Raw genomic sequence first — 144,179 nt, 5'->3', positions numbered from 1 at the left:
TGCCAGGCTTAGCTATGTCACTTCCCCTTACCTTGGGAGGAAATAGGTAATCAAGCCTTTGCAGCATCCCACTCTAGCTGTGAATTCACCATGAAAAGAGGTCTGAGGTGGTTCCTCCAGTTCAGCCACATGGCTTCAGCATACACCAATAGTTTAGGAACTATTAACACTTTGTAACTAAACTATATTTTACTGCCTGTGCAGCTTTTTCTGACTGATGTATAGAAAAGCACATCAACCTGACCTTTGTAAGAGAGTTTGTAAGTAAACTATTGTTTAACTTACCAAATTGTGGTCTGTTCCTATGCTGGGGGAAGAGGGAAACTTTGGAAGGAACTTTTAAAGGGGACAAATTTGGAACTCACTTGGAAGAGCATATCTTAAAGGTTTTACAGCCTATATTTCCATGCTTTACTTTGCTGCTTCCATGCTTTACTTTGTGATTTTAAATCTCTGCTGGAGTTCTCTAACCAAACAGTAGTTGCCCCAAACTTGGATCTTGGCATCCAAAGAAATCTTATTTTTTTCTCTTTTCTTTTTTGAACCAACACTTTCTAGACATGCGACAAACAGAAGTGTGAATGAGCCCTAAGAGGGGGAAAGCGATGGTAGATGTTCAAGTAAAGGAGGGATGTAGGAAGAAAAAATGGCAGGGTCAAACAATGGCAAATGTTTGCATAAAGCACTGTGGATCCCTCCCCAGCATTTATCTTCCTGGTTACTTTATTTGTTTTAACTGAAAAGCAGCTTGGAGTTTCATTAGTTTTGTTAACATCAATAGGAAATTTGTTGCTGCCCTTCATCAGAGTAGGGTGCCACACTCAGCCTATCCTGACTTCGTTTCATAGTAGAATACAGAGGAAGAATAAACAGACCCAGGACTTACCAATTATGGTAGGAATGTCTAGATGAAGATTCAGCCAACATTTATTGGGCAATCCCCAGGGAGCACATCAGCAGAATATTACACTCAAGGCTATTTTGTCTCAATGAGTCACAAAAAAGAGGAATCCAGAAATTCTTGCACAGCCCAAACACCTCTGTAAGCAGGGACCTTTTCCTGAAATTTACACCCCCAGTTCTGCATCCATCACTTTGCTGGAAATATCACAGTTCAGCAGAGCACTTAATAGCAGATCCCATATTTGTGGGAGGCAGGCACATTTAAGCCAGCAGGTCTGCCTGTCCCCCACACACATCACAAACACTTGGAAAATTGCATTTAGAATTTGGGACGGTCATTTTTAAACAGGGTTACAGTAATGGGGTGAACTGGGATTAACAGGAGATATAACTAAACAAATGGTGGATTACAGTGGCTGAAACCATATATACACTTCCTTGAAGGTTAAACTCAGTGGAATCAGTGGGACTTACTTTCAATAAGCAAGCATGTTTAGGATCAGGTATTCAGCAGACATAATATGTTGCTTGAGCTGTATTCTAGCATTGCAGGGGGTTGGACTAGATGACCGTCAGGGTCCCTTCCAACCCTACAATTCATGATTCTATTAATAAAAACTACTGGCATCTCCAGTCTGTCAATATTTTGCTGGGATTCAAGCATGTATTGGGAAACTGGCATTTGTACAATTAAAGTGAACTAAAGCACTCTGTTAAAGGTAAAGGTAAAGGTACCCCTGCCCGTATGGGTCACTCATGTCCGACTCTAGGGTTGTGCGCCCATCTCACTTAAGAGGCCGGGGGCCAGCGCTGTCCAGAGACACTTCCAGGTCACGTGACCAGCGTAACAAAGCTGCTCTGGTGAGCCGGCACCAGCGCAGCACACGGAAACGCCGTTTACCTTCCCGCTATAAAGCGGTACCTATTTATCTACTTGCACTTAGGGGTGCTTTCGAACTGCTAGGTGGGCAGGAGCTGGGACCGAAAGACGGGAGCTCACCCCACCACGGGGATTCAAACCGCCGACCATGCGATCGGCAAGCCTTAGGCACTGAGGTTTTACCCACAGCGCCACCCGCGTCCCTTTAAAGCACTCTGTTATCCTAGTGTAATAAATCCAGTTTAAAAAAAAACTCTTTGCAGGTAGGAAAGTGACAGTGAAATGCATTGTGAAGAGCTCCTGGATATAGCCTTATAGTAGCCTATGCTAGCACAAACCTGCAATTTTAATGTCATGTTCTTACCATAGGGGTTTCTGCATAGTCATAGCACAGCAAGAATTTTCTTCCAGATCTCACTTTTCCCTTTGAACTTGGACCTGTGCAGTTTTCTTTCCTTTAGAAAAGAGTTTCTCTCTCTCTCTCTCTCTCTCTCTCTCTCTCTCTCTTTCTTTCTTAATACACACAAGAATACGTGCACAACCTGTTCCCTTCATGTGCCACCTGCTTAGTTACTTGAGAGCTGACAATTATTTTCTCTCACAGCTGAGCTGTACTAAATGTTTCCTAATACTCAAAAACTTGTAAGGATTGTAGGAGAGAGGGAAGGAAGGAGGGAGGCAGGCAGGCGGTTGAAGAAGACCTCAGGGTTTACTCCAGCTGAACCACCACCCTCTTCACCCACAGAGCCACCTATCACTAATTGTTCTGTGGGAAGGATCCTGATATTGGTATACATATGTCAATATCAATTACTGCAATTTTCAAATGTTTCTGACATTATTTGTAAGCTGCCTCAGAAAGATTTGTAATCTGAAGAGTGGCATATAAATGTAAATCAGGCAGGGGCTACTTCAGGCCAGGCATGTCCTCCCAGCTGTGGTGGCTGATGCCCAATGGGAGCAGAAGTCAAGGAACCCAACAGTAGGTGAAGCCAATGACAGGATACAGGAGCCCCGAGAGAGCAATGTCTTGGCAACCTAAGTAGACAGGAGGGAGTCAACCCAGAATTCCTTTCTCTGTCAAATGGCCATGTGACCCAGCTTCCCATGAGTCCCTTCCTCCTGTGGTTGCTCCCTCCCTCAGCTGCCACGTCTCTTTCTCCTCAGCCGCCATGTCCTGTTGTGACATCACAGGCAGTCCAGAGCCAATGGCAACAGCTGGAGAAGCACCTGAACAGCCCCCCAGTATTCATCTTGTGGGGGGCTGGGGAAGCAAACACAGGCACAGTGAGAGGGATGGCTACTATCCAACAGGGTCGCCCATACATCTTCACTGGCTTCTGACTAGCAACTTCATCCCTAGCCTCAGCCTGCCTGCCTGCTTCCACCAGCTTCCACCCATGAATGTCCATAGGCTCATCCATTTATCTTGTGCCTGCAGGGTGACCACCACTGCCCCCTGAACGAACCCGGACACACACCATTTGCTTTGACCACATTCAAAACCTCCCAGTCACGCACACAGACACACCGGCTGACTTCCATGAAGAACGCCAACAGACACATTCACTCGTCAGCCACTCTCAGTTCCATACGCAAATATCCACACAGTTCATGTCAACCAGCTTCTGAAGGTAAATGCCAACCCTCTTACATGAGCAAGCAACAACCTGCTTCAGCCTTGTGCCACCCACTAGCTTCCAAATGTGAACTCCACCAGCTTCCACCCACCAACACCTGCCAGCTTCCACTAAGTCCATCGCCATCCAGACAGCTTCCAACCATGGGCATTGGCCCCCTCCATGCTGCAATCCCACTCAGCAAGCAAACTTGCTTTCTATCACTCCATAGGAACTTGCTGCTGGATGATCTCCTCATTCTGTCTGTTAATTCCATGTGCAACCCAGGAGTCCTGAATACCACAGCTGTTACCTGCTTTGATCCGTTAGGGAAGGGAGAAAGCCTATCCCCTTGGACCATGTTTATATCCACTCAGTTACCATGTGCTTTTGTGACATCACAGGCAGTCCACAGCCAATGGCAACACAATTGTGGGTGCAGCTGGGAACTAATCTGTTCTTTTGCTTGGTTATTATTAAAATGATGTTGTTGTTGTTGCTGCTGCTGCTTTTTATATTATTATTATTATTGTTGTTGTTGTTGTTGTTGTTGTTGTTGTTATTATTATTATTATTATTATTATTATTATTACCGAATAAAAGCCATATTTGCATTCATTGCACTGCCCACTTTTGCCTCTGACCCCACCCCACTTGCATGTGCCCCCTTCCCCAAGAAGAACTCCCCAAAAGAGAACTCAGTCCTCTGGCTGAAAGAGACTCCTCAGCCCTGCTTATGTCAACGGAAACAGGCAGGAAATAATGGTATGCCATAGGTGACTAATCTCCCCAGATTAGGAAACGTCATTCTCAGATTGACAAAACCTAACAAGGTACATGAAATGCAATCTTCATGTTAATGAGGGGTATTTTGTCACATGCAATTCAGTGCCATAAAGTTCCTCGTCTTGCTTCTGCTAATTCTACAGAGGAGAAGGAGGATGCTAAGGGGTGGAAAGGGAATGGGGCATTCCTATTTGTGCGGACGTGTCTTTGTGCACGGATGCTGGCAGAGGACAATAACCATGGCTCATGTTTTCAGATGTGTGCTGCTCCAAATAGGAGTCAGTTTATGAGCTGCCCCGGCCCTCCTCCCCGCCCCCCCCCCCCGGTGCTGTCTTAGCTCTGTTTCTTCAAAATTCTGTAACTCTTGGCTCTGCAACTAGAAGAAAATGATGCCTAAAGCCAAATGAAAGATTCTGATAGCACGGTTATAAAAATAGTGTTAATTGCACAGTGCCTGATTTACACCTCTCCACTTACTGTTTACTGGATCAGAAGCAAGCAAGCACCCATTAAAACGACCTGAGTGAGGATTTCCCAACCATCCTACAGGCACTTTGGTTTCTAAATCTGCTGACATCCCGTCTCAGACAAGTCCTCACCTATTCCAAGAGCTTTGTTTGCCCCACCCCCAAGATCGCTCAAGATCACTGCAATCCATGCTAGAGAACAGTTTGTATTACTCTTATTATCATGATTATTAAACCTTTCTTAGACCAAGGGGGGCATTCTCATCTGGGCAATGTTCTGGGGGCTGCATGCCAGTGCAAGCATCCCAGCAAACAAGAGGAGAGTTCGATAACATCCCAGCTGGGCAAAAACACTTAAGGCACCTGCAAAGTAGAGGATGTGAGCAGTGCCTCTTTCATAAACCAATACTCCTATCTCAGATCCTCCAAGTGTTCCTATTTTCCAGGATCGTCCCTGATTTAAAGAAGCCATCCCGGTTTCTGATTTCATCCCAGAATGTCCCACTTTTCCTTAGAATGTCCCTATTTTCACTGGAGAAATGTTGGAGGGTTTGGAGTGATCCAACCCCCAAGCTGTCTGAAGGCAATCCTGTATAGGGATTTTTTTAAAAAAAAGTTTAATGTTTTAATATGTTTTTTCATACGTTGGAAGTTGCCCTGAGTGGCTGGGGCAACCCAGTAAGATGTGTGGGATATAAACAGTAAAATTATCATTATGGAATGGGATGTCCCTACTTTCATTGGAGAAATGTTGGAGGGTATGCTATCTTGATAGACCTGCAGCGTGCGGGTAGGAGGTACAAAATGGCTGTTGTGCTCAGCAAAAAAAAGATGCTGGTACTTCATACCAGGGAGTAGTGGTACAAAAAATGCCCTTCCTGTGAGGGATGAGGACTGGGGAGAATCCCAAGGTCCAGACAGAGGGGCTTGTAGGACCACATTCCCTGTTTTGATTGCACTGTTGAAGTCTTAAGCAGTAGAAGACATGCAGCCTAAGCACACGTTTGGATCCTTCCATGCTGCCTCTCCTTAAACCACATAATAGCTCTGAGCCCGGCTTCGGCTGGGGAGGGCGGGATATAAATAAAATTTATTATTTATTATTATTATTTGCTTCTGCCCAGCTGCACAGATCTATAGCAAATAAAATGGCAAAACCTCCAAGCTTGCTAACTCCTGTCCGTTCAGTGACCAGGGACTGAATCCCAAGGGGCTGTGCTGATAAGGACCATTAATGTTCTTGTGTGAAGCACCCTGCTTATCTCAATGGGACTTGCACAGGAGGCAGTTGCAGGAAGGTGATTAATAAAATGAATTAGAAAACCTGTGTGGGCCCCAGAACTGGAACAGCTTTTGCAGGATGCTGATGGACAGAAACATCAGCAAAGCCCTGCGTAGGAGTGCTTGGTTATAATAGCTGCAGGCGCTGTGGATCAGGCTGAGTCAGAGAGCTCACCCAGAATTACATTTAAAAATGAAAACTACAGAGCAAAATAAACAAGCCATCCATTTCAACTTGAAACAGCAGTAATGATATGCTAAGAAAACTGGCCATGAGGCTATCAACTCACGTCATGCCTAAGAACAAAGCAGTAGCAGCCAGGCACATATAATCAGGAGGAAAACCTATATATAGTTTCATCTAAATAAACTTATTCCTGGGAGATGATGAGAGGAATGGGGAAGAGAAGTTAGAATGGGTAAAAAAAGAGGTTGAAAATGGTTGGTTGGTTGGTTTTGAAAAAAAGCTCTCTGTGGGTGATCAGTTGAGGCTGTCAGCAATAGTACCCCATCCGTCCCGGGGCAACCTGCTAGGCAGGGATAGATAGAGGAGAAGATATAATGGGGTGGTAGAGCAAGAGAGGAAGACAGAAAAGAAGGGCAAATGGAAGGCAAAATGTGTGCACAGGCCACAGGTGGACAGGAATGTCTGCTATCTGACATCATATGACATCAGGTGATTCAAATTTTGAGCCATGGCTACAAAGGAATATTGTATTCTTGACTTGAATTCAAGCTGGGATGCAAAGGATCTTGGGCAGCAAAGGGAGCCAAATTCCAAAAGTGCCAACTTTGAGCAGCTTAAATTCAAGCCATGGCTGCATAAGTCAACTCTTTCTTGAACTTTCCGATACCTGACATCATATGATGACAGTCTCAGCTAAGATGAGGCATGGTTTGCCCAAAACAGCCTGCAAAGCCAACCTCCTTCAAGGCCTGTCGTGCCTAATGAGGCCCGTGGGGTGGAGAGATCACTATTATTACCCTACAGGCCCGATGCAAACTGCTGCTGATGGAAAAATTGCTAAGCATGCTACCACTCTGAAAAGGGCTTCGAGTGAGTCAAATCAATTAGACGTTGCCACTGAGGCACAATGAGAGGGAAGAAGCAAGTAGCCTGTATCCCAAGCAAAGAAAGCAATTTCCTCTGCTGATTTGATTTGCTGAACGGAGTCGCTAGGAAATTACGGTGCTCAGAAGCATGGGTCACCATACCGCAGAAAGTCATGAGGGGAAGGCTTCAAAAGGGAACAGAACGACCCCACGTCTTTATACAAGTAAACAAAGCAAGGGCTATGCAGATCAAACAGTTTTTGTGTGTGTGCTTTGGGGGGCTGATTTATGTGGCCAAGCAGGATAAAAATACCCCAAGGGCAAGGGAAGAGTCCAATTAGCAATATCCAGTGGAAAGTGGCCCAGTCAGAACAGTTGTCCGGTTTCAACCAGCACTGAACGGAAACAGCTAACTACTCTCCTCCTAATGGCACGCAATGGTGTCTGAATCTGTGTGCTTGCTCTGGTTTATGTCTGAAAGGACACACTGCCCATCATTTTAGTACAGCGAACCTAAATGAAGGAAGGAGTACTCTGAGTGAGAGTCTGTGTATTGCTCAGAACGGGGGAAAGCAGCATCACAATCCACCAGGTTGCTGAGCCGTCAGTCACAGTTCATTTAGCTGGCTGGGTTGCAAGTTTTATATTTTATAGCTATATACTATTTTTTAATAAATAATGCTACTTCAGCCTTTTGGTTGAAATGGTGGTCAGTACTGAAGTGGGGGGGGGGACCTGGGGAAATGGAGAGGAAGCTTATATTTGTAATCCAATTACACAATGTAATGGCCCTTCATATTCACATTCTTCATATTTATTGGGCCTTAGCAGGGTATGTTAAGCTGGTCATAGATGACAAGACTAGGCAATGCCTCTGATCTTAGCATTAAGGCGCCTGGGTTTATAGCTGTATAAGCCACCAATGATATAGCAGGTATAGCAGCACCTGTCTTGGCCCACCCTATCATTTCTTGGGTTTCAGAATGCACAAGTGCTGGCTGAAGTTCAGTCCAAGCTATTTATATGGATTAACTAGCCCTGAGTGGAAAGGGTGAGCAGGCTGGGGCTACTAGTACTCAGTGCAAAGGCAGGGAATCCACAGTTCACCTAGCATGGCAGCCCGTGTGGTTCATTTAGGGTGCAGGGGCATCTGCAGGGGGGATCAAGGCAGGGGGATTTGCCCACCAGGATAAGCAAATAAAACAAAAAAAAAACCCCCAACAACAACAACAGATAAAACAACAACAACAACCAGGAAGTTGCTAGCATTTTTAGAATCTGAGGTGTGCAGCAAAATATACATCCCCTCCTTTTTGTGTGAAAATCGAGCCGGTTCCCCCCACTTCAGTGATTCATTCCCCTCTCTTTGGAAAAATACCCACAGACAAACATGCCTGGATATCTCTAGAACTGTAGATCCTAGTCCTCTGAAGGTGGTGGTGAAATAGACCAAGAGCAGAAAGGAAGGGTTCTGAGACGGCTATGGCACCACCTAAGGTGGCAGTGATGGCCAAACTTGGCCCTCCAACTACAATTCCCGTCATCCCTGACCACTGGTCCTGTAAGCTAGGGATGATGGGAGTTGTAGTCCCAAAACATCTGGAGGGCCAGGTTTGACCATCACTGACCTAAGGCATGTGAAGGACTGGAGCATTTCAAATATGCTATATATACTCAAATGATTGAGTAGTATGATTCCTGCCCCCTCTTCTTCCTAGACTGCATGGGCCCCTTCCATGGGCCAACCCAATCTTCTCTCTCCTTGGTTTATACCAGGTATGGGGGGAACTTTGATCCTCTAGATGTTGCTGAACTCCCATCATCCATGACCACTGGCCATGCTTGCTGGGGAGGGTGGGAGTTGTAGTACAACAACATCCAGAGGCCCAAAGGTTCCTACACCTGGTTGGTAACAGTAGTCTTCCACACACCGTCCCAATCCAGTATGTACCTTGTATCCATTTCTGGTGGGCTTCCACAGACATCAGGTTATCTTCCAGAACTCTGGGCTTATACAGTGGTACCTCTGGTTGCGAACGGGATCCGTTCCGGAGGCCCATTCGCAACATGAAAAGAGTGCAACCCGCAGCAGCACATCTGCGCACGCGTGGGTTGCGATTCACCGCTTCTGCGCATGCATGTGACGTCATTTTGCACTTCTGCACATGAGCAAGCGGCGAAACCCAGAAGTAACCCTTTCCGGTACTTCTGGGTCGCCGTGGGATGTAACCTGAAATAACATAACATGAAGCGGATGTAACATGAGGGATGACTGTACTTATGATTGTCATCACTGACAATAGTCGATTGTCAGTGATCACACTGGGATGCAACGCTGAGCAGATCACAGCAGTACCAATACTAACATCTTCCCAGATCTACTTTGAAATCCGCCCCCTCCCACTAAAGCTGTTATATAACAGCCCTGTTCTCCACAATTGCATGGATGACAGCTTGAAGGACCCTATTTTTAGATTCTGCTCAGCTTTCTCAATTAAAACAAAAAGCAAAATCGCTCACGGGGGGGGGGGGAGAGATATTTCCATTCTGCCATGAAAACAACTTTGCTATAATAATTAATTGTGCAGATATCAAATCCCCACAAAAGAGAGAACACTGTGGGAATTGGAGGGGGCAGCATCACTTTGTTCAGCAGATCATGCACAAAGCAACCCCCCTGATGCTTCTTTCAGAAGAGAAACAATGCAGCAAATATGAAAAACAAATTAAATCCTTAGGGGCACAAATGAATGGGATCAGGAGAATGACTCAGGTTTGGGTGTCAAGCGAAACCATAATTTAACAAGGAAAGAACAAGCATTGGATTCATGTGCTTCCTTACTCTGCCCCAGCACTTCCATGAGGGGCCTGGAAAGCTTTTATTTGTGGTTGAGACTAAGTAGCTTGCTGTGTAGTTGATACTAACCACAGTTTAGGGTGCACGCATCATGCAAAACTGTGGTTAATTGAAAACCGGAGCAAAACATTTTGAATTCCTCCTCACAGCCATGCCAGAAGAGGAGAGGGGGCTTAACAGTTCACTGCAGTTTATTCTTATTCTGCTAAACCAGATGTCTGAAGATGGCCTTTGAATGTTTTGTGAAAACAAACCCACCCAGATGATTTCAAGTGGTCCTTAAAAATTAGGGAAATGCAAACCCAAAGCTCTAGCTGAATCTAGAAATTGTACATTTTTTAAAATAAAATTTTCAAATATATATAATAGAGCAATACTTTAGCCCTGGTGTTAATAGATATTTTTTAGAGATGTAGTGGTGTACAGAGGCTGGGAAAGTTTCTAGATGAAAAACAGAGATAAGGGTACACACCACAATGCCTCTTTAATACAATCCCCAACCACAATGCCACTGCTAACATAACAGCAAGACAATTCAAAAATGCAAGCCAGGGAGGGAAGAGGAGGAGAAGGTTGGGCCCTCCAACCTAAGACAGCACCATCTTGCATCAACCCAGTGGTCCAGCATGGCAAATGTCAGGTGTTTCACAACCTTCCTGTTTTTTTGCAGTTTCTGGCAGGGAGCAAAGCAGGGAGACTGCCCTACATGGCCACTGAAGAGTTGCCAACTGATTTGCAAGCTTCTTCTCTGTGCCTTAATTAGCAGCTTGTTGTGCAGACCTTAGCAGGTGATAAGGCTCCTCTCCCCATGCCATAAAAAGCTTCGGAGGCACATACCAAACTCCGTAAGTGAAAAGAACAGGCCAGGTTGCTCCTCTAGTTGCATTCATCTTGGTGGGTTCCAAGTTGTGCAGGCCAGTCGTAATTTTTATTTTTACCAATCCTAAAAATGTAAACTAAAACGACCGATTACAAAATAATACCAGCGTTGCTATGGAGGCGACAGCCTGGTTTCTGTCTGCATCTTTAAAAAAAGAAAAGAAATCTGGCTAGGTTAGACTTGTGCTAACCCTGTAACGGATTTTGTGGAGAAACAGTTGACCTTCATGGGTCCAGAGACTCCTTCTTCCATTAAAGCAAAACAATGCAAACATACAGAGCCTGCCTTTTCCTCTGCATCCGCAAGACGAGCTTGTGGGTGCCCATTCGGTCTCGCCCTGTCATAGGGGAACTGACACCTTGTTTCCCACCTTCCCTTCTTTTCCTGGCTAGTGATAAGCATCCTTAACCACTCATCTCAGAGGCACCCTGTGCTTACACCAAATGCCTGTCACCACCTCCAGATGGGCAAAGAGCTCTTGACCCAATCAAGCACCTCCTCTGAAGCACACTGAATAAAAGGGGGCTGGTTGTTTCTTCTTGAGCAATGGGGAAAAGCCTTCCAAGTATGACTGGTGTCACTCTGTAAGCCTGTCTCAAATGAGACTAATTAGAACTGTTTCATGAGCTTTGTCTGCTAACTTCTTTTTTCTCCTCCTCTCATTAAATACACCTGCATGCTTTGGAATCTGGGATCTTTCTCCTGGCTCAAAGGATCTGTCCCAGCCGTGAGCTCAAGCCACTTGGTCCACTTGGTTAAAGAGGCAACAATAGCTTGCGCCCTGAGTCAGGGGGCAAGTAGGATGTCTTGCCAGGGGTGCCAACTTGAATAAAATATTGGAGGTGGGCAGGTAAGCCCCTCACCACATAATAAATGACATGGCATGGTGCACACACACCATTTGAATGGCAATGCCCATCTTCGGGTTGCGGACCGCGGGAAACCTGGAAGTACCGGAATGGGCTACTTCCGGGTTTCACTGCTCTTGCATGCACAGAAGCACTAGATCGCACTTCACACATGCGCAGAAGCACCAAATCGCACCGGCGCCTGCGCAGACGCGGCGCTTCAGCTTGCAAACGCTGCAGGTTGTGGATGTACCTCCGTCATGGATTACGTCCGCAACCCGAGGTTCCACTGTACTGTATAAAACACACAAACACACACACAGTAGTCCTCCTCAGAGTAAATCCATTGAATTTAACAGACATCTGTTAATTCAAGTGGGTTTCCTCTGACTAGAATGCAGTTGGATACAACCCCTTATTTCTAAATCTACATTTACACAGAGAAATTAGCATCTGCAAATCTGATGCAAGGTGGTGCCCTCTTTTGTAGGTAACGCATTTCTTCTTTTCTGGTGATATGGTAAGTTGCCTGGGCACAGGTTTACCAGCCCAGTGAGAATGAGGCCTAAGAAGAACACAGCGCCTGCCAAGAGTATCCCCTGCTGCCTCATCAACCTACCAGTACTTACATTAAGGCAAATAACAGAGGAATGTTTGACTGCTACTTGTGGCGCTGCTATTTTTCTTCTAGAAACTTCCCCTCTCTCTGCTCCATCACTACCACCACCACCACCAGAAGGAAGAACTATCCATCACTCGATATGCCTACAGGGCCAGTGGGAAGCCTTCACAAAAGATTGACTTCTAGCGATTTCCTGACCCAGCATGAGATTCTGAGCAACATGTTGTTTAAAGGAGAGGGCTGCCTGCCTGAGCCAACGCTGTAATTATCGCTCACTGAACAGCATGTTCGGGCAAGGGGAGGGGCTCAGCAAAAAGAAACCCACCACACTGCAGCACTCCAGATGTGGAAGGGAAATGTAAATTATAACTTCCTGGGAGTTCAGATTCATTAATCTCGATTATTTCCTCCATGGGAGATACTCAGGCGAGGCTCTGAGCAGATTCCCTCAAATCACTCCTTGAATAAGATAATGAGAGCAAGGCTCAGGACGTGCACAGCTAGCTTTTATTATTCTTCACTGATTCTCAGCTTCCCACTTGTTATGTCAGATCAGGGTAGTCATTCTCCTGCACTACCACCACCCACCCACCTCAGAATTTGATCACTGGATTCTGCCTTGTCTCTGTCACAGCTTCCTGGAAGCCTTGAAATGTTGACAGGCCTTTGCAGTAGCATAGGAGTGGAGGAGACGCTGTATTTAGGCAGTTCTCTTCAAATGTTTGTCCTTCTAGCCAACGGTAATTCTGTTAAGTTAGCCCATTTTCTACACTACACATCTCTAAGGGAGAGAATTTCAGTGTGTTCTGGGGAAATCTATAAGAAAGCCTGTCAGGAGTTTGTGAATATCCTTAAAGATGGTCAAGTTTCTTCATAAAATAGGATGCCCTTCAATATTGATTTCCCCTTGTTCTGCACTACAGCAGAAGAGTTCTGGGTAATTTGTGGCATATTTTAGGGAGCAGCACAATGAGGCCCAAGGATGTCAGTGCCCTGGGTGAACCATGTGTGGATTGTACAATGCTCCGCAGAATCATTTACAACACAACAGGAGTTCTCAAAAGAGAAGGGAAAGAACCTTAGTACTACATGCAACAGGACCACCAGCTGAAGCTGACAGAAGGCACTCCATGCCATCAAGGCTACTTGAGCCTCAAGCGACAGTAGTGGCTCCAGAATTACTCCTAGGCTATGCACCTGCTTCTTCAGATGAAGTGTAACTCCACCTAGTTCCCATCCATCTGGTGTAGGGAACCACACACCAAAAGTGATCAATCTTGTCTGGATTAGTCTTCAGTCTATTGACTCTCATCCAGTCCATGACTGGCTCAGTCTAACCTCATCTGCTGCCACACCTGCAGAGCTGTGTGTCATTAGCATGTTGCAGACAATGCACTTCCAAACTCTGGATTACCCCACTCAGCTGTTTTCATGGAGATGTTAAACAGCATGGGGGATTAAATCGAATCCTGAAGAAACCCCACCCTGAAGGTTTCACAGGGCTGAACAAAACGACCCAAGCACCACCCTCCGGAAATAGTCATTCACGTACCACTGGGTTCTAGCCCTCGATCAGCTTGGATCTACTTTTTGGCAAGGTCCTCTCCTGGTTTCTTCCTCAAACTCCATCCAGGTACTAGACCTATATCTTTCAAGAGTTGGCAATCCTATTGTGTGCCTACAATGCAGTGCCCTGGCGCTGACATAAACATTGGCACAAAATCATATATGTTCTCCTATAAAATTCAGAGACAGCACCGTTTGGGGAAAAAAATTTGTGTACGCTGCGAAGAGGCAGTTTAAAGAGAGCAATCAATCTGCAGCATAAACCATTGACCTTGGTCTGACATTTAAGAGTCAGGAAACCCAACCCTACAAGAGGATCTCATTGTTAATGGACTATAATACATTTAATGACATTAACCCTCTGGTGACTAACATTACAAAGCTCTCTGGCACACTAGCTTGCATTGAACCTAGGAGAGCCAGTCTCTGGGTAAAGGACCTGTCATTTCCCTGAAAGAAATTACTTATACACTTCCAAGGCACAATTTTGGTAGTGGGCAGGTTGTCGGTGGTTCCTCCTGTAGTTTCACAACTCTTGCAGTTACTCTCAAGAGCGCCTATATCTGTGTTTATCATGATTAAGAAAGACTGAGTAACCACACTAAGTGTTCTTAAAATATGGACTATGCAATTTAATCTCAAATATATTACAGACCAGGACAAACTAATACTTTTTATAGCACAAAAGCATTTCCACACTGGTGCTTGATGGGTCAGACAGTGCAAAACATGAAAAGGGGAACTGGGCTTTCATGGTATGGTTGCCAATGTTTCAAGCTGTCATTGTGGCTTTTTAACAGCAACTTGACATGCAGGTATGAATGGATGATAATGTCATTATATTCATACCCTGTGGTAGTTCACTTGCTGATTTAGGATATTAAGCTGCTCACTGGAAGGACAGATCCTGAAGCTGAGGCTCCGATACTTTGGCCACCTCATGAGAAGAGAAGACTCCCTGGAAAAGACCCTGATGTTGGGAAAGATGGAGGGCACAAGGAGAAGGGGACGACAGAGGACGAGATGGTTGGACAGTGTGCTCGAAGCTACCAGCATGAGTTTGACCAAACTCCAGGAGGCAGTGGAAGACAGGAGTGCCTGGCATGCTCTGGTCCACGGGGTCACGAAGAGTCGGACACGACTAAACGACTAAACAACAATAGCACAAGAGCAGCCCAGGCTTTTCTTTGGGTGGGGGGAGGGTAGGGTCAGTTGCTATTGACAACCCTTTTAAAAAATGAATGGAGGGAGATGCAGCCAGTCTCGTTTCTGTACTTCATGTTCAGCACTGTTGAGAATTCCATTCCTTCCATGCTGCAGATGTGTGGGATTGTTACATGTCACATGTCTGCTTACATTCTAGCACTGATTACTGGAGCCTTATGGGAGGAAACTGAGATGCGCTGTTTCCGCTCTGTATAGCTTTTGCAGTCCTCTCTCCGAGGAAGAAAGACAGAGAGAGAAGCCATGTTTTTCTTTGTTCTGTTCTGTTTGTTTTAATTTGCAATAAATTAGGCTTAGATGTTACTCCTCAAAGCTGAACTTCTGTTTTGAACTCTGCTAATCATGTGCTCATGTCCCTGGATATGGGCCACATCAGCGTGACGGGAGACCGGAGTGATGAATCCCAGGTGACGCTGCGTTGAGGGGAGGCACAAGGCCTCAGCATTATCACCCATCAAGCACATGTTCCTGTTTTAGTTTTATTTTTACAAACACTCTCTCCACCCTGCATTCATCACAAGATACACAAAATATACATGTGGCAAATATGTTTGCTGTGTCAAGCATGAATCAGCACAGTGCATGGCAAAGCATGTGTTTTTAATAAGTGGCCTCACATAATTACAGTGCTTCTGTATTTATGCTATGTAAGGTATAGAAGCCATGCATGTCCCATATACAGATAAGAATCCAGACTACATTCATACCATACATTTGAAACACTATGATACTGTTTGAAATAGTCATGGCTTTCACCAACAAATTTTGGGAGCTGTAGTTTGTTAAGGGTGCTGAGAGTTGTTAGGAGACCCCTATTCCCCACACAGAGCTCCAATTCCCAGAGTCCCCTTGGAAGAGGGATCGGTTATTAAACCACTCTGGAATATCACCCATGTTGTCTTCTAATATATAATAATTTCCCAACAGAATTTCATTCACACATGTTGTTACCTTATTTAAAACCAAAGCCAACACTCTGGGCATCCATAACTGGCATAAGATGCCTCCAAGTTTCTGTGATCCCTCTGTCATCTGAATGATGTGGTTAGCTCAGGCTAATTTGAACAAAAACATCCCAATAACTCAAGAGGGAAGCTCATATGAAATAGCATTAATACCCTCAGACACACTGGCCTTAAAGCATTTTATGATAATAGATGCATGAGTTGTTGGTTAGTTGGTCCACCTGCCTGCTAAACCAAGACCTCATCCCTTTAGTGTACATCCAAGTCCCGTGGATATGCAGAGAGTCATGCCAGTGGTCCATAAAGCTTTACTACCAACGACCAATTATATTAAGTCATAGAATCATAGAGTTAAGGAGAGGAGCTTCTAGGCCATCTGGTCCAATCTGTTGCTGAATGCAGTAAATCCAGGGTTAGAACATTCCCAACAGATAGTTGGCCAGCCTCTGCTTGTGGACCTTCAGTGCATGAGAACCCACTACCTCTCTAATTGGTTACCTTGTCAAACTACACTTGTAGTCACCGTGTTTCTCCTAATGTTCAACTGAATCCTGTCCACCTGTAACTTAATCCTATTATATTTAGTCCTGCCCTTTGAAGCAGCAGAGAGCAAGTCTTTGCCCTCTTCTGTGATAGGTATTCAGATATTTGAAGAGTGCTATCATCTGCTTCTCTAGCTTTCTCCAATGACAGCAGCCACGAAATTAAAAGACACATGCTTCTTGGGAGAAAAGCAATGACAAACCTAGACAGCATCTTAAAAAGCAGAGACATCACCTTGCCAACAAAGGTCCATATAGTTAAAGCTATGGTTTTCCCAGTAGTGATGTATGGAAGTGAAAGCTGGACCATAAAGAAGGCTGATCACCAAAGAATTGATGCTTTTGAATTATGATGCTAGAGGAGACTCTTGAGAGTCCCATGGACTGCAAGAAGATCAAACCTATCCATTCTTAAGGAAATCAGCCCCGAGTGCTCACTGGAAGGACAGATTGTGAAGCTGAGGCTCCAATACTTTGGCCACCTCATGAGAAGAGAAGACTCCCTGGAAAAGACCCTTATGTTGGGAAAGATGGAGGGCACAAGGAGAAGGGGACGACAGAGGATGAGATGGTTGGATAGTGTCTTCGAAGCTACCAGAGTTTGACCAAACTGCGGGAGGCAGTGGAAGATAGGAGTGCCTGGTGTGCTCTGGTCCATGGGGTCATGAGGAGTCGGACACGACTAAACAACAACAACAACAATCATCTTCTTCAGGCCAACACAGCTGCTTCCTGCAACCTCCCCCCCCCCCGTTAATAGGACTTTCTTCGCAGTCAATGTGCACTGGATGGTCCTGCATGCCAGCCAGCTGCAGTCACACTGGCTATTTGGGATCTTTGTAGAACAAATGGAGAAAAATAAATTGATGTATCAAGAGTGAAGGATGCATGCCATGGGCGCATGATGAAGCAGCCATGGACTCATGCTGCAACACAGTTTACAGGTCCCACAAAGCTGCTGACAGTACACCGAGTGTCGGCACAGAGTGATAAGTGTGACTTGAGTTGTGAGCTGGCCATGTGGTGGTGCAACCACATGTCCACTCCACCAAATGAAGCACACCAAGCTGTATTCTCGAAGCTACCAGCATGAGTTTGACCAAACTGCGGGAGGCAGTGGAAGACAGGAGTGCCTGACGTGCTCTGGTCCATGGGGTCATGAAGAGTCGGACACGACTAAACAACTAAACAACAACAACAAGCTGTATTCCAAGCCAGGTGTGGGTGAGGAGGAAAGGTGCTGGGGCCTAGAATATGTAGGATCTGGTATAGAACAAGTGGTGGAAAGAGAACAAGGGTATTTTAAACATGTCACCCACTGGGAGACTGAAGGAGCAAGGCCTACACAACAGATTATTCTTGGCCATGTAAATACACATCAAACAACTGCAGAATGACTTCATCCCCTCCTGCATTGCCAAAGCCCAATCCTTCCAAATGACTCATTAAGAGCTGCTCACAAGTGGAGTCAGCTCTTAACAGCTCCCTTCAATTACTTCTCCATAAACATTCCCTTTAGCAGAGGCACACAGCAAGATCGAAAAACATGAGGGGGGAGGAGATCACGCAGCAGTAATTATATACTAGCAGCGAGCAGAGAGCACAGAGAATTTCTCTGCAAACCTGTCAACATTCCCAACCTCACAGTGCATCTCTCTAACATTTGCTTGGATGCTTTAGGTTTCAATCATATGTACTCTTAGGTAGGCGTAAGTCTTCCTTTTGGGTAGACATGCATACAGGACTGAAGTGAGGAGCAAACATTCTCATGGATGGCACAACACTGTATATTTCTGAATTTATCCACTATCTTTTTTGTCTCTTGTGCATTCGCACTGCTAATGCAGGTTCTTTCTTCACTTGCACATCCAGGAATATAACTGAAGGGCAGACTATAAATATAAAAATATATTTTTACTAATTTATTCATTTTCTTACATTTTAGTGTACCTTTCTTCCACCATAGAACACAAGGTAGCATACATGTGATTCCTAGGCTGTCACCTATCCAGCCAATGACCAGATCCAGACCTGCTTAGCTTCATCAAGGTGATAGCCTTGTGTGCCTTCAGACTATATCAATATGTGTGACTTCATCTGATTTGATTTGATTCTGAGAATACCAAAAGATCAGAACTCACTACAGTAAGCCATAGCTCTGATGATCCCACTGTCATTTTACCTAACCACTTCGTAGTCATGATTTTTTTTCAGCTGTCTGATTGTCCCTAGTTATATGTCCTAAGAGAAGAAAAGGACCTTGTTCCTTTTCTATGTCTAAGGGTAATGATGAGTGCAGCAAGAAAAACCAATTCTTGGAAATTGTTTGAGCAGCAATGCAACCATCCCTTTGCACAAAACAAAATTCTAACAATGACAATGTGTGTGTGTGTGTGTGTGTGTGTGTGTGTGTGTGTGTAACTGCACAAAAATACAGTATACACACACACATCTCTGGTAGCATTTGATGTGATTTGGTGACCCAGAGATACATACTTCAGACAACATGGTCCAAACTCTGATGAATAGCCTAAAAAGAGATCATAAGAAGTGCTATCTGTGTGTTCCAACAAACAAGTGGCAAAAAACTGCAAGTACAACCCAAATGTATCTTTTGAATGTCCCTTTAACACATCCCTTCCCCTAAATTCCACGGATGACTGACCTACACTCTCTTGCCTGCCTCCTTTCCAAACTTCATATACACTTCACTACTCATGTGGCATGCTGAAGGTCATATCATATATTCTATTAGATTATGAGCCCAAGGACAGGGACATTGGTCTCATCTTTTAATATATGTAAAGTACTTGGAAATGTTAGGCACCCTAAAACTGTTTATCATTGTTATTGATGGTGATACCATCTTAATGAGCAAGGAGATTTGGAAGCCTCTTCTTGACTGTCCTGGCTTGCAACAGCTACTACAGGCAGCCAAGACTGGAGGGCTCCTATCCAACCTTTACTTTGGCTCACCCTCCACTCTCCTTTGCAGCAGCACTTAGCATTTCCTTGCCAGGCAGAACAAGGAAAATACTCCCATCTTGTTTCCTCTAGTAGCCTCAGGTACCTAGCCTCCAATGCTTCCAGCGCCTTCACTGCTTCTTTTAACTTTCTCAGGAACAGTCATGACTTCCATACTGATCTTAATGTCATGGATTCCCCCCCCCCCCGCCATCCAGGTAACAGAAGTGGCAATTATATTTGTCTCATTTTTATTGATATTTAGTGTTCCAGCAAGCATGAGTGTTTGGAGAAAGGCTGTAGTTCAGTGTTGGAGTGTATGCATTGCATGCAAAAGATCACAGGTTCAGTCTCTGTGAGAATTTGTGGCACAGTGGGTCAGTGCAACTCGCTATTAACCAGTTTCAAAACTGATCCTGTCAAAGGTGGGCAATGGGATCTGTACTGATCACTCACATCACGCTCAGCACATGATATTTTTCGGTAATCACTTCTTGGGCTATGCACACTGTGATGTGTTCTATGTAAGTGGGTTATGTGTTCTATGTAAGTGGGTTAAATACATGCCCCAAGGACACTGGTTGGATCTGCTGCATTGAATTTAGACCTCCCCCCTCTTGTAACAGCCAAATAGCACTCTGGGATGTTATCTCTTCACATTTTCTAATTCTGCTTTTTCTCCACTGGCAACATTATCAGCAAGGCACACCTGGCGGCAGCAGCAATGGACGACATGAATGATCTCTTTACCTGTGAAAGAGTACAAGGACAAAATGGGAGAATATTATTGGGACAAATAATCCGCTGCAACCTTGGATGACGTGGTGTCTCATAAATAAATACCATTCTAGGAACAATATCCCCCTGATGTCAGCTATGGTGAGCTGCAGCCAGAGCCCTAATACATCAATAGTCTTATTGTCTTCAGTGGAAAAACAGCCCTTTTGAGACAATGGATGGATTAAAGGTATATTAATCCTTGAGCTGAGCTGACATTTCTCAGAAGACACTTTTCCTAGAAAACATCTGAGTTCCCCCACTCTTTCTCATCCCCCCACTCCCCAGAAAAAGAAAGCCCTGAGTTAGTTTTTTTAATGGTAGCTGCAGTTTCCTCCAGTGGAATCACACTTAAGTCCAGGATGTTGGGGTAGATGCAAAGTGGTGGTCGCCATTTGCTGCTGCCGCCACTTGCTGGGTGGATCTGCCAATTTTGGGTTCTCTCCAATTCTCATTTTCCCATTTAAGTTGAATTATCCATCAATTTTTTTAAAAAAAAAAGTCTTTGCAAAGCTTCACCAGCATTTCTTGCAATTCATTTTAGGTGTGTATTTTTAGGGGTGTGTACAGGCCTCAGGCAAGTAAAGATAACAGGGATGAAGGTGGTGCTGTGGTCTAAACCACTGAGCCTCTTGGGCTTGCTTATCGTAAGTTCAGCAGTTCGAATCCATGTGGAACATGGGACAGCAAGCTCCCATTGCTGTCCCAGCTCCTGCCAACCTAGCAGTTTGAAAGCACACCAGTGTAAATAGATAAATAGGTATCACTGCAGCAGGAAGGTAAACGGCGTTTCTGTGTGCTCTGGTTTCCGTCAGAGTGTTCCATTGCACCAGAAGCGGTTTAATCATGCTGGCCACATGTCCCGGAAAGCTGTCTGTGGACAAACAGTAGCTCCCTCATCCTTAAAGCTGAGATGAGTGCCACACCCCATAATCAAATTCGACTGGACTTAACCATCCAGGGGTCCTTTACCTTTTACTTTTTACTTTACAGGCTCCAAGATTCACCTTACACTGTATCCGTGGTTTTTTGTTTTTTAAAATTGCAATCTGTTTGCCTCTGTACTCTCCCTGCTTCAGCCTGTGCTTTCGTAGCAGGGTGTCTGGAGGGACTCACAGCAAATGACTCATGCAGGCGTAAATAACATAAAACTCTCAAATTTCAAACAATAGCCATTTACCTTCTTCACCATCTTAGTGCTAAAACCAAATAGTCAACCATGCAAGTGCCGCATCCTCAATCAATCCTGACAACAGCTATGGAGTTGAGGACCAGCAATCAACTGCTATATGAAGTAAAACGATGGGCAAATGCTAGCAGCTAAGGCCCTCTTAAGATTCCTGCCCTTGTTTTGGAAGCAGGGGACAGCTTGGTCCTGGATCAGGAATTAATAAGAGATTTGCACAAATGGACTCTCAGAACCCCCACCCCACCCCCACCATATTTCTGAACATAGAAATTGGAGATGGCAGCAATTTGACTGAATTGCTCCAGGGTCAGGAGAAATATTCAACAGGTTTTTGGTGGAATGGAAATTCACAGTGCCAGTAGCACAGCTTCTCCCCTCCCCCCCCAGCCCTGGCATGCTGCTGGGAGTTGGGATGAGAGAGAGATTTGGCCCAATACTCACTTTAATGCAGACCTACCTAATTCTCACCCGCCAAAGGCACACACAAACGGAAACAAAGCTATCCTTCCAACCGGACACATTTTGGCATGCAGTTCTCCATTCTATATAAAAAAATGTGCAAAGATATTAGGATGGTGCTACTGGGACAGAAAAGCACCTTCCAAAATGTGCTGCTTCAGTATCACCAAGAGGAAGGGTGCTGTGGCTTCACAGAGACAGTCTCGCTGCAGCACAAGCTTCCGCAGGCAGCTACTGTGTCTATTTCATTACCTGCAAAGACACAGAGAAATCAGAAGCTGCCTTATACTGTCTACACCAGCCGAACACATTTTGGCACCTGAGGCAGACCCCAAAATGGTACCTTGCCTCCCTGCCAAGATATATATGGGACGCAGGTGGCGCTATGATCTAAACCACTTAGCCTAGGGCTTGCCGATCGGAAGGTCAGCGGTTCGAATCCCCACGCTGCACAGCCGTGGTCGTGTACATAAATAGTTTCTTCTGGTCCTTCAGGATCTCTGATCCAGGATAAGAAAGATAAACACTGGGATCAGCTGCCCTGGTGCACCTTGCCACCTGAGGCAGTCCCCTCCTCTTGCCTCATGTGTGAGTTAGCTCTGGTCTACATTAACCAGTAGTGCTAGGGGTTTAAGTCTTTCCAAGCCCAGCCTGAAGATGCCAGGGGTTGCAACCGGTGCCTTCTGCATGCTTTGTATGTAAAGTCGTACCTCGGAAGTCGAACGGAACCAAGGTGCGGCTTCTGATTGGCTGCAGGAAGCTCCTGCGGCCAATCGGAAGCCACGGAAGCCACAACAGATGTTCAGGTTCCAAAGAACGTTTGCAAACCAGAACAATCACTTCCAGGTTTGGGAGCCAAAACATTTGTCTTGCAAGGCATTCAACTTCCGAGGTACAACTGTACTCTTAGTTCCTGCACAAGATGGACTGCTCACATCAAAACAAAAACTGTGGGCCTTGAAACTGTGCCCTGTGACACTGTCAGTAGAACCTGCTTTAGAGCCCCTTCCTCCTCCAAGCCTCATTTCAGCTGAACTTCAAATCTGTCTTTAGTCTCCCGAATTGCTGCCCCCTCATGTGACAAATGTGTTCATAGAGTGTGCTGTTCCTGTTTTACAAAGGAAAGGATGACTTAGAAAATGCCCTGTGCCGGAAAGGTTGCTGCCCTACAATGTTGGAAATGGGTGTGTAGCTTAGACGAGGGTGGGGAGCCACCCAGCACATCAGTTAGTCCTTTGAACTATTTATAGTTTCTCTGGATTTCTTTTCTATAGTTAAGCCCCCAGCTGTTTGCAAAGGAAAGAGTAAATGCTTGGCAGATAAACTTAGCTGAGGCTCTTCACTTGCATGGGCTCTTTCCTGTATGGCACAGGTCTACCTACACGTACACAAAGTTTGCTGCACCAGCGGCAGGATGCGTGGGATGGGACTGAGGTTACCGCACTTGGCTCGGATTGCTATTCTTATTTTTCTGACATTTTCCAAGTAATATAACACCCCGGGATTTCGCCTGCTGCCAACATCAAGGCCACTAAGTGACGTCCTTTGCTGGGGGAAAGAACTTCCTCGTGCAAATATTTATTCCAGGCCTCTGTGCTGCAAGTGTGTGTGTGTTTATGAAAATTGTGAGTTTGCCTGATACAGTATAAGGTCACTCCGGAGCTCTCTGTGGCCACATGGCCTTGGTGTCTTGCCCCCTCCTGCCTTGCGACATGCGTGCTTTGACGGAAGACCTCAGGGATGGATCACTCCTGACTCCCCTCATGATCCCATCATCAGGGCAAAATCACATGGGATCAGTTTGACAAGATGGCACAGGCAGAATGTCAGATGCAGGCAAGATTAGAAAACCAGGAATCAATAAAAGCCTGCCTTATTAATAGATGGCAAAGATAAGATCTTCACAATGAGTTGAAGTAGCAAGTTACTGAGCTCTAGAAATGTCATAACTAGCATTTGCCCTTCAGACAGTTGTTGAAAGTAGGGCCAAAAGCCACTTAGGGAATGGGCACCACTCAGACAAATGTTGGTTGGGATTGGTAAAATTTATAAAGTGTGGGATTGATGGGTGGTAATTGCTTTCAGAGGGAAAGAAGAGCATGGGTTATAGGCTTGACTTAATTCAGGGACAGGAAGCCTGCTGGTGTGTGTTTTATTTATTTATTTATTTTATCACATTTACATCTCACCTTACTTCTATCATGGAATCCAAAGTGGTGTGTGCATGCAGTTCCCAGGTGATCACAACACTGGCCAGGGCTGAGGGCAGTTGGGAGTCCAACAGCATCTGCAGAGCCAAAAGTTCCCAATCCCTGACTCAATTGTATGGACCAGGTCTGGAAATCTAAACCCACGGCAGGTAGCCAAATTCAGAACAGCCACAGCCACTGCTATCCTCTGCCCTGCCAGTAGGTTTTGCAGCTGGCAGACCCCCACGCCCCCCAGCCCCAGCCCTTGAAACATACTGACTCATTTCACTCCTTAACACTGCACAGGCTTAAACCTGGCCTTTCTCAACAATGTTATTCCATCTAGCCTTTGCACCAAAAATTACATAAACGTGCACAATTATCTGATCGTTCTGGTTCCGTCTTCTTAGTTTCCTAGTAAGAGACAAAGATCTTTTAGAAAGGCTCATTTCCATAATAAACACAAATGCTGTTTTCCCAAGTTCTAGCGCTTGCCTGAGAACATACACTATGTTCTTTTAACAAAGCCCAGCTCCTCTTCATGATTAATAGAGAAGTGGAGAGAAGGTGTCTGATATGTCACATCTGAAGACAGCTGAAATGCTTCAGTGGGATAAGCAAAGGGCTTTGAGTGGGCCAGCCGCAGCAGCATTTTTAAGATGCTTTCATCCTTTCCAGCTGTAGCATTTCACCCACTATGATTAGTTCAGGGCTAGACAAGCTAAAGAGGCAGACAAGTAACTGGATCACCTTCCTAAAATGGAATTTTTCCAATTCACAACAGAGAAGAAGGAAGTTCAAATGCCCTGCTTAAGCGAGTCCAGTGAGTCAGCGTTTCTGAATTCAAGCACAATCCCAATTTCCCCCCACTCTCTACATTAATTTTGTTGACACAGGTGGCCTTATATTTCTGCACAATGATTTGGTACTTGGCTGATGCAGGGATCCAGATGGGAACCCTGAAGGTTGTTTTTCTGTTTCCATGGTATTGCCTATTTGCTACAGGTGAAGAGCAATATTTCCCCGTCTCTGCACTGCACACCAAGGCAGTTCATACCAAGACATATCAAGGCGCTTCACAAGGCAGTAAGGCAATGGCTTTATTTATAGGACATAATTTATATAGTGTTTGATTGTTTGATCTGCCCCTTTCCCAGCTCTAAAATAGCCTTGTTGAGCTGTGACAATCAGAACTGTTCCAACTATGATCACACCATGGCTTTCTTTAAAGGCAGTACACTATTGGCAGATTTATTTATTATTCCTCTCCTAATGATCCCTAGCATAAAATTCATCTCTTTACAGGTGCAGCGAACGGGTCCCATATTTTTCCTCCCTGCCCCCAAACAGCCCAAGAAGATTCCAAACTCTAAACTACTCATCTGATCTACAGAAAGGAGCAAAAGACTTCTGCAAAGCCGTTCTGTGTTTTGTTCAAATTTGTATCTCCCCTGCTTTACTTTCGATCCAATCAAAGCAGCCTAATAACAAATCAAATTCTACTGTGGAAAACCTGCAGTCGACTTTTCATTCTCCAAGGAGAGCTCAAGATATCAGGGCAGGAGAGAGCTTCTTTTTAGCAGAGTAATCTTTGCCTCCCTTTGGAAACCTACAAACACTTCAAAGGCCCTTGGGAACATTCCAGCCTAATCCCCTTGGATTAGTGGCTTTCAAAAAAATGTTCCGTTCTCTCCTCCCCTCTTTAAGAAAATCAGATTAATAGTGATAATTGTGCATAACAACATTAATGATGAACCACTCAATACCTTATCTGGGCAAAGGTCATTGTGTCATGATCAGACAACAAGGGACTGTCACATCTTCAGGGACAGTAGCAAAAGTGTCTGTCTCACTCAGATGACAAAACACAGCCTAGGCTAGGGTCTCTGACAGCCCTTGGCTGGAAACAAAGAGAGGGTGTCATATGGAACAGCACCAGAAATATAGGGCATTGTCTAGTGAAGTAGATCATCACCATCATCATCATTTTTAATTTGTATACCATCTTTCTATCTTACAATACTCAAGGCGGTTTACAAGCTGAAGAAACAAAAAATGTACATCTTATAACAATCTAATGCAATACAAAAATTGTGATAATAAAACATAACTTTAAAATAGGCAACCTCCATCAAAAAAGTAACATTTAACAGTCATTATAATAGTATAAAATAATATCAACATATAAAAGTTAAACAGAAATCCACTCAACGATTACAATAAATAATATCTAAACTATAATCAATAAAAAAATGGCAAGCCACAGTACATAAAATAATACAATACACATTGAGAAGCAGGGACTAGAGGGTAGAGCAAGGCAGGTGGAAGGAGGCCTTGCCTGATGGAGTCTCTCCCCTCACAGTTCTTCCTTCAGAAACAGCTCCCTTATGAGGACTCCTAGGGCCGGAGGAGATTTTTTTTAGTGTGATTTCATCCATAGTGCATGGGCTAGCTTCACACCCTGGTTTTGGGTCTCCAAAAATTGGACAGCATGCCTTCATCAATGCAGGATTAGGATTACTATATTTTGCTTACCTCTCCCCACAATCACCTATGTTATTACTCTCTTTGTAACCAGCAGTAGTTCGTAGCCTATTGAGATTGGTAAGGCAGGGAGGCCAATGACAGGCCAATACATGCCCTGACTGGCTGTAAATAAGAGGTTGGTGGGGCCGTGTTGCATTTGCCCTAATGGACCATCCTCCCCGTAATATAGCCACAGGCAAATTGTTAAAATCACAGGAAGGGATTATTATTATTCTTTTTTGTTGTTTAGTTGTTTAGTCGTGACTGACTCTTCGTGACCCCATGGACCAGAGCATGCCAGGCACTCCTGTCTTCCACTGCCTCCCGCAGTTTGGTCAAACTCATGCTGGTAGCTTCGAGAACACTGTCCAACCATCTCGTCCTCTGTCGTCCCCTTCTCCGTGTGCCCTCCATCTTTCCCAACATCAGGGTCTTTTCCAGGGAGTCTTCTCTTCTCATGAGGTGGCCAAAGTATTGGAGCCTCAGCTTCACAATCTGTCCTTCCAGAGAGCACTCGGGGCTGATTTCCTTAGGAATGCTCCCCCATAATTTCATAAATGTCAGTATCTTCCTCTGCCTACTTTTCCAGCTAAGTAAACTACCCCCAAAATGCTGGTGCCAGAGATTTGCCATATCAGCTTGATCCATTCATCATCCTGCCAGCAGATAGCTGAACTAGCCTGCATAGAGGCTCCTTCGCTGCAGGTGCTGGTCAGCTCCTGCCCACAAGCGGACAGCTGGATGAGTCACCACTCATATCCCCAAGTGGCAGCTGTGAATTTTGCTTGCCATGCCAAGTTTTGTGCCAAAAAATGGAGAAGCACAAAGGCTGCACAAAGGCAATGACCCAGTCCTGAATATATTTACAGTGGTACCTCAGGTTACATACACTTCAGGTTACATACGCTTCAGGTTACAGACTCCGCTGACCCAGAAATATTACCTCGGGTTAAGAACTTTGCTTCAGGATAAGAACAGAAATCGTGCTGTGGCGGCGTGGCGGCAGCGGGAGGCCCCATTAGCTAAAGTGGTGCTTCAGGTTAAGAACAGTTTCAGGTTAAGAACAGACCTCCAGAACGAATTAAGTACTTAACCCGAGGTACCACTGTACTAGGAAGCAGATACTGTGGAACTCAAATGGTTCCAAATTAAGTGTGTGTGTGTGTGTGTCTGTGTGTGTGTGTTTATTATATTTATACCTCAGCTTTCCTTCAAGTGGCTCAAGATGGTGTACATTGTTATCCCCCTCCCCATTTTATCCTCACTACAACCCTGTAAGTTGGGTTAGGCTGAGAGGCAGTGAGTGGCTAGAGGCCACCAAGTGAGCTTTGTAGCTGAGTGGAGATTTTAACCCTAGTCTCCAAGGTTCTGGTCTGAAACTCTAACCACTACACCACACTGGCTCTCAGTTTAGGCTTGGGATGCTGAGGTCTTTGGCTTACATCCAACTAAGTGATATTCAGAGTTGATCCACTGAAATCAATGGACTTAAGTCTATTGATTTCAGTCGGCCTACTCTGAATATGATGTACCGTATTGGCCCGAATATAAGCCGCACACAAATATAAGCCGCACCTCTAAAATTGGAGGGGTGGGGGAGAAAAAAAAGAAAAAATACCTGAATAAAAGCCACTCCATTCCTCACTGCTTCTGGTTGCATACTGGGGGGGGGGGCGCTGCATTGCCAGCAGCCTTCCCCCTTCTTCTCTTTCTCTTCATGGCCTTGGGGGAGGGGACAGGGGACTACGTACGGGGCGGGCGCCGCTTTGCCACGCTCCTGGTGCTGTTTGCCTGCGTTCCTGCCTACATACCGTAAGATCAGGAATATAAGCGACACTTTAGCTTTTCATGGTCAGAATTTGGGGTGAAAGTGAGGCTTATATTCAGGCCAATATGGTAGTTGAATGCATCCCTCTGTTCCTTGAGGTTTTGTGCTCAAAACAAGCCAAGGTGCAAGAACAGGGATGATCAACTTGTTTTGCATACAAAACCATTTCAAGGCTACTGACCATGCACCACAGTCTTATAATGAATACTGTGACTTATTGCATATACAGTGGTACCTCGGGTTACATATGCTTCAGGTTACATACGCTTCAGGTTACAGACTCCGCTAACCCAGAAATAATACCTCGGGTTAAGAACTTTGCTTCAGGATGAGAACAGAAATCGTGCTACGGCGGCACGGCGGCAGCAGGAGGCCCCATTAGCTAAAGTGGTGATTCAGGTTAAGAACAATTTCAGGTTAAGAACGAACCATATCCAGGCATATACAAGAAACTATTTTAGAGATATGAAGACATGCTGTTCCAAATGCTAACCAGCCTTGCCATACCTACTAGTTTTGTTATAGTGTGTGCTCTCTTGATCATAGTGAATGAACCTATCATTATGGTTTTACTCAAGGAGTCACCTGATGGCCAAATAACAGAATGTTGCTTGACGGCTTGAGCCTTTGGAACGTGACATCTGTCACAGTTTGGAGGAGAGGAGGCTGGTTTTGACAATGCTTCTCCCCTGTTCCAGCATATGGATAGGGACAATTGCACACAGACCCCACCCCGATCTGGCATGTGGTCTCCACATGTGGATAGATAGATTGTCTGATGGTCATCTGTGCATGTACATAACATATTTGTTATATATATTGCCTGCCAATTGCTATGACTTGACTGTGATCAGCTCACAGGAACAAGAAGGCCGGCTGCTTCGCTGGAGGCACTTGTGTTACGGGATGCAATCCCTGATGAGAACCAAGAGGCCCCATCTACATCGGCATTCTGACGGCTTTTGAAAACACATTCCTTGATCTCTGTCCCTGAGTCTCCTGTTCTAATTGCTGGGTTGTTTGAATGAGATGGTTTTACTGTGTATTTTAATTATGGGTGTCTATATTTCAACATTTGTATAACTAGTTTTTACACTTTGTAAACCACAAAGAAGCCTATTTTGACACTGGCATTAAGCGTTATATTAATGAATCAATCAATCACCAGGAAAACAACTGTACAATTTGTACATTCATAGGTAGTAGTCAGACAACCCATGCCCTCATGTGCAGATGGGAATAGCATAGGGATGAACAGGCAGTTAGGTAATAGGGAAGACCTCTGCACAGTCACTCCCCTCCATGCATTGGGCTAGACTGGAACGGAGGAGTCAGCAAATATTTCAGCAGGGGGGGCAGACTATATTTTAAAGAAAAAAAGAATGAACAAATTCCTATGCCCCACAAATAACCCAGAGATGCATTTTAAATAAAAGCACACATTCTGCTCATGTAAAAACACCAGACGGGCCCCACAAATAACCCAGAGATGCATTTTAAATAAAAGGACACATTCTACTCATGTAAAAACATGCTGATTCCCGGACCATCTGTGGGCCGGATTTAGAAGGAGATTGAGCCAGATCCAGCCCCCGAGCCTTAGCTTGCCTACCCATGGTATTGTCTGAAGCGACCCAGAGACAGCTAGGAAGAATTTGGAGTGAGGATAGTAATTCTGAATTGAGAGAGGGAAAGAGAAATAGTGCTACGTTGAGAATTTCTAATGCATTAGAAATTAGAGAATTTCTAATGCGGGAGAAAAATGCAACAGCAAATTTCTGGGAATCAAACGCAGTACAGTTGTACCTTGATTTTCAAACAGCTTAGTTCTTGAATATTTTGGCTCCCAAATGCCACAAACCCGGAAGTGAGTGTTCTGGTTTGCGAACTATTTTTGGAAGCCGAATGTCCAACAGGGCTTCCGCAGCTTCTGATTGGCTGCAGTTGACTTCCAAGGTATGACTGTATTAGTGATTATGTTGCCTGCTTACAGGTCTGCATTTGCTTCCACTGTGTTCTGCTTGCACATTAATAACCAAAACAAATAGTACAAAGACACCTAAGTCTCTGCCGATCTCATTCAAAGGAAGTGAAACCTTGTGTAATATCACCACTAGACTTCTTTCTACTTGAGGAATTGGGATTGGGGTGCATAACAGCATCTAACACAAATGCACCAAATGGCATAAAACAGCCTTTGGCTCTTTTTCTTAAATTTACTCTTACAAACCAGTTTGGTTTGGTCGAATAAATCCTGAAAGAAGAAGGCTTGGAGACATGGGAATGCTTGAATAGAAGCTTTTTTGAAGTGGTCTTTAATGGATCCTGCATGACAGCAGCTTGGGGGGGCAGGCAAGGGGGCGGAAGATGAAGGATTTATTGGCTAGGGAACAGCAAGCTGCTACTCTGGGATAGAATTATCTGGATCTAACAATCTTTAGAAGCACACCATTCATGCTAATTTGCCCGGTCTAGCTTGTACGGTTAATGTAATGGCCTTTGTACCAGAGATAAAATTCTGGAACCCGCCGTAATGGCTAGTGAAGAGTTTCAACATCTCTTCTGAGAATGAAAACACAGTGGTGCCAGATTCAACAGAGAAACTTCAGATGCTGAGAAAGTGAATCTCCAGGGCAACAGTTAAAAACGCAGGAGATTTTCCTATCTTCTGTGATGGCAGTCTTCAACTGGCAGGCTGTGACCTGCCACTGAGTCATGCAGTGCCATGTCCAGATTTCAGAGGACTCTGGGAAAGGTGCCCTCTGGGGACCCCACCACCACTCTGTCACTTTCCCTCTCCTCCAACCTGGAGAACATTTCACTTTCTTGATAAGTGAAAAGGGATCTGTTCACCCCCCCCACACCCAACCTGTTTGTTTGTTTGTTTGTTTGTTTGTTTGTTTGTTTGTTTGTTTGTTTGTGTTTGTTTGTTTGTTTGTTTGTGTTTGTTTGTTTGTTTGTTTGTTTGTTTGTTTTTAAAAGAAGTGGGGGAATGAGCCCCTTTGTCATTTTGATTAGAACATGTTAAACTGCTTTTGGGAATGTAAAAAAACACACCTGTTTTTTAATGTGTGGTCATCACTGTGTCTGCTGCTGCCCTAGGCTCCTTCAGGTGGAAACGTGGGAATCATCATCATCTAAAACTGGGATTAGAGAATTACAAAGGTTGCTAGCACATCAGCAATGTCTAACTTTTTAAGAAAAGTTAGGGGAAATGGTCCTTTCCCCACTGCCTGCCTAGTTACTTAACACCTTCCCCTGTTGTTTTGTTGTTGTTGTTGTTGTTGTTGTTGTTGTTGTTGTTGTTGTTCCTTCCCAGGCAGGCAGCTGCAGCCCCCACAGCATCTTAAAATAAAATAAAAAGTCCAGCAGGTGCACTGCTGCAAATGGAGCAAAGCTTGCCCTCTTCAGTTCTCCGAATACCTCTCTGGACCCACAAGAGACCCAGAGGCCCTCTAGGGATTATTGCAACAATAACAACATTGTTTGCTTGTCTGTGTTTTAAAGACACAATAGGTTGGAGACTACTGGCTATTGTGGGGCTCGCATTTGGGAGTCTAGGTTCAGCCCCTCTCATTTCCAGGTAGTGCTGGGAACATCCCCTGCATGATGCCATGGCAACCTAGGAAGCAGCCTTCTTTGGAGTCAGATTATTGGTCCATCTAGCTTAGTCTCGTCTCCAATGACTGGCAGCAGCTCTCCGGGGTTTCAGACAGGGCCTCTCCCAGCCCTGCCTGGAGATGCTGGGGACTGAACCTGGGACCTTCTGCTTGCAAGGTTTTGCCACTGAACTATAGCCCTTACCTAATCATGGCAGCTACGCCACTGTGACTGCCACTGAGCTAGACGGAGCACTGAACTGACTCAGCTTAAGGCAAGGACATCCGTTCCTAGGTATGAGCCTACTCAAAACTGAATAAAGATCTTACCTCTGATCTAAAGCCTGCAAATTCTTTATGTTAATGAAATGCATGGAATATTCCACAGCTAATCCAGTGGGAGTAAAATTCATTCTGCCTAGTTGCTGCCTGTTATCTTATTTTGTCTAGGCAGACACCCTAAGTGGGGGAACATTGGGAGGCTTGAAAATATAGCTTCCTCTCACTTGATTTGTATACTTTGACAAGGCCAGCGTGACCCCCTGTAGCCTTTGAGGGATGCAATCAGAAAACTTGAGAGTGAAATATAAATGTTACTGGCATGCCCAGCTTCTCACCAATATCCAGGTAGTTTGTTCCCTTCATGAGGGCTGAGAAGACCAAGCTGAGACTTACTGGATTCCCTGAATCACCTTCCAGCAACTGAGCAATATGTTTGCCGCGTGCTGTCCTCAGGAGTTTCCCGGTTGTGCTAGCTTAGTTATTGCATTCACTTTTCCTCGCATGTCTCCAGTCATTTCAAAGGCTCATAACCATCTCTGGTTTCATGTTATTTTAAGTGATGGATCACTTCCCACTGGCATATAAGTTTTTGTTGACTCACTTTCAAATTACAAGGGCAAGAACACTTTATACGGACACACTCGCAATGTTTATAAAACTTTGTATGTTTGGGAAGAAAGTGTGTCAGTGCAAGACAGTTCAGGTTAGCTCAGCCTTTGCTAATCTGGTGCCCTCCAGATGTTTTAGGCTACAATTCCCATCAGCCCCAGCCAGGGGCAAAGGCTGGGTTAAAATATAGCAGTTTCAACATTTTTAGTGCTTCCTTTGTAAAAGTACTGGCCATAATCCAGGAAGGAGTTATGTACAGTATAGATCTATTTCCTGACATTTTGAGGGCATATTGATGGCCAAGGCAGCCTACACTGTTCTCCTGATGTTCTGAGCTCCCCACAGCATTCTGCCACTCCCCTTCTGATCTACAAGATGTCTGGCAGGTCTCAAAATTTTTTATCATGCCCCTTGTTACGTCTTAAGGTTGCTAGGTCCAGGCCCTCAGAGACAACCTAAGAATTTAGGGGGATCTAACCTCCCCTCCCCCCACAACTCTTAACAGTATTACGTATAATTCGGGCTGCTTCTAAATATGGAGAGTCCATCTTGTTCTGTTTAATTGGTCAAGGGCATGAGAAGTTTTGGAGTGGGGTGTGTAAATGGATCTTCTTACTAGGGGCATTATATAAGCCCTCTTAATTCCTTGGATTCCTTCTCCCAGATCACAGAAACTAGGTTTCTAGGTTAAGTGCTTAGATCTTTGGAAATTGGACAGCAATTTGCTGTTTGATCACAGGTGAGTTGACTGTAAATAGTAGTCACACAATAATTGCCATCTATCAATCAATCTAATATAAGCTCCTACTGTTTTTGTAGATGTAGAAATGGATAGGGAATAAGGCCACTCCTTCCAATCCACTCATGGAACTGTGGGAAAGTTCGGGGCCAACACTGGCCTAGTTCTTCCAGGAGACCTATTTCTGGCATTTCCTGAGGTGTCAGACAGTTAACTGAAAGATACGGAAACTTGGCTCAGCCTCTTTCGCCTGGATTACTAAGGAACGGGATTGTGTGATTACTTGTGCGTGCCTATTCTTAGTTAGCCTCAGCAGAACGAGAGCCAAAGAAACTTCCCATTTCCTGATCTTATTAACGAGGGTCTATTTTGTAACACCGGCTAACCAAATGGAGTGATGCAAGAGAAACTTTCCCCATACTCCTGTTTCACTACTGTAATTTCCCACCCCTTCCCCCACAGTTGTGGCTATCAGTAACACTGTTTTATTGCCAGATTTGTTGGCAAGCTTTCCTGCTACTGCTTTGAAGGCGACAGGACTAGAGTATGGGCAGTTTTTATTATGATTTTTTTTTTAAGGGGGGCATGATTCTAAGAAAGCTTAGAAGTTAAGGGCAAGGAACTAGTGCTGTGCAGTGTCACCTCTGGATATGAATTTAATTCGTTCTGGGGGTCCATGTGCACCCTGAAACATTCGTATCCAGAGGTGGCTGTTCTGCACAGGTGCGCGCAGCAGTAGCCCACTTCTGCGCAGGCGCAGGCTCTGGAAGCGTTCCCATTACTTCCAGGTTTGCCGCGTGTGTATCCCGAAGAATACGCAATGAGGGCGGAACCTGAGGTTCCACTGTACTGCATTCAGGTACGGCTAGAGATATGCAAGGAGAGGTGTCTGAGGAGCAACGAGAAGTGGATGATTTTGTAGACAGAGTTCTTAACAGAAGTAATGGGGTGCAGCTGAGATAATGTAAGTCTAGAAAGGAGTAGTTGGAATAGTTAAGATGAAAGATGCCCAGAGAGGGCAGAGAGGAAGGGCCATAATTTTTTGTAATGTAAGAGGAAGAAGTGGCATGATTTGGTGACAGACTTAATATGGACAGGTCATGGTAGATGGCACTACCCACTACTCTCCTGGAAAACAGGGGTCAAACCAGAAATTAAGATGTTTCCCCCATTTATGATTCCTGGAGAATTTACTCAAATTATTGCTTCACCTAAGCAGGGGTCAGCTCAATATATGTTCTTGCCTGAGGCAGAACAGCAAATGATGCCCACTTCCAAGTATGCATCATACCCATGGATGCCCAAGTTGTTTCAGCACCTGAGGCAGACAATCCCACAAACGTATTTCCCTAGGAGTAAACAGACAATCATCAATGAAATAGCTAACCGCTCGCTACCCATTCACGAAACCCAGAGTGATTCCAGATGGGACTTAATATTGCAAATCATTCTGATATCACAGACAGGAAATTGGCAACATGGATTTCCCCCTCCTTGACAATCTGGATTCAATGGAGGAAAAATGCAGGCTGGCATTTTGATGCCAACAGCTCATGCGGATAATGTGAAAAATTTGCATGCCTGAGAAACACCCATACCACAATAACTATGGGGAAGGGTTCTAGCTGCTAGGCAGAAGTTCCTAGGCTCAGTCCTTGGCACCTTCAGTTAAACTTGGGAAAGAGTCTTGCCTGAAACTCTGGAGAACCGCTGTCAGTGTAGACCAATGGTCTGGTTCCATATAGAATCATAGAATTGTAGAGTTTGAAGGGCCCCAAAGGGTTACCTAGTCTAATCTCCTGCAATGCAGGAATCACAGGATTCTTATGTTCTCAACACTCATCTGGAAGCATTCCTCAAACCGGCTGCCTAGGGTAGCCGCCACAATCTGCCACACTAATACCTGCATAGAGGTGAGACATCCATTCTTTACAAAGGTTTGCAGGCAACCCCTTTGGACAGAGGAAGCTTTGTATTTTGGTCCCTTTCTTAGGATTGTTGGGTAACAAGCAGAATGTGGGACAACCGGGAACTCAAATGGGTAAAAGGTAAAAGAATTTCACGTGATTCATTATGTGAAGGTCTCAAAGGGCACCGACTGCAAGCTTATCTGCTGGGTTTTTTGTTTTGTTTGCCCAGAGCCATCGACTTAGGTTATATTTAGCAAAATGCTTCTGCAACTGGACAAGACTTCCTGTCCTGACAATTCCCTCTGTGTTTGTGTGTTCTTAGGACATTTACCTCTTGACCTCACCGTAGTTGCTTAAGTTTCCAGGCCTTGCACACAGTAGGTACGTGGTCCAGGCACCCGTTACAGTGTTCACTTTAACGCTGAATCAGAACAAACAGCAATTCACATTTTCCACAGATTGCTGTTTGCTCCATTTTAATGGTACAGAACAGGTTTTCGTGGGGAAAGTGTCAGGGCAAAAAAAGAGACGTGGAGCTTTAAAGCATGAACCTGTACCTAGAAACATGACATGAAAGGAAGTCTGGGGGAGCCCTGAGTGATGCAAAATCATCCTTGACAAAGTTCTCTTTTGCATACCTGCCAAGTGTCTCGCTTTAAGTGGGACATCCCAGATTTACAGCAGCCGCCCTGGCAGCATGGTGTGGGGAGCTGTCCTGGATTTTAGTAAGGGTATGCTTTTGTATGCTGAAGCTCTTGAGACAGTGTAGCTTACTTGTTGTTGTTTAGTCATTTATGTGACCCCATGGACCAGAGCACGCCAGGTACTCCTGTCTTCCACTGCCTCCCGCAGTTTGGTCAAACTCATGCTGGTAGCTTCAAGAACACCGTCCAACCATCTCATCCTCTGCTGTCCCCTTCTCCTTGTGCCCTCAATCTTTCCCAACACCAGGGTCTTTTCCAGGGAATCTTCTCTTCTCATGGGGTGGCCAAAGTACAAAGTAGCTTACTAGGCACAACAAATAAGTAATGTTTTCATTATGATACTAGAAGTAAAGATCATTTTCATGTAACTGAAGTCTCCATTAAAAATGGTCTGGGGAGAGCAGTTTCCTCTCATCTTTAACAAGGGAACCTTCCTTCGATCTGCACAGATTCGCTGGTTCCATGCCACATTTTAGTTTCACATGTGCGAAACAATATCTGGCATGGTGGGAACTATGACAAGTTCCTCTTGGCCAGCTGAGCCTTCCAGCCAGTTGAGATGGCCAAGAGCGACTTGTATTGCTGACATCAAATGCTCAAAAACATGAGTCAACTGTCCTTAACAAAATCACAGAACAATAGATTTCAGTAATGCATGCAGTAGATCCAGTACCTCTTTTGATTTCAATTCCCTGCAATGAGTCTGAGCTTTTTGGTTATGCTGAGGTCATGTTTTCAGCATTTCTCTGCCATGACGAGGGCAAACGAAACCTGAACTTTTTTTAAAAAAAAGAGCAGTCATTTGAAGGCCACACAAATGATCCTTCTGTGCTCTGTAGACCAATTCCTGCAATGGTGCTCCTAAATGACAGCAAGCAAATAAATAAAAACTGGCAGTGCTATTGCCAGCCACGGTTTCCCATTATATGGACAGAGCAAACATTATGTAGCAGATGTTCCAGCTTCTCAGTTTTGCCATAACAGCAGGACTTAAAGGAAAGAGTGTGCCGAGAGAAGAACAAGATGGGAGAGGATTTCGATTAGGTTCACATTTATCACCTAATTTTCACTTTCCAAAACCACATGCAAGTGGAAAAGCAACCACACTCTCTGTCGGTAGAGCATGATTTTCTTAATCTCAGGGTTGTGGGTTCGAACCCCACGCTGGGCAAAAGATTCCCAACAGATTCCTGCAGGAGGATTGGACTAGATGTCCCTAACAGCCCCTTCCAACTCTACAGTTCTGTGATTTGAAATTTGCACTTCTCTGTATTCTGCAATGCACTTCTCCAGCAAAGTATACAAAATTCACATAGTGGGGTAAAGTGTGAATATACATGCATTTATTGGTGAAAGTAATGAAGCGAGAGATAGTGCGCTATGTTAAGAGAAACTGCAAAAATAAGCTAGGGGAAATTGCATATCAAAATGTGTATATTAGGAGAAAGCTAAAAATAGAGAATGGGTATGTGAAAATCCACCACCTTCTGCCCTGTTGGAATGCTGGAGCATGCATGGCCTGCAGAGGACAGAAACTGGTGAAATGGCTCCATTGACAAAGCTGCACAATTCTTTGAGGAGAGGAAGGCTGTGAATAAGGGTAGGCAGAACGGAGCACAGCCTTGTTTTTGGCAAGTGCAGCAGAAATGCTTCCTGAGGCACGAATTCTCTTTGGTGAGGCAGAAGCTCCAGCCCCACAGCGCCCTCTAGTGCCACGCTGCAGCACTGAGTAAACAGCAGCAGGGAGAGGCAGACTGTCTTTGCAGCATCAAACATTATCTCCCATTTCGCCCAGATCGCCTTGCCCTCTGCTTATATCCATGCCATCATAATTAATTTATTACTCAAATGAGCTGACGTTGACCGAGAAGGGAAAGACAAGTAGGTTGCTTTGTTTTTAGCCCTGTCCTTCGCTCATAGGGAGGAAAAAACCAGGCTAACGCGAGAGGCATTGGAAGATGTCCGGGTACAAAGCTCGCCTCCAGTCTAAATGGTTCACCCAAAGTGAGCTGATGAGAATGAGTGTGACTGAGCCACATTCAGAAGTGGCCGGGACTGGTTTGGGTGCCTTGAAAAACATGATTGGGTGTTCCCTGCACAGCAAAGAGACGTCAGGGACAAGTAGAGGTTTAAAACAATTAAACAAAAGCATTTCCTGTATAAAGAGGCCACCTGGCAGGCTGTTTAATCTCCCTTCTTTTAGCAATAAGGACATGAAGGTAAATAGGGACTTCTTGCCAAAGCCGATGGAGTGAATGACAGGACTGCAGAATCAGCGAACGTGACTCGGTGAATTTTGCTTTCCAAACACCCCTCTGATCTGAGATGGGCATTTCTTTCTTTTTTTAACAGCTTCACTAGTAAAAGGCCATAATGACTGTTAAATTGTTGAAGGTTAACCAGTTTGGCAAAGTGATCTGAATTAGCAAAAACAATGAATGGCGTGGCTGTTCCCAACTGCCTGCCATCATCGTTAGATCTACCAACCAGTCAGCATTTTCTCAGTATGATCCCTAAAATGATGTTCTTGCAAATAGCTAGGAGTCTAAAAAGCCAGAATCTATTAGGCTCTGCTCAGCTCAGCTCTGCCTGTTATCTGTCTGGCCCTGCCTATCAGATCCACCATAATCCATTAAAAATAAAAATAAAACCTGCCACGGCCCCAATCTGCCCTTAAATCACAAGAGGTTTTTTTGGAAATCAATAATTAGAATCCACTCTGATGAGCATTTTTTATTTTTAAAAAAATGACCCAGGGATGCATGATTTGTTTCACAGATATGCTTGCAAAAACTCTGAATTATAATCTCAAAATGGGCAGATTATCAGATGAAGGTTTGACTACTCTGGAGGTTAGCTACTAGTGATGTTGACAAAGTTTGCAGTGGCGTAGCGTGGGTTGTCAGCACCCGGGGCAAGGCAAGTAATTTGCGCCCCCTAACCCATGGATTTGCGCCCCCTAACCCGTGGATTTGCGCCCCCTAACCCTAACCCCCAGATGTTGCACCCAGTGCGGCCGGCCCCCCACGCTACGCCACTGAAAGTTTGCAAATCCTTCTCTTGGAATTTTGGCATCCATCTTGACAGCCAGTGTGGTGTAGTGGTTAAGAGCGGTAGTCTTGTAATCTGGGGAACCGGGTTCGATTCCCCGCTCTTCCACATGCAGCTGCTGGGTGACCCTGGGTCAGTCACACTTCTTTGAAGTCTCTCAGCCTCACTCACCTCACAGAGTGTTTGTTGTGGGGGAGGAAGGGAAAGGAGAATGTTAGCCGCTTTGAGACTCCTGAAGGGGAGTGAAAGGCGGGATATCAAATCCAAACTCTTCTTCTTCTTCTTCTTCTTCTTCTTGGGAGACAATGGAGGAGTGTGTCTTTGGGGGTGAAGTAAAAATATGAATATTAATTTTGACCACTTGCAATGCTCACCGTTAATACACTACCATGCACAATGCACTATCCCCAGCTCTGATTTCAATCTAAGTCAGAGATGAACACCTCCATTCCAATCCACCTCTACTACGACTGCTACTCCAGCAGCAATAACATTGCCCTCCTCCTTCATACAATGAATGCTGCCCCAGCAATAGCATCTCAAGCACAAAGAACCCTGGGAAATATTGCTTCTCCAGGGCACCTGGCTAATGCTGCCACAGAAGCAGAGCCAGCTGAAGATATGTTGCTGCCTGGGATGCAGCAGCAAATGGCATCCCTCTCCCAAGTCAAGGCACACAGTGCCCAAGGCCACCAAATTATTTTGGCATCTGGGGCAGGAAATCCCGCATGCTCCTCTCTTCCCTGGAAGTAAAAATACAATAGCAATAAACTAAATAACAAATATGTCATCCTTTAATGACACCCAAAATCAGCTGCCTGAGGTGGCTGCTTTCCTTGGTCTAATGGTAGGGCAGGCCCATTCAGGGAAGACTGATGGATGGTGTCAGGGAACTGACATCAGAGCGAGAGGTGGAGGCAATGCTCCAAAGCGATGCAGGAGAGGGGACCAGCAGGGGGGAAGGAATTCAGCGTAACACCAGTAGAGAAGGGAGGGAGATGGAGGATTCGGAGAGAGGTCTCCAAGACTCTTCACCCGAGACTAGTGGAGAGAGCACGGGCACGCCTCTGCCTACTCCTTCCTTGCGCAGAAGAGTCCCGCACAGGGAGAGTAGGCAGAGACTTGGCGTCAAACAGCTTTTATGCTGGAAGAGGTTCAAGAAACGCCCACTGACGGATTCTGCAAGCGACTGAACGGCCACGGAGTGAGGGCTGTCAGCCAAGGCATGGTCAGCCAGGCACTCTAGCCAAAAGTGATGGCAACTTACGCACAAGTAACCCCTTATAACCATTACAGATGGAGAGGAGAGAAAGGGAACTCATTTTCTGTTGCTTGTAGCCATCAGGTAATGGAAGATTGTCCAGAGTGGTAGTGAGCTGGGAGATCAGAGGTGGCAAATATGAATGAATTTAAGAACTGTTGGTGAGGGATAAAACTTTTCTCCTCTTCCAGTCCTGGGCCAAAGCGTAGCTATCCCACAGTAAATGTTCAGCGTGGAAGCACACTCAAGAGAATGAATGAATCTCCCCCTATATCACACTTACTGTTTATCAAATATTTTAGCACATTTACCTATAACTTAAGATTCAGGACCCCAAACTGCATTGTGACCAACCTAAGGTGGGTTCCACTAACAACTCAACCTCTGTAAAAAAATGTGTGTTTTTTTCTTTTTCAGAGAGGGATTGATAAAGAAAAGGAAGAAGAGAGGGGGAAGTAGGAAGAAGAGGGTGATGGAGAAAGATAAACGTGGGAACAGCAGGCCAGAAATATATAGCTAAAGGAAAATGGAAAAGTGGCTTTCATGTACCAAATCGGTTGGGGTAAAACATGGGTAACAAGACCAAGGATGTTAAAATCTACTGGAACAAGCTATTTTCTACTCACAGTTGCTTCAAGTTTTCCCTCATGAATGGCTGGGCATGGGGAAGGAAAAGAGATGGGATATGCCATTTGTGTCTCACAGCTTTGAAGCAATCATATGGCTTTGAATTCCTAGAATTTCCCAATTCCAATTTGTCTCCAGACAGACCCATGCTTGCGTGAACATTGCCTTTGCAGATCTCTCAGCACACAAGGCCTGTCTGTCATAATCAGAGTATCCTGGGATAACCTCTTCATACTGCTTCCTCTTTTCAGTCTTTGGTTTTTAAAAGGACCTACTTGGCTATATTTTCAGGCACCAGGATAGAGCAGAACGTGCCCCAAACTTTCCATACAAGGGTGCAATCCAAAGCTAAGGGCCCCAATTCCACAGAGCACACATTTTGCACAAGTAGGGCTGGGTGCTATTTGCATAGGTGAATAAAAGAAACTGGTATCCCAGTCAGCTATATATATCAGAGAAGATGGGAAGGGTGAATCCAGTACCTATTCATATCCTGCATTTTATCCTAAGAAGTTTTTTTTACATATACAGGTACATACAGAGAGAGCCCAGTTTTCGGATCAGGCTTTAGAATTGCATCTATGCCCTTATCTATTATTATTAATAGAAGTATTAGAGGAAGAAGAAGCAACAGTTTTATCACCCTCCTCCCTTTCAGTCATATTTCAGAGTGGCTTACAAAAGTAATAAAACCAGTGCTTTTTTTCTGGGGAGGGGGGCACAGGGGTACCCAGCAATACCCCTAAACATTTTGTGAATCTTTATACTTTTGACCACTTACTGTATTTATTTTCCCCGATTTTAACTATAAAATGGTGGTTTTCTTGAGTCAAAATGAGAGTACCCTAAACATTTATTTATTTGTTTTAGGGGGGAAAGCACTGAATGAAACTATCTTGCTTTGGATACAGCTCCTACTGTACTTAGATTGGGTCAAAGAATCTTTATCTGTCTTGGTGATCCCAATGGAGAAAGTTAAGCATGTGCTTAGCTCCAGATATAAAGAGAATTTGTGCTTCGTTATTTGAAGACAAGGATGTATGATCTGTCTCTCAGAAACCCTCCCAAATATTCTGTACTGCATTCTGCACTCAAGAATCCCCCAACAACTTCCTCACGGTATCCAGCAATTTGGAGGCAAATCATCCGCAGTGGACCTAAATTCATGAGAGAGTATATTGCACATAGAAATAGAATGATGGTTACTTTGAATCAGTTATAGATTCACACCCTCAGTGCTCAAAAATATTTGACTGAGAAATCACAGGAAGGAAAGCTATCTACTGCCCCCGAAGACTCAGGGCAAGGAGTGGGGGGGGGGAGCTGTGAATATGCCCCTCTTGCACTGAGAACCAAAATGCTTCTGTTCTGGAGACCTTCTGCTCTGTGGCACATTTCCCCATTTGCCTGCAAAGGAGAATATTTGGTCCAAATAACAAAAGTGGGGGGGGGGGGGGAGAGACGGCAGCTAGGGAGATCTGCTCATGTTGTGCCATGTGAGGACGGCATTGTGCAAAGCGTAGCTGTTAGCAGTGTGTGTGTGTGTGTGTGATGAGTATGTGTGATGAGTTTAAATCTCCCCCCTCCCAAAAAATATACAAAGGGGGCAAAGGAAGAGGCGTGTGGCCATCGCTGGACTGTGACACAGCAGCTGAGAGCTGCCGGGCTATGTTAACAATAGCAGTAGATATTAAAAGGTCAGAGGGAGGAAGGGAGGGAATAAGAGAACGGTTTATTTTAAATACAGTTGATGGAAGTGAAAATAAGCACACACAAAAACCACTTGAGCCAGCATTGGTAGATTATTCAAGGGTGAGGTTACTTATTCAAAACCAGTGAATTTCTCTTTTCTTCTCTTCCCTCTCTGGTATCATTCTGCTTTCTAAAAATAGTCAGCTGTAGGTGTTCTATTTGTTTCACATAATTTACACACTGTTTGGTTGTTGTTGTTTTAAAAAAAGCCTTCAAAGCCTTTTCTTTCCATTCTGTTGGTGCAATTAAGGAAGTGGAGACCAGGAGAGGTTGTCACAGAGACACCTAAATGTCCCCTGGCTAGAAGAACATAGTTTTCCTTCCCAATCTATTTCTCTCCTAGGAGAGACTGATATCTCATGGGATCAGGAAGAAGACAACAGATCTAAAGCATAACATATTGTATGTCCAGAGAACCACACCCTCTTGTCTAGCTAAGAGTCACATCTGTAGCTCCACCCACATTTGTCTCTGGCCACACCCACTAAGAGCAGGTGCTCCTAGGAAGGTTGCCTATTGGGAAATGTGGCCCTTTGTGGGAATGTTCAGGGAGGCAGGTGAGGATATATTGTTTAATTATATCCTTTCCAACTTGTGTTAACAAGTTCTACAGTTTAGCAGAGTAACATTCCCCTTTTTAAACTTGTGCAGCGGATAGCGTTTGCCAGGCTTGTATAAACCTCTAAAATAAGTTTCCTTGGTAATTCCCCTTTATTCCCTCATAAAAAGATTAGACACGACACAGTCTTGTATAAAAGTATAAAAGAGTTTACTCACACATCCTGTTCACAGAAAGATCCCAGAAGGCAGACTTAGGTTACAAAATATATACACCTGGAATCTATCCCATAAAGAGATAGTCCCTTTGTCCTCTCTTGGCTGGAAGCCAAGAGAGCATCTTAGGCTAAGCAGATGTTGCTTCTTCGATGAATGGTGTCAGAGAGAGAGATGGCGGCCAGTCCTATGCTTTTGTTACCTGCACAGGTGAGGCCACGCCCACCTCTGGTCACATGTAGAGGAAGTCTGTCCCAGCCTAGGAGGAAACAGGAAGTTCTGACTGGCTGGTCCAGAAATCCCCTTTTTATGTCCACTCTAGGGATGTTGTACTTGACTGCTCTGTGTTTTGCATCCCATACCCTTGGAGTGAGAAAGGTTTCCCATCCCTATTCTAGGGCACAAGAACATGAGAAGAGCCCTGCTGGATCGGGCCAATGGCCCATCAAAGCCCAGCATCCTGTTTTCACAGTGGCCAACCAGATGCCTGTGGAAAACTGCAAGTCGGACCCAAGCACAAGAGCATTCTCCTCTCCTGTGTTTTCCAATAACTGTGTATTCAAAAATATTGCTGCCTCTGACCATTAAAGCAGAGCATAGCCAGCATGGCTAGTAGCCTCTTTTAAGGCTATCCATGATGGTGGCAATCACTGCCCCATGTGGAAGCAAATGCTATAGTTTAACTATATGCAGCATGAAGAATACTTTCATCTGTTCTGAATCTTCCAACATTCACCTTCCTTGGAGACCCCCCAAGTTCTAGTGCCATGAGAGAGGGAGAAATTATTTTCCTCTATCCACTGTCTCTATGCAATGGATAATTTTATAAACAACTATCGTGCCAACTCTTAACCGTCTTTCCTCTAAACTAAGAAGTCTCAAACATCCCTCGTAGGCCTTGTAACCTTCTCAAGGTTTGTCGGAAACCCCAACTTTGCATTGTAAATTGTATTACTGGGAAATAGACAGAGGCTTCATCCTGACTCATTGCGACAGTCATTCATTTTCATACAAAAACACACCTGTGCACACCCACACAAGTGCCTCACTCACACAACTAAGCATTTTGATTGCTGCTCTGCTAGTAGAAACGGGAACGGAAAGGTTTTGCTAGTAGGTGTGTGTCTTTTACTGACAACTAAATATCAGGGTTACTCATTAGACATATATAGCACCCCTGCAGCCAATAATCACAGCTTTGAATAACACATAGTTCTCTGAGTTTTCTACTGGTCAGCACAGCTTCTTGGAAGTGACAAATACAGTGGACTTCCACTTATGCAAAGTTCACATGGGTGGAGCGGAAGTTGAGGAGAATCTGAACCTGCAAATTGTTAGTGTACCTTCCATACACTGAAGCGCTGCATATTCTATATGGCTTCTGCATGTTACTCAGCCTCATGGATTCCTGCACCTTGTCTAATTGTGACATTTGAAAATGAAGGTGCTTTGTGGTGGTATGTGATCTGAAAACCATCTTGACTGGGAATGTAAAGCAACTCAATGCATATCAAATAAGTGCAAGGGGGGAGAAATATCAGCTCATTAAATATATGTGTAAATGTAGCCTCAATAATGTCTCTGAAAAATAGCAACCATTGCCTTATACAGAATTTGGGCAAAGCTAAACATCTACCCCCACATGCTGAGGCAATGGAAACAATAATCATTTCAAGCTAGGGAATTTTGTGGACAAATTGTTGGATCTTCCTCAAATTTATTTCAGAGAAATTAGCAAGTTTGATGTCCAAATCCAAACCATCTTGGATCAGGACTTTGATACCCAGGTAGTTTGCACAATGCAAAGGCTGCAATCCCTAAATAGCACACTTACCAAGGAGATGCCCCATTCAATTGTGGGACTTCTGATTCAACATACTTAGAGCCACACTGTCAACTATGCAGCTAGATTTTCTATTCGCTAGGCAGGTGAGGTTCTTCGGGGGTGGCTCATCCCATTTCACCACCTGAGGCAAAACGGGAAGTTGCTGCTCCCCCTCTGCCAAAGCCTCATTTACAGAGGTCATGCGTCGGCTTCTTGCTTCTCCAGTAGCATTGGCTGGAATGGCGAGGCACCCACAGGGGTGCTGCCCGAGGCAGCTGCTTCAATCTGCCTCATCGGTGGGCCGGTCCTGAGGTTCACAGATCCTTAAGGCTTCATATCACAGCAGAACCCCAAAATGACATCTTCTACCTTTGCAATGTTACATCATGCAAGAAGCCAATACAGTGGTACCTCGGGTTAAGTACTTAATTCGTCCTGGAGGTCCGTTCTTAACCTGAAACTGTTCTTAACCTGAAGCACCACTTTAGCTAATGGGGCCTCCTGCTGCTGCCGCGCCACCGGAGCACGATTTCTGTTCTCATCCTGAAGCAAAGTTCTTAACCTGAAGCACTATTTCTGGGTTACCGGAGTCTGTAACCTGAAGTGTATGTAACCTGAAGCGTATGTAACCTGAGGTACCACTGTATAGGGGGATAAATCATAGCAGTGCAAGTTGTGGAGGGGAGCAAGGAGAAAGAAGCAAACTTGCCACTCAGCATCAGGCTTCCACCTTCCGTGGAGTAAATGGGCACCGCAGCTTAACTTTCAGCAGATTGCATGGACAGTCAAACAGCCATTTTCTGATTCACAAAGAGCAATGAAAGCACTCCTCTTCTATCAGTATCCAGCAAAGACTTTTCTTTGCTGGCAATCTTGCCTACAATTCTGAGAATGCCTCGTTCACCCGGCAGCCTTAAATGGGCACTGGCATGATTCTGTCAAGTCCATTCTGATGGAAAGAGCCTGGCAGCCAGAGCAGTGCCTTCTGCCCCCTGTGCTCTGCCTTCAGGTTCTGCTGACTTGAAAGGAACAGTTCTTGCAGGCTGTACTGACAGGCAAAGAGATGGTTAGATGCTGCAGTGCAAAAATAAAACTCTGATTCACAACCCATCGTGTTTCACACACTGTGATGGAAAAGCCAGGCCTTGCCCAGAACAGGGCCATGCTGTCCTGTTATTCAAAACTATGCAGGGGTGTGTTTGCAGATGAAGAATGCCGATTGGTGGGTGATCAAGGCAGCAAATCATCTCTGCCACCTAGGAACATGCTCTTGAATGGTCATCCCTCACACCTACTGCAGACTGGCAGGAGGTGTGAAACTGGTGTATCTTGTGTGAACCAAGAAACTTGAAAGTGGGGCTGAACCAGAGGAAGGAAAGGAGCTCTAAATGTTTTTTTGACCTGTCCCCTGACTGGTGGAAATTGAAAGGCTGCTGTTGTTGAGTGTTGTTCTTTTAACTTTTAACACTCAGGTGGGTGCCATTGCCATTATAAGAGAACAAGGGGCAGGTGTTCATGGTGAGTTCTGTCACCTCTTTTTCTAGAAAATTAGCACTGGTCCCAACCCTCTTGGAGTTGTGTGTAGTATAAACAGGGAATGTGGACATGCATGTGGGCTCAGACGTGTGTAACGATACTAGGGTAAAGTATGCATCAAAATGCATATATTAGTAAAAATAGTATATACAAAAATAGTATATACAAAAATGTATATATTAGGAAAATTGCATATTGTGCATATTAAGAGAACATATACTAAAATGCTGATGAATTTTTGTTGGAAAACTGATGTGAAATTAAAATTGGAAAAGTGAGAAACCAAAACTGATCTCTCTCTCTCTCTCTCTCTCTCTCTCTCTCTCTCTCTCTCCCCCCCCCCCTCTGGTGTGTGCAGTGCTTTTTTATCACAAAATGTTTAGGGGTATGTCAGGGAACTGCCATCAGTGCCGGAGGGAGAGAGCAAAATCCAGAGAGATTCCAGAGAGCGTCCCGGGATTGGGAGAGGCAGCCCATCTTCTGGGGAAGAGAATCAGCGTAGCACCAGTGGAGAAGAGGGGCAGATGGGGGAAGCGGCGAGGCAGTCCCATGACTCCTTGCCGGGGACCAGCGGGGAGAGTAGGGGTCCTCCGCTGCCTACGCCCTCCTTGCGCAGAAGGCTTTCGCACAGAGAGAGTAGGAGGAGACTAGGCGTCAAAGAGCTTCTTTGCTGGAAGAAGTTTAAGAAACGCCCACTGACGGATTCTGCCAGCGACTGAGGCAGCCACGGGTGAGTGGCTGTCCGGACAGAAAAGGTTCACTCAGGCAACCCAGCCAGGTGTTTGCACCGGCTTACGCACGAGCAACCCCTAGAACCATTACAGGGTACTCTCACTTTGACTCAAGAAAATCACCATTTTATAGTTCAAATGGAAAGAAATACAGTAAATGGACAAAAGTACAAAGATTCACAAAATGTTTAGGGGTATGTGTACCCCTGCGTCCCCCCAGAAGAAAGCAGTGTGGGGGGGGGGTACAGGTCTAGGCCAGTTGACTCAGAAGTAGAGCATTCCACTGAGTTCGATAGCAATGGATCTCTATTATTTCTTTATTTCTTTAATTTGTATACCGCCCTTCATCCATAGATCTCAGGATGGTTCACATCTCTAGTAAGTGTGTGCCTTGGACTGCAGCCTTGCCTGCCTTCCAGTTGCTAGAGAGAGGGACAACTTTATCTTGGTAAATTGTTGATTTATATCTGCAGCACTCCTCTCATAAGTAGGTACTCTCTGTTTATAGATTACTGCTGAGCTTTGTAAGAGCAACAATGGACAGTTTATCATCTCATGGGGGGGGAGCCTTGAGTTTTTGTATTGCTAGGACAGCTAACAAAATGATAATGTTGTTTGTTTTCAGTATTCCTTTGCCTCTGTTGGCCGTGAGCCGTTCAAGGAAGGGACTGTGACTTCTCGTAATGTTTGTGCTTGGCCTGTGATATGATATGACAAAGAGGAGCCTGACATCGCTTGAGTGTTCTATTCCTCTTGTGGGTTCAGTGGGATGTAAGGATTTCCTGTCAAACCCCTAATTCCTTGGAACAACAGCGCCTCTGAGATTACTCTTGTCTGTCTTCCTTTCGTGTGCCAACCATAGCAGATAGGGTTGCTGAAGAGTGAGTCATAGCTTCCAGATGAACCAATCTAGCTCTTCAGAGCTTAAATATCAGTTAGAAAGGTACGAAACAGAGAAGAGTCTGAGGCTCTTGACCTAGCTGCTCCAGCCAACTGTCAAATGCATTGATTCATTCATCATTTTCTTTGTCGCTTATCCATAGCCATCCATAATGTTGCTTATCCATAGCCAAAACCATGCTCAAGGCAACTTACAACATGACAAAAATTACATAATTATAAACATAACAAAAGTAGTCATAAACAATAAATAAAATATCAAAAAGTACACAACCAAAGTGTACAATTTTCACATAAATCATAAGAACAAAAAATAAAATATACCAGAAAAATCAATTATCAAAAACAGCAACAACCCCTTCCCCAAATAAAACCCTAAACAACACCCTAGCACAAGAGTCTGTCCAGCAGCCTCAGCTTTTGTAGATGGAGTCAGTCAGGGCAAAGGTTGTTGAGGTAATGCATCAGCTTGGACTTGTCTTTCCGTGCCAGTTTTGCTAGTGATGCTTGCTTGGAAAATGCTGAACATTCAAGTCCTTCTGTCTCTAGGCCACATGACCCACATATGCATTCCTGTCAAATCAGTTCTGCACTTAGTTTCTGTGACTTTTGGTACCCACTGAACAGAACACAAGCCTGAAGTGGGGCGTGGTTTTCATTCATCCTAACTCTCTAGCCCCTGCCAACATCCTTCTGAAATGTTGTGAGTTACTTCCTGGGGGCACCTCAATGATTTATGCTATTTTCATAATAAAATAGTTGCCTGCTAAAGCACCGGGAAGAGACGTAGATCTCTTTTTTTGTTGTTGTTCTCCCTCCTCCCTCCAAAAAACAAAACTTCAAAATTATCTACCTCAGAAACCTTGTATGTACATTGGTGGGTTTATTATCTCAGGGGAGATCAAGTGATTCCGTTTTTATCTACCTAAAACAGTAATGGCTGCCTTAGCAAGATAACCACTGCAGCTATTTTTCTAAAAATTTCTGAGGCTTCATCCTCAGAAGTGGGTGCCTGCAAATTTCATCTATTTCTGCCAAAAGCTTTTTAAAAAGTTACATACATTTCCTTTTTTGCCGGGGGTGCTAGTGGTAGGTGGGTGAGATTTAAAGGTGTCTTGCACAAAAAACCTTGAAATTGTTTGACTGTAATTTGGAAGGATTTATCCATTCTGGACAGCCTGCATATGCCTGCAAAATTTATCCCCTTCTGTCAAAAGCTGTTTTTTATTCCCCTTAAAAGTGAATGGGCGAAAAATAAGGGTTCCCCTCCCCCCAAAGTATATTCAGATTCAGGCCCCAAGCCAAATCAGGCAGCCTCTGAAGCACTTTGCTTTCTGAAGTGCTGGACTGAGATCTAAGCCAGTCTTGAGGCTTGTGTACTCCTCTAGCTTTTACACAATGCAACAGATATTGCTCACATTAGAAAGTTGAAGTGACGGTGGTAAGGGAGGCACAGGGGGTTTCTTTTACACTGACTAAAAGAAGTTAAAGATTACAACATCTGCAAAATTACATTAACTCAAAGGCCACAGTACAACACAGTGCTGGATTAGGGTAGGCAAATGTTAATATTGGTTAATAATGATTAATAATGCAATTATTACAGAGCCTGAGTGGACAGGTGCACAGGAGGGGGGAAACAAAATAGATTATAAAATATTTCCTCAGTAGAACATTTCCTTCTGCAGAAGTAGTTTGTGCCCACAAAAACAAAGAGAAATTCTCCAGGACTCAGCCTGTTATTCTTTCTGGCTCTTCCCACCAGCTTTTTCTCACCATTTTTAGATTGTTTTTCTAACCCCAGAAACACTTCAATGGATGAGATTCCTTTGGGTACTCTGCAATATAGATGCAAATCATGTCTTCTTGACAGATACATGCCTCCACAGTTGCTACTAAACCAGAGCACAGGGGCGGCAATCACCCTTCACCCAACAATATTTGGTGCGTGAAACATCCCACACTACTACAAGAGGAAAGGTTTTCCCTTTAGTGTGGAAGCTCAGAGCCTTTCAAACATCTAGCCTGGTGGACAGCAGAAACTCCTCTATTTTCACTTGTTCTGAAGGGAGAGAGCAAACAAGGTCAGCCTGGATCAGCACACACACATGCCCTGGGATTGTACGACCTTTAGACTGCACCATGTCAGAGCCAGTTTAAAGGGCAGCTGAGGACTTTCAGGGAAAGATGACAGCAGTGGAAGAAGAGGATGAGGAGACGACACAGCGATACCACTAGGGCAGGGGTAGGCAACCTAAGGCCCGTGGGCTGGATGCAGCCCAATCACCTTCTCAATCCGGCCCATGGACGGTCCGGGAATCAGCGTGTTTTTACATGAGTTGAATGTGTCCTTTTATTTAAAATGCATCTCTGGGTTATTTGTGGGGCATAGGAATTCGTTCATTCCCCCCCCAAAAAAAAAAATAGTCCGGCCCACCACATGGTCTGAGGGATGGTGGACCGGCCCACGGCTGAAAAAGGTTGCTGACCCCTGCACTAGGGGAACAAACAACTATGGTATGTTCAAAGTACAAGCCGGCATATCGGAAAAGATTGTTGATGCACTTGTGGGAATATTGACCAGGTTGGATTGAGGGACAATGTTCTACTCTCTGCCTTATAACCCCATTCTCTTCTGCTGCCAAGTCCACGCTGTGTCCACTCTTCAGATGTGCTACTTTGTGCCTGGAACAAACCACAAACCAGGGCACTTCAATTTCACACCAGGGGCTCTGATACAGGGATGGCGCAGAGGGCTCAAACCCCTACCCTCCTCCAACATTTTCAGAGCGCAAACTGGGGCACACACACCCCACCAACCTCATCGCTCGCCCACAGTTTAGCATTCTATCCAAACCATAGTTAGTCTGAACTAAGTCCAAAACATCTGGAGGGAACCAGGCTGGAAGAGGCTGTGAAACATCTGAAAGATTTCAGACAAGAATAATGAGCTTGGATCTGTATTCACACAGCAAAAAACTCTCCTTCATGCTGCTGGTCTTTCACACCTTGTTTTTTATCATGCCCACACCCTCGTCCCTTGATACTTTATCCCAAAGATGCTTACAAGGCTAGTAAATAATTAGCTGTTTGTACCTTACCGGAGCAAAGAGCTGACAGAGCCTGTGACTTTTAAGCCTTTTAAGGAAAGGAAAATATGCAGGATAGGATATTTCTCCCACCACCACTGTATCTTCTTGTCTCCTCCACCTCCTGTAAATGCCAACCTGCCTGGAAAAAGGACTGAGCAAGTGCAGCTTGGAATGTCCTCCTAATCCCCAGGTCAGAGATTGGCAACCGACTATTGAGAAATCGCCCTTGGATAGTTTTCTCTTGAAGCCACAGCAATGGACTACTAGGATTGTTCGCAGTGGCGTAGCGTGGGGGGTGCAGGGGGGGCCAGCCGCACTGGGCGCAACATTTGAGGGGGGGTGCGCTCGCACTCGCAGCTCTCTGCCCCTACCTGGCTCACTCACTCTCTCTCACTGCAGTGCTGGCTGTGCGAATCCGATCCGAGCTGCCGGGTCGCCGCCCACTGTGGGGGGGGGGGGGTGCCAGGCGTGTGGTGCAGGGCGGAGCGGAGAGAGAGCGAGGGAGGGACTATCTGGGGGAGGGACAGTGCAGCGGCTGCCCAGCGCAGCGCTGAGCGCTGGAGAGAACCACACCCGACCAGCCCAGGCAGCAGCAAGAAGAAGCTGGCAGCGGCGGCTGGTTAGGGGTTAGGGGCGCAAATTACTTGCCTTGCCCCGGGTGCTGACAACCCACGCTACGCCGCTGATTGTTCGGTCAGCAGCCTTGCTAGATTCTGTGCGTAACTTTAGGGTAAAGGAAACCTCAGACCCTTTTTTTCTGCCAGGGATGCCATGGAAGGAGGATGGGTTTGGGTAGTAGGACATTGCCCCTCTTGCATGTCAGAACAGCTGGGGCTGTGCTTTGGGAGGAAAGTTATTTAGGATCAACTCACCTATTCTTCCTTCAGAGTGGCTATTAAATTGGATAAGATAGATATTGTTATTATTATTTCAGTTATGAATCATTTCCTTTCAAATGTCTCATAATGCATTGAACACATATGTAAAACAACTGCATGTATCAAAACAATTTAAAAACTGCATATAAAAGAACAATAATTTTATTATTTATACCCCACCCATCTGGTTGGGTTGACCCAGCCACTCTGGGCGGCTTCCAACACATGTAAAAACATAATTACAGCCATATGAATGCATGAAGAGAAAATCATGTGTATGAATAAAGAATCCAGTTGTAATGGTTATGAGGGGGTTACTTGTGCGTAAATTGCCTTCAGTTTAGTCAGTTTGTTTGCTCAACCATGTTTAGGGTTAGAGCTCGCCCTCCGTGACCTGTTAGTCACTTGCAGAATCCGTCAGTGGGCATTTCTTGAACCTCTTCCAGCATAAAAGCTGTTTGACCCCAAGTCTCCTCCTATGTTCCCTGCGCGGAACGCGTCTGCGCAAGTGAGGGGAAGGCAGGGGCGTGCCAGCGCTCTCTCCACTAGATTCGGGTGAAGGGTCTTGGAGCCCTGTCACCAATTCCTCCATCTCCCTCTCTTCTCTATTGGTGTTACGCTGAATTCCTTCCCCCCTGCTGGTCCCCTCTCCGGCATCACTCTGGAGCCCTGCCTCCGCCTCTCGCTCTGATGTTAGTTCCCTGACACCAGTTTTCCTTTTGCTAGTAAGAAATGACTCTGTTGTTAGATCAGAGCCAGCTCCATACGGGGTGCTGCGCTAAGCAGGTGCCCTGGAAACTAGCTGAAGGTCTTCAAACCAAACTGGACAACCAATTGCTGGGGATTTCTCTAGCAGTGGATTTTTTGCCTTGTGCCAAAGATGGAGTTACGGTAAGTAGACTCATAGGCTGAGTGGGCCTTGAATGTTAAGATTGGTGAATGAGGGATGTCTTAAGACAGAGGTCTTGTGCCCCCCAAAAGCCAGTGAAGTGGCAGAACAGCTGAAGATGTATAGAAACAGCTATATGATGATCCAGTGCTTTTTATCTGGGGGGATGCATACCCCTAAACATTTTGTGAATCTAGGTTTTTCCTCACTGAGGGACAGTATTTCAATATGAGTAGGAAAATGAGAGTACCCCTAAACTTTTTTTTTTTTTTTTAGAAAAAAGCACTGCCTATTACGAATGCCTCTAGGTCCTTCAAGCACAGTTGTCTTGTAGCAGGGCCAAGGGATGCATTTATGAAAAGCAAAGCGACGCAAAATTTTCTGTCCCAAACTCATTATCTTGAATCAAATCCTTATCGATTGAAAGAAAGGAAAAAACCACCTTGGAAGAACTGTGCCTAGGATTGTACCCTAAGAGCATTTTCAGCCAGAGCGTCTCCTCCCCGCACTTTCCTTACCCCTCTCCAGAGACACTTGGCAAAGAATGCATTTGCTCAGGAAATGTGCTGTACAGCAAGAACATTTTCCCTCCCTGATTCGACAGTTCTAGGAAATGAAGACCACACAATGAACTGCAATGCATATTCTTTTTAAAAATTTGGCTGAATTCCAGACAGGAATGCAGCAGGCCGAGAGCCAAAGCTGATGGTGGCAACTATGTTTGTTGTTTGCCTGACTACCCTGTTCATGTCTGAAGCAGGGGGACAATGGGTCATATAGGTATAGGAAGAGTCTTTCCCTGGGATGGCTCAATGGCCAAACAACTTTTCCTCCCAGCTTGGCTCCCATATCAAAGTGAGCTCAGTTAGGAGGAAAGTGTTTGTGGCAACGGGCCATGGGGAAATAAAGTGGAGCTGCCCTAATCCATGCACCTTTAACATTATATCCTGCCCCTTTCTACATGAATAGGGAAGATACAACCTAGATCAGACTAAGGATTAAGGAGATAGTTCATGAGACTCTTACTCCCAGGATCGTGGGTTCGAGTCCAACGTTCGGTAAAAGATTCCTGCATTGCAGGGGGTTGGACTAGATGACCCTCGGGATCCCTTCCAACTCCCTTCCAAGATTCTATGACTTCACCAAACCTGGGTTGTGTACACATTACCATGGACTCTGGCACCAGCGCACTCCAACCCCCGATGTTTGAAGCCAAGTACACATAATGTTTTGGCCACCTCATGAGAAGAGAAGACTCCCTGGAAAAGACCCTGATGTTGGGAAAGATGGAGGGCACAAGGAGAAGGGGATGACAGAGGACGAGATGGTTGGACAGTGTTCTCGAAGCTACCAGCATGAGTTTGACCAAGCTGTGGGAGGCAGTGGAAGACAGGAGTGCCTGGCGTGCTCTGGTCCATGGGGTCATGAAGAGTCGGACATGACTAAACGACTCAACAACAACAAAACACATAATTCCAGTTACAGATAGGTAGCCGTGTTGGTCTGCCATAGTCAAAACAAAACAAATTCCTTCCAGTAGCACCTTAAAGACCAACTAAGTCAGTTCTTGGTATGAGCTTTCGTGTGCATGCACACTTGGTATCTGAAGAAGTGTGCATGCACACGAAAGCTCATACCAAGAACTGACTTAGTTGGTCTTTAAGGTGCTACTGGAAGAAAACACATAATGTTAGCCACAATCAGTGCAGTTTTTCTAGAAAAAGAGGTGCCGGAACTCACCTCGAACACTTCCCTCGTACCCTTAGAATGGCAATGGCCCCCACCTGAGAGATGCCGGAACTGAGTTCTGGTGAGTTCCTGCTGAAAAGCAAGCCCTGGTCACAATCCACTTTTACCCTGGAGTTTCCTGAGAAACACCCCGATTTGATGTGATTGCGCATGCTCAGCTGACAGCAAATCCACAGATGACAATTTCCTTGCATAGAATGGGATTGCAGGTGCAGGGAAGCAAATCAGGTCAGGGCCGCCTCTACCTGGGGGTGCAAAGGGTGCGGGGCACCTGGGCGCTGAAGCCGCCTTAGCTCTTAACCATGATCACAGTTGATTGCTGGGTCATTTCCGTTCTATTTTGTGGAAGAGCTGCAAAATCAATGTATCCGGCAGCACCCCAGTGGTGTCCTTCATTTCCACATGATCACAAAAATGGAAGACGGAGCTATCGCTGCCACTTTTTATTTTTTCATGTTAGCGGGTTTCTCTGTTCCCCTCCTTAAAAGCTGAACATCTTAGACTTGTGCCCCTAAAAAAATCTCAACAACTTTGACCTGCCCCCCTCAAAAAATGGGGGCAGATCTTTGCACCCTGGCGGTGCATATGCTAAAGACGGCCCTGAATCGGGTGATATGCATTGGGCAAAGACACCTTGTTTCCTTTCCGGCATGTTCCACAACTGCAAATGCAACTTGAAAGTCAGCATATTGAAAAAGCCTTGCTGCATTTTCTGCCACTAATGCAGAGCTTTCCAAACTGCGTGTCACGACATGTTAGTGTGTCGGCTGCAGTGTGTCGTGTGAACTCTCCCCGTGCTCCTCCCGGGGCTGGAAAGGGGTTAGTTTAACCTCCGGTTTGCTAGTAAAACTGAATTAGTGTGTCGCGAAATGATGCCTGTCTAAAAAGTGCGTCACCGACATGAAAAGTTTGGAAAGCTCTGCACTCCTGTGTATGTAGCCCTGGTTCCCCTCAAATGTTTTGCACTGCAACTGCCTTCATCCTTCACTGATGGCCACACTGGCTGCAGCTGATGGGAGTTGAAGATCAACCTCATCTGGAAGACACCAGAGTGGGGAAGCCCCAACAAAATAGAGAAGTGATGCGTGACAGGTGGTTTCCATATGCCAGGTGGTTTCCATATGCCAAACTCCAAAGGGGGAAATAAGGATGTTGTAATGAAAATGAGAGACCAGGGTCAACAAAAACAATGAATGGGAATACAGCAGATTGAGAAGTTTCACCTCAGGGAGCTTATATTAGATCACAATCACCACAATAGGTTCTGTGGTCTCCATTTACACTGCCTTCCCATTATTTGTGTCCATAAAAGGGTCTCCAGGCAGTACGACCATTTGAGAATAAAGAGACGACAGTTTAGGATCATCTGCAGCTGGTGAAAAGGAAACCCAGTTTCTGTATATTATCCTCAGCTGAACTGTTATACAACCAAAGGGACACGTGAAGATGGCCGAGTGAGAAATGTAAACAACGTTTCTGCCAAAAACACAAGTTGAAAACTAGTAGGAGGGGAGGGAAGGCGGGAAGTTGAGAGAGAAGCCAGGGAGGGTTTGAGATCACAGGCGCCCGGGACGAAAACAACACAGAGGGCTAAAGCAATAGCATGGAAATGGCACAAACTGGAAATGTGAGGAGGGTGAGGGCTTGTCCATCCCCAACAAAGCGGGAGCCGATTTGCACTTGTACCGATTTATATGTGTAGGTGCAAATTCAGAAGTAATTATTACAATTTAAATAGAAATATTATACATCCCAGCAGGCAAAGGCTGCAACCACCAGGTGATTTGAGCACCTACCCATTCCAGGTGTGTTCCCTGTACGTCCAAGGTCCCTGGGGACGTGGGTGGCACCGTGTTCTAAATCCCTGAGCCTCTTGAGCTTGCCGATTGGAAGGTTGGCAGTTTGAATCCCCGCGATAGGGTGAGCTCCCATTGCTTTGTCGCAGCTCCTACCAGCCTATCAGTTCGAAAGCATACCAGTGCAAGTAGATAAATAGGTAGTGCTGCGGTGGGAAGGTAAATGGCATTTCTGTGCACTCTGGTTTCTGTCACGGTGTTCCGTTGTGCCAGAAGCGGTTTAGTTATGCTGGCCACATGACCTGGAAAGCTTCTGTGGACAAACGCTGGCTCCCTTGGACTGAAAAGCAAGGTGAGCGCCGCACCCCATAGTCACATTTGACTGGACTTGGGGTCCTTTGCCTTGCCTTACCCAAGGTCCTTGCCCTTCCTTCTTAGGGTTATTTATGTTTAAACTAGGCATGAATCAGGTAGGCCACCCGAAGTTTAAGATCCAGGGGAAATGAAAGAAAGCTGGTGTTTGGGGTGATGACAGTGCAGCTCACTGAGGAAGTTACCAGAAAGCCAGGCCAGAAGAAGATGGCTCCTCTTTCTTTTTGTGAATGTTCACTTACCCAGTGCTTTTAGAAGCCCATTAGAGGGCTTGGCTTGGCTTATGTGTTTCATTAGCAGCCTTTCTTCCTACAATTTGAGCACTGGGACACTTAAGGGGCAATGCTTATCATTACAGTCATTGGGTGGCATTCAACTAAGTTTTATTCTGAGTAGACCCAGTGAAATTAATGAACATGACTAAGTTAGGTCCGGTGATTTCAATAGGTTTACTCTGAGTAAAACTTAATTGCATGCCACCCCATCCGGGCCTAATAATCCCCACAGGCTAACGTTTCACCCTGGCTTTAAAAGGAATATCTAGCTTTATATATATTTCTTACACAAAACTTTCTCAGGGCTCAGTTCAAGATTTAAACATGCTTCAGCGTCACTCTCATTCCTTGGTCTGTTCATGGCCCTTGCACAAAGTCTCTCGATGGCATCTTTGAGCAGCAAGAAGTCTTTTTTAAAAAAGCTTCGGAGGAAGAGCAGGTGAGAAAGGGAACTTTGTGAAGTAGCATGCTCAGAAAGCTGATAGACATTTTAGTGGGGCTAGCAGATGAAAGCCTCCTAGGCCGCTTGAAACCAAGATACAGAACTGGCCTCATTATGTCCTTCTAAATGGTTATCCAAATTTCTCAGAGCAAGCCTTTTAGTGTGGCTGCCTCTCTTCTGGGGAATAGTATTCCTGTCAAGATAGGACAGGAGCCCACTATCTGCGTCTTCCAGAAACAACTGAAGATAGTTTTTGTTCTGACTGGCCTTCCCAGATGGATAAATGGCTGGGTTGTTTTTGTTTTGCCATAAGTGTCCTCTTGTTGGGTTTTAGTCTTGTTTTAAGTATATTTGCCGTTTTTTCTGTCTTTAACAGTTTTTAATTAAACTGCCTTGAGACAGTTGTTTAGAAGGCAATTAATAAATTGATGATGAGAAGAAGACGAAGAAGAGCCAGTCTAAAAATCCAAATTAATGCTTGAGATTAAATCACTTCTTCTGAAACCACAGGTTTCAAACCAGGTATGATTTCCTTACCGTATTTGACATCACTCTATTTGCCAGTGACTATATCCTGAGGCACGCCATGCCCTCTTACACCAATAAATCTTTACTAATTCTCAGTGCCTGTGTGTAGGAGTGTGTACGTGTTGGATATAAACTCCAGGGAAATATTTATGGGAGGGATTTTAATTCTTCTTGGCTACAGGATTTTGTTTGTTTCCTTGGGTGATGTGTTGGCAAGGGTAAGAGAGGCCTCATGAGAGAGTCTGTGGTTCTTCGGAAGGGAAATGAGTCTCTGCTCAGGATAACGGACAAGTTTTAACAAGCAGTGGCACCTCACACCTAAGGCCAAAACTCATGGTGTGATGCTGGAAATTTGTGATCTGATCTCCTGATTTGTTTTTTTAAAAAACTAAAGCAACCACAAGCATCTCTGATTCTTATCAAAGCAGTAGCACTGGGAAAGTAGGTGTTTACCCCTTTCCTCTGTGCTATTTGCCCAAAGCAGTGACATTAGGTTGGAAAGGCATGATACAGGTAAATAAAGAAACTAATACCAGGACTTTTTTACCTGTATGAACCAGGGGAAAGAATTTATATGGGACACTACTGACTCACCCCTTTCCACATATTTATCAACCATCTCAACAAATTCAACAATGTTAGAGAGAACTTACCTTTGGAGAAGCCATGCTTATTCTTCTTCACAAGATTTGTTCTTCTATATCAGGAATGGGGAACTTGTGACCTTCCTGATATTGCTGGGACTGCAACTCCCATCAGCTCCAGCTACTGCTAAAATGTTACTGTTGAAAGGTGGTGGACTCTCCTTCATTGGAGGTTTCAAGCAGAGGTTGGATGGCCATCTGCCAGGGATGATTTAGTGGAGATTTCTGCATTAGAGATGATGCTTGAGTCCTTTCCGACTCTACAATTCTATGATTCTATTATCTCTGTCTTACAACTTGAAAGGATTTATAATCATATAAGATGGCTCCTGCTAGATCAGACAAGGGAGCATCTAATCCATTTTGTTCTCATCCATCTGTGGAGAGCTCAGAAGCAGGACATGAGCAGCACTCTCTCCAACTGGAACCCAGAGATGTGCTATCTCTGATCCTGGAGATAATAGCACACAATCAACATGGCTACCAGCCATTGACAACAACTTCTTCTTCTTCTTCTTCTTCTTCTTCTTCTTCTTCTTCTTCTTCTTCTTCTTCTTCTTATTTATATACAACCCTATACCTGGAGGTCTCAGGGCAGTTCACAGAAAAGATCAACATAAAAACCACAATATATATATAAAGGTAAAGGACCCCTGACAGTTAAGTCCAGTCGCAGATGACTCTGGGGTTGCAGCACTCATCTTGCTTTACAAGCCGAGGGAGCTGGTGTTTGTCCACAGACAGTTTTTCCAGGTCATGTGGCCAGCATGACTAAGCCGCTTCTGGTGAAATGGAACACCAAAACCAGAGCAGTGAACGGAAATGCCGTTTACCTTCCTGCCGGAGCGGTACCTATTTATCTACATGCACTTTTTGAGCATGCTTTCAAACTGCTAGGTTGGCAGGAGCTGGGACCGAACAACAGGAGCTCACCCCATTGCGCGGATTCAAACTGCCAACCTTGTGATCGGCAAGCCCAAGAGGCTCAGTGGTTTAGACCACAGCGCCACCGCAGCCCTAGACAATATATATAATCAAAATAAAAACAACAACCCAATAACACCCCACCGTCAAAAGAGCCACATTTTAAAAGGGCATAGGATGTCTATCAGATCAAGCAAAGGCCTGGTTAAAAAGGAATGTTTTTGCCTGATGCCTAAAGATGTATAATGAAGGCGCCAGGTGAACTTCCCTGAGGAGAGCATTCCACAGATGGGGAGCCACTGAATTTTTTATTTTAAAAATCATAAATAAACCTTTTTTGGTGGACTCCAATTTGGTGGCCATCACTAGATCTTGTAGGTCTTCCCCTTATGCAGACAAATGTTTCACCACACCTTGATTAAAATTTGGTAGAGTCACCTGGTAACATTTGTTCCCAAATCATAGCCCAGGGCCCATTTGCTTGTTGTGCCAGCTCCAGGGAAAGGAATTTTGCTTGTCTAAGAACCAAGCACTGTTCTAAAGTACCTGCTATTTTCTTCTGCTGGGATTTCCCCACAGTCCCTTGGTTTGTTTCGGGGGGGGGGGCCAAGACCTTGAATGACTTGATCCGGAGGTGTAAATTCTTACAGGGTCCTTTTGTAGACCAGGTTAATGATTTAGCCTGTTCTGAGCTAACTTGCCATTAAACTTCCAAGTCCAGACATTTTATGGAATAAGCTTTAGCCTTGACAGCTATCAGCTCCAAAGGGTCTGAAACCCCAACCACAGACACAGCTTGCTCTGCACATAGTAAAGTCTCACTCATTGCAGTGCAATGGACATTCTCCTAATCTAGATTGTGCTGTGTAAGAAAACCGCCAGAGGACAGCACTGAACACGATTCCTTTATCAAATAATCACTGCAACCACACATGTCTCCTCAGATTAAAAGGGTAACAAACAACAGCTTGATGAATCTAGACAAGAGGTTGCCTGTGCCACTAGAATGGAAGGGTCCTTCTTCACCTTCCGGGGTATTTGCTAAAGTGGAGCACTGAATCTCCATCCAGATTGTCTGAATTGCTCCTGTTCTGTGCCCTAACTTTTTGGGGTAGATCAGGGTCTACTAACTAACAGATATTGTAGATGATTTGCAGTAGAGCGGAAACAAAAAGCCCCACCACCTCCAAATGATGCTGCTAAAATGCTGGCTGGGGGTGGGGGTTAAACAAGAGTGGATTTTTCTGTGACAGGATTGTGAGCTCAGTTCTGGTAATAAAAACAAAATCCTCAACTGAGCATGAACCCATTCCTTAATCCTAAGCATATGTCTGTTCCTCTGAGTTGCTATTTTACATCTGCCTTTGGCTGGTCTGTCTCAGGGTTTCAGTAAAAATGAAAGGTTGAATTCAAACTATTTGAAGCACACCCACCCACTCAAAAAAGAATTCCGGGAAGCGTAGTTTTCCTCCTCACAGTGCTACCATTCCCAGCACTCCTTAACAAATGACACTTCCCAGGATTATTGGAGGAGCTGCTTTAAAATGCACAGTGTATATACAGCCTAAGTAAGTTGAGCTTAAGTCCCATTGTCTCGCTGGTTTCAATGGGAGCCAAATTCAATTAACTTAGCCTGGCTCCCACGTCTCCTGAAGTCTGCCTGCCCTTGCTTATAGTCACTTGAATGGTCCAGAACAATTTTACTACTGAACTTCTCAAACGAATTCAAAGAACCACCTGATTGGGTGGCAAGGAAGGGGCAGAATAAGACATTAATATATTTAAAATTAGGTAATCAGAATAGGCTTGCTCCACGTCTGGTTAGCCTCACCTAGAAATACCTAGGTTTGTACCAAGCAGAATAGTCATCATCAACCCATCTAAAGGAAGAGATTTACTTAAGCCACATCTTAGCCATTGCTCAGCTCACCAAGTGGAGAGTGAGTAGGGAGAAGTGATCTCTTTCCTTCCCCTTTTGTGATGGCTTCTTCAGCTCCTGTTTTTAGAAGGGGGCGGACATAATTTGACAGGTGGCTTAAAGAATTCTTCTAACTCTGGGGCCCACAGTTGAACACTGATCTTCCCAATGCAGTCCTCCAGTCACACTAGCACAAAAGCATTGGTCTTCTCTCTTTTTTTTTTTTTTTTTTTTTTTTGGTAAATAAATTTATTAGTTTTCATCCAGTTATACATTTTATATCGAATACAACATATTATACCTGTTTTGAACTTCCTTCAGCGCCTCTGACGTCATTCGTATTTATACCTTTAGTACACATTCCCTTTTTCCATATTGCCATTATTCCTCCTTATTCCCTTTTTTTTTATGAACAATACTTATTTGTATTTTTACAGTGCCTCTTGAAATCCCACTAACGTTGTGTTTATACCACAAATGTTTTTCAGATAATCCACCAATTTTCCCCAGTCCTCGATGAACTTTTGGTCTTTAGTAAATCTAATTTTCCCAGTTAATTTGTCCAGTTCGGCATAGTCTATCAATTTTAATCTCCATTCTTCTATCGTCGGTATCTCCTCTTGTTTCCACTTTTGGGCCAACAGGATTCTGGCTGCCGTTGCTGTGTATTGGAAAAGCTTATAGTCCTTTCTTCTTATGTCCTTTCCTACAATACCTAAAAGAAAAGCTTCTGGTTTTTTCACAAATGTATATCTTAATATTTTAATAGTATTGGTCTTCTCTTTCACAGTTGGCATCTATCAGCAGCCACTCTAGCCAGCTGCAGCTAATGGAATAAGGAGGTTGTAGCACCCACGCCATCAGCTTAACTGTGGGTCCACCTGTCTCCCACCCTGACCCCCACCATCCCTGAACAGTTGCATTCAAGCTGGCCATCCTAATAAGTTTGCAACTTTAAGAGCCAAGAGACTGCGATGCTGCAGAGCAATGCTTTAATACATCGCAAGGGACAGGGCAGCCATTCCTGACATTTATTACAACTAGTATAAAAAGCTTAGTAAAAAGGGTGGTTTTAACTTGGCTGCCACAGATAATACTGAAACGGGAGACACGTTTTTATGAGCGATCTTTGTAATTCTTGCTCCAAAGACAGTATTTCCTTTGCCGTTGTTGTCACTTATTTTGTTAGCAACCTCATTTACTAAATTACAGTATAATTCATCATTTACCTATATGCTCTACACTGGACAGTGCCTGCCCGCAGGCTTACAATCTAAAAGACATGACACAAAAGGTAAAAAGGATAGGGAGGGAAGATGACAAGCGAGCTCAAGCACCTAGCCAATATCATTTTACCATCACTTAAGGCAATCTTGTGTCCTTTACAGATATTCACTGTACAGAAATCCTGGAGTAAACATCAGTGGCCACAATAGGATACACAATGTGCCAGGAGATGAAGATCAGGACCCCGTGTTTAAAACCCAACAAGCAGTCATTGTAGGAAGAAGGAAAAACAAATATATTGGCTTAAGGAAAAGTACAAAAACTCCAGCTGTCTTAGTGACTAGAAGAATCCTTTTAAGGGAGGCAATGCTGCCACCTGCTGCCACTGTTGGGAACTTGCACCATCCTCTGTACCAGAGCTTTTAAATGACAAAATCCAGAAATTTGTCAAATCTCCTTCCCTTACCCTTTTTCTCTTAGCCCAAAGAACAGCGCTGGGACAAAACGGGTTTGCTTTTTGCAGTTACACCCCCTTTTCTTCATTTGCTCTCCAGTAAAAGGTCTCATGTTGAAATTCCTCTGTGCCTTCACAGTTCCTTCAAGCCGTTCCAAATATGGCTGTTCTTTCTTCCGAATAAATGATGCTGTTTGCAGGGCTTTGCTAGCAGCAATCAAACTGCGCAAGCCTGGTTCTAGCAGAAAGCAAGAAAGCTGGATTAGCCTTCTGCCAAGAGATGGCCATGGTGTCAGATAACATTTTTTTAAAGGAAATGTTGTAGATGAAGTGGTGTGCTCAGGAGCAGCTGAAGGGGTTGTTTACGAGCGAATTGCTTCCCAGTGAAAACATGCAAAGCGACGAACATTTCAGCATTACATCATGCCTTCAGGTGCAGCCTCAAGATGCACAAAAGCCACTCTTCTACATAGAGCCAGTGTGGTGTAGTGGTTAAGAGCGGTAGTCTCGTAATCTGGGGAACCGGGTTCGCTTCCCTGCTCCTCCACACGCAGCTGCTGGGTGACCTTGGGCCAGTCACACTTCTCTGAAGTCTCTCAGCCCCACTCACCTCACAGAGTGTTTGTTGTGGGGGAGGAAGGGAAAGGAGAACGTTAGCCGCTTTGAGACTCCTTAAAGGGAGTGAAAGGCGGGATATCAAATCCAAACTCTTCTTCTTCATCATCATCTTCACCCGAATGACGGGAGGCTGCATGGGAGTGACACAGCTGCTGTGTCAGAGCCAGCCCTGTAAGGACTTCCCAACAGTCTTCCAGCATCCCCCCCAAGAAAACTGACTCCTCTATCTCTGGGGTTTGCAGCCCCTTTACCATCACAAGAAGAATCAGCAAATTATTATCTGGGCAGACACACATGCATACCCTCCAAGTGTCCCTATATTCCAGGGACCGTCCCACAATTATGAAAGCCACCCCAGCTTCTGATTTGATCCCAGAATGCCCCTGTTTCCCCTGCCAGTGCTGCCTCTGCTGAGCTCGGGGGGGGGGGGAGCCAGCACTTGTCCCAGGTGGCGATAACAATGGCGGTGGTCATGGCTGTGAGGGAGCATCCTGTTGCCTCTTGGTGGCTGCCGGCCTCCTCCCTCCGTAGCAGCTGCTGGAGAGCAGGCCAGGAGGAGGAGAGGCTGTTAACCCCATGGGACACACCAGCTCTGAGGGGTAGGCAGAGGGCAGGAAGAAAGAGGAAGCAGAGCAGAGCTCAAGGAGTCTTGGGTTTTGTTTATTTTAAAAAAAAAGCTATGTGCACCTCCGTCTAATCTTGTCCCTTTCTAAAATTTATTTATTGGTGTGCATGTTTCTTTTTGTAAATCTGCTAAGGAATAAAATAAAATAAAATAAAATTGGGATTAAGGGATTTTCTCAGGATGGGGGAGGGAGCGTATGCTGTGTCCCATTGGGGCAGTGGTGCCTTTCTTCTGAAGGGAAATTGTCTGTGGGGGCAGGGGACAAGAAACAGGGAAGTCAAGGAAGGCCACTTGGGGGCGGGGTGAGAAAAGTCCCTGTTTTCATCTGAGGGTATGAACATGCGCACATACAGATACATGCTAGCCAAGAGAGACCAAGCACACTTTCTAAAATAGCAGGCATCCTCCCATCTTCCCATCCCCGTTCTTGCTTTTAGGCTAAAGAGCAAAATAATTTGGATGCTTTGTAAGTGTATTCTGCCACTCCATCATGCGACTGGGAGCCAGGCTCTTCAAATAGTTAGATCTCCTCTGGTGCATATCCTTCCCCCAATATATTTTCCTCTTTCCAAGTCCCCGTTTAGTTGCTTGGATTTTCTGACTTCTTTGCTGGTCTTGAAAACATACCTGAATATGTCCTTATACAACAAATCACACACACCCCTTCCTTCTTTTTGCTCTCAGCCCTTTGAGTGTGGCATAGAACTGATTTTCTACTGCTGTACTGTCATATTCTTAAAAGTCAGTCCTCGTAAATGGCTTGCTCTTGAAACACACACACACACACCTGCCTCTGCTGCCACACAACTCATGCTTAAGCTCATAACCTTATGGTTTCCTGCCCTTTGTGGTCTCTAGATGGTGCTATCCCCTTTGAAAATCCCATAAAGCTAATGTTATTTTGCGATGAAGATTTTGTTGTGTGCAAAATGCAAATACATCATTACTAAGAAAGGGATTTCTCAGCTGAAACTTGGATTCCTGTTGGGGGTTCTCCGCAGGAAACCAATGCCACGCATCTATCCAGAGCCATTGTTTGCCAGGTGGAAATACTAGTGACAGCGCAGACCCATAGGGGAGCCAGATGTCCCCAGAACATCAATGCGCCATTGAACAAAGCAGGCATTCCTTATTTCAGAACACCACAGCTGGCAACACTACACTGAGCAGCTATATTACAGCCCAAGAATCCTTTCAAAACAAACAAGGCAGGTTGCTTAAAAGAACACTGGGGTAGCCTTCGGAATGGTTTGTCCTACCTGGTGTCTTGCTAAATTCTCTCTGCAGTGGGTTGATAAGGGAGTGGTTGAGAAACAAGGGATGGGGCTAGAGATCCTGTCAAGCAAAAGTACCATCCATATTGTCACCTGAGCACTCTGTTCCTTAATGGTGTCTGAGAACCACAGGGCAGTATTGTTAGGACACTGACATGTCCTTGCAAGAAAAGGACTGCAACTCAGTAGTGGAGCACATTCAAAAAGGCCTCAGGTTCCACCCTTAGCATCTCCAGGTAGATCTGGGAAACACTTCTCACTGCAAGGCTGGAAAATATCTGCCAGTCAGTATGGACCAGACTTCTTTCAACTGTGGATCCAACCAGGTACTCCCATCATCCCTGACCATTGGTTTAAGCTGGCTTGGGATGGCTAGGGTTGTGGTCTGACATCATTTAGGAACTGAAGATGGAAGGTGTTGGTGCAAAGTCTAGATAACACTGAGCCAGGTGGAGCAATGTTCTAAGGCAGCTTTGTGTGTTCCTGTGGCATTTCCCTCACAAAGAGCAACATGGAGAATTGTCACCTATTCAGTCACAAGAACTACAAATTTCTCCCTTTCCTCCCCATATTGCTCAGAAATTACATGGAAGGTGAATGAAGGTGAGACCTTCTGTGTCTCAATGCAGCTTGTTGTTAATTTCCCCTTCCACCTCAGGAGCATTATAATATATAATATTCATAAGCATTTAAGGCGAACATGGGGAAAAGCGATGGATAAACAACAAAAGCCCTTTGCAGCAGGGGAGTAGGAACATCACTTCAGGTCTTCCCACGCAAAGAAAAACAATGTGGCTTCCTTGTATCCAAATTTACTACAGGAGAGCAGGAGGCTGCTCCTCCTGGATGAAGGAAACAGCTTCTCTATGAGCAAGTGCCATTTTTCAAACTCAAATTTGCCTCACTGAAATGAATGAGACTAGAAGAGCCTTTTTTTCTATAAACAGCAATTGAGCTCCTTTTCTGCATGGTTGTCTTTTGCAGCACTTTTGAGCTTCCACTGAGCTCTGAGCCCAGGCCTCTTAGAAATGGATTGCCGCCGTGTTTTCACATCGCAGCCAATACACAGACAGGCCAATGTCCAGGCTCTCTACCCATACACCAGAGTCTAAAGTTTAGTCCTCCACATCAGTTTCAGGATATATATTTTTTAAGTCCTCACGAAAATCCACCAGCTTTGTAGTGCAATTTTCTCCTAACAGACATGTTTGCATGCAATTGTGCCTCACATACACAATTTTGCAAAGCAACTATCCCCAAAATAATGCATCTGTGTATGTTATTTTGACTAAAATATGCATTTTTAATGGATACTTTACCCAAGTATATGCATTCTTGTAGAAATTTCTCGGCCGGAGAATGACACTGCAAAATTCAGAGTCTCGAAGGATGGCTGCGTTTCAATTCATGTACCATTTCGGTCCACCTTTAAATGCAGATGGAACTGAATTTCTCTCCCATCTCTGGAGGATCTTTTTTTTCCTGTCAAGAGGCATTATGCCTCATGTGTGTAATCTGCTGGAGACTGCAAACCAGCAGTGGGCAAGGCCAGAGCCAAAGGCACCCCACCTTTCCCCCTCAGTGTAACTTTCTGCCACCCCTTTGTTTTCTTGGCCACTGCCAACCCAAGCCAGAGAGGAGAGCATCATTCCCACCCACTGTCAGGAGCAAGCCAGCAGTAAATCACACCAGGCAAGTTGGAGTTAACTCTTTATTAGCAAGAACATGATCTGCACAGACTTGGCAATGTTTCAGGCCTAATGAGCACAGCAGCTCATCCCCAGGAGGTCTTGCCCCATAGATGAGTTGCTGGGGCTGAAAGTCCCCACCTCTCCTCAGCCGTACAAGTCCCATCCTCTCCAGGGTTTTCCCCAAGCAATCAGAGACTGCGCCTGTGTGAAGCCAACCTCTCCTCCACCCTTTTCATGTCTCTTCTAGTTCTGGGACACCAGTAGGAAGGGAAGCTTGTCACAGCAGGAGGGGGAGACACCTGTGCCTCTTCACCAGGAGGACTTATCTCTGCCTCTGGCCTCCTTCCTCCCTTGCTTCAGCTTCTGCCTCTGATTCTGGACTTCTCCCTGCCACAGACACCCCCAGCTCACTCAGCCCTATTGCCTCTTCAGCTTCTGACACTGTCTTCTCCCTCTGACCACTCATCATTGTCCCACCACCAATCCTTGGCCCTCAAGCCTTCTTCCTCTGAGGGTTCCCCAGCTAGTTCCTCCCATCACCAAACAGCCTTGGCCCAGCATACCTGAAGGAGCGTCTCCACCCCCATTGTTCAACCCGGACACTGAAGTCCAGCTCTGAGGGCCTTCTGGCAGTTCCCTCATTGAGAGAAGTCAGGTTACGGGGAACCAGGCAGAGGGCCATCTCGGTAGTGACGCCTCCCCCATGGAACACCCTCCCATCAGATGTCAAGGAAATAAACAACTATCTGATTTTTAGAAGACATCTAAAAAAGAAGACATTTAGAAGACATTCCCTTGCTTAGGGAAGTTTTTAATGTTTGATGTTTTCTTGTGTTTTTAATGTTCTGTTGGAAGCCACCCAGAGTGTTTGGGAAGGCCTGGCCCAATAGGCAGGGTATAAGTAATTATTTATTTATTTATTTATCATCATCATCATCACCACCATCATCATCATTCCTCTGCACCCCAACCAGTCAATGACATCCAGCCCCCCAGTTCCACACACAAAAAGAAAATTATTATTATTATTATTATTATTAAAATGTTGTGATGTCAAGCTTTGTTCGGCATACACAACTTTTTTGAAGCTGTGTGAGAGAGAGGGGTATGTGTGTCCATTATTCAGATCTTTCTTGGTCTCTTTTAATTGGAGGGAAAGAGAAAGAACATTGTATGCCCCACAAGAGAATGCATATTAGCAGCTGCTAAGCTGCTTATGGGGAGAAGGGGGGCAGGTTACGGGGGAAATGGAACTGTTTCCAAAATTACAGAACTGCACAGGTGTCGGGGTGATACCTACACCCCTGCAACAAAATGCAGGTAGACATTCTCTGCAGGCAGCGCAAAAGTATCCAAACGACATGCATGCAACACCTCTTTAAAGCAGGGGCAGATGGTGGCAACTCCCTGCAAAAGATGAGCTCTACCTGCACTGTCAGACACAAGCAGGGTTTGGAGGAGCATGGGCAATTCTCCAGATGGCAGCTGTTTCAGCAGGAACTTGAAGCTTTGGCACGGCCACATCTGATGCGTAGGCAGTGACAGCACAGACAGAGCCTTGGGCGACTTCTCAGCGTAGGAATTAAAAAGGTAGAAACCAAAAAACAACTAGTATGACTAGAATATCACACCTGGCTGGCTGTTAGCCTGCTCTGTTCCCATTAAAGGTAAAGGGACCCCTGACTGTTAGGTCCAGTTGCGAACGACTCTATAGCGCTCATCTCGCTTTACTGGCTGAGGGAGCCGACGTACAGTTTCCAGGTCATGTGGCCAGCATGACTAAGCCACTTCTGGCGAACCAGAGCAGAGCACGGAAATGCCGTTTACCTTCCCGCCAGAGCGGTACCTATTTGTCTACTTGAACTTTGACGTGCTTTCGAACTACTAGGTTGGCAGGAGCAGGGACCGAGCAACGGGAGCTCACCCCGTCGCGGGGATTCGAACCACCAACCTTCTGATCGGCAAGTCCTAGGCTCTGTGGTTTAACCCACAGCACCACCCGCGTTCCTCTGTCCCCATTATGGGAATCTAAAATTCAACTAAGAGCATACAAATCAGGTCATGCATTCTAACCCAACAACCACACTTTAAAGGACTTGAGCTTAGCAGAACTCTACCTGAGCCCCTGGATATAAGAGTCACAGTTCACTAATGTCCATAATATTGGTTTAGATAGTTTGCTGCTAACTCCCAAGCCAGGAAGTTACTTGCAGCGTTCTGCTGGAGGTCCAGAGAGAACGTGCAGGAGCATGAATTGCACATCACTGAATGGCACAACGCCCAAATAAAAAAGAACCTTTATGATGACATTGCTTTAAAAATAAAGAACCGGTTCTTTATTCATGCAGGGTGGTTCTCCCAGCGCCTTGCATCTTAAAAGGAGAGCAGAAAACTCTGCTTCTGTTGTGGGACAGACATGATGAATTTATCATAAAGGCAAAGGCAGAAGAAGGCTGCCCTCCAAGGGCTTTTCCTAACTCGGGCTTTCAAAACAATGCACTGCTAAAACCTTTCTGTCCCTCTGCAAACTGAAATGTCATATGAGGATAGTTAGGTCTAGAGAAGTGCAACCACTTTGGAAAACAGGAGAAAGCAAATCTCTCTCTCTCTCTCTCTCTCTCTCTCTCTCTCTCTCTCTCTCTCTCACACACACACACACACACACACTGCAAGTTGCAAGAGGGCTGTAATAAAGCCCAGTCTTGGAACAGCAAGAAAGGTGAAACAGAGGTGAAGGTGATGTCATGCTTAAATAAATTGTATGAGGCAGGCCTTTAAACAGTTACATGCTCCAGCCTGAAAAAATCTAAGCCCTTCATTGTCACTGGTGAACTGGACAGCTTCTCATTAAGCACTTAGCAGAGCATATATGAGTAACAAAAGTTAAGGATTAAATCTATTGTAATCACTTTAATTACAAGAGAGGATTCTTATGGAGCAAAAAGCCACTAACAGACAAAGACAGAATTTCCATCCCTGCTCTAATAGGCTGAACACGTTATGCTATTTGATGCAAAATTTAGCTCAGCATCCCCATAAGGATCACTAATATAAGCGCCACAGCCACAAGGATTTAAAACCAGGCGATGGTGGGGAGAGAGATGTTGCCGGTTCCCGTTTACTGATCTCAGTAAAGCAATATACCCATTTCTCTCTTGTACAAGACTTGCAGCAAGTTCTGCAACAGGGACACACCCAGAGTAAGAATTATTCTCAGTGACTTTTTCCCCCTGGGGTGCATTAAACCCAAATATCCTGTTTTGCTGCAGTACTGAAGTGCTACCATTTCACAAGAGAGATTGGTAAGTGAAGGTTATGCGTGATTCCTGAGCATCAATAACTTTTTTGTGAGTATTTGGACCTTGCTTTTTAACTAAACATAGTCCCGTGGCGCTTGCATTGAACATCCATCTGGATTTGCTTGCGGGGAAGCTAGACGGCGTTTCTTATTTAATGAGCATTTGCTACGATTTGCTTGTGGGTTCGGCGACGTTGCTTCAAAGGAAAAGCTATCCCATGTGCTCCAATGCATCTCCCTGTCACTTTCCTTATCGCAAAAGTCTGATCTTTGGAGGGAAATCGGTTTGTTGCACGTGACCTCCACAACACCTTTAATTTGCTTGAATGCTATTGAATCCCACCCCCAAATAAGAGGCAGTCTGGAAGTGCCTTCACATTTCTTTACCTGAATGGCCCAAGAAGGGAATAGAATTAAACAGGTTTGGATGTAGATGATCCATTTGCTTACAAACAGGGTGCCATTTACTCAGAACTGTTTCCAGAGGCTGGCATCAATGGGCCTTTGACAAGGCTTACATCCCTGTAGGAGTGAAGACCAGTCTCTGGAGACGCCTTCCCCCGTTTCTCCCCGTCTTTGCACTTGCTGTCCATTCACACATGCACTCACATTCTCTTTTAAATCCAAGCATAAAAACAAGCATTATAGCATATCAAGACTATCTATAGTGTGCGGATATTTAGTTTGGGGGGGGGGGTGGATTGCAAACTGAATAAGGTCCCAGTATTATGAAACCATTTAAAAGAGAACTAGAGTTTTCTTTCAGTTTACATTTTAATTAAGTCCTTTTGCCGACATGACACTGACTTCTGAAAGCCGTACCAAAATAAAATAAAATTCTAACTCCTCTGGTTTTTGTAGGCATTAAGATGTCAGTCTCTTTGAGTGGTAGATGACCAAGTCCTACTCAGAGCAGACTGACTGAAATCCATGTACTTAAGTTAGTCGTGTCCATTAATTCCAGCAAGTCTGCTCTAAGTATGTCTTAGTTGGATACCACCCTTTGTTTTTATTTCCATCAGTTGCAGCAATGTTGATCAAGCAATTACTGGATAAAAGCACACATTTTCCCGATCCCCTCGAATAAAAAGGTGGAAAGTTTCCTTTCCCCACCTGTGCAAGAGATAGACCAGCAATGGCTCAAACACAGGGATGCTATGTATCACGTTTCAAAAGGTACTACGGCAGTCATAAATGCAAGTTTAGAATACACAAATACTTACAAATTAGAAGAAACCATACCCTTAGCTGGGGAAGAAATGGGGAAGAAATGGAGGAAGAAATGGAGTAGCCATACAACTACATTATGGTCCCATGAACTCAGCAGCCCCACAGAAAAGCAGAAGGAATGCTGAGAACCAAAGTGTGCCTATAAAATTATTCTGAAGTTGCAATATGTAATCAGCATACTTTGGAATGGATCAACTGACTTATTAGGGATACTCTGGAGTAAGCGTACAATAGGCTACAAGCAGGGATGGGGAAACTGTGGCCTTCCAGATGATGCAGAACTGCAACTCCCATCATCCCTGGCTGTTGGCCATGCCAATTGGGGCTGATGGGAACTGGAGTCCAACAACTGTTGGGGAGCCACAGGTTCCCAACCACTACACTACTGCCTAAGTACCCATACCACTCACTGTAAATTATAGCTACTGTAGACTTTACAATGATGTTTGTTGTCTGTTTCTTGGTATGGGAGATTTTCAGAAACCTCATTAATGTGTGTGGTTTTTTGTTTTTGTTTGGTTTGGTTTTTTAAAAAGGAGCATCACAAATAAGAAGATGAAACAAACCTGGTTCAGAAACTTCACTCAGCTAAAGAGCTGAAACGGCAAATGAGTACAAATACCTAGAAGAAGGAAGGCTGATCATATTTTCTAAGCTCTGGTCCAATAAACTTGAAAATGCATCTGATAAAGAATTCACTTTAGAGTACCCTAATTAGATTTTATTTTTACATGTAGACATTCCCCCCCTCCCCTCCCAGCCAAGACATTACCATTCACAGAATTCACAGAATTCATTAAGAAACTCAATTATTTACATCAAAATAACTCAGCAGAACAAACAATTAAGAAAAGAGCTGAGAAAACAGCTCATCCCAACTTTAACCTGAATTGGATCACTTGTGCATCTATCTACATACAGCATTATTGCTTGGAGAAAGTCCCATCTAGATGGAAAAAAAATGGCTCCAGAAATGGCTCCGCTTGGTTTATTAACTGCACAGAAAGATCACTTTTCACCGGGAATATGCTCTAACCGCTTGAATCAGGAACAGTCCTGTTGATTTCAGTAGACCTAAGCTATGTGTGTGTGTTTGTTTAGTACATAGTCAGTGAATTTCCCCCTTGAGTCTGAATCCCGAAACCAGTTACCCCAAAATTGTTTGAATACTACAACCATAAAAAAACTTTTCCTGATTCAAATCAGATTATACCAATTATTTCAGCATTACTGACTATTAAGGCAGTACATACGTAAGAAACGGAGCTCTTGAGGGATACAAAAACTCATCCATAATAAATCAGTGTAAACATTGCAGAGTTGCAGATTCTCCAAAACTTCCGTGCCCTTAAAATTTTATGCATTGCCTTCCTTCTCTGCTGAAATCATAAATTGATGAGCGACATAAACAGCACTTTAGCAACCACCTGGATCCTAAGAATCATTTGTAACAATTGTTTATCATGCAAGGCCATATATACTAAGAGGCAGGAACATCCCTTCGCTCTCAGTCTATGAAGTTTTGCTCCTTACTGGTTTTTCCTATATGTTTCAAGATAAATGTCATTGACATCTACATTCCAATTAGCCAGATATTATGCTAGATCACATAACACAGCTGCATAAACCTAGGAGTGGCCAGTACATTCTGTGATATAGAATTTTCTGAATTGAGGTCATAGTCTAGTTAATATATAAATAATTATATTACATGTATGCTAAAGGTAAAGGCCAATGGATATGAAGGGTACATACTTTCCGGATAATTCAGGAACTTCGCAAAGAAATTCACTAAAGTCAGAAAGAATCTGAAAGATCTGTCCTTCTTCCAGCTTCTTCTCATGTTACTAGATTTACAATTCAATGAAAAATTACCAAAGACAGTCTAAGAAATGGGTACATTTCTGGCAAGGTAAGATAGGTCAGAGGCTCTCCCGACTCTGTCTAGCTAGCATGCATGTTATCTAGCCCAACTTAGATAGAAAGGAGTGGGAAACATTATCAAAAAATAGACGGAAAGTGCCTGAACGAAAAAATTAGAGTCATAAATCTGATGGCTCTTTTACTACACCCAAAATATCTGGATAATGTAAACTTGATTGGACTTTATCGGACTCAGTATCCCATGAGCCACCTCACTGACGGTCCTACAAATTAAATATATCAATTAATCTGGTTTCTTCAGGGATTTTGGCACAGTCACCACGTTCTGTATGAGACCCCTGAGAATTGATCAAATCAGCAGTATTTCATCATAACTGAAACATCTAGCTTAAGGGTTCAACTTGACAGTGGGCGGTTCAAGCCAGCTTCTTATTGTGATCCATGTTCTGCACTGTAGCTAAAAACTCCAGGAGGAGCTTTGCCGTCTTCCTGGGCCGTTCCACGACTACCGAGTGTCCACAGTTTTCCAGAATGTGTACCTGACAGCCAGGGATCGATTTTGCTAGGATGTCCGCTCCTGAAACATCTAGGACCTAGACAAGGAGAAAAAGGATTCAACGAAAGAGGAACTGGTGTCACTCATGTGGACGGCATGCTTGTCAAAGACCATGGAAATATGCCAAAGGGAAAGCAGAGACTTTTCCTCAGTTCCTTGGCCTGAATCAGAAAAACTGTCAGAAGAAGCATTCAATAAAGGCTAGCATTGTGATATAATGTGATATAATGTGCCTCTTGAGGATGGCATGTTTTGTGTATTTTTTAATGAAGACTGACGTTTAAACAAAGTTGGCTCTAATGGAACTCCCAATACAAATAGCAAGGGCATGTGGGGTTTTTTTGGGGGGGTGTATGTGATCTTTATTTGGATTGCAGAGGAGGTGTCAAAGCTGCACCCCAGGTTCTGATCAGGGCCCCCACACTCTTACCATTCGCTCTTGCATTCACACAACTGCTAACTGATCCAGTTGTGCCGCGGTTAGTTTGGCCCATATGTAAACAGTAGCTGAGCAACACTCGACCAAACTGAAGGAGGAAACCAATGATAATGGGGATGCAAAAACAAAGAAGACACACACTCACACTCCCGACAGCTGAGCACTAAACCTGAATTTAATATATAACCCAAACACTGTATTGGTGTATCCCCCAGATTTGCATCAACCCACATTTGTTTTTTCCTGATGACAGTTCATTTCTATGGTGCCAAACCACAGGGAGACTTCATGCCGTAAGAAATCTCACAGAGATCTGTCTCTTGCTCCACCCCTATCTCCCAAGACCTCTGCCCTGCCCTCAGTTCCCCACAGATTTCCTCCTTGCCTGCAGATCTGTAGCTAAGGACTACCCCATTCAACAATCACGCTATTTCATTCTGTGTGTGTGGCATAAGCACATGAGCATACACAGAAACCACAGTGAGCTACCATTTCCCCACGAACAAACACACAGAGTGTCGTGGACAAATGTTAAAACTGCCTATCGGTCTCATGAGAAAGGCTGTCAGTGCTGGAATTTCTTGACATTTGAAGCAGCTCATCATGGTCAACTCTTGTGGACCAAAAATACCTCAGCTTGCAGGGCTGATTTGTACCAGCTCCAGCATTGCTGCAGTTGCTCAGCAACTAGGGACATGAATGCTGGGGGAGAAGAGAAAGAGATCAACTACCAGCAGGAAATAGGATACAATTCTTGGAGGCTTTCTGAACACCACATATCCTTAGCCCCCAAACCAATTCCTGTACCTGCTCATCCAAATCAGCCTTGCTTATATTCAGCTTTGCCCTCCGTCCCCCTCCCCCACCGTCACTCCTCCTCCATACACAATCATTTCCTCCTCCTACTCCCTGATAATTTCTTCACATTCCCCTCATTTCCTTCCCGTAGTTAACATTTTTCAGCTTTCTTCTTAACCGTGCCAGCAAATCGTAGAACAGTTCCCCTTTTTAGTTGTCATGGCAACGTCTCTCTCTCGCTAACTTTCAGATCTTGTGCTAATGGTACCTTTTCTCCAAACACATTTGGAACTCAGGGTGAATTGGTATTTGGTGCAACCTTTTTTTAAAAAAATCATACAACCCTCACTCATCCTCATCCAACCGTTTTGTACAGGTGTGGGAACACAACATTCCCATTCAATTCAATGGTGCCAGCAAACTTGTATACACAGGAGTATGCACACGGGTCTGCTACCTTGCCGAAATGAATGGGGAAATCTTTGAGCACATGTAAGAGTTTGGCGTGTCCAATGGAGAAGGAATGGGCAGATCAGTTGATTTGTACCTTGAGTCTGTGTACGCTCCATATTCTTATAGCACACAAACATACAACCCAAAGAATCCTGGGAGCTATAGTCAGTTAATGGTGATTGGAATTGTAGCTCTATTAGAGGAACAGTTGCAGTTTGAATGCGCGCATTCATTAAAAAGCGAGTTCTGTCCCATGATTATTACTTTTAACTTTATAAAACTTGTATTTAAATAGGTATTTTACTGTTTAGATACATATTTTACTCCAGCATATGCATTTCTAAATGTATTTCACCCAAAAATGCATTTTTATTTTTACACGTTTCATTAAGTTTTTTTAGAAGGGGGAAATCCGAAGAATAATGGTGTTCTGATGTGCACAAGGCACAAATTACGTCCGTCTCTTTAAAAATGTGGACCAACAAAATTCTCCTCTGCCTCTATGTGCAATTCTCTCATCCAATCTCATCCCTTCATCTCCCACTACATTTAATCAAGACAAAAGTCCACTTGAGCAGGCAGGGATCTTTCGTTCTCACACATTACATAGAAGGAAAATGAGCGGTAGAAGACAGGTGCAAATGCAGCTTTCCTAATCTGATAAGGTGGGGTTTGGTCTTACACCATATAGCACGTTTGCTAATCTTTAAGTTGCCGTCATTATCTGCCTGCTCTCCCTATTGGTTACTCTGCCGTTCTAATTTATCTTTACATGTTGCACTAAGAAGAGGAGAGGAGAGGGAAGCAGAAACAAATTGGCTGAGGCACCTGATCTTGCTTTCCCCAGATGATCTGCGTTGCAGCTTTGATCTTGCTCATGTTTTCATAAAGCGAGTTGACGGACTTCTCATCTGCAATCTCAAAAAACACTTTCCAGAAGAGGAAAAAAGAGGAGAGAGAGAGAGAGAGAGAGAGAGAGAGAGAGAGAGAGAGAGAATCAGTCTAGCTCAGCTTCATTGCACACAACTCAAATTTTAACGAGCTGGGTTTTTAACCTTTTATTCCTATCTCCCCGCCCAAAGAAAACCATCATGCAGTTTGGGTCAATGAAACAGCAGAAAGAAGAAAAAGATTTCCCACTGCATAAATAACAAAAGGAAAAGCTTCCTGGCCAGTGAGGGATGTGCACAAAAGCCTTTGGAGGAAGTTCCCTTTCTTCAAAGTCACTTGATGTGTGTCTGACATCAAAATCTGCATCCCCACATTCTGTTCTTCGCCACCCACGCCAACACTTCCCCATATAGTTTAGGCCATAGGTGGGAATCCGTGTCCCTGCAGAAGTTGCTGGACTACAACTCCCATCGTCCCTGAGCACTGACCATGCTGGCTGTGATTGATAGGGTTTGGAGTCTAATTTTAACTGGAGGACCACAGGTTCTCCACCCCTAAGCTATGTGCCTGCAATTCCAAACCTCTGCTGTGAGACGCAACAGTCAAACAGAACCTCAAGATCCAGGAGGCTGTCGATCTGGTGGTACTCGATTCCAGGGGAAAGTGTCTGGCATGGCAGGAATGGGGAACTTGTGGCCTCCCAGGTGTTGTTGTACCACAATCCCCATCATCCCCAGAAAAAATAAATCAGTTTGCAGGCCCCTCGACCCAGAAAATTGCGGGAGTTCTGCATGACAATCTTCCCGCCTTTTCCACAGGTTCACACTCCAGTGGCTCATGTGACTAGTCGTGAGGCAGCATGCACAGTGCTCCCTGTCCATGCTTTGGGGTTTGTTTGTTTTTGGCCTAACATAAACGTGCCTTGTTATTTCAGCACAGAAAGTCATGCCCAAAAGGTATATCCTAGAAGAATGGCAGAACTTAGAGGGAGAAGGACAGCATAGAGAAATGACATGTGTCAATGGCGTTCACCGCAACATGGTGGTGGTGAAGCGGTGGAACAGGCGTACACACTGCGAAAAGAATGTTAGAAAGTGGGACCAAAGCACTAGCCTTACAATCAGTTGAACTAACGCAGTAAACCCCACGTGTGAATGCAGCTGTGGTCTCACTGATTCCTTAAAGATGTTTTTAAGAGGTGCACTGCTTCAATACTGGGCAAAGCTGCCGTCCCATGGGCCTTAAAACCAAATCACACCATGGGGAGTGGGGGGAGCAGGCAAGCATCCGACCCATGGTGTGGCCTGCACCTTCAGATAACAGAAGCGACCAGCACCAATTCCAATCCCAAGCTAGAGAAAGGACGTGGTGCACTTACATTTGCGGTAGAAGTCATTGTGCGGGATGCGGACATCGACGAGGCCCTGCAGGATCTACAAACACATAATGGCGTCTTAGAAGAATAGCTTGTGGAGGGCAAGGCTCTCAGTGGCTTCTAGCCACTATGACTATGCTCTGCCTCCACTGTCAGAGGCATTGTGCTTCTCCACACTAGGTGGGGAGAGTGTTGTTGTGCTCAGGTCCTGCTGGCAGGTTTCCCTCATGCATCTGGTTGGGCAGTGTGAGAGAGCATGTTGCTGGAACAGACAGGCCACTGGCTTGAACAAGCAGGGCTCTTATTACGTCCCTATGTTACGTAACAGGGCAAGCACTGCTCCTCCATCTGCTCCCCCTCTCTTTCCCCAGGTTCTATGTTACTTAACAGGGCAAGCACACCATGTCCATCTGCTCCCCCTCTCTTTCCCAGTAGGAGCGGTTTTCTGGACACACCACAGAATCCATGCTGGCAATCAGGACTCTTGAGCATTGCACAACGCAGCCGCTTGGAGACCCACTGCAGCAAATAGAGGCAGGGAACCTGGGCAAACAAGCTTTGGGGCTGCTAGAAGGATGAGAGCCAACATGGAACACACTCAAACTAAAGATTACAAATCTGTAGGGCACGGCAGGGGAACCTGAGGCCTTCCAGAAGTTGCTGGAATACAACTCCTATTGTCCCCAATAACTAGGCACGCTGGCTAGGGAAGGGGGAAGGTGAAGGGCCTCAGGTTCCTTATCCAAACTATAAGGGGAAAGGGGGGCAAATCTTCCACATAGAGAAAGTTAAAATCCTGCTTCGGAAAGATTGCCGAGGGGAGGATGAATCACAGCTCTGCACAATTTTTAAAGCAATTGTTTCGCACTTTGCTTGCCCTGTGTAAACCCACGCAGCTCAGACTTCAAGGGAAATCAGGTTTCCCTGTCAGGGAAAGCTTGGCTCTTCAGAACAGACTGCACACACACACACACACACACACACACCACATCCATTTCACTTGTTCTTCCCAATTTTAAAAATCGTATCTTGCATATAGCACCTCGGTATCTATCTGCTCTCTGTACAAACACCCACATGGCTACTAAGGAACATTCAGCACAGAGCTTGAGAAAGGTGGGGAAGAATTAATGCTGTGGAGAAGGAAAGCAATACCAACCAGATGAAAATTTAAAACACAATCTGAAGCAAGTGGCGTTGAGTTCAGCAGAGCACACTCTCAGGAGGCTGCGTATAGGGTTGCAGTTGTGCTAATCCTATTATATTGGCCATCGTGCTAAAAGTAGGGCTGTCCCTTGCTATGTTGCATGAGTGTGTGTTATATAACCTGGACTCTCCTTGGAGGCTGTTGTGATGAGGTCCTACACTTCCAAATTTATCAGTACACCGTGGGTTAGGTTCAAATCCATGGCTTTCAAAATCCGCTAGACCTCATGGATTTTGAGATAAGGAATTATATCTGAAGCTCAGAAAGCAGAAAGCTAAACAGGAGGTGTACAAGAGTGTGTTAATTTCCAAGTGTTACAATTTGTACAGTTGATTTGTGACTGAGGTACTGATTCATGGTGAGTTTTGCTTTCTTAGTTGGAAAAAAATAGGACTTCCTATTATCAAGCCTACCTAGGGACCAGGAAGCAGCTGTACAGCTGCTGAATTAAAATTTTAAGAATTAAAGGGACAGAATTCATTCATAAATAGTAATTGAATACCTTCCTTTTTCAACAAGACCTATAACTGGATTTTGTGTTGTTGTTGTTTTTTTAACCCCAGTCTGTAGATGTGTTAGATTTGAAACTATCTTTACATAGGAAATCGTTTCATTTTTACATAGGAAACACTTCTTGTTTTTATTGCTGTTGTATTCGTTGTCGAATTGCTTTAAGGCACTTTATAGGAAGCGATTCACAAATGGAATTCATTCATTAAAATGCATGTTACCTCAGAATCGGTACAAGCCAACCAGTTAGGAGGCCACATTGTGGGTGGCGGGAGGGGGGTGGATACTGTACTTTGCTTTAATCAAATGTTTACCAAGGCAGCAACCAGCCTCGACTTAAGAAGAATAGCCTTGGGGTGGGGGTGAGGGGGCTAGAGAAGATTCCCAATTAAGGGCGCCTCTGCCATTCATACTTCTCACCTGCTGGGGCACTTTGAAGCGTACGTAAGAGCAAAGCTTTAACATTTCTGCCATTTCCTCCGGGGTGGATGGAATCAGGGGGATCTGGCTGAGGGACTTAGACTCCTTCAGCTCCCACAGTAGCTTAACAAATTTGCTTTCCGCGACAGGCGGCAGCCCTGCAGGGAAAAAAGAGAAGAACAGCCATATGCTGAGCTCCAGAAGCAATGCAATAGGTAGGCGGCCTTGACAAGCCTTTAATTCCTCCAACAATCCTTCCAGAGAAAACATGCCAGTTATTTCTTAAAGTCACAAGCAAGCAAGGAAGGAGGGGGTGGGGCGTGTCAGGACCTGACTTAATCTTGCCTCCCAAGTACAGAACCACCACGTTTGTCACGTAGGGTGAAATGACACTTTGAGTTGCATACATGGCTGTCACCAAGGCACCTCCTGCGCGTTTGGATTCCTCTTGGGATATCAAAGGCAAAGATAGCCAGGGTGGGGCCCTCCAGATGTATCTGGACTACAATTCCCATCATCCCTGGCCATTGACTGGGACTGACAGGAATTCAGTGATCCAAGCTCTGGGGCAGGCATAGGCAAACTCCGGCCCTCTAAATGACTACAATTCCCATCATCCCTGACCACTGGTCCTGTTAGCTAGGGATGATGGGAATTGTAGTTCCAAAACATCTGGAGGGCTGGAGTTTGCCTATGCCTGCTCTGGGGATAGCGTGTCGGCCACCTTTCATCTAGGGTGACTCATGGTGAGCTGCGTTTCCCAACCATTGCTGGGTGCTGCTGCTAGTGGAGGGCCTGCAGGATGCTCAGGACTTTGATGTGTTGACATTATGATTAGGAAGAAGGTAGTTAGACACTGATTTGGTCTTTCCAATAACAGCCACGTGTCTGTTATAACAGAATGGGACTTTTCTGTAGCAGCTCCTCATTTGTGGAATGTACTCCCCAGGAAGATTTGCCTGGCTCCTTCATCAGCATCAGAATTTATTATTTATACCTCACCCATCTGGCTGGGTTTCCTCAGCCACTCTGGGCGGCTCCCAACACAATATTAAAAACACAATAAAACATCAAACATTAAAAACTTCACTGAACAGGGCTGCCTTCAGATGTCTTCTAAAAGTCAGATAGTTGTTTATTTCCTTGACATCTGATGGGAAGAGGGCGTTCCACAGGGCGGGCATCACTACCGAGAAGGCCCTCTGTCTGGTTCCCTGCAACCTCACTTTTGCAGTGAGGGAACTGCCAGAAGGCCTCAGCGCTGGACCTCAGTGTCCGGGCTGAACAATGGAGAAGGAGACACTCCTTCAGGTATACTGGGCCAAGGCCATTTATACACCTTTAGGCACTAGGCAAAAATGTTCCTCTTTAACCAGGCCTTTGGTTGACTGGTATTCAGTGCCCTTTTAAAATGGGGGGGGGGGGTTGTATAGGGTATTAATGATGATGACGTAGGCCTGCCCTTAACTACAAGGGCACAGGGGTTGCCAAGGTAGCAAGCAGACGAATGCTGCTTTTACCTAATGTCTTAACATGTAAACATTGAGCCTAATTCTAGCTTTTAATAGGAGGTGTGGAGCTAAGCTGGATGAATCCTGAGCCAAAGTGATGTGTCTTGGAGGGTTTGGCAGCTTGTTAGGGATGAAGCGGGATGTCTATGAGGTAGTACAAATCGAAGCTGGGTTCCCTGAAGCACTTTGTGGTGCCTCAGTGATCCGGAGATAAAGAAAGGTGCATATTAGCATCCGCTGAAAAGTAAAGTACAGGTTACCCTATGAAAAAATAACATCAGGGTGGAGAGATGTGGGAAGGAGTAGCAAACACCACAATGGAGAGAAGCAGGAAGAAGAGCCTCACTGTGGTGACAAGTTAGTCTTGTAATCAGAGTGAATGATCTTACCTAAAAAGTCAATCCCTTTTTGTTCCCTCCACAATAGACTTTTTACAAGGTACCTAGAACAAACACCCCTAGGCTTCTCTTTTGTTTGCAACTTGACAGGTGTTAATCAATTGCACTCCCAAACTGTAAAGGCTACCCTTTCAGGGAAACCCCTGTGGCAATCCTTCTGAAATCTGGCAGGATTCACACCTTCAGAAGGAGTGTCCTTGTCTACGGATTTAATCCAATTCTGATCCAAAATAAAGTTTTAGATGTTTACTTTTAAAATGGGGGTAGGGGAGAATGAAGCTGCCCAGCACAACACCCCCTGGACATATTTGCTTATAATTTGGCAGGCTTTAGCCACTCGGGAGCAGCTCTGAGGTCTGCAAATTTCATTCACTTCTGTCAAAAGCAGAATTGTGATTAGGACGCGGGTGGCGGTGGCGAGAAGAAGGGGACTTAGACTGACCGCAGCCCAAATCACAGAATCATAGGGCTGAAAGATACCCTGAGGGTCATCTAATCCAACCCCCTGCAAGGCAGGAATCTCAACTAAAGCATCCGTGTCAGGCACCCAAAGCACCTTTGACATGAGCAGACTGTTTTCCAAAGCACCAGGTCAAGAACCAATCAATTCCTGTGGTTGGTGCACATCCTGAGTATTTAAATTCACCAGACACATGGACCGTGGACACATCTCCTGCCTCAGGAGGCGGAGTTCATTTGTGGCACTCACCCGCAGGGCATACAAGACTTAAGCTGCAGATCTCTGCTGGGTACTGAGCAGCATAAACTCCTGCCACATTTCCGCCCATGGAAGTTCCAAGTAGATGGAAGGGTTTCCTGTTCAGATTGATACATTCAACAAACTGAAAAGATTAAAAAAACAACAACACTTGGGTTACTATGGGGCAGGCAGCAACTGCAGTAGAGTTGGGAGAGTTGAGAGGAACTGGATTGGAAATTAATACTCACACAAGTAATAGCGCATGAGATTCAGCACCATAACAGATGTTAAGGGGCAGCCCAGAGGAAGTTAGGTTATGTGCAATGCCCTACCTGGTTCTTCTTTCAGTAGTATTAAGAAAGTATTAGTGTTGCTTATGGTTGGGGGGATTGGCTTAACTGTGCTGGGAAGAAGAAGAAGAAGAAGAAGAAGAAGAATAGTAGTTTGGATTTGATATCCCGCTTTATCACTACCCGAAGGAGTCTCAAAGCGGCTAACATTCTCCTTTCCCTCCCCCCCCCCACAACAAACACTCTGTGAGGTGAGTGGGGCTGAGAGACTTCAGAGAAGTGTGACTAGCCCAAAGTCACCCAGCAGCTGCATGTGGAGGAGCGGGGACGCGAACCCGGTTCACCAGATTACGAGTCTACCGCTGTTAACCACTACACCACGGTGGCTCTCAGAGCAGCTACTGCAACTTTAACAACAGCCAAATTCTATCCTAGCTCAGGGAAAGCTAAAAACAGGCATCAAAACCCTCTTTAGGTATTCAGAGTAAATGTGTGGAAAGGGTAGTGTTTATTTATCTCATTTATATCCCACCTTTCCTCCAAGCTGTCATACATGCTTCTCCCCCTCCTCACTGAATCCCCACAACAACCCTGTGAGGTAGGTTAGGCTAAGAGACAGTGACTAGGCCAAGGTCACCCAGCGAGCTTCATGGACGAGTGGGGATTCAAACCCTGGTCTCCCAGGTCTTAGTCTGACACTCTAGCCACTGCACCAGGCTGGCTTTCTGTGTGCACACAACCCCATCCTCTTTGTCCTCATCCCCACAGGAAAATTTTGCTCATCAGTCATGAAGGTCTGAAGGGGGCTTCTAGGCATGTTCAGTGCATGTGGAGTTAAAAGAGGGGAGGGGTACACAAAGAAGCCCCCCGCCCCAACATCCCCATGAAAGTCAGCTTTACTTCAGACCTTCCCTTCCCATGCTGAGAGGGAAAATCTGATGAGGATGTCCTACATGTGTCTGAGGGAATGAACATAGAAACCCTGAGATCCAGAACCCTGTTAAGACAAGGCTCCTGATCACAGGGAGTATTCTATATTTTTTATATATATAAATATTTATTAAGGTTTTTAAATATAAATGCACACATAATAAACAATCTTATTTCTGTCATAACAATTTCATCACTTCTTTGGACTCCCTCACGTCTCCCGCTCCCATTTGCATCGTTAAAAATTTTTCCACACAAATTATCAACTTGTTTTCAATCTCATGTCCATTCATTCAAATATAATCTAGCACTTCTTCCAAAAAATTCTATATTTTCTTTAGTCTCACTTATCATCAAATTTAAATCTAATTTAGTGGTGAGCAGTTTTTTATAATCCAGCATCCTTCTTAAGATTCAACCAAATTACAATGTTTTTGTAAATACATTTTGAATTTCTCCCAGTCTTCCTCCATCTTCTCTTCTCCCAGATCACGGATTCTGCCGGTCATCTCGGCCAGTTGCAAATAGTCCATCAGCTGCATCTGCCACTCTTCCAGTGTGGGTAGATCTTGAGTTTTCCAGTTTTTTGCGATAAGAATCCTTGCTGCCGTTGTTGCATACATGAAAAATGTTCGATCCTTCTTTAACACCTTCTGGCCGACAATACCCAGGAGGAAGGCCTCTGGTTTCTTTGTGAAGGTATACTTAAATACCTTTTTCAGTTCATTATATATCATTTCCCAGAAGACCTTCACCTTAGGGCATGTCCACCAGAGGTGAAAGAATGTTCCTTCATTTTCTTTACATTTCCAACATTTATTATCAGACGAATGGTATATTTTAGCAAGTTTAACTGGGGTCATGTACCATCTATATATCATTTTCATAACATTTTCCTTCAGAGCATTACATGCGGTGAAGTTCAGCCCAGTGGTCCACAACCTTTCCCAGTCCTCAAACATAATGTTATGCCCAATGTCCTGTGCCCATTTTATCATAGCCGATTTAACCATTTCGTCTTGTGTATTCCATTTTAACAGCAAGTTATACATTCTAGATAGTACCTTAGTCTTTGGTTCTAACAATTCAGTTTCTAACTTCGATTTCTCCACCTGGAACCCTAACTTTTTATCATTTTTAAAAACTTCTTTAATCTGAGCATAATGTAACCAGTCTCGCACCTTATCCTTCATTTTCTCCAAACTCTGCAATTTCCAATTGTCTCCACACAGGGAGTATTCTAAGTAAACTCTGATGATTCCGCCAATCTCCCTTCTGGGCGGGCGTGGCCAACATGGAAAGGTTTGAATAGGCGCCCGACGTCCACAGTGACATTGTAGGTGGGACTTGTGGGTGCACCCCTCCTCACCCTTCATTTTAGCCCTCAGGTAAATGGGGCTTCTGTCCCCAGGGATTCAGAACAGCAGCCTTCAACACTGCTAAGTGGACAGACAGGAAAACCAGCACACCCTATGAACAGGCCCAAAGCAACTGAAAACAAACATCTTACCAGAAGGAAAGCTTGCGAGCTAAGAGTTTGATGGCTGTCTACTGATTCTCAGACCCTGGCTCTGAATTGTCTTTTCAATATATTTGATCCACTTATGTTAATGGAAATGCTGAGAGCATAAACAAGTCTGACAAAGCGGGCCACATATTAGCAACTCAGCTGCTGACAGAATTAGGGGGCTATTTTTACAAGGCAAAGAAGCTACTTCTTTGATAACTCAGGATGTATGGGAGATGGGAAAGGAAGTGGAAGATATTAGCCGTGCTCTGCAATTCAGTTCCTTTGGAATACAGTGGTACTTCGGGTTACGAACAACCAAAGTACCACTGTTCTCAGGTTAAGAACAGTTCTCAGTTCTCAGGTTAAGAACAGTTTCAGGTTAAGAACGGACCTGGTCTCATGAGACAGAGCATTCCACCAGGCCGGAGCCAGTGTTGAGAAGGCCCTGGCTCTGGTTGAGGCTAATCTAACTTCCTTAGGGCCTGGGACCTCTAGGGTGTTGTTATTTATGGACCTTAAGGTTCTCCGTGGGGCATAGAAGGAGAGGCGGTCCTGTAGGTACGAGGGTCCTAGGCCATGAAGGGCTTTAAAAGTCAAAACCAGCACCTTAAATCTGACCCTGTACTCTACCAGGAGCCAGTGCAGCTGGAAAAGCACTGGGTGAATATGCTCCCATGGCAGAGACCCCATGAGGAGCCTCGCTGCAGCATTCTGCACCCGCTGGAGTTATGGGACAGCTTCAAGGGCAGCCCTGCGTAGAGCAAATTACAGTAGTCAAGCCTGGAGGTGACCGTCGCATGTGCTGATTGTATATGTATAAATGCAAGTTTAGAAATAGTTGCAATAATTTAAGTTTTAAAAAACTATCCATCTTGCCATAGGATGGAAGGCCATGATGCCTGGCGGTTCAGACATGGCTGAGTCTGCTGTGCAGGTGCTCACTGGGTAATGCCAAGGCCCTTCCTGCTCTCATGATTTTTTTCTCCTTACGCCAGTCTTTTAGCAGACATCCCTTCAAATGGGAGCTCTTCCCTTTGTAAAGGAGGAAACAGACAGTCACCTCACAACCTGCAAACCAATTCTTTTGATCACTGATGGACTTAGATCTTCACAGGACAGGATGTGAAGAATTAAAGAGATTAAGGATTTGAGAGTCAGAACGCAGACAAGAGAATCTTTTGAGACTGTAAATAGCTGGCATGTCTGCTGGCCAGGAAGGAAGGAAGGAAGGAAGGAAGGAAGGAAGGAAGGAAGGAAGGAAGCTTTCAGAAGGGAGAGTCACTGTACTGAAATATTGGGATATATCTCCAGGGTTTTGCTGTAACCCATCTCCCATCACTCTTTACAACATTGCTTAATCTTCCCCAAACTCTCCAAATCAAAACACTAGTCACCTCCGAACAGTGAGTCCATGGACTCAGTCCATGGACACAAGAAGGTGGAACAGAGAGAACATCCCAACATTTCCAGGGTCATTTCTGGAGCATTTATTACCTGGTGTATTCGTTTCACTTGCCCATAGATTGAGTAGTCATCTAGGGATGAGCGAGTGGTACCCTCATGGCCAGGCATGTCAACACAAATCAAGTGCAGGTTCTTTGGAAGGAACTGCAAAAAACAAGTGTCATGTGGTTAGGATGGAGGAGAGATCACACCAGAAGCAAATCGGAACAAATTTCCAACCACTGCCATCATGGTGGAAGTGGAGCTGAGCAAGCACTGCATTGGCAACGGATGAATTGTATTAACACTGGCCCCATGCAAGCTGTTCCTTAAAAGCTAAAATATATGAAGAGAAGAATTATAAGAGAGGGAGAGAAGCATGCACACATGCCGTTACCACAAAGTCTTTTGTGTGAATCCTAATGTCCTCAGCATATGATTTTTTTTAAAGACACTTTAAGCTAATCCCAAAGAAAGCAAGTAGGCAACCTTCTCTCCCAATCTCATCACAATAATTCATTTGCACCAGTAGTAGTACTAGGAGTAGGAGTAGGAGTAGGAAGAAGAAGAAGAAGAAGAAGAAGAAGAAGAAGAAGAAGAAGAAGAAGAAGAAGTAGTAGTAGTAGTAGTAGTAGAGGAGGAGGAGGAGGAGGAGGAGGAGGAGTTTGGATTTGATATGCCGCCTTTCACTCCCCTTCAGGAGTCTCAAAGCGGCTAACATTCTCCTTTCCCTTCCTCCCCCACAACAAACACTCTGTGAGGTGAGTGGGGCTGAGAGACTTCAGAGAAGTGTGACTGGCCCAAGGTCACCCAGCAGCTGCATGTGGAGGAGCAGAGACGCAAACCTGGTTCCCCAGATTACGAGACTCCCGCTCTTAACCACTACACCACACTGGCTCTCAAACAAGCAGCAGCCTCACAGGGATCGAAAATAGGAGTATTCTGAGCACAGGTGGCTCTGCAGTAGATGCAGAAGTGTGACAGCCCAAACTTTCCACAGAACTAACAGGGACGACTGTGGGATGCTCATTTTAAGCAGCTGGCTTTCCATACTGAACAGGTGGGTGGCCAGGAAAATGGTACCTACCTTTTCCCATTATGAAAGCCAGGCATGATCCCAACCAAGTGGCCCATTTGAACTTATCCTCAAGGCTGATTCACCTGTTACTTTTTCAGCATGGCTGACAGCACAAACCCACCGCTGGCACACTAATATATGGATTTTATATCACATGAGCGCTTCCCCTGTAAGGAAGACATGGCCTGCAGTGGGAAGCCTGTGGCCTTCTGGGAGTTACTGCATTACAACTCCCAGCATCCCTGAACTTTGGGCTGATGGGAGCCTAACTACATACAGAGAGCCGCAGATTCTCCACCTTTGGGATGTAATACATACACCAGATGCTGCACAAATCAGTCATAGAAAAGTGACAAGGGCACACTGGAATGGGCTGCAATGTAGCCCAAGAGCAGAACATTGTCCCTCCCAGGTGAAACTGTTATTTCCTCATAGAGAAGGAGAAGTGTACCTTGACTACAGAAAGCCACATATCCTTGTGGGCCGAGAATCCATGGAGCATGAGCACAGAGGGCCGGTGGCCAGGCCTCCCTCGGTAGGAGTAGCAGAACTGGTAGTCGTCGTAGTTCACGTATCGAACTTGCATGCCCAGGGCGCGGCGCCAGTACCTGAGAGCAGCAGGGGTGGGACAAAGGAGAAGGGTTGCAAAGCAGCAGCCTCCGCACAAGAGCAAAGCATTTCTGCAACGAATGCAAATCAGCACTGCCTGCTCCCCCGCAGCGCGACTGCCACACTTGAACTTGTTTTTTAGGAACACTCGGTGTCAGGCAGTCTCCTCCAGCCCTACCTGGTAACTGAACCTGGAACTTTCCACATGTGAAGCAGACTCTCCACCCTGAGCTACAGCCCCTGGCATCCCATGCCTTCCTTCCCACAGGATTGTGAAATCACAAGGTGACGCCCTCCCACTTTCCCTTGCGCCAATCTTTTTCACAGTTCTCCCTTTACTGAAACAACCAGAACCGCCTCTCTAATCCCTTTGTAACAATTTCCCCTGCTTAGGCATTTAAAATAGCTTTACTGATTGATGAACCTTCCTGGCAAGCAATTTATCAGAAATGAACCAATGACATCTGCGCCCATGGGGAGCTAATCCTCCGAGTCAGCCAGAGTAACCGGGGTAATAAAGGCCTGCGTAGCAACAGGCGAAAAAGGCATGCTTTGGTAATAAGATAATGCAGAATTCTCCCAGCAGCATTTACATTAATGGAACAGCCACAGCAATAACCATCTGTACAGGAAGGGATCTAAAAATCCTAGTTAAGAAAGATTATGCATCTATACATACATATGTAGACTTAGTAGCCCCTCTATAAGCATAATAAGGAAGCTGTAAGGCAGGGAGAAACTTTTGGTCTTCCAGATGTTGTTGGACTCCAGTTCCCATCATCCCTGACCATGCTGGCTGGGGCTGATGGGAGTTGGATCCAACAACATCTGGAGGGCCAAAGATCCCCTAGTCTAGTATTAATGAGTGTGCGTGCGACTCCACTAACCTACAACATACATACACTACAACTGTTATGGATGGCTCAGCAGTTCAACACCTTTACATGCAGAAGGTCCCTAGCTCCATCCCTGGAACCTCCAGTTTAAAAAGGAGGAACGGCAGCAGGTGGTCAGAAAGACCTCTACCTGAGGCCCTGGACAGCTGCTACCAGGCAGAGTAGAAAATACAGTGGTACCTCTAGATACGAACGGGATCCGTTCCGGAGCCCCGTTCGCATCTAGAGGTAAACGTAACTAGTGACGGCACGTCTGCGCGCGTGTCACTTTTTGTCGCTTCTGCACATGCGCGTGACGTCATTTTGAGCATCTGCGCATGCGCATGCAGTGAAACCCGGAAGTAACACGCTCCGTTACTTCCGGGTTGCTGAGGAGCGCAACTCGAACATGCTCAACTCGAAGCGTATTTAACCCAAGGTGTGACTGTGGCCTTGTGTTTAATGTTACGGCATTTTAGTGTACATTGCCATATTTACTAGGAGCTTATAAACACTCTTATAAAGTAAATCAATATACTGGGTTAGATAGACAAGTAGTTTGACTTAGTGAAAGGCACCTTCCTGTGTTGCTATGAGGAGGCTGTATGCGCAGATGAAGCCTTCAGGAGGTGGTCAGGGGGAAAGACTGTGAACTTTCTGTCTATATGCTTGATCACCCAATACCACAGGTATGGTGGGAGCGCATAAGTGTTTCATACTTCCATGCAATGCCTAGAGATGAGCCAGTTCAGCTGAATATTTGAAGCAGGCTTAAGAACAAACACTATCTGATCAGCACTGGTGATGAGAAAAGGCTTCGTTATCCTCTTGGCCAGCTTAAGGCAGTCCGAGTTTAGTGGACAAGTTGAAGGAGCTCCGTGCTCCCAAATGGTTCTAAGTCAGTCTTCGTCAACCTGACACCCTCCAGATGTTTTGGACTTCAACTCCCATCAGCTCCTGCACAGCTGGAGAGCATCAGGTTGGCCAAAGCTGTTCTACATGCACACCAGGCTTTGTCCAATTACCTCTTCCAACTGTGAACTAACCGTGCTACATTGGACGCCACGGCCAAAGGGGACTTTTGACTTTTGGGGGAGTTGCTGTATGAAGCAGGAGTCTAAACAACAGAAGGATCAAGGAAAGGAAGCCTTTGCAACTACTGCTCATTTAGAAGTTAAGAACTATTGATCATTCGGTTTCCGGCAACACCCATGATTCAAAGGTGGTTGTTCTCCGTAGCCCCTCCGGGGGCTGCGAAGGAGTTCAGGCAGGGGAAAGGAAGGGAATGAGGCATAAACCCTCCTGATGTTTCCCAGCGGGGTCTAGGAAGTTCACTGCAACCTGCAGTGTTGCACAATCCCATGTCTGCCAATTTGGAAGGCAGAACAGGAGCGATCTTGGAGTGTGCCCCCACCATGGACAAGCCTCTGTTATGGCATGATTTGTGGAAGGTTCCTCCTCAATCTGGATAATTGGCGTTAATCAAGAGGTGCTCCTGAAACATCATATGTAAATAGGCTGCAATCAATCAGCTGCTGAAGGAACTGGGGCTGGTTTTTAAATCATTTTTTTTTAAGGACTATTGATCATTCATTCTAATTGTGGCAAATTTTTTGGGAAGTACATAGGCTTTCTAGGAAGGCAACACCAATCAGAGCCAGGATTCTGAATAACTTACCAGTAGTATATTCTGATCAGTGCTGAAGGCCACAGAAGGAAGGATGCCACAAATGCCAAAATTGGGATAGCCAGAGTGCCTCCCGCTATTACAAACATGTTCAGCACATCAAGGTCCATTTTGTTCTCTTGGTGGCTCTACCTCAGCTGCAAAAATAGATTTTAAAAATGGTCAGTTATAAGCACTGGAAATCATGAACAAGAGGCAGAAGGCAAGTATATCCCAGGATGCAACAGATACTTTTCCAGACCACAAACAATGGTTTGAAACCCTGCCCTACCCTTGCAAATCCCCCCTGGACTGTTTCCATACCATTTCTCACCATTTGTGCTCTAAGACCAAATGCAACTGCATCAAAGAAAGGCGATGAGAGAGAGTCAGTGGCTGTAGAGAAAAAAAGGATGGGAGGTATTCTTCCTTTCATTCCCTCTCCCTGTGGCCTCTGATGGTACTGGAGGCAAGAGGGAAATACTTCTCTGGCTCAGATTTTGGTCCGAGCCAGAGAAGAACTCCAGAGCTTGGTACTTCAGGTGAGCACAGTGAGCCTGACTCAAATCTCCACATCTAGAAACACAAATCTTGATGACATCACTAATTTCATTCCACCAGTCTGAAGCTGAGGGAAAGGTGAGGCAGCAAAGCCCAACCAGCACAGTTAGAATCGACTGCCATTTAGCAACTCCTGACCTCGAACTATCTCCTGAAGTGAATATTCCCCCAGGTTGTTAAACACCTACACCATGTACAAAAGAAGGCTCGGATTTGAAGGGTTTGTAAGCAAGGATTGCAGGCTTACCAGTCAGTGGGTGATGTAGGAGGAGCTCCACCACCTGTAGCCCTCTAAGTCCTACAGCACCTTAATTATTCTCTCTCTTTCCTAGTGCAAAGTGCTTGGAAAGAAAGGGAAAGCGTTAAAGGGCCTGAGGAACCCAGAGTCCTGAAGGTGGCAATGCTTCTCCTCCATTGCTGCCAGCCCACAGCAGTGAAAGCAGAGGTATCTCCAAGGCTCCACTACTCTGGATGGGTGGTGTCAGCAGCAAGAGGACAACAATGAAAGAGAAGGACCAACACCTGCACTAGTCTAGGCTCCCTGGTTTGAGTTCTGCCCTCAGCACTCATTCAGGAAAGCCTAAGCAAAGGGACTTCTCTTCCCAGTGCTTCTGGGCCTCTCCTAGAGCTAGAGTGGGTCCAAGAGGGACTGGAGAGAAGGATGATGATGTGGAAGCAGAGGTTGAAGCTATCTCACCCAGAGAGTCTATTTACCAGGTAAAGTAAGTAAGACCCCTCACCCCCAAAATATATATTATATTAAAGAAGAGGCCAATGTCAGCCATATTTAGCTCCAGCATTTGCTGACACCACACATGGAATTGGCATATGGATTTTCTTCTGTTTCTGCTTCTTCCCCTTTTCTTTTGTATCCCATCCCCTACACAGTAAGCCATTTCTGTATTATAATATATAAACTGCCCATGACAATCTGACAGAAAACCATTCTATAAAAATAGTAAATACACGAAATATTTGTGAAGCAGCAGAGCTTTGAAACAGTAGACTCACATTGCCCTATTCCAAAGGTGTTAATTTAAGTTTCTATGACATCAGTCGACAAAACTTCTCTCAAGCTTTACCACAGCATAACCATTTTTAACATCTCTCTGCAAACGGCTTGTGTTCCATCATGTTTGAACGCAGCCACCATTGTCCCAGTCCCAAAGAAAACAGCAACTAACTGCCTAAAGGACTACAGACCTATTGCTTTAACATCTGTAGTGATAAAATGCTTCAAGAGATTGGTCCTTCAACACCTTAGGACATGTTTTCCTTCGGATTTTGATAAACTTCAGTTCGCTTATAGGAGAAATAGGTCAATAGATGATGCCACAGCCACAGCCTTTCACCTTGCAGTGAGTCATCTAGAGAGACCGAGGATTTATGTTAGAATGTTGTCTACTGATTATAGCTCGGCTTTTAATACCATCCTTCTGGACATTCTTATCAAAAAGCTGATGGAACTAGACCTTTCTTCTACCATCTGTGACTGGATTAAAGACTTTCTGAAGGATCAGACACAAACAGTGAGGATTGGGCCTGTTACATCTACCTCCCTGAAGCTCGGCACTGGCACCCCACAGGGATGTGTGCTGAGTCCCTACCTGTACTCGTTGTATACATATGACTGTATTTCATCTGATCCATCCACTGTAATTATTAAGTTTGCAGATGATACTACCATAATGGGTCTAATTGCAGGTGGAGATGAATCAGTGTACAGAGGGGAGGTTCAAAAAGTATCTACATGGTGCCTAGAAAATAACTTGCACCTAAATATTAGCAAGACAAAGGAGATGGTGTTGGACTTTTGGAGGAAGAAAGGGGAACTAGCACTGTTGTATATCGGGGGGGTTGTGTGGAGAGAGTCACTTCCTTTAAATTCCTGGGAGTTTACCTTAGTGAAGACCTCACTTGGAAAAACAATATAACTCAGGTGGTTAGGAAGGCCCAACAGAGACTCAATTTTCTCAGGGTCTTGCGAAAGAACAATGTTAAACAACAATTGATGACCTCCTTCTACTGGTCCACAATAGGAAGTGTCCTCTCATATTGTATCACCATGTGGTACGTTGGCTTGACAGCCACAGACAGAAAGTCTTTACAGAGGGTGGTGAACACAGCACATGATATCATGGGCTGTCCCCTGAGCCCTCTAGATAACATCGCAAGGGATCGTTGCCTTAGGAGAGCGAGAAAAATTCTCAGGAATGATTCACACCCTGGCTAGCACCTCTTTAATCTTCTACCCTCGGGCAGGAGATATAGAAGTATAAATCAGTCGTACCAACAGGCTAAAAAAACAATTTCTATCCGTGGGCTGTTAGGCTGCTGAATGGAAAATAATATAGTGCAACTGACTTTCGGGGTTGGTGTGTTGTGCGACAAGCACACAGAGTGCAATGAGATTGAGTGTTTGGGGGGGGGGGAGGCTTGGTTAATTTCATTGTACACAGGTTGTACATTGACAATAAAGGTATTCTATTCTGCTCTGTTCTATTCTATTCGCATACATTTTGCCCCAGTTCACAAAGAATTTCCTAGAGCAGCCTTTCCCACCCAGATGCGCTCCAGATTTTGCTGAACTGATTTTGTATGTCCATTGACCATGTTCTCTGGCACTGATGGGAGATGGAGTCCAACCCCACCGGGAAAGGGCAGTGGGTTCTCTACCCACAATTTAAATACTACATCACAAGCGGAAATTCAACAAGTGTCGCTTTCTCCACCACAGAGATCGCATAAAGCTGCATTCCTAAAATATCTTCCCCAGAGCATAAATAAGGCCCCAAATCTACAAGCACATTTTATATAAAAACGCAATTCACAATGTGAATATTCACAATGTAAATATTCTCAGTCACAATTTCAATGAAGCATCTGGAAATTAAATACACAATGCTGCTTACTCAAGTATTACTAATCAGAACTGATTAAGGAAACACAGAAAAGTCAGACATTTTCTTCAAACAATCTCCCTCTGGACACATTGAAGTTTCTTATTCTGAAATAAAATTCCCTCTAGATTTATGTTAAGGATACTAGGGCAGCTTTTATGAGCTGGAAACACAAAAAAGGCTCAGAAAACAATTGGTGCAACCCTTACCACACAAGCCAACAGCTAACCATGCCAGCTCATCTTTTTATCAAAACCATATCTCTGTCTGATGCAAGCAGCATCCAGGAGTGCTGAATGTACTGTACAGAGTGTGTGACAAGTTGAGACATCCTGATCACTATGAATGGCCAACTAGAGAGTTGCAATAGACAGGAACAAAACAATGCTAACTCTCCCTAGATTGTGGGAATTCCTCTTCAGGAAGTGAGCACTCCAGCTCTGGGGAAGCAATAGAGAAGCAGTTTGAAACTAGTTTGCAGTTTGAATGAGGAGTGGAAACTAGGAGACTGAGAATTAAGGATTGCCTGAAGCATCTTAAAGTGCAGAATCTTCTCTCTTTCTCTCTGGAAATCTGGTACAGGATGAGTAGATTTGCTTGCCTGCATATACTTTATAGGCAACTGCTTGCTTCTACTTTGCCACTGTGTGGATATTACCAAATGGAGCAAAGGCATCTCACTGCTCAGAAATGGGGAATGCATAGTAACAGACCAGAGATAGCTAAATGAGGTATAATACATTTCACACCTGAAAGTAGCCTCAACTCAGAATACATTCTGAAGGCACCATGTACGCACACAGGGGATGAATCTAACATGTAATGGGCAGAACTCAGCTATTGCCTCCCTAATGATTCCTCTGAATGTTTCCTCTTCTCACTTCTTCTACCAAAATTTTCTTCAATCTACAAGCACCAAGGTACATCATTCTACAACTCTGACCAATAACTGCAGAGTATTTTTCATTGCAGTCAGCAGATTCTTGTTCAGTACACCTCCCCCCTTCTCTCTCTCTCTCAGGATGCATTACATAATCTACACAGCAAATTTCTTCAAGGGATGTTCAGCAAACTGAAGCTAAATGGCAGCATCCAGAAATGCTGGGGCAGCAGGCCAGATTTAAATGCTTGCAGTTGCGATAACTGCAGGTAACTGCCTGTCTTGCTCAGAGAGAGTAAAGCAGGGATGTTACAGGAGATGAACAGGATCACGGAAGAAACTTCAGACCCAAAGAAAGTATATTGAGGAGAAGCAGCCATAAAGTTACAGGAAGATCTACATCTGTACTGGGCAAATCTTTTCCACATGTTCATGCACATTTCCAGTTTTACAAATCAGGAGTGGAACACATGTGGGCCACCAGATGCTGCTGAAGTCCAGTTCCCAGCAGCCCAGCCAGCATGGCCAATGGTCTATGGACGATGATAGTAGACGTTCAACATCTGGAGGGTCACAGGTTTCACATCCCTGTTATAAACCAGCACTGGCTGCATATGAAGCACACCGGATATTAGCAAAGCTTTAAGTTAGGTATGCAAGTAGATTTTACCAGCATATAACTAACAAGCATTTTCTGGAACAGAGTAGATCAACAGGAAAAACTTCAAGACAAATCCCACAATCTACAGTTCAGAGAAATGTCAACTTTCAAAAGTATTGGAATGAAGACTTGGAAAGCATGGATGTCAGGGGTTCAGGAGCAGAGGCACAGGAGAGGGAGGAAATGGAGAGCGAGGGGGAGGAATCCGAGGGAAGCACAGGAGATGAAAGTGGTCCGAGGGATTCCATGAGCCTCTCCAGCGAATCGGAAGATTCACAGAAGGGAGCGCCAATGGCCAGGGCAAGGGGGGTGCCAAAGGGGAAACCCCAGAAGGAAGGGGCCAGCGGGGACTCCCAGAGCAGCAGTTGAAAATCAGGACCAGCTTCCCCACCAGAGCGCAGTGGGGGGGAGGAGTCCCAGGCATCGGGACCAGTGTTCTCACCACCAGCGAGAGGAGATGAGTCAGGATTGACCACGCCTCCATCGGAGAGCGGGGAAACGGTCAAGAGGAAAGTTACCGGCTGGGCGCACGCGCCAAGTTCAAAGGTACAGGCGAGCGGCACAGCAGGCAGCCCGGATAGGGAGCCAGGTCCTAAAGCCCGCCGGAAGGAGGGGCAAGACTCAGGGGGGTCAGCGTCAGAAGAGTCCAGAAAGGAGGAAACCCCAGGGGGCAGAAGGACCCAGAGGAGGAAAGAACAACGGAAGAGGTGGAGTAAAGCTAGAGTCTTAAACTGGTGTCTAGGAGGCGGAGACTCAGATGGAGCTTCGCCGGTCTAGCTTCTAAGACGTAGAGTTGCACGCTGCGGTTTGGAAATGGAAACTAACCTTCAATAAAAACTTTTATACGTTATTACTGGCTAGCGTTGGTCCTCTGTGAGCTGGGACCTAGAGGCAGCTCTGACAATAGCAAATTGCAGGTATCAATAAACCAGGGTTTCTCCCCTATTTCCTAATAATTACTTTTATTGACAACATGTTTCCCGCCCAACTGCTATCTTCTAATTATGAAGGCCCCAAACCATTCTTCTTACATGACAGGTTCAGTTGAACACCTTCCCCCCCCCCCAAAAGTATGGCCTTTAAGATGTGGAGTACAGAAGCTCAAGTGATGTAACTAAGCTGCACGTGGCAATCCCTGGTCTGTGAAAAGGATCTTGGGGTCTTGGTGGACCACAAACTTAACATGAGTCAACAGTGCGACATAGCAGCAAAAAAAGCTAATGCTATTCTAGGCTGCATCAATAGAAGTGTAGTGTCCAAGGGAACTTCAAGGGAAGTAATAGTACCACACTATTCTGCCTTGGTCAGACCACATCTGGAATATTGTGTCCAATTTTGGGCACCACAATTTAAGAAGGCCATTGACAAGCTGGAACGTGCACAGAGGAGAGCAACCAAGGTAATTAAGGGTCTGGAAACTAAGCCTTACAAGGACCACTTGAAGGAGCCGGGTATGTTAAGCCTGGAAAAGAGGAGACTGAGAGGAGATATGATAGCTATCTTCAAATATCTTAAGGGAAGAGGGGACATGCTCGTTTTCTGCTGATCTGGGGGGTAGGACTTGAACCAATGGCTTCAAGTTACAAGAAAGGAGATTCCGGTTTGGCAGTGGAACGGATTCCCAGGAGAGGTGGTGGACTCTCCTTCATTGGAGGTTTTTAAGCAGAGGTTGGATAGCCATCTGCCATGGATGCTTTAGCTGAGATTCTTGCCTTGCAAGGGGTTGGACAAGATGACCCTTGTGTACCTTCCAGCTCTAATATTCTATGGCAGGGGTCAGCAACCTTTTTCAGCTATGGGCCGGTCCACCGTCCCTCAGGCCATGTGGTGGGCCGAACTATATTTTGAAAAAATTAATGAACGAATTCCTGTGTCCCACAAATACCGTATTTTTCGCCCTATAGGACGCACTTTTTCCCCTCCAAAAATGAAGGGAAAATGTGTGTGCGTCCTATGGGACGAATGCAGGCTTTCACTGAAGCCTGGAGAGCAAGAGGGGTCGGTGCGCACTGACCCCTCTCGCTCTCCAGGCTTCAGGAAGCTATCCCCCCAGCCTGGCAAGCTCCCAGAGCGATGCCGAAGCTGCACGCAGCTGGGGGGGATTTTTTCCCCCCTTTATTCCCCCCCCCAAAAAAAATCTAGGTGCGTCCTATGGGCCGGTGCGTCCTATAGGGCGAAAAATACGGTAACCCAGAGATGCATTTTAAATACAAGGACACATTCTACTCATGTAAAAACACGCTGATTCCCAAACCATCCGCGGGCCAGATTGAGAAGGCGATTGGGCTGCATCCAGCCCCCGGGCCTTAGGTTGCCTACCCCTGTTCTATGATATCCTCATAGAAGCTCCTTTCTGCACCTTTTTCAAGCTCTGCAGTATTCTTCTCGAAACACAGTGGTGAGAACTGGTCACATATTCCAAGCACTGTTGCACCACAGATTTGTTTAAGGGCATCGTGACATTGGCAGATTTATTTTCAACTATTTTCCTAATGATCTCCAATATAAGAGCTCGCTTTTTTCACAGCAGCCACACATAGGGCCAATGTTTTCCTTGAGCCACCAACCACAACCCAAAGAACTCTTTCCTGGTCAGTTGCTGCCAGCTCAGATCCCATCAGCATATATGCAAAGTTCAGATTTTTATTTTTTTGCCCCAATGTGCATCACTTTACATTTGCTTACACTGAGTGACATTTGCCATTTTAACATCCTTTCCTCTGGTTTGGAACAATCCTTTGGGAGCTCCTTAGAACTGTAAAGTTGGAAGGGACCACAAGGGTCATCTAGTCCAATGCTCTGCAATGCAGGAATCTTTTGCCCAACATGGGGCACAAACCTACAATCCCAAGAGTAAGAGCCTCATGCTCTACCAACTGAGCCATGAGCCAGAATTCTTGCTGTCCCTTTTTCTTTTTTACCACCTTAAATAATTCGGTGACTTTGCCATTTCACGGCTTACCCCTAACCCCATCCTCCGGCATCCACTATCAAATCTAACTGGTGTCCTTCATGCAACCTTACAACATACCACTTTACTTATCTTCCTATTTAGCAAAGATCTGACCGTCTTCCCTAAAACCCTTCTATGAAAGAGATTTGTCCCTGTGCACAGTCCTAGTCCAATTTAAACTCCCTTGGAGATGTGTTCAAAACATTTCCACCAGTTGGCAGGTCTTGATGTGAGACCTGTAGCTGGGCTTTTAAGAACCATTTGATCTGCAGCAAGTGCTCACACTTATCTTGCTGGTTCTCTGCAACTCAAGCCGCTTTTAAAGGCGCATAAGGAGGCCACGGCAGGTTTCCCCCTCTCCCCAAGTAGCTGGCAATCCTACGCACAGGAGTAAGAGCCAAGGAATAATTGGAAATCCCAATCCTCTAGTAATTCCTTCATCTCCTGGGACCTTTCAAATAGCCACCTACACCCTGCTGAAATTTCTTCATCTACACAAGCCTTAAAAGTTCAGGAGCCCTGTCCTCTTTTCTCACCTGGGTCCCCTACTGCTTAACCTGAAATTTAAGCATGCAACCTTTTAATCTTTTTTTGCAGGAAGCTTCTCACAAGGCATTTGGGGCAGACATTGGCTCTGGAATTCAACTGTTCTCTTCTTATAGCTCAGTAGCAGAGCACCTGCTTTGCTTCAGAAGGTCCCTGGTTCAACCTCAGGCATCTCCAGGTAAGGCCGGCAGAGATCTCCAACCTGAATTCCTGGAGGGCCATCATTAATGCCACTGGGTCTGACTCACAACAAAGTAGCTTCCTATGTTCTTATTATGGGGCTTATTTTGCCATATTTGTTTTTAGCACTGTAATTTTTACATATTCTAACAACTGATCGTAGAATTGTAGAGTTGGAAGGGACCACGAGGGTCATCTAGTCCAACCCCCTGCAAAGCAGGAATCTTTTGCCCAACACGGGGCTCGAACCCACAGCCCTGAGATCGAGAGTCTCATGCTCTACCGACTGAGCTAGCCAGGACTATTGTTTACATTGTGCACAGCACTGGGATCCTTTACAAGGAAGGGTGGTATATAAATGGAATAATTATTAACGATCAAAACTTAAAATATGAATCCTTCAAATGTTAACTCAGCTTAAGTTTGTCTACTAACATGTAGATTTGGGAATGAATTTTGTACAAGAAATTTGTTTTGTTTTGTTTTGCCTTTCTCAGAGAAACTTGAGGCATATAGAAGACTGTGCAACTTCAGATATGGTAGCTCACTGAGTGACCTTGGGCCAATCACAGTCTCTCAGCTGAACCTACCTCAAAAGACTGTTGTGAAGATAAAGCGGGGAAAGGAGAACCATGGGCACCACTTTGAGCTCCTTGTGGGGTGAAGGTGATATAAAATATGTAATAATAATAAATAAAGCACTCCTGGAATTGGATGTTGTCTCCTCTGGCTTTCTGTTGGTGAAATGCTATTACAATGGTACCTTGGGTTAGTTACGGACTTAATTCGTTCCAGAGGTCCGTTCTTAACCCAAAACTGTTCTTAACCTGAGGCAAACTTTCACTAATGGGGCCTCCCTCTGCTGCCATGCCGCCGGCACACAATTTCTGTTCTCATCCTGGGGCAAAGTTCGTAACATGAGGTACTACTTCCAGGTTAGCGGAATTTGTAACCTGAAGCGTTTGTAACCCGAAGTGTTTTTAACCCGAGGTACCACTGTATAAGGAAATCATGTGGATTAATCTCTGGCTCCTTGATTGTTAACAAGTTTCTGACTATAAAAAGCCACCCCATCTTTGCCAGATAAGCCTGGCTTCGTCTACTATGACTGCAAGGGGGTCTTTTCCAGTCCTGCAACATTTTTAGATAAATCAATCCATTTTTATTTCTTTTCTATTCTTTTTTTTTAAGTATATTGTTTCAAAAATTAAGTGCATGCTTCTTGGCTCAACACCCATCTGATTAATAGTCTCTCTTCCCTTTTGCAAAAACGAAGCTGTACGTCACAGTCCTCTTTGCACAGTGCAGTGAGCAACATATAACCAAACAAATCCTCCCTGACATATTAAGCTTTCTCGGCCGCATCCAATATTTCCTCTAGTCTTCTTGGGACTGGCGTGGTCCTCCATTAAAGTCTCAAAGCATCAAGCGGCAAAACCTTCCTGCCCTCCAGTCATGACTTCAGAATAGAACGTTCTTAAAGTATTAATAAAAAAGGGGGCATTGCGAGAAAGTACATTATTTTACTGCTTTCGTATTAGAACGCTGGGCTGAAATTGTGGCACTTTCACAGCTAAAAGGCTAGATGGAGGTAGCAAATGTGGCATCCTCCACTGTGCCATAAGAATTCCAGACATATCTGCGTTAGGCCTGGCATATATCAAAGTTCACATCTGATATAAAGATACAAAGGCCGGCTCTATCGTTAGGCACAGGTCACCTCAGCCAGTAGATTCTGGGATGCAGGGGGCAGCAGTGCCAGTCACTCCTTCTAAGCCATTCTCCTGTTAGAGGACAACAACAACAAAATGTGTGCATCATGCAGTGTGTCCTGTCCCCACCCCCTCAAGCTAGACAGATGCCCTCAAGTACATGGAGGGTGCTGTCCCATTATAAATGTTGAAGTAAGAATGAATGGCTAGCCTGTTCAGCTTCTATAGGGAGACATTGCATTGTTCTTTGCTCCATGCAGCAACTGCCTTGCGTTGGCACTGGGAGGTTCCTTCCCCCCTTCAGCTATCATATGTGGCATGGATTCCTGGCGGGCATCACCCAGTGCCATTTGCTCTGCAGGCCTCTTTTGGCAAGGTAGATGCTTTCTACTTGTGGTCTGCTGGCCACAGTGGCGGGACATGAGCGCAACAGTTTCTCTCCCCACTGGTGTTTCCTAGCAATCAGTATTCAGGGGCACGCTGCCTGGTTACTCTCACAATCCCTGGTTACTATCAGCAGCAGCGGTGGCATAATTGGTGTATGCCGAAAATCAGCTTCACTGCCTCTCCAATATTTTGCCACTGGAAGAACCACGTTACAGTGGTACCTCGGGTTAATTCGTTCTGGAGGTCCATTCTTAACCTGAAACTGTTCTTAACCTGAGGTACCACTTTAGCTAATGGGGCCTCCTGCTGCCACCGTGCAATTTCTGTACTCATCCTGAAGCAAAGTTCTTAACCCAAGGTACTACTTCCGGGTTAGCGGAGTCTGTAACCTGAACCGTCTGTAACCCAAGGTTACAGCAATAAAAGGTAAAAGTTAAAGGACCCCAGGATGGTTAAGTCCAGTCAAAGGTGACTATGAGGTGCGGCACTAATCTCACTTTCAGGCCGAGGGAGCCAGCATTTGTCCACTGACAGGTTTCCGGGTCATGTGGCCAGCATGACTAAATCGCTTCTGGTGCAATGGAACACCGTGACGGAAACCAGAGCATACAGAAACATCGTTTACCTTCCCGCCACAGCGCTACCTGTTTATCTACTTGCACTGGTGTGCTTTCGAACTGCTAGGTTGGCAGAAACTGGGACAAAGCAAGAGGAACTCACCCTGTCATAGGGATTTGAACCACCGACCTACTGATCGGCAAGCCCAAGAGGCTCAGTGGTTTAGACCACATCACCGCCCATGTCCCATTTTACCCTTACCTATTACAGCAATACTTCCACACAGCAATAAAGGCAAATGGATATGGCTTCGCAGACCCAAGCCAGTCCAACCTGTGTCTACAGGCCCACCATATTTAGCAATGCATACGATGTTGCTCATACGTGATGTAAATACCATCCCCCACACAGTGACTGCGTGCGCAGAGTGCGAAGCAGCTCGAGTTTTAAAAAATGGGGAGGAGATGGAAGAACATACCCATTTTTACATCCACACTATGAAATTAGTTTCTTCAGCTTTAAAGCAAGTACAGTGGTACCTCTGGTTAAGAACTTAATTCGTTCTGGAGGTCTGTACTTAACCTGAAACTGTTCTTAACCTGAAGCACCACTTTAGCTAATGAGTCCTCCTGCTGCCGCTACACTGCCGCTGCACGATTTCTGTTCTCATCCTGAAGCAAAGTTCTTAACCCGAGATAGTATTTCTGGGTTAGCGGAGTCTGTAACCTGAAGCATATGTAACCTGAAGCGTATGTAACCCGAGGTACCACTGTATAAGGGAAAAGGATTGGGGGGGTTGGAATTCATGCATCCTAAAGAACACTGGCACCGGATGAGAATTTTTGTCTCAATGCAAATAGCTACACCAGTGAGAGAGAGGATTCTTACATGTGATTTATATGAAATAGTTCTCAACCACCCTTCATCACAAAATTTCACGGCAATGTCATGATAATGGCTAGGGGGGATTAAACCTTTCAGGCCTGCCTGCAAGGTCCCAGTCCTTCCCACCACAGCTATTTGCATGGGGTGGGGGGGACCCACATTACTGGTTAAATGCAAAAACAAACTTTCATTTATCCCCATCAGATTTCTACATAGCAACCTGGAGGTTCTCCTACCTACAACATAGCAAAATCAAATATTCAGGACTTTATATAGTCTCCATTTTCTCTATACCAGAAATGTACCACATACCAGGTGTTATTGCCCTTTGGTTCAGCTGTCCACAAAACACATGCCAAGTCCTTTGACAGAGCTAGGCACGCTTCAGATGCCTTTCACATGCCAGATGGATGGCAATGCAGGATAAGAAGCTGAAGAAAGCTTTTTTTAAAAAGAAGACTTAGAAACGAACCTACTTTCTACAACCAGTGCACCTTTTACACTGACATTACAGACATGGGGAAAGAAGCGGGTCACCAGGGGTCCTTCATGAGATCAGATCACACACACCTATCTTCCAGTAATCCGGAATAACCGACGATTATCAGCACCTGATTCTGTCCTCCGAGCACTAAAGCAGATTACAGCTGCCACTCCGAGCATAAACAGACAGCAACGAACCGAGAAACAAAGGAGAGGCGAGCGTGCCTTCGACGGAGTAACGGGGAAGGTGCCCGATTTCCAGGGGAACTTACAGAGGGTTTTGGAGCCTTTCAGCCCGATACTAGAAGTCTTGCAAGTCCCACCGTGTCCAACGGGGGCTGGCTCCCCGAGGAGGATCCCCAGCCGACGTGCCAAGCGACCGTGTGAATGCGCCAGAAGCGACACCGCTTCCTGGGCTGACACAGCAAAAACGTCCGCTCGCAGAGGGGGCGCAAACCGGCGGATCGCTCGACCCATACATTACGCGTGGCCGGTCGATCGGCGGAGGAGAGGGGGCTGCCTGGCCTAAAGAACGAGCGAGGAGGATAGGCGGGCCTGGGCATTTATTTTAGCCGGGAAAGCATCCTCCCTCCCTCGCCCGCCCGCCCGCCTGCCTTCGCTGCACTGGCCAGCATCCAAGCCAGGGATGCCTGTGCAAGCGCGCCCTTGAGCCACACCGGCCTGGCCCTCCGGAGTCCGACCCCCGCTGCCAACATCGTGACACAGCAGGGCCCTCTGCTCGTCGCACGGTCCCCGATGCGCCACCGGCCGGCGCCTGGGGCGAGCCACGCAGGAGCAGCACCGCACGCACGCAAGCGATGCCGCAGCGCCTTCCTCCGGCTGCCCTCGCTCGCCTGCCTTGCATTCCACCGACTCTGCTCACTCCATCGCAGCAGCGGCAGCGGCAGCGGCGGCTGTCTTCTCTCCCCGCTCCCCCGCCGGCCTGTTAACCTCCCAGCCCCTCTCCCCACCGGCTTGCCCTCCTCCCTCTCCCCTTCCCCGGCCCCCAGCCGCTCTGCGATGCAAAACCCCCACCACCCCCACCTTGCGCCGCACCAGCTCGCTCGCCTCGCTGCACCTGCTTCTTCGGCTGCGCGGCGGGGGGGGGGGGGCGGGTTCCAACCCCGGGAATCGGCGCGCGCAGCGCCCCAACACCACCACCACCACCTCGGCTCGGCCGGCCGGCGCTTTTGGCCACCACCCCCTTTCTTTTCTGTCGATTGAACCTTAAAGGCAAGGGCCGCGCGTGATTCCCCACCCTCCGACAGAAAAGGGGTTGGCTCAACGGAAGGCCCTTCCCCGCCTCCTCGCAACGACAAGGCAGGCCGAGGCCACCCAGGCGGCTTTGCGCTCGCCCGCGCCAGGCGAGGGACGGAGATGGCGAAGAAAGGAGGCAAAGGATCGGCCCGCCGCGTTCTGCACTTACTGGATTCTCGGGATGCGACCCCAAATTAGTGTAGAGTCGCGGAGAGATTCGCCGTTGGCTCAAATGAAGCGGCATTTTCACGCTGGCACCTTTGGGGATGCCTCCACGCCGCCCCATCCCGAGCAATGCTTTCCCCCCTCATCCCTGTGCAAACGATAAAACGGAGCTAAAAAAATTGTTCATTTCGCACCAAAAGGTGCTTTTTCCTTCTTCAAAAAACCCAGCCCCCAAAACGCAGTTGTTATATGGGGTTCATTAGAAGCATTTATGTGCTGCTGTTTTCCTGCGCTGAAAAGTGAATATAGGCTTGTGCAGTCCTGTTTTTCTAGAAATGGAGGTGCCAGGGCTCACCACGAACTTCTCCCTTGTTCTCTTAGAATGCCAATTCTAAGACCTGAGAAGTGCCAGAGTTGAGGTCCTGTGAGCTCTGGCTAAAAAAAAGAAAGCCCTGGGCTTGCATATTATACAAACCAGTGGCGTAGCGTGGGGGGTGCTGGGGGGGCCGGCCGCACCGGGCGCAACATCTGGGGGTTAGGGATAGGGTTAGGGGGCGCAAATCCAGGGTTAGGGGGCGCAAATTACTTGCCTTGCCCTGGGTGCTGACAACTCACGCTACACCACTGATACAAACAGTAAAATATAATACAGACTTCTGTAAGGTGCCATTGGGGTGCACTTTGGCACTTTTAGACCCTGGGTGCATTGCCACTTAAAGATGGCAATGCACATTACTTCACATACATGGTCTCTTACAGACAACCGTAAGAACAGAAGAAGGGCTGCAGCCCATCTAGTCCAGCATCCTGTTTTCAAAGCAGCCAACCAGTTGCCTGTGGAAAACCCACAAGCAGGATTCAAGCTCACTCTCCCCTCCTGTGGTTTCCAGAAACTGGTCTTCTGAAGCACTGTTACCTCCAAAATAGGGTCTTAAGAACATCAGAAGAGTCCTGCTGGGTCAGGACAATGACCTCCCTACTCCAGCATCCTTTCTCACGGTGGCCAACCACATTGGATCCCCACCAAGTGGTATTCTGAGGTATACCACCTCCAATACTAGAGGTAGTATGTAGCCATAATGACTAGTAGCCACTGATAGCCTTATCCACCATGAATTCATATTAACACCTTCAAAAAGTCATCCAGGTTGGTGGTCATCACTACATCTCGTGGAGAACAAATGCCACAATTCTAATTCTAATAGGATTCACAATTCTAATAGGAGTATAGCATCTAGATCAAGGGAAGTAATAGTGCCACTGTATTCTGCTCTGGTCAGACCTCACCTGGAGTACTGTGTCCAGTTCTGGGCACCACAGTTCAAGAAGGACACTGACAAACTGGAACGTGTCCAGAGGAGGGCAACCAAAATGGTCAAAGGCCTGGAAACGATGCCTTATGAGGAACGGCTAAGGGAGCTGGGCATGTTTAGTCTGGAGAAGAGGAGGTTAAGGGGTGATATGATAGCCATGTTCAAATATATAAAAGGATGTCACATAGAGGAGGGAGAAAGGTTGTTTTCTGCTGCTCCAGAGAAGCGGACACGGAGCAATGGTTCCAAACTACAAGAAAGAAGATTCCACCTAAACATTAGGAAGAACTTCCTGACAGTAAGAGCTGTTAAACAGTGGAATTTGCTGCCAAGGAGTGTGGTGGAGTCTCCTTCTTTGGAGGTCTTTAAGCAGAGGCTTGACAACCATATGTCAGGAGTGCTCTGATGGTGTTTCCTGCTTGGCAGGGGGTTGGACTCGATGGCCCTTGTGGTCTCTTCCAACTCTATGATTCTATGATTCTAATTGTGAGCTGGCTGAAATAGTACCTCCTTTTGCTTGCCCTGGATCTTCCAAATTCAGCTCATTGGGTAGCCCTGGGTTCTAATACTACGAGGAAGGGAGAAAAAAGAAAACCCCCCTACTTTCTCCATATCATGCATAATTGTACACATCTAAATAATGTCTCCACTACTCCCCTTTACTCTAAACTCAGTACTGCAAATATTGTAACCTTTCTTCACAAGAAAGTTGCCCCAGCTCCTTGGTTATTTTGATTGTCCTTTTATGTACCTTTTCCAGTTCTACAATATCCTTTTCTGAGTTACAGTGACAAGAATTGTATACAGAGTTCCAAGTCCAGTTGCACTTTAGATATGCATAATAGCATTATTATATTGGCAGTTCTGTTTCCACTCCCTTTCCTGCCAGAATTACTTAACGTTAACAAAATCTGCCTTGTTCACTGTGACGTCCTTGTTGAATATGTAGGTGTGAGCTGGTCTCTTAGCTTTGAAGCTATTAACCCATGATAGATGTTGAATTCTTTGGCATTTCATAGATAAGTAATATTGCCATGCAGCAACCAGTTTTGCTGGTTTTACCTTGCACAAAACCTCCAACCAGGTTTTAAATTTGTTTAATGATGCAGAATTGCCTAGGGAGGAGATGGGTTTGTGATGTCACTGATGTTAGCCAATATATACCTTCCTTGCTCAGATTTTCAGGCTACTTCACTATAAAAACATCTACCACCAAGCCCGGCTTTTCAAGATCTCATTTAGAAAGCATGAAAACCACCACCATCAATTTCAAAATGTCTTATCAGTCTTCACTGTATTGGGGCTGTTTGAAGTACCTGAACTAACCTTTGGAATGATTTATTAAAGATAATGCTAACAGCCAATAAAGGAAATCCATGGGTCAAAGCTTAACTGGGTCTTTAGAGAACTTTCCATAGTCGTTGATAAAATAATGTTTAAAGAATATAAGGATGTATCAAAATGGGATCACTGCACACTAAGTAAAGGTTAGTTGCACTCTGAAAAGCCTGACACTAATAAATAGCTTTTTCTAGTGCAGTGAACACTTGTTTTCACAACAAAGGGAACTCCCTGTTCAGGTGCAGGGATGTAATCAAGGAAAGATGGGAGCATGAGGGATATATTTGGCTTATTTGCTAAAGCAACTTCTTCAAAATAGCCTTAACAGATTACAGATTAGCAGTGGGTGAATACTGTCTAATTTTCTTGGTGTCTTGCATGTTGGGGCATTGTTTTTATCTGTTTAGGAATCACTTCTCCTAAAGTAATAATAATAATAATAATTTATTATTTATACCCCGCCCATCTGGCTGGGCTTCCCCAGCCACTCTGGGCAGCTTCCAAAAAATTACTTAAAAGTAATTTCACACTACAATAAAAGTAATTGAAAACATAGAAAAATAGTTTAAAAGAATTGTGCACGCGTGCACACACACAATTTCAAATCCAGTAGAGATACCAACTGGAGTTAAAAAACAACAACAACACCAATGTCTATTTGGAAGGCTTGTGGAAAGCTGAAAGTCCTCAACAGATGCCAAAAGGACAATAGAAAAGACACCTGTCTGATATGCAAGGGGCAAGGCAACAAGATGGCCATGCCCCCTCCTTGGCCTGCAGGCCAGATACTTCCTTGTCTATGTTTCATGTTGGCGGCATCCCCAACATGGCCCCAGCTTGGTGGGGTGTGGCATTGTTTCCAAGGGCACTGTGTATGTCATAGAATCATAGATTTGTGGCATTGGAAGGGACACTGAGGGTCATCTGGTCCAACTCCCTGCAATGCAGGAATCTTAACTAAACCACCCAGGATAGATAGCCATCCAACCTCCAAGGAAGGAGAGGCCTTTGCCTTCTGAGGGAGTCTGACTGTTCCACTGTCGAACAGCTCTGTCAGAAAATTCTTCCTGATGCTTAGTCAGAATCTCCTTTCTTGGAACTTGAGTTCATTGGTTCCCTTAGCTCCCGGTTCCTCTCTGCCTTAATGGAGGCAGCCACCATGACAGCGGGAGATCGTTGGCAAAGGAAAAGCAAGGATATATCAGGAAGAACAAGGATATATTTTGAGTTCTGCACTTGTAGTTTTATAAATCATTTAAAGTGTCAACATGAATAGAAATTATTAATATTGCAGTTGTTGTATAGGGGATTATTATTATTACTGGAACGTAATGGAAATTAATAAGATTTTGGAATGCAGAAATAAAGAAAATCAACAAATCATCAAATCTAGCACGTGGGGGGCCACTTTATCTAAATTATATAATTCGGTATTTGAATGATTGGTATTAATAATTGTATTATAAATTGGTATTGTTATAATGAGGCTATTTTTGGATTATAATTGAAAACTAATTAAAATTATTCTGAATTCATTGATTTCCTCGAGAACCGGGGAAAACAAGCTTGCTCCATCTGGGAAACCCAGACAGATGGGCGGGGTAGAAATAAATTAGTAGTAGTAGTAGTAGTAGTGACAGCCCTTTAGATATTTGAAGACAACTATCATATGTCCTCTCAGTCACTTCTTGTCTAGGCTAAACGTATGCAATTCCCTTAACTGTTCATTGGTTTCCAGACCCTTGATCATCTTGGTCACCCTCCTCTGAACATGTTCCAGCTTGTCAATATCCTTCTTAAATTGTGGTGCCCAAAACTGGACACAGTACTCCAGGTGTAGTCTAACCAAGGCAGAACAGAGTGGTATTATTACTTCCCTTAATCTGGACACTATACTTCTGTCCATGCAGCCTAGAATAGCATTAGCAAGTAGCTCCAACACACCAACTGCATCTTCAAATCCAGGATCAATGGTCAATGGTGTTGTTGTCCTACTATCCTGCATCCTGCATCCTGCATCCTAGGTCTCTTATCTATGTCAGCATTTCCCAGCACTGCTTCAAAAAGAAAATGGCGGGGGGGGGGCAGAGTTGAAAGATGGTGGGAAGCAGGAATGATAGGGAAATCCTTCTGCTCCCAGCAATTGGTTGGCCTATTGTACAGGTTATTTATCTACTATCTCTTTTGGAATGTGGTTTGTTTGTTTGTTTGTTTGTTTGTTTGTTTGTTTGTTTGTTTGTTTGCTGCCCTGCTTTCAACCTATGTGGACATTTTCTTCATCTGCCAAGGGTCACCATTCACTCAGGAGACAACTGTGGTTGTCAGAAAGCTAGTCCATTCCTGTGTATGCTTCAAGCCTTTGTATCCATAGCTGAACGACTTCTGAAGTGAAGCAAACCAACTAACCATGAGCAGAAATAAGGTGGCCAGGTGAAAAGGGCGATAGGGCTCCTATGTATGGCTACAGTGGTGCCTCGCAAGACAAAATTAATCCGTTTCGCGAGTCTCTTCGTCTTGCAGTTTTTTCGTCTTGCGAAGCACGGCTATTAGCGGCTATTAGCGGCTTAGCGGCTATTAATGGCTTAGCGGCTTTAAGAAAAAGGAAACAAACTCGCAAGAACTCGCAAGACATTTTGTCTTGCGAAGCAAGCCCATAGGGAAATTCGTTTTGCGGAACGACTCAAAAAATGGAAAACTCTTTCGTCTTGCGCGTTTTTCGTCTTGCGAGGTACCACTGTACTCCATACAAAAGCAGGCTACACCACCAGTTTCATAATCTCCCCAAGGCAGCACTCTGTTACCTGGCAAATGTTTACTTCTAGTTTTAAGTAGGTATGCAACTTTGTGTGAGAGACAATAAGCCATTTGATGAAAGTGATACAGAAATGTTGAAAGGCTTAAGGCTCCTGATTATTTGGTTATCAGGTGTAATTAACTATGGCGTAAGCAACTGGCATCATCATTCTTATGATGAGAGATAATTATCTCTTTGCCAAAAAGAATTTTGATCCGTTTTTCACAAGGAACCTATTATCCAGCTCTTCATTATACAATGTTCTATATAATCGTAAAAGAGGAATAACTTGTTTGACAGAGACTGCCTTGTGTGCTGTCATTCCTGACTCTGTCTTAAGGAATATGTTTGTTCGCCTACAAGCTTTAAATTATACAGGAGTAAATTTAAAGTAAAGCTAGTGAAGTGAAGTTCAGGCATTCCCCCACCCCAACTTACCTGTGTACTACTCACATGGCTCCAGGAAATAAACAAACAAATAGAATCATACTAGGAAATGCTGGGGAGAGCTGGGGAGTCGTCATGGCTTGTGAGGAGCCTCCCCGGAGCCCAAAGAGACTGTCAGTGAGGGTGGAGGAAGCCCCAAATAGACTGGAGGTACACCGGGGCTTTGTTTAGGCTGCTCAGCTTCCCCGTCTAACAGCTGACACACAGCGTAGAGCAGCAACAGCAGCAGTCACTTTCCCACACATCCTTCAGCTTCCAACTGGCTCCAAAGTTTCAACTGTAGTTGGAGAGAGAGTTGTGTGGCGAGAGAGAGGGAGAGAGATCTGAAGAGCAGGGGAAACATTTTAGTGGGTGCTGCCCACTTTATTTCACTTACGCACCCAAAGTCCTGGAATGTAACCACATAAGGTGGTGGGGGCTGCCTGTATAGTAGTCGAGTAGAGTAAATTAAGTAACATGGTCCAAAAATTCAACCATTCAGTTGCATACAAGCAAAACGGTACATGTTTATTCAGAATAAGTTAAGTCCCACTATATTTAATAGGACTTTCTCTCTAGTAAGTGTGTTTAGAAGTGCTCCCATAAGAATTCAGTGCTACCTGATGTAAGAATGGGAACCACATTCAAGTCTGTTTCATGCAATCACTTTTCTTTTTTTTATAATGATATTTGTTAAGTTTTTGTTTAAACAATAAAAAACATACATAATAACATAGTATTTTCCAATATCCACATTTCATTCTCATCTTTGGACTTCCTCACATCTCTTGTTCCTGCATTCTAAACTCATAGATTTTGCTAGCAAATTATTAACCTATTTCAATTCATATAATGTAGTTTTCCAATATTAAATCTCAAATTTTAAAATTTAAATCACTCTTTTGAAGACTTAATTATAACGTACTATTTATCCAAAATTTGTCTTTTCTTTCAATTGCATTTAAATTTGTATTCCTTATAACTAATTTGTTGGAGCCGAACTATTACTAATCTCACATCTTTCTTAACATTCATATAATTTACAATATTTTTGTAGATAGTCCTTGAATTTCTTCCAATCCTCCTCCACCAATTCTTCTCCCAGGTCTCGGATTCTGCCAGTCATCTCCGCCAGTTCCATATAGTCCATCAGTTGCATCTGCCATTCTTCCAGTGTGGGCAAATCTTGAGTTTTCCAGCAATGAGTATCCTTGCTGCTGTTGTAGCATACATAAAAAAAGTTCGATCCTTCTTTTGCACACTCTGGCCGACAATGCCTAAAAGAAAGGCCTCTGGTTTCTTAGGGAAGGTATACTTAAATACCTTTTTCAGCTCATTGTATATCATTTCCCAGAAAGCCTTCACTCTAGGGCAAGTCCACCAGAGGTGAAAGAATGTTCCTTCAGCTTCTTTACACTTCCAACATTTATTGTCAGACAAATGGTATATCTTTGCAAGCTTGACTGGAGTCAAGTACCACCTATATATCATTTTCATAATGTTTTCTTTCAAGGCATTACATGCCGTAAATCTCAAACCTGTGGTCCATAACTTTTCCCAGTCAGCAAACATGATGTTGTACCCTATGTCCTGTGCCCATTTTATCATAGCTGATTTGACCGTTTCATCCTGTGTATTCCATTTTAGCAGCAAGTTATACATTCTTGAAAGTATCTTAGAGCTGGGTTCTGTTTCTAACTTTGATTTTTCCACCTGGAATCCTAACTTTTTATCTGACTTAAAAGCTTCTTTGATCTGAGCATAATGTAACCAATCTCGCACTTTCCCCTTTAGTTTCTCCAAACTCTGCAACCTCCAGTTGTCTCCATCTTTTTCTATTATTTCCCAATATTTCGGCCATTTGGCCTCCATATTGAGTCTTTTCGGGGCCTTGGCCTCCATTGGTGATAGCCACCTTGGGGTCTTATTTTCCAATAAGTCTTTATATTTTGACCAGACAATGAACACTGCTTTTCTGACAACATGGTTCTTGAAAGCCTTATGTATTTTAACCTTGTCATACCACAGATATGCATGCCAACCAAAAGCATTATTAAATCCTTCCAAATCTAAAACATCAGTGTTTTCGAGAAGTAGCCAATCTTTCAACCAGCAGAAAGCTGCTGATTCATAGTACAACTTTAAGTCTGGCAGGGCAAAGCCCCCTCTTTCTTTAGCATCAGTTAATATCTTAAACTTAATTCTGGGCTTTTTGCCCTGCCAGACAAATTTAGAAATATCTCTTTGCCACCTCCCAAAACACTCCATTTTATCCACTATCTGTAAAGTTTGAAACAGAAACAACATTTTTGGCAATACATTCATCTTGATAACAGCAATACGTCCTGACAAGGAAAGTTTCAATCTTGACCATACATCTAGATCCCTTTTAATTTCAGACCAACATTTTTCATAATTGTCTTTAAATAAATTCCTGTTCTTCACTGTTATGTTTACCCCTAGGTATCTTACTTTTTAGTCTGCCGTCTTTTGTCACATTTTGACTGTGTGACTTGTCCATGTTGGTTGATACCACTCCATTCATATCTCCCATCATGATGATGTTATCATAGTTCAGATAGTCCAGCATAATCTCATGCAGCTTCTTATAAAATTCCGATTTTCCCTCATTTGGCGCATAAATTCCTAATAATAAAAACTTCTCACCTTGGGTCTGAATTTCAATTGCCAGAATTCGTCCATGTTCATCCTTGAATAAAAATTTTGGTGACAGGCTCTCTTTTGCATATATCACCACGCCTCTTTTCTTTACTCGATCCGAAGAGATAAATTCTTGGCCTAATCTTTTATTTATTAACACTTTTCTGTGTAGCCTAGTCACGTGTGTTTCTTGCAAACAAATAACGTCCAATTGTTCTTTTTTCAAAATATGAAATATCCTTCTCCTTTTCTCCGGGATGTTGGCGCCATTTATGTTCCAACTTAGAAGTTGCAGAGACATCCTGGTCAAATCTGTTATTGTTCTGGTGGTGGTGTCTTTTTATCCTGGTCTACAGACCCCGCCGGTGTAGGTGTAGGTGCAGACTGTGGTCCAGCCCCTGAGGGTCTTTCAATCCCTTTCTGAAGGTCCTCTCCGTAGGTATTCAGAAATTTATCTTTGTCCTCAGCCGTTTTAATTTTCACCTTCTTCCCCCTAAAAGTAAAAGATAGTCCTTGTGGGAATTCCCACCTGAAGATGATTAAATTGCTCCTCAACAACTTCACTAGTTCAAGATAAGTGGACCTAAGGTCCAAAAGTTGTTTAGGAATGTCCTTGTACACCTCTGCTCTTTTGTCCAAAATTTCAAGTGACTTTCCGTAGTGTAATCCTAGTATTTTGTCCCTTTCCTCCTTGGATCTTAAAGTGATCAAACAATCTCTGGGCCTGTCTTTCCTTGTAAATTTTCCAAGCCTAAAAGCAGTCACAATTCTAAAGTCATTTTCCTCCTCCAAATTCCACCACTTGGAAAATTCTTTTGTTAAATACTCAGTTAGATCCCCTTGTTCATGTTCAAGTTCTGGTATGAACCTCAGTTTCAGGTTATTTTCCTGTGCCCGAAGTTCAATCATAGACAGATAGGCTTGTTGATCCCCGACCTGCTTATGCAGTGGTCTCACCTCCTGCTCCAGTGCTTCAGTTTTCTGAATGGCTTCCTCTGCCAGCTTCCGATTTTCTGCAGTGGATTCAGATAAGTTACTGATTGCTTGAGCGTTTGAAGTAACTTGTTCTGTTAACTTGGTGACACAATCTCTAGTCTGGTCAATCTTTAACGTTTGTTCATCCACCTTTTTATCTAGGCCTTCCAATTTTTCAAGTATCTTGTCTAATACTGAAGCAGTTCCACCTGCTGCCATATCTTCTCCCAGAAACTGCACACTTTCCTTTAGTTCCAAAACATCAGGGACAGATGATCTACGCGGCTGGGAAAGTAAAGTCAAAGTTGTTTGCTTTTTCCCTCCTCTAGCCGATCTTGTTTGTCTCCCAGTACCGCTCATTCCACTTCTATCTGCTAGTCAAGGACAATCTGGATATGTTCTCATGAGAATCCACAAGCCCAGAAGATAAACAAACCAAATCGGAGGAAAGGAAACCAAAAGGAAAAGTCACATTTAACTGTAATCCAAAAATCCTCTAGGGGGAGCCCAGTTCTATTATAGGGAAGAAGTCTATTTATTTAATATTAGTTATTAAAATTTTCCCAAACTTCAGTATTTAACAGCAATGTCCAGACAGCCTTTAATTTCTTGAAACCTTCAGCAGTTGTGTTTAGCAGAGTTGGTCTCAGACTATAACAATGTCTCAGTAAGTGCAAAATGTAACAATTCAAAGCAACAGTTCCAGTAAAGCTCAGCTAATGCTGGTTCCAGCAACAAAATATCCAAATCTCGCAAACTGACAGATCTCTTGTCTAGGCAGACCGACTGCCTGGGATTCTTTATCAATTTGTAAGTCCAACAGTGCAGGTATCACACAATTCTTGTATTAAATAAGTCTTTTAAAAAGTTAAGTCCTGAAATAGCTTAAACAGATGTGAGAGTTGATTGCCTTTTGACACCTCTTCAGAGGCTCCAAACATCAAAGTCTTTGCTTTAGATCTTAAGCAGTGGCAAGAGACGGACTTACTGGTTACATCTCTCGCTTTTAGCCAAATTTGCAGCAAATTTATACTCCAAACCTTATCTTTTCTGCTCTTACTCACGAGTTGTTGGTTTCACGCCGAATTTTCCCAAGAAAAGAGGACAGCGCTCACCGGCAGCAGCTTCGCGGCTTCACTCCGCAGAAAGAGCGATTGACTCACAGCACCGCGCCAACCCTTCCACGTTCCGGGACCTCTTACGAGGTCCCTTCTGCGTTTCGGGGGGCGCTCCAGGTGCCCGCCGAGTCCCACGGCCACGGGCTTACGCTACCCGTGGTTTTCCGGTGAGGGTCTCCGCTGCGCCGTAGTGGACGACCCGTTCCTGCGGAGCTCCCTCTTCCCGATTAGGAAAGGGCAGCCATTGCCGGACGCGCCGCCTCCGGAAGTCCCCATGCAATCACTTTTCAACTACAAAGACTACCTTTTCTTGCTATATTCAAATAAGGCAAGAGTTTGTGTGAATGACCCTCCAGAACTCACAGAGCAAATGGTCAGCTATTTCCATATATGGCACCATGTGCATATTCCAATTCAGGAAGCCAGGAAAGGTCTGGACCTTTCTGCTAACAAATAAGTTTGCTAACCTACCATATCACTTCCAGGGGTATGGTATCAGGAACGTGGACTCCCAGAGCACAGGGGAAGAGTTAGACTCAGAAATTGAATTAAGTGGACGAGGGACCGACTCTGCAGATGAGAGCTGGCTGACAGAGTCGAGAAAGGGCAGTTCGACCCCCCCCCCTTCCCAGGGAAGACTATGTTAGCTCTAAGAAGAGGAAAAGTTGGGAGGCAGCCAGAGCGTTGCTAGGCAATCAGCAGATAAGCAGCGGTCTGAGTCTGTGTTGAGTGGAAGTGGGGAGGGGGCAGGCCAGCCTCTCAGTCCCTGTTCGAGGCGACTGGATAAGATCAGAGGGCAATGGAAGGGCAAGAGGGAAAAGGCGGGAGTTTGGCGTCCTTCCTGCTGTGGGATGGACGAAGATTCAGACTGGCCAACTATCGTAAATGCAAGCAGGCAAGAAGCTGTGCTCTGGATGTGTCTTTTTAAAAATAAACTTAAGTACTGTACATAAAACTGCCAGAGAGTCATTCCTTCTTATCAGGGCTTGCTTGCCTACCAGAGATCATTACATGTGCCTTGGGCTGGATTTGAAGGCCAGACTCCAGGGGCTCCCAAACCACTACCCAGACAGTGACAGATAATGAGGTTAAAGGCTAACATTTGCCTTGTTTGCACCATCAGTCAGAGCAACCAGACCCTTGCCCTCTTGACTAATAAAAACCAACAGAGAGGGAACAGCTGGCTGGGCCAGGGAGGTGATCAGTGCCTCCTTACGAGAGGGGGTGGTTCCTGCCTGTTTGAAGAAGGTAGTGGTAAAACCACTCTTTAAGAATACAGTGGTGCCCCGCAAGACGAACACCTCGGAAGACGAAAAACTCGCTAGACGAAGGAGTTTTTCGTTTTCTTAGCCGCTTCGCAAGACACATCTCCCTATGAGCTTGCTTCGCAAAACGAAGCTTGCCCCGCAAGCTCTGGGGATAGCGGGGAAGTGCAGCACGCCTTCCCCTCTGTCCCCGGACCCCTTTTGAAGCAAGGGGCGGCAAAGGGAAGAAGCGATCTTCTCCCCTCCGCCCCTTGCTTCAAAAGAGGGGAAGTCGCGCGTGCCCCTTCCCTTGCTTTAAAACAGGTCCGGGGACAGAGGGGAAGGCGCGCGGCGCTTCCCCTCTGTCCCCGGACAGTCTCCATAGGAACGCATTGATTGATTTTCAATGCATTCCTACGCGAAACCGTGCTTCGCAAGACGAAAAAACTTGCGGAACGAATTAATTTCGTCTTGCGAGGCACCACTGTACTTCCCTGGATTCAGAAAACCTAACTAACTACTGACCAGTTGCTAATCTCCCTTTCCTGGGCAAAGTTCTGAAGCAAGTGGTTGCAGACCAGATCCAAGTGCTTTTCTGGATCCATTTCAATCGGCCTGGTTTTGGCACAGAAACTGCTTTGGTTGCCTTGTATGGTGACCTCTGTCGAGAGAGAGACAAGGGAAACATCCCTGTTAATTCTTCTCGACCTCTCAGCGGCTTTCGATACCATCAACCATTGTATCCTTCTGGAGTGACTCTCCGAACTAGGGATGGGTGGCACCGCTTTGCAGTGGTTCCAGTCTTACTTGGATGGTCGTTCCCAGAGGGTGTTACTTGGGGAATGCTCTTCAGCCCCATGGAACCTTCAATGTGGGGTTCTGCAGGGCTCAATCCTATCCCCCTTGTTGGTTAATTTATATATGAAACTGCTGGGTGGGGTTATCCGGAGATTCAGAGTATGTTGTCAGCAGTATGCTGATGACACTCAGCTCTATTTCTCCTTTACATTTGCAGGTGTGGCGGTAGAAGCTCTGGACCAGTGTCTTGCCTCAGTAATAGCCTGGATGAGAGCCAACAAACTGAAGCTCAATCCACATAAGACTGAGGTACTGTTAGTGGGGGGTTCTCTAGACCGGATGGGTGGGAGAGTGCCTGCTGTTGATGGGGTTACACTTCCTCTGAAGGAGCAGGTTTGTACCTTGGGGGTACTCCTGGATCTTTGGCTGTCGTTCGAGGCTCAGGTGGCCTCAGTGGCCTGGAGTGCCTTCCATCAGCTTCGGCTGGTGGCCCAGGTATGCCCCTATCTGGACAGAGATAGCCTAACTACTGTTGCCTATGCTCTGGTAACCTCAAGGTTAGACTACTGCAATGCGTTATACATAGGGCTGTCTCTTGTGCCGAATTCAGCAACCAGGCTGCTCACCAGAGCACTACGGTTTGATCATATTACACCAATACTGGTTTGACTGCACTGGCTACCAATTAGTTTCCGGGCTCAATTCAAAGTGCTGGTTTTGACCTATAAAGCCTTAAATGGCTCAGGACCACAATACCTCAAGGACCGCCTCTTCCTATATGAACCTACCAGGACCCTGATCTCATCTTCGGAGGTCGTTTTTCATGTTCCTCCTCCTCGAGAGGTCCGAAGGGTGGCAACACAAGAATGAGCCTTCTCTGCAGTGGCTCCCCATCTGTGGGATGCTCTCCCTAGGGAAGTTCGCCTGGCGCCTTCATTATACACCTTTAGGCGCCAGGCAAAAATGTTCCTTTTTAACCAGGCCTTTGGTTGATCTGATTGACATCTTATCCCCTTTTAAAATGTGGGTCTTTTTAGGGGGTGGAATGTTGTTGGGTTGTTGTATATATATTGCTTTTTATGTTGATCTTTTCTGTGAACTGCCCTGAGACCTCCGGGTATAGGGCGGTATATAAATTCAATAAAGAAGGAGGAGGAGAAGGAGGAGGATTGGGGCAGGTCACCACAGTATCTCTCCTTCCTTCCTTGACTTTTTAGCCCAGTGTGGCTGGCTAGACATGTACTTGGTTTCAGATGTCCATGTATTATGTTTATTTTAAATGTATATTATCCTTTTCTACAACAAAATAGTGCTTCTTTCCAAAGAAATGTATTGAGCACTAGAGCAGTAGAAGTTACCATTTTATTCCCAAATATGTGATTGTGCTATAATAAGAAGAAGAAGAAAAAGAATTTATTTTTTATGCCCCACCCATCTGGCTGGGCTTCCCCAGCCACTCTGGGCAGCTTCCAAAAAAATATTAAAATACAGTAATATATCAAACATTAAAAGCTTCCCTAAACAAATTTGCTATAATTTGAGGGCATTTAAACTGCAAAAGTGCAGGCGCCTGCAGTGTTTCTTTCTGATCAGGGTTAGCAAACTGCTTTTTGTTCATTTGTTCATTTGTTGCCCTAACGTATCAGGAATGTAAAACGATTGTAAAGCATGAAATGACTGCAAGGAAGAGTTATGTGAAGTGAGTGTCTCACAACTGAAGTAATACACACTGCAATCTAAACAGAGTGCAGAGGATAAGACCATTAAGTCCATGCCCTAAAATTACTTTGTCACCCACACTGCTGCTTGTTTCCCCTCAAATCCAGCTATGTTAACTAGCCTTGGTATTTTGTCCTATCCCCTTATTTGCAGCTGTTTTGGTGCAATCAGAGGCTCCAGATGTCACAGTTAACGATGAGACAAGCAAGGATGCAGTTAGACAGTTCTGCCTGGATTCAAGTAGCCTCTAATAAGATATACGGTATCTGTTTCCACAGCCTTTCTTCAAAGCAATTCTATGCTAGCTTTCAGACCTCTTGCTAGCCACATTGCATATTCCCATTTGCACCTCACACTGCCATACTGATCACTGCTGCTTGGCTGCAGGGGGATAAACCAGCTCCCTGTGCCAGAGTGAAATAGTATGGCTGTGATCCAAAGCCACTTTACCCAAAAGTAAGCCTGAGTGAATTCAGTAGGACTTACCTCTGAGTAGACATTCTTAGGACTGCTGTAACAAACTTTTTGCTGCCGAATCCAGCGTCCTCCTAGGATCCTTCACTTGTGTTGAGGCCCAAAAAAATATTCAGTTCCCCTCTGACTGGACTATGGAATCCATGCCATTGATCTAAACTGTGTTGCACAATTGGATCCTGAAGTTTAGAAAACAAACACAAAACCTTGCTTTTCACTCACCTGAGTGCAAAGTACCCTGCCTGTGCTGCCTGATAATCCTGGGGTTTTCTAAAAGACTCAGATGACTCGAGTAAGCAATTATAAACCCTGCCACCTGCTGGACACAATTCCTTAGCTCAAAGGCCATGTTGCCAGCTGCAGTTACAACCCTGTGTGCGTGTTTGCACTGTAAAACGACACCTAGCACTTTGACAACCTGGGATGTTCTGGCATACCTGCCAACACTTCACATTAACCCAGGAAAGTAAATATGAGTTGAGCTAATGACCCCAAAACACGCCTGGTCTATTTCATTGACATTTCACACATTTTGATCCAGGATGGGAGTTTCAAATTAATTTTAATTAGGTCACCATGTGATAATTAAGTAGTTACACGTATTGCTGAAATTGTAATAAGGAGTATAAAAGGGCACACGTGACTGTGGCCAGGTTTTCATGTGTGCGTTTGCAAACACCCTGTAATTATTGGATGATGCACCTTCAGATGGTAAGAACATGGTATTTATCATGTCCTAGAAAACTTGACTTCTTATTAGTCCCAGATTTCAGAAGAGGGTTGCTAACTGATTGTCTGCCATGTGGTCCAAATCAGCAAACAAGGCAGGGATGTGGTTGGACTCCATCATCTCAGACGGATGTTTTATGGTGGATGTATCCTGCAATAAAGTCATGGCACAATTAGAGTGCATTCGAGGTGGATTTCCCCATGCTGCCACATATTGCTGCCGGAGGAGCTACAGCATGAAAAAAGGACAAAAAAGAAATCAGAACATTGATATTTCAGCAGGATATGCACTGATTGGAAATGAAGCAGTGTGATCACTCCAAAACTTTTGCAAAGTGGAATTTCATGTGACCACACCAATAGCATCATGAGCACAATCACAATGGACGCACAACAGAAAGGATGCATGGAAGGGTTCTGGCTTTGGCCATGCTGGTTGGGTGTCATAGGCCAGGAGTCAGCTTCACCTGCTGAGCAGCAGCCTGAAGGAGCAGAAGGCAAAGTGACACCTGATGATGATCAGCCTTCTTGCTCCGGATGAGAACCAGCTGGCTCCAGCTTTCTTAAGCTGGGTTTCCAGCCTCAGTCAGTTGCTGGAAACATGTGTCGTTCCTGGCCAGACCTTGCTGCTTCTTGCTTCCCGTGCCCTTGGACCCTCGGCTTTCTTGACTCCAGGGTTGTCTGACTACGTGAACTGAGATACTCCGGACCTTAGGACTGGACTGAACCTGGAGACTCTACCTCCAGGCAAGTACCCAAGCCCCACCCCGAAACTCAGCTGGTTGGCTGGCTTCTCCTTCCACTGAGCTCCACCATGGCTGGCAGCACAGGACTACGACACTGGAGACTGATGGTTCAATGACATTGTGGTGGAACTACGTGTTCTCCATTATTGATCTAAGGGTGCAGTAATGTTATTGCTTCCAGACTTTTGGCAGCAAACATTATTAGCTTGAATCCAACCTTGATTGCCCCTTCTAAATTAGGACTGTAAGTATAGATTCAGCCAACCCCAAGCTGTTCCATAGGTTCCTTAGACTCCCATTCCCTAGGCCAGCTCATCTTCAGAGTGGACTTTGATGATGGTGGTGGTTTTTTTCCCTCCTGCAAAGTTGGTACCAGGATAGTTCTATGCTTAGGATGCATTCATCTGCCCCGGCTGCAACAAAACATTTCTCTCCCATATTGTTATCTACAGCCACAGCAGCTGCTGTAACTGTCCACCGGTCTGACATTACCTCATCCTTTTTCTCCCAAGACAGATGGATGCCAACAACAATATAATTTTTTGGGGGGTGTCCCTAACAATTTGTTTTATTTCTGTTAATAGTAATAATAAATGCATATGCCACTTAATACCAAAATAAGCTTTTAAGTAGTTTCCAAGCATAAAAACCAGTTACAGTAACGTTAAACTATAAAAAACCATAATTAAAGATGTAATCAAACAGTCCCATTAAAACACAAGTACTGTAATTAAAACAGGTCAGGAGATCAATTGTGACTACAAAAGCCTACACACACACACGCTAGGGACAAGGGAAGTTTGCTTGAATCCACTTATTGACAATGCAACCAGTCTCATAAAGTGCCAGGCACTGAGCAAAAGGAATAAGCCCAGTAAGCACTGCACCGGTTTATTGAGCCAAGAACAATGCTCTGTTACGCCTGCCAACTTCTGATGCATTGATATGTCATTATTATTATTATTTATGTTAGCAACTAAATAAAAAATAGTAGTAAAACGATCATTAGTATCCAAAGGGCGAGATACAAATTAAAAATATCCATTGGAATGCAGCATATTTTGTATTCCAGTCTCCTCCCCGCACACACCAAATTTCCATTTAAAGTTCATGTTGCTCTGCCTTCATATTTCTCCCAGGCTGAAGTACCACTTGTTATGTTTTGTGCTTTCCTTTTGTCACGTATGCTCCCATCTCCCTCTATTTGTCTAGTTCTGGAACACTCACATCTGTGCTTTCATTGTTGCTTGTGCCTTAACCCCAGAGCTATTTTGGAAGACTAAGATTTGCCACCTAAATGGAACTGATGAAAACCTGCCAGAGCCGCTGCTCATTTGCATTTGCAGTGTACGGCAAAATATAGAACTGGAGCTGGGGTGCCAGTTCAGAATTCACCAAATGGGCATTTTCTTGAACATCCCCCATTCCCCCACCCCCTGAGCAGCCTATCTCCAGAAGATCCCTACCCCCTTCCTGTTTAGCTGTTGCTAGAGAAGCAATCTGCGCCACATTTCTCTTATCTCTCCCCCCAGATTTCCTCTCTGCCTTGGAAAGGATCATCAGAATAATTGCCAGGTGACTAGAGAACTAGCAGCTGTTGCCCTTGGAAATTCCCTGTTGACTTCCCACTTCTGCTCTGAGTTTCCCTCATGTGGCTTTGGGTTTCTCTACTTTTTCTTTCCTTCTCAGGATTTCTGTTTCGGGGACAAACACTCACAGAAGAAGGGCCCTGCTGGATTAGGCCCAAAGCCTATCTTTCTCATCAGTCCCAGGTAGCATATTCAGGAATTGGCACGAATGATGTGAGTTGTAGTTCATCATCTGGAGGTCTACAGGTTTGCCACCCCTTCTTTACCATTTCCCCTTTGGGGGTCTATAGATCTAGCCATGAGTGTGGAAGGGACACAGACACTTGCCCTAGCTCACAAACCTCTTGCATGTCATTCTGGAGGGTGTTTCATGCAGGGGTATAGCTAGGGACTGGCTAGGTTGGCTCCCACCCAGGGGTGCGTGCAAGAATTGTGACTCTCCACTCTTGCTAGGAGTCCGCCCACCCATCTACATGCTTTCCAGGCCACTCCTCCTTTGCTCTGGGCAGCAGGGCAAGGCACACAGGCTTCTCTGGGCACCTTGGCAGATGAGGTTGCTGGCATGGACCATCACAGCAGTAGTGTGGGGGCTCCTCCCCAGTTGGCCAGTGGCACTATTAGAAGAGTGAAATTTTGAGTTTCTGCTCCATGGTCTCTCCTGGCTTCAGAGCTGCCAATACATCTCCTTGCCAAGCGTGCAAAGAAGCCTAGGCACGCCTCTGGTTTCATGCTAGGAATTTCCCATAGTCCTCTCTGGAGGTCCTCTTAAGAGTGGGAGTAGTGGTGTTACCAAGTTTGCATCACTGCTCCACCCCATTGCCCTGATTGTTCACTTCCTCTCCTCTGCTAATCCAGGCAAAAAGGGTTCCGGGAGGGAGATGGAGACAGAGGGAATCAGTAGTAGTATTTTATTTATTAATGATCATTAATTTATTGGATTTGAATTTATTTATTGAATTTATATACCACCCTATGTCTGGGGTGTCAGGGCGGTTCACAGAATAAAACCAAGATATAAAACCACAAAATACCTAATAAAAAGAAAAACCCATTTCTTCTCTTCTTGCTGACTGGATAGTAGAGGAGAACTGGATCCCTTTTAAAGCATTAGATTAGGTACAGTTGTGTACCATCTCATAGGGGACACTTTTATAGAGACGTGGATTGCTCCAAAATCTTAGTTGGGGTGCACATTCCCACTCCCTTATCTGCAATCATCATCTGGGGGGGGGTCATCATGTGTTTAAGAGCGTTGTGGCAAACCAACAGTTTTGATAGCAGAGAATTGTTGTGGACCTGAAAGCAGAGACACACACACACACACACACACACACACACACACACAAATATGGGGTGGATCAGCATTTCTTATGGGTGCAAGAGCACATCAACCAGTTCCTTATTAAGTCTTCTTATCAAACTTTGCTGTGAACGTTTCCGTAAATAAGGAACTCGGAACAAACTTCAGTTTTGTATTCTCCCATGAGGTTCAAGAATAAACCTAGTCAATTGTGGAAGTTGGCTCTAAATTCAGGTAATCCCCTATGGCAAAAAGTTGAGTTCCTCAGCAACAGATGTTAGTCCCAAAAATAGAGAAGTCAATGGCCTGTGGAAGAAGCCAATGACATGCACCTTAATTTGCATAGCAATCATGAAATATAACAGCTAAATTCCGCTGGTTTTTGCAGACCAAGTGCTGAGTGAGAGAAGGACACCTCCCTGCGTTTTCTTTTGGCCCAGGTTTGAAAAGATGTCACGTGTTTCTCTGTTTCTGCTTTTCTCTTTTCACGCAGCTCTGAGCCTTAAAATCTGCTCTTTCAACGTGAGGTCATTTGGAGAAGCCAAGCGAACAAGACCAGAAATCTTGGATGTCATTGTAGAGGTATGTTGTTCGCTCTACGGGATTAAATAAATACTCAGCTGAATGGAGGGACATTTTATCTAGCTCATCTTTCAGGGTATTTTATCTTCACACAGCCAAGTCCTGATAATGAATGGCTGAGCATTAATAAATCTGCTGTGTTCCTAACAGCGGAAGAATCAATTTGCAGACCTGAAGCCATATGTTCATCAAGATTTATTTACACATTAAATCTAGCAGAAATACAATGCTGAATGCTGTTGCAGATGAACATGAGGGATTGTGGGAACATTTTGATGGGCAAGAAAAATTGTCTCCTTCTCATCTATAGTCTCATCAGACGTTGCTTCGTTACTAGCATGCTTAATTTGTTTAATCACCACTATGAAGTACTCTGGTCTCATTAAGGAGAAATTACAATCACAAAATAAGTTGGACCCTTGCAGACAAAAGTGATTGTATTATAAACACCTTCCGAGTGATTTAAGCACTTTGGTGCCATTCAAAAACCTGTACATCGGATGCTTGTAAACAAGAACAATCCATCACCTTTGCATTGCAATGAGCTCCGCTTGAAGCCATTTAGTGCTTCTAAAGTGTACAAGAAGACGCACAAATGCAACTGCTGTTCTGAATCTTTCCTCTCCCAGCAAATTATGAACTTCAGATCTTTTGTTTGACAGTGACAAAATGAGGGCACATGCAGCGTTTCGTGACATGACTATTTCTGTATCTGCTTGCAGACTCATTTCTGTAATTTTATTTTATTTTTAAAAAGTGGCCCAAAATCCTAATTTGGCTGAGTGGCTTTAAACCAGTGATTCAGCACACAATACATGAATGCTAAATTCAAGTCAGCAATTCAGATGCATCTATGGATCTTCTGCCACCATTAGAGCTATAAAGGTAAAGGTAAAGGGACCCCTGACCATTAGGTCCAGTCGTGACTGAATCTGGGGTTGCGGCGCTCATCTCGCTTTATTGGCTGAGGGAGCCGGCGTACAGCTTCCAGGTCATGTGGCCAGCATAACTAAGCCGCTTCTGGCGAACCAGAGCAGCGCACAGAAACGCCGTTTACCTTCCCGCCGGTGCGGTACCTATTTATCTACTTGCACTTTGACATGCTTTCGAACTGCTAGGTTGTCAGGAGCAGGGACCGAGCAATGGGAGCTCACCCTGTCGCGGGGATTCGAACCGCCGACCTTCTGATTGGCAAGTCCTAGACTCTGTGGTTTAACCCACAGCGCCACCCGCGTCCCATTAGAGCTATAGTTTGTCCTTTAAACATAGGAACACAGAAAGCTGCCGTATACTGAGACAGGTAATTGGTCCAGCCAGTTTAGTATTGTCTGACTGACAAAGGATCTCCAGGATTTTAGAGAGGAATCCCACCCCCACCCCACCCCCAGCCCTACTTGGAGGTGCTGGGGGTTGATCTGGAAACTTTCCACAGTCCTCTGTCATGGACCATCAACCTTCCCCAAATGAAGCCTGCCAATAGCTTCATACTGGAACATGCACAAGTTTACTCAGAGTAGACCCATTGAAGTTAATGAACATGTCTAAGATAGGTTGATTGATTCCAGGGCTTGCTTTTAAGCTAAATGCATTATTCTTCCTTATTCTATATTTAATGTTTCCCCTCCCTCCAAAGAGCTCAGGACAACATGGGCAGAGGTGTCTCTCTCCTCATCCTCTACATCCTTATCTTTGTCATTGTTTCAGCTTTGTGTGTACTTTCTATGTCTATTCAGGAGTTCCACTGAGTTCAATGGGGCTTATTCCCCAGGTACAAGGGCACTGGGATTTATTTTATTCACATCCTGTCTTTTCATTGGAGGGGGGAGGGGGGAATCACAAGGTGGCTTGCAATCACTCGAGAGGACAATAAAATTACATGACGTCCTTGCAAAATGCATATTGATAAAGCAGCAGAAACACAGCATGTAGCACAACATCAAAACAGCAGTAGAGGAACATAGCAAGAAAAGATTGAGCTAGCCGTAAAGCAATTTTTATCCTCATACCAATTCTTTGAATATGTTAGGCTGAGAGATAGTGACTGTCTGAAGTTCAGCCAGTATGTTTTACAGTGGTACCTCGGCTTAAGAAATTAATTCGTTCTGGAGGTCTGTTCTTAACCTGAAATTGTTCTTAACTTGAAGCACCACTTTAGCTAATGGGGCCTCCTGCTGCCGCCACGCTGCCGGAGCACGATTTCTGTTCTCATCCTGAAGCAAAGTTCTTAACCCGAGATACTATTTCTGGGTTAGCGGAGTCTGTAACCTGAAGCGTATGTAACCCGAGGTACCACTGTATTGTGGAGCAGCATATTAAACTGGGACTCCCCCACTCCACTCCAGTCTAAATCCAGCACACTAGCCACCATGTGCTGTTTTAATGTGATAACCAGCCAAAGAAAGGGTGTTTTCAAATGTTTCAAAGAAGCACCCTGGCAGTCTGGTTGCACCTGATCTGGTAGACTTCATTCTCCAAATATTTTGCCAAAAGACTCCATCTCACCTTGGTTGTTTCTGCAAGAAATAGAGAAGGTTTGGGCACCTCAGCTGAGTGCCTGTATAGCTGAACTCTCCCCATAAGAAACCCATCTCAGGTTATTGCCACCTCATTTAGTGTTGGGGCATTTTGTTGATATCATCTTGTGTTTATATTTTTGAGGTGGGGTGTTGTTTTTAAAAAGCTTTTACTGTGTAAGCCACCTTGAAGTTCTGCTTCGAAGAGCAGCCTATAAATTGTTTGAATAAATGAATGAAATTATAACAATGTTTTTATAATAATAATAATTTATTATTTGTACCCCGCCAATCTGGCTGGGTTTCCCCAGCCACTCTGGGCAGCTTCCACATTAGATGTTCTTAATGTTTTGAATTATTTTAATAGGCCCTTATTCATTTTTAATTGCATTGTTTTGCCAGGGGTTTCTTTGGTTGTCACCAGAGCTCATTTGGGAGGGATGTGAGATAGAAATTTAATAGGTGATGTAATATAATATAAATCATAATTGTATTCTTTTATTGGTTTGCTGCTAATGAATGCAGAGTACAGAGGCATGAACCTGTCTGTGTACCGTAAGACACTTTAGAATTTTCACTTAAGCAATCCTTTCAATCTCTTGGAACATCATCCCATTTCTTAAAGGATAGTCTCACAGTATTTATATAGTCTTCAACGCATTATTTTCCATGGCTTCACAACAGATGTGAAGACCAGCAAATCAAATACTTTCTCAGCCACTAGCTTTGAGATATCTGGAATTCTAGAATACACAATACATTAATTGGCTTTGCCTCTCTCTAAATCCCTTCATCTATCAAGAACAGTGGCCTGCAGATGGGCTATACACTTTCTAAACTTTTTTTTCCATGTACCACATAACTATTCCCACATTTATCCATTTATCCACCTTTTTAAAGAAGAGTTGGGGGGATTTGCACAAAAGTACTCTGGAAAATGTGGGACACTGGTGACGCTGTGGGTTAAACCACAGAGCCTAGGACTTGCCAATCAGAAGGTCAGCAGTTCGAATCCTCGCATCGGGGTGAGCTCCCGTTGCTCAGTCCCTAGCAGTTCGAAAGCACGTCAAAGCGCAAGTAGATAAATAGGTACTGCTCCAGTGGGAAGGTAACCGGCGTTTCCGTGCGCTGCTCTGGTTCGCCAGAAGCTGCTTAGTCATGCTGGCCACATGACCCGGAAGTTGTACGCTGGCTCCCTCAGCCAATAAAGCGAGATGAGCGCCGCAACCCCAGAGTCAGTCATGACTGGACCTAATGGTCAGGGGTCCCTTTACCTTTACCTTTACTCTGGAAAATGGGGGAGCATGCGAAATCACTGAGGGATCAGCTAATGAGTGTCATGCACAGTTTGTTTCAAACTTGCAGAAACAGTCTTTTTCATGCTATGGATTTGGAAAAGGATAGATGTGTTTGGACTGAACTTAGTGAGAGTGCTTCCAGAATATTGCTGGTACTCTCAGAATTTTGTTTCTGTCTTCCCTCTAACTCAGGAGCTCTCTAGTACAGGCGCTGAAAGACCAGGAATTTTTTTGAAGCCCATTTCTGATAGGTGAAATGTTCAGGAGGCATGCAAAGCCTGTTCATTCTGGGAATTCCAAGTGTGTCAAATAAAGCATTCTTAAGAATGTTCTTTCTTTCCTCCTGCAGGTTATTTCTCAGTGTGACATCATGCTACTGATGGAAATAAAGGACAACAGCAACAGGCTATGCCCCTTCCTCTTAGAGAAATTGAATGGGTGAGATGTGAATGTCAAATTTATTAAAACATGCAGGGTCAGATCAAGGTTTTTTGGGAGTTGGGGTCTTGGGCAAAAAGCTTTCAGTGGGCCCACTTCTCAGCTGGCCCACCTCCTTGCTACTGCCATCGCTGTTCATTAGGGCCAGGTGGCCCATGAGGCAGGATGAGGCAGCCTCCTTTGGTGGTAGAGTGCTACAAGGCAGCACCCCCAGAGACTCCCCACCCCGCCACCCCCACTAATGGTGGAGAAGCAGTGGTAGTTTCTGGTGAGATGTCACGAGATCTCTTCAGAATCCACCACAGCTTCATGGGCACTGCTGCATGACCCAAGTAAGGGAGACTGGCAGTGGTGGCATCAGTTTCCTGTTTCACCTCAGGTGACTAAACAGGATGTGCCGCTCAGTGGAGGACCTACAATTTTAGGGCCCTGAAGCTTGAACTGTCATGGAAGGCCCCTTTGCAACCAGCAACTAGGTCTGGATAACCACTGTTATCTTCTTCAATAGGATTGCTCCACGACAGATCGCCACACCTGTGCTACTGACTCTCAAACTTTGTTGAAGTGTATATACAACAAAAAAAGTTAACCAATTTGAGCTGTGTGACTCAAATTGCGTCTACTATACCCAACAGCTTTAAGCAATGTGGACTGAAGTAGCTCCTGGGGCCCCTCCAGGATCAGAGGCCCTGAAGCTTAAGCCTCGTTAGTTTCATAGTAGATCCATCCCTGGTGCTGCCCCTGCTGTTCATTCATTTGCTCAGAAGGAGAGGTCAAGGAAAGTGAAGGTTGCTGCTCCCCCTCCTTGCCCTTGTCATAGTTTGTGCACTTGGAGAGACTGAGCATGCAGGACCATAACACAGTGGTAGAGCACCTGCTTTTCATGCAGAAGGTCCCAGGTTCAATCCTTGACATCACCAGTTGTGTTTTATGATTTTCCTGATATTGTAAGTGAGTTGGAACTGGTCTGTGACCATAATAATAAAATTCATTCGTACACCAGTTAGGGCTGGAGATCTTCTTCTTTAGCATCACTTGTAGCCAAGTAAGATTGTCTTCCATAAACATGGTTTTAACAGTGCATCCTTAAGTGACTGTGGAGGCCAATTCTGGACCTACACGTCCTTCCATAGTGGAGACATAGGTTTCTGGGCTGGAGTTGCTCATGGTGAGGGTTTGCCAAGCATTCCTTCCTCTTAGCGCGTTTCTCTCTTTTGCCCTGAGTTCAAGCGTCTTCAAAGTCCATGATACCTTTGGTTGGGAATATTCCCTGCTATAAACCCCTGAGAACCACTGCCGGTCAATGAGGACAACACTGATCTCATTGAAAGGCAGCTTTCAATGTTTCTAAGCAGCAAAAGCTAGGAGTAGGAAGAGAAGGGCCAGTAGGCCCCTTCTGGGATGTAGGCCTCAGGAGGTGACCAACTATGGCAGAGGAGAGGAGAGGAGAATCAATGCTGAAGGAGGCCTCCCCTTTTCAAGCATGCCGTGGTGGGTGCCTGCAATATGGTGGATTAATTCCTTAACTCACACTTCAGGCCCCCTCACGACACATTGTTTGGGAAATCACTGCACTAGCCCTCTCGAGCGCATTTCTTTCTCTGCCAGAGATGGGGAACCTGTGGTTCTTCTTAGACAACTCCCATCATCCCTGACCATTGGCCTGACCATTGGCTGGGGCTGATAGAAGATGGAGTCCAACAACATCTGGAGGACCACTGGTCCCCCTTCCCTACGGTATGATATTCCCCCCAGAAACATTATCCACGCTGCAGACCATCCCACCTAGCAGAACAGGAGAACCTTGGGATGGGCTGTGTCAGGGCAGAAAGGGGATTTTGCTCAGATAGTTAAGCAGTGAGCTTCTCCACAAGCCAAAGCCAGAAACATTGACTATTGTTTGTGTTTCACAATGGTGTGTGTGTTTCCTGTGTATTCTTTCAAATATATCAAAAATCATTTTTCTCCAGTCACTCGCAAGAAAAGTACAGTTATGTGGTCAGCAATCGGTTAGGAAGAAGGACCTATAAGGAACAATATGCTTTTTTCTACAGGTAAGTGCATTTCGAAACTTTCTGCATGTGGCATTCTTTGGAAACTGCAAGAAAATAAGCTGGTGTATTAGCCTTCAATTCCCAGTTTAGATTGTATATCTCTTGGGGAAAGGGATCTGTCTTTTGTATACATATTAAACTCTGTACTCTCTGATGATACTGGGTAATAAATAAGAATAAAAGACTCCTCTGGGGCATCTAGATTGTCTTGGCAGACTTGGGAGTGGTTATACGAGCTGTAATACCGGGGGACTCTCCAGACAGCCTTTTTATTGCATATTCATGATGATTTGTGCTCACAATGCTATCGGCGCATTCACACATGACTTGAAAGCATTAGATTTTGCAGGACTCTCCCACACTGAAACCAGCAAAACAACCCTTCCTTCCCCTTGGGAAAATGCCTATAGAGCACCCTGGAAGTGATGGCCTTACTGCCCATTGACCATGGTGGCCCACTGGTCAAACAAGGATTTCTTCCAGTGCTGCTCACTGTACAGAAGCAGTATTCATATTTCTTTCAGATATATGGATGTTATTGGATCCAAAGACTAGTATCTCCCATTTGCCTTTTTTAATGAATAAGCAAAAAACTACAGTAACTTGCAAAACTACTTTAAGTATCCTCACCAAGGGTAGCCTCCAGACGTTGGACTTCAGCTCCCATCAGCTCCCAGGCAGCATGGTCAGTGGTCAGCAACGATGGGAGTCGTCATACAACATCTTGAGGACACCACGTTGGCTAACCCTGATCTGCACTAACATCCCCTTGTTTCATCACTTTTTGTTTTATATTGCCCTCTCACAGCATCTCACTGGCTTCATGGCATCCAAGCATTAAGCTCTGAACATTTCTCATATATACATGCTTCCGTCTTTTAGGACTGTGGTGGGTTGATGCTTCTGTAAAAACAAAACAAAAAACAACCACCACCACATAACTCTGAACACATGATTTTCTGTTCCTGAAATGCATTTTCACCCCACTTATACAGCAGAACATGAAAGGATTTCATAGCTTCAGGTAGTTGTATTACTGAGCCAGAAAATTTGAGATTATGAAAACTAGCTTGCTTTTTTTGCGGCATTTTCATTGTTGATTGTAGTCTTATTAGCTACCTTGTGGATCTTGGGACAGAAAGTCAGCCTATACATTTTTTTTTAAAAGGTCTAAACTATTTGATAGAGCTGATATTCTGTCTGTATGTTAATTCACACTTCAGATCAAAAATGGTGTCAGTGAAGCAAATCTATCAGTATCCCGATCTGCAGCCTGATGACGAAGATGCACTTTCCAGGGAGCCTTATGTTGTCTGGTTCTCTTCTCCAAAAACTGGTGAGACATTGCTGAGCATGCACTATCCTCCTTCTGCGTGTTTCATAATCCACAAGCAGAGATACAGGAAAAGGATGAGCACTAGGGAAGCCCCAGATCTTTATTTTAGACTCCACTGATGAGCTCCGAATGGCAAGCCTTAATGTAGGGCCTGCTGTCTAGGCAGCTTATGGGGCCAAGCCTGCTTAGCTTCAGGAGTGGAAATGCATTATGGGCCTTCATGGGATTCTGTGAGCCACAGAGCTCTTCAATCCCAATTTGGCTGAGGTTACTCTGCAGCTTCTTTAACTTCATGATTAATCCACCCTTGATTGCAGCCTTTTGTAGAACCACAAGCATAATCCAGAACTCGCCGCACGTTGACTTATTTGTGCCAAATTTAATTAAGGTCCTAAACATTAAATAAGTCAAGACTGTAAAACTCCAAGCACTTTGCAATGAGATCTGTTGACTTCAACATTTTCAAGAAGCTAGGCTTCTAAGCATGATTAATGTCCTAGAGCTAGATAGCTGCACATAGAAAACATCTGAAGATAGGGTAGTAAGTAGCAAGAGGAATGCAGTGTGGCACATGATTTAAATGGTTGAATTCTAATTCTCATTAATATGTTGAGGCTTAAAGGTCCATACAATAATGTGCAGGGCTGGGTCTACAAATTTTGCTGGAGGGGGCAAAAGTCTGCACTGCTACCACCCCTTCTCTTGCAGCTTCATGTAGTCTCCACCGCCATCACTGAGAGGACGACGGAGGCACAGGCTTCCTTCTCTCGATGGCACCGACAGGGGACAGGACACAATGAGAGAAAATCTTTTCCCCCTTTATGTCCCATGCAGGCTTCTGTCTCTCAGTGGTGGTAGTGATGGCAGTGGGACAACAAGGAAGGGGAGAAAGCGTTTTTCCCTGTTGTCTCCCACTAAGAGAATAAAGCCTGCTGGTTCATGTCCTGTCCCACAGCCACTTCTCACCTTCCTCTTCCTGGGGCAGGCAAAGAGATGGGCCCTTCTAATCAGCAGCAGCCTGCCAGACCATAAGGAGTCACCAAACATGTACCGAAGCCATTGTGTATCCCTGTCCTCTTTCTCCCGTGCCGCAGGGCAGGATGCTGTTTTGCCGCTACCCCAACCTGCTGCCCAGGGCATGTGCTCCCTTCCCCTCCCCTTGATCCAGGCCTGGGAATATGCATATTTTGCAATGCTAACATGTCAACATCAAGATGTCCTTTTTCATCCCAGTTTTCAAATTGGATATAAGGATAGGATTCCCAACACACATTCTTGAATGGAAAAAAGACCATATGCTGGTGAGAGCAGTTCCAATGCAGATGCTAAGTGGTCCTTGGGTCTGAGCACTTAGCTGTATGGAAGGCCACCTGAAAGCATCTGTAACCCACTCAGATCTTTAAAGGAAGTGCAGAGTCCAAAACTGTGTAAATACTCCCTTTTACTCTGCACCCTGTGCACTCCCATCACTGGTTTGGGAAGTAGGGTACACATTGTGTTAGCCAAACCAAGAGGAAGGAAGGAAGGAAGGAAGGAAGGAAGGAAGGAAGGAAGGAGCAAACTATTCAAGAGGTGTAGATCTGTATGTACAAAGTGTAGCATGAAAATTGATGCTAAGCAGAATCGGAGACAAAATGGGCCTGCTAAGATCTGGAAACCAATCTGGGCCCTAACAATCAAACTTCTTATATAATTACAAAACTTTAATGTACTTGATACTGGAAGAAAGATGGACAATGGGCGTTGTTTTGTCTTTAGAAAGACAAAGACTATTATGTTTTGGTAGGCTCAGGTGCCACATGAGCTTAACTCAAGACCCTCCAATATCCATGACCTGTAAAAGGCAATATACCTAATAAACATCTTAGATCTGTCAGTTTTTCTAACCATGATGGGAGTGAGTTTTGGAAATGCTGGTCATCTTATTTTTCAATGTTTGCTTCTTAAGTGGTCAGGGAATTTGTGATAATCCCTCTGCACACAACACCTGAAATGGCTGTTCGGGAAATTGATGAACTCTATGACGTGTACTTAGATGTAAGACAACGCTTCAAGTCTGAGGTCAGTCGCTGTTTCCTTGGTGCGTTTGTGCTAAAGTTGTGCTGAATATCAGCCCACCCCACCCCTGTGAACATCAGAACTTAGAAAGCTGCCTTCTACTGAGTCAGAACAATAGTCCATCTAGTTCAGCATTCTCTGTGTTGACTGGCAGGAACTGTCCAGGATTTCAGATGGGGGTCTCTCTCAGAGACCTAGAGACAAGGGATTGTGATCTTCCACTTGCCACTGAGCTACTGCCCTTCTCCTAAAGCTCCTAGTCAAAGTGTGGCTTGGTTGTTCTGAGCAGCCCAGCCATGTTGCTGGAGACAGGATTACTACTGCCTGTCATCCGTACTAATGAATGAAGTCCTTTCAGAATTTTATCTCTCCCTCTTCCTCATAATCACACACCATTAACTTCCTCTCCTTTTTCATTTCTCTGATACCCCCCATAGATCTCTTTGCACCTGAAGATCTATTGAGATAATTCTCATATGCGGTTGGCACACCCAGGGAAATTCATCAGTGACTCTGTGAGCCAGTCTGATCTGGGTGCACCTGCTGCCATGATAGGGCGCCTTTGCTTAGAAGCTCAAAATAGATCACTTTACTTTTCCAATAATAACAAGTGGTGGGGAGGTTGTCATACCTTTTTGCCCTGCTTTCTGCAATCCTGTCTCTTCAAATTTGTCTTTTCACAATCTCCTGCCCCACCTTGTAGAACTTCATCTTCATGGGAGACTTCAACGCTGGCTGTGGCTATGTTGCGAAGAAACACTGGAAGAATATCAGACTGAGAAATCACACTGAATTTGTTTGGCTGATTGATGACAAAACTGACACGACGGTGAAAGCCAGCACCCGCTGCCCCTATGACAGGTAACAGCTGGTTTTAGAGCTGACTTGTGAACCCTCCCATCTAGAGCCTCTGCTAAGCTACCTATTATCTGCAGTGTTGGAAGAACTCTGCTGGTTACCTTAACAAAATGCATGTTGATTTACAACAGGTCATTAATATTGTGAGGGGGGAAATGTGCACCTGGGCTATCTATGCATGGATAAATTATTGCATATTTGGTCTCTTACCTGTGTGACATCACATGCAGCTATTAATCAATGGATAACCAATCTGTGACAAGTGCAAGAAATGGGCCTAGGCAGTTGGAGACTGTGGCTTTCCTGAACTGGAGCTGATTAGCCAATCTAGCTTCCACTGCTCCATTATTTCATAAGAACATACACTGGAACGTAAGAGTCCTGCCAAAAACCTATCAGAGTCCAGCATCTTGTTCTCTAAGCAGCCAACCAGATGCCTAAGGGAAACTCACAAGCAGGGCCTCACCACAACAGCGCTCTCCCCACTTACAATTCCTGGCAGCAGGTATTCAGAGACATACTGCCTCCAGCAGTGAAGGGTGGAACATAGTCATCATGGCCATTCATTTGTCTAATCCTTTTTTAAAAGCCACACATGGTGTCTATTTTGGAAGTGAAATCCATTGTTTGTGACAGTGTGTGAAGACATTCTTCCTGTTCCTTGGCTCAGAAGAATAAAGCTATACCAATGCTATCTCAAACCCTCAGTGAGTTAGGGACTTCCCCTGCATGTGAAGACAGGCTCTGGCAGATTGAGCAGACGAGACCAATAGTGGGTCCAACAGTCAAGAAGGTGGTTTCTGCATATACTGTATAGGGAAGTGAAGGGCAGATGGGGCTTGTCAACCTGGGAAGGTAGCTCATCTAGGAGGAGGAAAACTCTGCTAAACCTCCGCTGCCTTGCGGGACATCTTTGGGGGAGGGGTAAACCCTACACAAATCCAGAGAGGAGGCCCCAAGGTGGTTGGATGGTGTCTTCTTTTAGTAGCTCCTGCAACCAAGCTGATGCCCAAAGTATTGCTCTACTTCCCTTTGGACCACATCACCGAGGCTCAGGTGGGGATCTTGTCACCTGGGCAGCCCAGACCTCCATACATACTGCCCAGGTTTATGCCTCAGGAGGTCACTTCGGTGCTGCTAACACCCCGAGACTGACTTCACCCCAAGAAGCACACTCCATTGTCTCTCAAGACAGGCAGATGCCAACAATTACCAAGGCACAATGGGCTTTATGGAGAAGTTTTTCTTCCTCCCTCACAACACTAGAATTCATGGAGCTCCAATGAAGCTGAATATTGGAAGATTTGGGACAGATAAAAGAAGGTACTGCTTCACACAGCTGATAGGCTATGGCACTCGCTCCCATAAGAGGCAATGATTGCCACCAACTTGGATGGCTTTAAGAGGATTGGACAAATTCATGGGGAATAAGCCTATCCATGGCTGCTAGTCAGGATGACTATGCTCTGCCTCCAGTTGGAGACAGCAGTGCTTCTAATTGCCAGTTGCTGGAAACTGCAGGAGGGGAGAGTGCTCTTGGGCTTGCAGATTTCCCACAGGTATCTAGGTGGTTACTGTGAGAACATGATGCTGGGCTAAAAGGGCCATTCACCTGATCCTGCGCTCTCTTCTTATGTTCTTATATGTACTACTGTGTGAACTTGAATCCCACCACCTCATACTTCATACCTGCCTTGTTGCACACATTTTGTTTAATTTGTTGTATTCCATCATTCTTGCACTTCCTACTGCGCTATGCAAGAAGAAAAGAATGAGAACAACTGAAACCATTCTAAAATATTTAAAAGTCTACAAAAGAATCAAAATGTTGCATCAGTGATCCGGGGATGCAGGGAAGCAGGTTAGCCACCACTGTGATTCCCCCACTGAGAGGCAGTAAGGACAAGGTAATTGCAGCTTTTGCAACACAACCATTCCTGGGTTGCACATTGTCTTCCTCCCTGTGCAAGCCCTTTGCCTGTTTTCCAGACAGAAAACTTTTGACCTCCATGAAGTCTGCCAGGATAATCACCTGAACATACTGATGCTCACAATGAGCTCATTCCCTGCTGTTGGCACAGCACTTTCCCTCCCTCTGCCCACGCTCTTACCCTTGGCAAGATCACCTCCCTCCCTTGTTCCCGAAACAGCTGGCAAGCAAGCGCTGTGTTAGATAGGAGTGTACTTCTGAGTCACAATCCAGCCTCCTTTCCCAGCAGTGTGCATCAGGTAGTGTCAGGATGATTAGTGATGTCTGAACATAGTCCTGTGAGGACGGGCAGTTTGGGAGAAAGAGAGAAATCGCTTGGGGAAGCTCTTCTCCGGTTGTTTTTTGCACAAAGCACTGCACAGACAAATGTGTCAGGTGGGTATCCCTGTGGCAGCCTACCTGCAGTGGAATGAACTTCACCCAGCTGAGAGCAAACGTTCAGTCCCTGAAGATCTCCAGAGGACTTCGCATTGCAGAATTAGATGGAGAAAAAGGCTGGTATCATTGGGTTAGTAACTGCGTTCCTAAGCAGTGGTGAATTGGCAAGAGTCCCAAGGCCAAGACAGAGAGGCTGGAGGGGGGCCTTTTTGCTCCCCCTCCCCGGGCCTGAGGTTCCCCATCCATGATCTGAGATACGCAGCTGGCTAACCTTCATGCTTCTCAGAATTTTGACTTACCAGGTAAGGCTGACACCAGAACAAGAATATCAGAAGCAGTCCTAATAACAAGCACTAAAGCTTACCTGTATCTGTACAGCTCAGCCAGAAATACTTGAGAACCAACTACGTTTGGGATAATTTTAATTGGTTATTCTTTTGTTTTTCCTAGCTTTATGACTAATGGAAACTGATGCACTATTGAGGCAGTTAAATTGCCATTTTCCATCGTCCTCTACCACCCACGGAAAGATGAAATAGCAACTAAGAGACAAGCTATTTGTGGATCAGCTTAATTGCTGGAGTTTGCAGGCAACTCGCCTTGCCTTGCCTCTGGGTCACTTGCGAATTCATCTTTGTGCTATCAAAACCCACCATGCTCCCGCTCACCTTTTCTTTCTGACAGCAGCATATGTATTCTCCTCCTGCACAGCAGGCTAACACCCAGTAGTCTTGTTTTCGCCTCTTACAGGATTGTGCTCCGTGGGGAGAAACTCATAAATGCTGTTGTACCAGACTCAGCCGGCATCTTTGATTTTCAGAGGGCCTTTTCGATGACTGAAGGACAGGTTTGTGTAAGACAGGAATAGTACACAAGCGGAGTGTTTTTGCGTTCTTGTCCTGCATCCGCCGGGGCTTGAGTCCACAGCTGCGCTGCGCCAAAACTGGGGAAGCAGACCAGTGAGAGAGGCAGGCAGCCAGTCGAGGGGAAACAAGCAGGTAGAGCAGAGCAGCAGGAAGAACCATGAGCTGAGAAATACAGGGAATCGCATAACAGAATTCCAGGCCCATCTGCACAGATAGACAGGTGTGTGCCATGTGTACAGCCAACATACTTCCACCACTTTATCCCCCACTGTGTTTGTCTACGCAAATCAGAGACCTGTGTGGATCATGCTGCGTAAACAGCTGGAGTAACACAACTCCAACAACTGAGGAGCCAAGAACATGATTTATGTAGTACCTGCAGCTGCATCAGTGGCTGATAACAAAATACGCCACTTTAGAGCTGTACTTTGGCAGTCTTTAGATTAATGGCCTGCCAGTGTTTGAAAAAGAAAAGGTTCTGACCTCCTTTTTTACTCCTTTACCTAATCCTCAGACCTTAGTTGGCACAAAAGAGTCTTTGAGAAAGAGTATTCTTGCAGAGTATTGCTGCTTTTATTCTTTAAAAGTCGTCTTCTCCAACCACAATCAAGATTGACAGCTTTTTACACACACCAAACGCAACCAGCTTTCTACCATCCAACCAACCCACACCCAACACTAACATTGACCACTCTGTATATACAGGTACAATTAGGTGAAAGGTTGCATGAGTCATTGTAGGCCGCTGACTCATGCTGACTTAGTCCTTTTAGCATTAAAGAAACAGCAGCCAATTTTTAGCCGTGACATGGCCCACATGCTCTGTCAGCGAGTCCTGCCACTGATAGGGCACTCCAACTAGCCCCTGCCTCCTAGTGTCCCTGGGAGGAGATAGAGCTCAGTGGCATAGCATCTGCTATGCATGCAGAGGGGCCCAGTATCGTATAATTATAGAATCACAGAACTATAGAATTGGAAAAAGCCCTGAGGATCATCTAGTCCAACCCCCTGCAATGCAGCTGTCCTATACGGGGATCAAACTTGCAACCTTGGCATTATTGGCACCATGCTTTAACCAACTGAGCTGCCCAAGGACTAGGGGGGACTCTTGTCCTGAACCTGGAGAGCCACTGCCAGTCAGTGGGGACAATGCTGAGTTACAAAGACCAGTGGTCTGATCCTATGTTCCTGTACACACACAGCAGGAGTGTCTGCAGGGGGGGAGACTTTGTGCAGGCTGCTACACACGCAATGGAGCCCATGTGCATCTAGAATCCTGATTGTGCAGGGCACAGTGGCATAGTGTGGGCGGAGCTACGGGGCACTTACCCCGGGCACAACATTTCAAAAGGGAATAAAAATATTAATAAAAAATAAATAGTGGACCCTCCTGCTAACACAGAATATCTCCCAATGTTCATGTGGATGGGCTGCGGAGAGGATTTGAGCTATGGCTGGTTGCTAGGGCGTCTTCTGCATGGGCTTTAGAAACATGACCATTCTCCCTTGGCCATGGCTGCCACTTGGGTTGGCTGCCAAGCTATTGCCCCTTCACTACAGCCTATTGGCAGGCAGTGCCAAGGATACTTGCCTTGCCCTAGACACTGGCAACCCATGCTATGCCACTGGAAGGATGTACAGATGGCAAGCATGGATCTAGGGTGTGATGTCATGGTCAGGACTACTCAGCACAGCCTTCTCACATATTGGCAGAATGCACAAGAAGTTTCCCCGAAGAAGGCTAATGTCACATGGGGAAACTCACACCAACACAGTGCATTGTGCTGCAGTATTCACGATCTATTCCCTGTGCTGTAATGTAGTAGAGCTCTCAGGTTGGTTGCATATTCCATATGTGTGCTTGTCGGACAGATGCATCCATAGCCTTCCTGAGCAATTTGGCTTTGGATGTTTGAAAGCATAGCAGCCAGATTTATTGGTGGCTTCCCTGGAATAAGGGCTATGCACCTCACTTAGGGGCTATCTTTGTGTGGCTTCATATAGCAACAAATGGCAATAACTCAACATAGTATGGCTTTTAAATATTTGTATGCAAGGGACAGGGTGTCCAATTAATCCACCTATTGTGTCCCTTACTCTGCAGGCTTTAGCAGTGAGCGATCACTTTCCAGTAGAGTTCCAGCTGAGAGCCAGCAGACATTCCCCAAGACGAGCAAGAGCAAGCAATCGTAGGCGCCTCTTGCAACAGGGCTAAACAAGAGACTGCTGTTCTCCGAAGAGAAAGGAAATTGGATGTATAGTCACAAGAAAAGAGTGGGTTTAGTTTTTGACCTTTTCCTTGATGTATGTCGGCCTCCCATATGGCCTATTTCACCAAAAATATGCAAACCGAAACTATTTTTTATTGTTAAAAGCATTCAAGGTTAAATAAAATAAATGAGCTAAAATTAACTTTGCCGTAACCTGAAAGACAAACGCAGTGAGGCAGTCTGAATGCCTTAGCAATGTCTTCAGCAGGGGTTGTTTGGTGAAACAATTTGTTCAGAGTTGTTCGGCATCTCTGCCTGTTCCCAACTTCGGTCTTCTGGCCAAAAATATTTTACAATCAAGAACTCAGAAAGAAGCTACAGAAACACACTTTTTGCCATTGACTGACTCCAATCTTGTAGGTGGGTGCATGCACACGGGCGCACACACGCGCACACACACACGTCACATTACTTCTTTGAAGTTAGAGAAATGTGAAATTGTTGATTTAGGTGGAACTCCAAAGGTTACCAAAATAAAAACCTAGCACTGAGACACTGAGTACTCAACACTCCCCTCAGATCAGATCCAAGAAGAATGTGCCTTAAGGTTTTTTCAGTTTTTCCAATTTTAAGTTCAGTTCAGAGGGAGCAGTTTAACCCTCAAGAAATTTCATCAGCGTTCTAATACATACGTTTTTATAAATAAGCTTGCCTAACATAAGCAATTTCATCTGATGTAGTGCATTTTTGAGTGATATTTTCACTAGCATACACATTTGTACACACACACACACACACACACACACACACACCGGAATATGCCTTTTCATGCACATTACTTGGTTGGAGAACTTTGCTGCAAAATTCAGACAACTTCAAATATTCAACAATGGCAGTGTTTCTGTTAGCCTATGGTTCCAAGGAGTGTGAATTACTGAATATTCACCTTACATACAAACTTAATCAAGTCTTCTCCCTCATCCTTAATCAAACCCAAATTCTCAGTCTGGATGTACTGAGACCATGCAAGTAGGTTGGAAAATGATGCTTTACATTTGCCTTTCTAGATTATTGCAATTTTAAAGTATGATGAATGTTGTAATGCTAGACTAAATTTTATTTCACAGCTTGATCTTGCTTGGGTGCTCAGGATCTAATTTCTTCCCGTATTAAGGTGACAGGGAAAATTATCCTCAAGTCAGACTGATTAATGACTTGGGTGGCTTTTTGTCCTTTTCTCTCTCTTATGGAACCATCTGTTTTATCTTCACTCAAATTGTTTGTCTTTGCACACCATGCACAAAGTGATGTCCTTTGTTGGATCAATTAATATGCAGCATGTTGGAAGTGAGATACAAGTAACACAGGGCTGTTCTCCAAGATCACAGTGAAATGTAGCATTACATGGCAGGCTGATATGAACCTAGAAAAGGATTGTCCTTAAAAGCAAAGCAGCAAAACGGGTGAGAACTGAAGAGGAGGAACACACCTTTGTTTAGATCTGTAATCATGTACAGCCAGTTTTCCCACCACCCTCTTTGCATATTGCAGAACATCAGTGGGAGTGGAAGATAGCTGGTTGGTGCATTTACCCTTTTCATTCATTCATTGCATTTGTATCTCACCTTTTTCTCCAAGGAGCTAAAGGTGGCACGCATGGTTCTATCTCACCTCATTTAACCCCCACAACAACCCTGTGAGGGGGGTTAAGTTGAAATTACTTGCCCAGGGTCACTCAGTGAGCTGCATGGCCAAATGGGACTCACAGGTCCCAGTCCAACACTCTTAACCAGTACACCACACTGGCTCTCCATTTTGTTTTTTGTTTTTTTTTTTTGTCTTTTTATCATGATTTTTATTGAGTTTTCCATATTTCATTTCATTACATTACACATATCTACAGCTTACATTATTACTCAAAAAGAGCATCAACCTCCTTCCCTCCCTCTTTTCTGTCATCCCTATAACTATAACGTATCTATCGCATTTCAATAGTCACTTCTTTACCTTATATCAACTTTTAGAATCACCCTCTAGCTTGTAAATTA

At 45.0% G+C, this 144,179-nt stretch overlaps 2 protein-coding genes across 9 annotated transcripts; one reads left to right on the top strand and one right to left on the bottom strand.

Moving 5' to 3' along the window:
• Positions 1 to 73,626: 73,626 nt before the first annotated feature.
• LOC309335777 (monoacylglycerol lipase ABHD6-like) lies at positions 73,627 to 121,595 on the bottom strand. 8 transcript variants are annotated; one of them, XM_081851024.1, is made up of 9 exons: positions 121,409 to 121,595; positions 92,208 to 92,353; positions 89,497 to 89,653; positions 88,019 to 88,132; positions 83,804 to 83,936; positions 81,186 to 81,343; positions 79,052 to 79,106; positions 77,611 to 77,711; positions 73,627 to 75,129 (listed from the first exon to the last, which is right to left on the bottom strand). In XM_081851024.1, the coding sequence occupies exons 2-9, from the start codon at positions 92,324 to 92,326 to the stop codon at positions 74,953 to 74,955; spliced, it is 1,014 nt and encodes a 337-aa protein (XP_081707150.1). In that variant the 5' UTR covers positions 92,327 to 92,353; positions 121,409 to 121,595; the 3' UTR covers positions 73,627 to 74,952. The 8 variants fall into 8 exon arrangements, with proteins under 8 accessions (XP_081707150.1, XP_081707148.1, XP_081707149.1 ...); XM_081851022.1 differs by lacking the exon at positions 121,409 to 121,595 and adding an exon at positions 121,199 to 121,402; XM_081851023.1 differs by lacking the exon at positions 121,409 to 121,595 and adding an exon at positions 105,980 to 106,098.
• Positions 121,596 to 125,847: 4,252 nt separating this feature from the next.
• On the top strand, positions 125,848 to 142,333 carry DNASE1L3 (deoxyribonuclease 1L3). The gene is made up of 8 exons (XM_081851038.1): positions 125,848 to 126,132; positions 130,293 to 130,381; positions 132,352 to 132,435; positions 133,659 to 133,771; positions 135,720 to 135,832; positions 136,533 to 136,690; positions 139,806 to 139,902; positions 142,026 to 142,333. The coding sequence occupies exons 1-8, from the start codon at positions 126,001 to 126,003 to the stop codon at positions 142,134 to 142,136; spliced, it is 897 nt and encodes a 298-aa protein (XP_081707164.1). The 5' UTR covers positions 125,848 to 126,000; the 3' UTR covers positions 142,137 to 142,333.
• The last annotated feature ends 1,846 nt before the right edge of the window (positions 142,334 to 144,179 follow it).

The sequence above is a fragment of the Podarcis erhardii genome, assembly GCF_964252035.2.
Source record: "Podarcis erhardii genome assembly, chromosome: 2".
Lineage (NCBI taxonomy): Eukaryota > Metazoa > Chordata > Lepidosauria > Squamata > Lacertidae > Podarcis > Podarcis erhardii.
The sequence above is the reverse complement of the archived record's forward strand: the minus strand, read 5'-3'. Positions and strand labels throughout refer to the sequence as shown.

What these genes read in the sequence shown, in the direction of transcription:
- LOC309335777 (XM_081851024.1), bottom strand. Translation starts at nt 92,326, where the DNA reads ATGGACCTTGATGTGCTGAACATGTTTGTAATAGCGGGAGGCACTCTG. An exon ending in GCTTCAAAGTGCCCCAGCAG is followed by an intron (nt 79,107 to 81,185) that starts GTGAGAAGTATG and finishes ATGTGTTTGTAG; the next exon opens with ATCCTGCAGGGCCTCGTCGA. An exon ending in TCTGGGGAAAGCAAGATCAG is followed by an intron (nt 75,130 to 77,610) that starts GTGCCTCAGCCA and finishes CTCCTTGTCTAG; the next exon opens with GTCCTAGATGTTTCAGGAGC.
- DNASE1L3 (XM_081851038.1), top strand. Translation starts at nt 126,001, where the DNA reads ATGTCACGTGTTTCTCTGTTTCTGCTTTTCTCTTTTCACGCAGCTCTG. An exon ending in TCTTGGATGTCATTGTAGAG is followed by an intron (nt 126,133 to 130,292) that starts GTATGTTGTTCG and finishes TTCCTCCTGCAG; the next exon opens with GTTATTTCTCAGTGTGACAT. An exon ending in GACAACGCTTCAAGTCTGAG is followed by an intron (nt 135,833 to 136,532) that starts GTCAGTCGCTGT and finishes CCCACCTTGTAG; the next exon opens with AACTTCATCTTCATGGGAGA.